At 38.3% G+C, this 144,179-nt stretch overlaps 1 protein-coding gene across 1 annotated transcript; it reads right to left on the reverse strand.

The window, feature by feature from the left end:
* Positions 1-14,889: 14,889 nt before the first annotated feature.
* Positions 14,890-114,656, reverse strand: LOC149219929 (Ribosomal protein S8e family protein). Its single transcript, XM_089384557.1, has 9 exons — positions 114,480-114,656; positions 113,525-113,644; positions 113,070-113,137; positions 71,319-71,427; positions 71,117-71,185; positions 46,527-46,584; positions 15,495-15,730; positions 15,313-15,364; positions 14,890-15,213 (listed from the first exon to the last, which is right to left on the reverse strand). The coding sequence occupies exons 1-9, from the start codon at positions 114,480-114,482 to the stop codon at positions 15,146-15,148; spliced, it is 783 nt and encodes a 260-aa protein (XP_089240683.1). The 5' UTR covers positions 114,483-114,656; the 3' UTR covers positions 14,890-15,145.
* Between the last annotated feature and the right edge of the window lie 29,523 nt (positions 114,657-144,179).

A 144,179-nucleotide genomic window follows, 5' to 3' on the forward strand; every position in this document is an offset into this window, starting at 1 on the left:
TGTAGCTTATTTTGGGCCTATTGGTATTGTAGGGGTTGGAGATCTATGTGGATTAATGTCTCCTTCCCCATCAGATAGTGCTTCCACTTCTTTGCAACTTGCACCAGGACATAGAACTCATTGTCATAAGCAGATTAGCTAAAAATTGCCCCATGAAATACTTCATAATGGTAGCATACAAGCCTTCCTCCCTGCATCAAGACCACTTCCATAACATACCCACTCACATTTGTCTCTACTTCAAAAGGTAGTTGCAAGTTCGGTAATTCCAGAACTAGTGCTTGATTGATCTTCTTCTTTAGCTCCTCAAAAGCCCTCTAATGACCCTTTCCCTAGTGGAATCTCTTGCCACTTGTTATAGCGTGGAGTGGTGGTGCTATTACTGAAAATGAAGCTATTAATTTCCTCAAGTACTGTGTTGCCTCAATGAAACTCTTGACCTCATAAACATTAGTAGGCACCAACTACTTCATAATGGTCTCCATCTTGGCATGATCTATTTTCAATGCTCCACCTATCACATACCCCTTATACACCAAACATTGTTGTGCGAACTCACATTTCTTGAGATTTGCTAGTAGTTGGTGCTTCTTTAATATCTCCACCATCTGCGTCGAATGTGAGATGTGCTCCTCCTAAGTAGCATTGTATACCAGTGTATCATCCAAATAAACAATAACAAATGAATTTATAAAAGAGTGTAGTATATCATTTATTGACCTCATAAATGTAGTTGGTGCATTGCATAGGCCAAATGACATGACTAACCACTCATACAAACCTTGCCTAGTATTGAAGGTTGTCTTCTAAGTATATTCTTCTCTGACTTGAACCTGGTCATGTCCAGACTTTATGTCCAACTTGGTGAAGTATTTCGCTCGTTATAACTGATATAGCAGGTCATCTATCCTAGATAAGGGGTACTTGTTCTTGAGTGTGATTTTGTTCAACACATTGTAATCAATACATTTGTCAATTCTTGTCTGTTTATGGCAATATGATGATGAGTGACCCAGATGGTGATGTATTCGATTGAATGACACCTTATTCTAGTAGCTATTGTCATTACTTTTTCACCTCACTTGCTTCTATAAAAGACTTCTTGTACAATCAATTTTTTGGCAATGAGGAGTCCAACAATAAGTGGATCTCGTGCTTCACTTCCATGTTGAGTGGTAACCCTTAAGCTCTTAGAACGCATCCATCTATGTTAGTAGCAACACTTCCAGTTGTTTCGATTTCTTAGTACAGAGTTCCATGGATTCATTTTCTCTTATTGACTCTTCTACTGACTGATTCTCTTAAAAACTGTAAAACAAAATTATTGTTAGAATTGATCAATTTCTTGGCTTGGTTGGCATTTACCAACAAAATTTTTGACTTGTCTTTGTGTGCATTAATGGTGATTGATTTTCCTTCCTTGATAAGCCGATATTGGTTGGTTCTCCACATGGAAATTGCATCTCACATATACATGTAGAGACTTTCAAACACGACTCCACATATAAGGGAAACTACTTCTAATCTTACTTCATTAATTAAATCAACACTGATAGCAAATCTACTTTTGCACGATTTTGTTACCTTTAACTCGACATCTTTATTTACCCATCACAATGGATATGCACTTGGATGATCACGAATTTCTAATCCCGAATTGTTGACTAGCTTTGCCGCAATGAGATTCGCTTGCGATCCTAAGTCAAATAGAGTATCAATCTTGGTATTCTTCACAAGTATCTTTATGTGGAAGAGTTGGATCATTTATTTTTCTTGTTGTTGTTGAAAGCTACTCAAATTCACCTCCATTTGCACTGATATACGGACGATCTTCTCATCCACATCTGAGTTGCTTTCAACTTAGTTGCTCGAATTAGTGGTCATGAAATTCTTCTTATTATCTTTCATTTTGTTCTTCGAGTTAATCTCTAGATGCAACTATCAACACTTATCCTTTGTATGACCATTAATATTACAGTCGCTGCAGTGGTTGTCGGGATCCTTGCACCGGTGGTTATTGTCTTTTTATTTTCTTCCCCTTTCCACCTCTTCTTCCCTTTCTTAAAAGCATCCTCATACTCATTTTCATTAAGGGAATTTTGAGGTAAAAATTAGGTCTTAAAACAAAAACAAAAAGTATACTAACAAAATTAAATTTAAAAGAACGAATAGGATTCACGATGATGATGTCATTCCAAAGAGTAAATATTTTGGAGGGAAAAGAATAAAACGACTTTGTTTAATTGTATTTTTGGCTTATCTCTTTATAAGTTTACTCAAATTTCAAGTGTAGGTACTTGTTAGATGCAAAATCAAACTTTATACTCAACGAGTACTAATTATACATACTTTTGAGTAGATCCACATTGAAAATTTTGAAAATACATGAAAAAACATCTTGAAACATAAAACACATTTTTTCGTGTATTTTCAATTTTTTGCAGTGATTACCTATTAGATGTGGAATTTAATTTTGCATCCAATGGATGCCTACACTTGATGCTTGAGTAAACCTATAAAGAGAAGTCAAAAAACAATTAAAAACGTAGTTTCTTTTCTTTTTCTTTAAAAAATGATCACTCTTATTTTATATTTTATATTTTAACGATTTTTTTACTATATTTCTTAAAAGGCCTATTTTAGACCTCAAAGTTCCTCTAATGGCTTCGATCTACTTGATTTCCCTTTCTTTTAGCCTATGTTCTCCAGATATTGTGCTTGTGCACAAGTCTCGTCCACCAATCTCGGTTTAAACACCACGCATTTCTGCAAATGGTTGTGTAGACCTCCTAGAAACTTAAGTATATATGGGTTATCTGGGGAGATACCTAACATTATGGCCATATTTCTAAATTCTATGGTGTACTCATGTACACTATGCCCCTACTTTTGCCTGAAGACTGATCCACTTGGTCCTCTACAATACTCGATAGAGTAAAATTGTGACTTTATGAAGATTATAAAGTCCTCCTACTTAGTCACTAGAGGATCTCCGTCCAACCCCAAGGTCTACGTGTGACTTTCCCACCAAGTTAACGCATGGACTTCTAATTTTAGAGGCGCAAATGAAATATTTTGTTCTTCCTTTATATGATGAACACTAAAATAAGCGTCTAATTGTTGCAACCAGTGATATAGCTTCAAAGTGTCGATCCCACCTAAGTACAATTTGATATAGACCTTCACTTTATTTTGAATAGGAATTATGAATGGTTCACAACACTCAAACTACGCTGATATTTTTTGGGTCATTTCTTCAACTTGTTCTATGTTTCTTCTTGATCCCTTTACCCCCCCACAATTAGACCTATGCATTAGAACCCCATATTCTTCGAGTAGCACAAGCATATTGGTCAAGGCCACCACGAAGAGATCCACATTACAACTTTATATTTGCAATTTGTGCTTCTAGCTCCAAAAACCTCTCCTTTACAGGATCAAAGACTGTTATTTACAGATTCGTACGCCATGACTAAGTTTTATGATTTTTGGCTTGGTTGATCCAAATTCCGCACAAATCTCCACAATATACCTAAAGAAACTTCCTCTAATACCAATATGATATGTAAACTATCATGGATATTCCATTGGATAATTCGTCACAACAAATCTGATAAATTATAGTTTTAAAATCCAAGGCCTGCAATATGAAAGTTTATTTCTCTTTTGATTTCTGGATTTGTAAATTATTGTTTATTGTGAAGGTGTAAAAAATTAAAATTATGCAAAAAAATGGGGAACAACAAAATAAAAACTCACAAACTTGACACAAGGTATAACGAGGGAAACCCTTTCGTGAGAAAACCCAACTAGAAAGTGAGGTCGCTTTGCTCTCTTTCTCTGAATAAAAAAATGGAGTACAAACAAGGTATGTGGCTTGTGGGCTATACTACAACGCACAAATATTCTTTGTATGCTCTCTCCCTATCCTTTTTAGCTAATTTGTTCATCTATAGACAAAAATACAATCCAAAATAACAGAATCACTTTTCCTCCTAGTAGTTCAGTTATAACACAACATGATAGCTTACTAGTAGTTAGGTTTGGCTCCCTCAACTCTTAACCAGAATTACAATATGGATTCTTCTAGAGTCTTCTTTATCATGATTACATGGCTAGCCCCTTTTCCTTTAATAATGGGGGCTAACAGGCAACCTCTTAAATTATGGTGGCCAAAACAAGGTCAACTTCCAAATGACATAACTTCTTCAAATGGGTTCTGATTGAGGTGATTCTTATGTCATTAGAAAGGTCTCTATATGTTGAATAGGTAAAAAAATGAGCAATTCTAAAGCAGCGAAGTTTTACCTCCAAAAACCTCATCTGATGCCTCAAAATGTTGACAAAAGGTTTTATACCCCAATTTGCCAAATTGGGTCTCACCAATAAAAATGATCCTATGAGCCAATTCCTCTATTTTTCCACTCTCAAAAGCATCGATAGATGACAAACAATATAATGATCCAATCTGAATCGATATCATGAGTTCACCTTCAATATGCAAATCAACAAGTGGATATGATAACATAAAGCCTCACTCTTCTAGGACTACTATGCTTCATTTTTTAGTGTCATTCCCTGACAAACCATGTTGCTTTTCATTGATTTTTTTACCAAACCCTTCTCCACATTTGCATATGGTAGCACGCATAAATTCATTTACATTAATTACAACACCTAACCTAATAAGGACATCAAGTAAAGACATGTAGACAGACTAATACCAAGGTCTCTCAACTAAATGGAGGATATATACTCTCCCAACATTTCTAACAAGGGCCCATACAATATCCTTTTGCATTCAATAATGTATGCATTGACATTATCGAATACATGTAGAGAGACTAATACCAGGGCCTCTCAACTAAATGGAGGATATATACTCTCCCAACATTTCTAACAAGAGCCCATACACTATCTTTTTTCATTCAATAATGTATGCATTGACATTGTCGAATACCAACATTTTTAACAAGGGCCCACACAATATCTTTTTTCATTCAATATTGTATGCATTGACATTGTTGAATATTGTTGTTTCTTTTTGGGCAAGGCAAAATTACATTCTTGTTGGAAATAATACTGAGAGGGGGGGGGGGGGGGGGGGGGGGTGAATCAGTATTATCAGATCAATCAAACTTTTCAATTTCATACTCAGAAACATATACGCTACTTCAATTAAGTGAACCCGCGTGTACACGCTACTGTGTCTAATGAAACTCGCGTATATCCAGAGATCTTATAATTCAGTTAGCTTAATCTTCAGTAAATGCATCAGATCATTATTAAGTATATTAACAGTAAACAGGTGCAGAATAACAGAACAGAACATCACACAAGAGCCACACACATGAACACAAAGATATAAGGTGGAAACCCAATGTGGGTGAAAACCACCTGCTGCAAGTCATCTCAATCTTCTTCTTAATAAGAAAATCCTTTTACAATATTTGTACTGGTGCAGTCTTATACCAGTACGGGAGCTACAACCCCCTTTGCTCTTGTACTAGCCGATCCATTTACTAGTACGCAGGCTGCTACCTGCTACAATGCTCCAAAGATCTCCTTTAGCTTTTGTACTAGCTTAGATACTAGTACGTAGGTGCTTGCCTACAATCTTCTCACCTCTAGGTACCACGTTTCATCAATTTTCAGACTGGATACACTGAAGCACAACACATAATCTGTAAGGCCACTTTTCATCCAATTTTCATACTGGACCCATAACTATCATTGAAGCTCAAAACAATCATCAAACTCTGAATCACTGAAACCCTGTTAACAACAGTCACCAGAACACAGAGCAGACACAGAACTCTGTAATAACCATCAGATCCATCTGCAACTTCAAATATCAAGCTTTACAATGTATACGCTACTTCGATGAATCAAACCCGCGTGTATACGCGCTTTTTCCAAAGACAACCCGCGTACAGATCTAAAAATAATTTCTCATAACTTGCAGTTGTACCAGACATCAGTCATACTCATAACATTTATAGAACAATACATGCGTCAGTATGTAGATCTAGAATAAGCATCATAAAGATAGTTCATTTCAAACCATTTGATCCCGATCTCTCCTTAGATCTAGTTCTCCATCAACCGGTGAGATCTCTCCTTAGCTCAGATCAAGCAATGCATCATCAACCCATAACCCTGCATACTGGATCTAATGCTTCATCAGATATTCAAGACATTTCAGATTCTCTTGCATAATGATTTCCTTCCCTTTATATAGCCTTAGGCCTTGTTCAATACCAAGAGCCAAAACCATAGAAATCCAATACCATCAACTTCAAAACTAGGGATCAACACGTCCGCCGAGACGCCAAGGTCCAAAACCATAGGCACAACTTCCAAGGAATAACCGCCATGGACCAAAGGTACTTTTCCACATACACGCGCTTTTGCTGAAGCCAACATGCGTGTACACGCGACTTGGGCTTAACGAACCTGCGTGTATAAACTTTCTCTTCTTCTTATAGTCTGATCATCAATTCCTTGCTGCTGACCTTCTGTACTATGATTTGTCATCAGTGAGGTTTGCCATCAAGGACAACACTTATCTCATAATGCCAACAATCTCCCCCTTTGGACTTGATGGCAAAGCTAACTTGTGATACTTAGAATTAGCATCTGATTCCTTTGAGCTGTCTTCCATCAGTCACATCTGATATCTCTTCTGAAGATTCATCATCTGATTCCTTTGAGCTATCCTCCATCAGTCACATCTGATATCTCGTCTGAAGATTCATCCAGTTATACATAAGTGAGATATTCTTCTATGAGAGGGTTGCCATCAAGTACAACACATGCATCATAATGCCAACAATCTCCCCCTTTGGACTTGATGGCAACAACACCAAATCACTCTCCCCCTTTGACATCAAGGGCAAAGGGTGGACCAAGATATTCTCTTCCTTTGCTGAATCATTCCACTGTCCATACTCCCCCTGAGTACCTGCTGAAATCTCTGAATAATCTCCCCCTTTGTATATGCCAAGGTGTACCAATCTGTCAATGCTCCCCCTGAGTACATGCCAAGTCTCTGTACTGCTGAAGTGTGCTGTTCATGCTCTTCCTGACTGTAGGCAAGATCTGTAAAAGATGTTCTTGAAGAAGAACATGACTCTATACATCATAAAAGACCTTCCTATCACCAAAGACTCATACATACATCCATCTCTCAACTAAGTGAGGATATACCAAAAATTGACTCATCCACCCAACCAAGTGGGGATACATCAAAAGTTTACATATGACAACCAATCATATTGCATCAATCATCCCAGGCATAGTGGGGAAACCAAAATAGGCCGTTACATGACCTTGACACCATGAAAGAGATACCACAAAAGAGATATATGACATAGAGACGAAATAACTAGACCAAGACTTATGAAAGTCACTGATAATCACCATTCAGATCAGCAACCAAGAGATCCTTCTGTTCTCCTTTCGCCTTTGTTCCTCCTGAAATCAACACCAAATGTGAACTAGAACCAAAAGCTTTAAGATAATGCCAACAATGCATCATTGGAAGATTATCTGCTCCCCCTGAACCTGTGCCAGATGATCTCTGTCAGACCTATATCAGACTTTCTGCAACCAACATCTGTCCCTGCTGATTTCCTTCAAATCTCCATATACGCGTCTGTATACACATAAACAGGCGTATATACGCAGATATCCCTTACGCAACACGCGTACACCATATACGCGACTATCCCCTTGTAAAACGGCGTATGCACGCGGATATCCTTTAAACAACACGCGTACACAAATTTCCATATCAGCAACCTGTAAATGTCCTGTAGAGAATAGGTCATCAACCTATAACAAGGTATGTCTGCATCAATTCATCCCTTTGAACAGAATTCAGAGTCATTCACATTGTATCATGTGTGAAACCACCATAGCCATTTCATCAAGCTCTACATGATCCAAGGAACATCTGCATCAATTAGCATATGTAAGTATAAACCTATCATCATATAGATACGAACTCATCATCATGTCTCCAACAAAGTGACTTTGAGGAGTCATCCATGAATCAGCACTATGTATCTTGAGCTCAAACTTCTTTTGACAAAGCTTCTTGATGTCATCATCAGCAACAATCTTTATCCACATGAGTGCCTGCATCATAACTGTATGATCTTTATGCATATGACAACAGCAGTATATAAGTGACTCATCATCAAGTGAGGAAGATGTGTATTCAAGCTTTGTACTTCTCCTTGTTCTTATGAAGATCACCATGTAAGCACCATACATGCATCATCAAAGAATCAACCATAAATCTGATCTGAACATCTTCTATGTAACTTCAAGAATCATATGAGAGTTTATCATAGACAACTCACAACATCATATCATAGCAAGATATATCATTTATCCATATAAGAATCATCACCAAGGATTATTAACCATAATGCCAACAATGAATTACTAAAGGCATATGCTCCCCCTCAACCAGTGCCATTTGTTAGATCTAATCATGCATATATCAGCAGTAAGCATCAAAACATCTTCATCCTCAAGTTAGGATCAAAAACACTTCCAGACATCATACAAGTAACAAAACATTTCCACACATCCTCAGCAGACTGTAGCTATTAACCAATAGAGTAAATAATGGACTGAATCATATCAGATCCTTTTTCTGAGCCTGTCCCCACTGCTTTTCTTCAGACTGACATATACGCGACTTTGCAATGTCGAACTCGCGTATATACGCGACTTCCCTTTAAGGAACTTGCGTATGAGATTCAGGACACTGAAGTTTTACACTTTCAGCTCCCCCTGAGTCTGATATGTCTGTGCTGTGCTGTGTCTCAGTACATTGTGCTGACTGTACTTCCTTCTTCCTCCATATCTTCAAGTGTGATGAGGTTTTCTTCTTTTGGTGTGATGTCCATCCTTTGTTCCTGCATTCCTTTGCTATATGTCCAATCGTGTTACATGCATAACATCTTACATGTTTCATATTCCTCCTGTAGCAATCAGCAGCTTTGTGACCATACATATTACAAGCAAAGCAATATCCATTAAAGTACCTTGATTGAGATGACTTGTTTGCATAATGGTCTTGAACTCTTCTTCTTTTACATCTAGCTGCAACATGTCCAAGATTATGACATACATAACATTCAACATTATTCATAGGAGGAGTAAAAGATTTTCTTTGAAGACTTTCTTTCCTTGGTTGACTTTTCATCTCCTTGTTGATCATTTTGGATTTCTCTTTAGAGTTCCTTGCCTCACCTTGTGAGCTAGATTCACCTTCAACAGATTCATGAAAACCAAGACCAGTCTTGATAGCAGGAGACCTTTGACTACTAAGAATATCATCCAAGACTTTAGAACTATCTTGAAATCGTAAAAGCTTATCCTTTTCTTCTATTTTACCTTTCAAGATATTTACCTCAACTTGAAGTTGTTCCTCCTTTTCTAGACATTGCTTCTTCATGTCTTCTCCATTTTTTCTTCCTTCTTCCATTTGTTGCCTTAGATTGAGTATCTCCTTTTCTTGCTTTTCATACAGATCTTGCTGAATTTGACGAACTCTGAAGGCACATTCCAACTGTGATTTTAAGTTGATGACTTCGTTGTCTTGTTTTTCAATTGCTTGGTGTAGATTTGTATTCTGCTTCTTTGATTCTTCAAGATCTCCTTTTAGTGAGAGGATTGTAGCTTCAAGATTTTCATAGTAGCTGGATCTATCTTTGAGTTTCTTGATGGTTGTGCTTCTTTCGTTGACTTCTTTTCTTAATGATGTCACTTCATGCTGCAATTTTTGACATTGGTCTTCCTTGTCCTTGAGTAGCTTTCTTACCTTGTTTCCTTCTTCTAGTTGGGCCTTTAGTTTGGTAACTTCTTCTTTGAAAGCACATTCCCTTTTGTTCAATAGATCTTGTTGATCTTTAACTTTGTCTGTAAGCCTTTTAAATACTGCCTCTATTTGATACTTTTCTTGCTCACCCATAAAAGCATGTTCAGTAGTTTCACTATCACTTCCATCACTTTCACAAGGAAATATAGCAGGAACATCAGAGGATAACACATTCATACCTGATAATGATTCTGAATCTAATTCTGAATCTGATTCTGAATCTGAAGAACTTCTTATACCTAATCCCCAATCGACTCTCCCACTGTCATAGATCTTCTGAGATGTCTTCTTCTTCCTATGAGCTTTCTTCTTAAGCTTCTTTCCCATTGTTCCACGGATCTCCTTCAAGCGATCAAGCTTTTACCAAAGGACCTGCTCTGATACCAATTGTTGGAAATAATACTGAGAGGGGGGGGGGGGGGGTGAATCAGTATTATCAGATCAATCAAACTTTTCAATTTCATACTCAGAAACATATACGCTACTTCAATTAAGTGAACCCGCGTGTACACGCTACTGTGTCTAATGAAACTCGCGTATATCCAGAGATCTTATAATTCAGTTAGCTTAATCTTCAGTAAATGCATCAGATCATTATTAAGCATATTAACAGTAAACAGGTGCAGAATAACAGAACAGAACATCACACAAGAGCCACACACATGAACACAAAGATATAAGGTGCAAACCCAATGTGGGTGAAAACCACCTGCTGCAAGTCATCTCAATCTTCTTCTTAATAATAAAATCCTTTTACAATATTTGTACTGGTGCAGTCTTATCCCAGTACGGGAGCTACAACCCCCTTTGCTCTTGTACTAGCCGATCCATTTACTAGTACGCAGGCTGCTACCTGCTACAATGCTCCAAAGATCTCCTTTAGCTTTTGTACTAGCTTAGATACTAGTACGTAGGTGCTTGCCTACAATCTTCTCACCTCCAGGTACCACGTTTCATCAATTTTCAGACTGGATACACTGAAGCACAACACATAATCTGTAAGGCCACTTTTCATCCAATTTTCATACTGGACCCATAACTATCATTGAAGCTCAAAACAATCATCAAACTCTGAATCACTGAAACCCTGTTAACAACAGTCACCAGAACACAGAGCAGACACAGAACTCTGTAATAACCATCAGATCCATCTGCAACTTCAAATATCAAGCTTTACAATGTATACGCTACTTCGATGAATCAAACCCGCGTGTATACGCGCTTTTTCCAAAGACAACCTGCGTACAGATCTAAAAATAATTTCTCATAACTTGCAGCTGTACCAGACATCAGTCATACTCATAACATTTATAGAACAATACATGCGTCAGTATGTAGATTTAGAATAAGCATCATAAAGATAGTTCATTTCAAACCATTTGATCCCGATCTCTCCTTAGATCTAGTTCTCCATCAACCGGTGAGATCTCTCCTTAGCTCAGATCAAGCAATGCATTATCAACCCATAACCCTGCATACTGGATCTAATGCTTCATCAGATATTCAAGACATTTCAGATTCTCTTGCATAATGATTTCCTTCCCTTTATATAGCCTTAGGCCTTGTTCAATACCAAGAGCCAAAACCATAGAAATCCAATACCATCAACTTCAAAACTAGGGATCAACACGTCCGCCGAGACACCAAGGTCCAAAACCATAGGCACAACTTCCAAGGAATAACCGCCATGGACCAAAGGTACTTTTCCACATACACGCGCTTTTGCTGAAGCCAACATGCGTGTACACGCGACTTGGGCTTAACGAACCTGCGTGTATAAACTTTCTCTTCTTCTTATAGTCTGATCATCAATTCCTTGCTGCTGACCTTCTGTATTATGATTTGTCATCAGTGAGGTTTGCCATCAAGGACAACACTTATCTCATAATGCCAACAATCTCCCCCTTTGGACTTGATGGCAAAGCTAACTTGTCATACTTAGAATTAGCATCTGATTCCTATGAGCTGTCTTCCATCAGTCACATCTGATATCTCTTCTGAAGATTCATCATCTGATTCCTTTGAGCTATCCTCCATCAGTCACATCTGATATCTCGTCTGAAGATTCATCCAGTTATACATAAGTGAGATATTCTTCTATGAGAGGGTTGTCATCAAGTACAACACATGCATCATAATGCCAACAATTCTTTAAGAAAGTTTTTATGTATACTAAAAGAATTGTGAGAATGCCAAAACTATGTGCTTTGCCAAGCTATATTATGCATCGACATTGTTGAATATTGTTGTTTTGTTTTGGGCAAAGAAAAAGTACAATTTAAGAACAAAAATATGCATACTAAAAGAACTATGTGAATGCCAAAACTATTTGCCTTGTCAAGCTACATTAGTTAAAACAATAACTATTCACACCCATATCCACTACATCAATTACTACTCATTAATTAGCATTGGTACAAAGGTTTGTCTCTTATAGTTCCGTTGTAGATCTTCTGGAGAGAGAATTAGGTTCCACAACCACTCATTGTTTAATCTAATGATTGACACCAAGACTCATACATGAAGCTCATGGCACTCAACTACTCCATCTAGCCGATGTACCAAAAGTCTCTATTCTTATAGTTCCATTGTAGATCTTCCAGAGAGAGAATTGGGTTCCATAACCACTTGTTTTTTAATCCAATGAAAAAACAAAGACTCGACTCATACATAAAGCGCATGGCACTCAACGACTCCAACCAGCTCATTGAACCTCTTTGGCCTCTAATTGTTATCTATGTGATATCAATGTTAATTAATAGTTGGAAATTCTATTTCCACACTACCATCATTAATGACGTTAAAATAATGCTAACCCTCCTTGCACATACATCATTCACAATGTATGTCGTTAAAATAATGCTAACCCTCCTGGCACATACATCATTCACAATGCATGTTCGTTAATACTTCTTTACCCTAAACCAGTTATCTTTGTGATCTCCATAACAAGTACAAGCCCCGTCATTCCATCGACATATCTCTCCAAAAAAATTTGTTCCACATTACATTAATATTATCAAATCATATTGATATGCAAAATAGAAATAATTTATAGCGCATTGACAATTTTTTTTTTTTATCAATTGAGATGCAAGCATATCTTCAAATTAACATTTTATGCATGTTAGCACATTGCCATATCCTTGTCCCTATGTTGCGATTTTTTTCCCATAAATACTCTTCTCCTAACTACAAAACATCGCACGTGAGTCGATCCAAAATATTGGAACATTATTTTTCAAAGAACGCTATAATTCCTCGATCCAAAATATTGGAACATTATTTTTCAAAGAACACTATAATTCCTAGTGAAGAAATAAATAAAACTAAGTCGATCCAAAATATTGAAACATTATTTTTCAAAGAACGCAATAATTCCTAGTGAAGAAATAAATAAAACTAAGTCGATCCAAAATATTGAAACATTATTTTTCAAAGAACGCAATAATTCCTAGTGAAGAAATAAATAAAACTAATTAATAATAAACCAAGATAACGTACCTGCAAGATGCAACTTTTGAATTAACAATATTCAACACCAGTATTCAAAATGATAGCAGAATTCCACATAATATTATAGACAGTATTCCAAATGATAGCAGAATTCCACATAATATTATAGACAGTATTCCAAATGATAGCAAAATCTAGAAATACACACCGTCTTTAATTTTGATAATAGCAAAGAGAAAAGAAAATGCACCAGGTTGCAATGCTGGATTCATTTTCCATCCAATGACAAAATCAACAAACATAGAACATACAAGTTCAAATGCTGAATTCATTTTCCATCCACTAACAAAATCAAAAAATAAACAACCTAAAGCATACTTGTAATCCAAGACTATTAACTAAGGATTTCAGCTAACTCTTATATGTCAAATGCCCAAAGCTGCTTGATTCAATTTCCATCAAATCACAAAAATAAATAACCTAAGATTCATGATTAACAAAACAAAGGGGCACTACGACAGCAGTAAAAAGCTTCCAAAATGCCATTATATGTAATTCCAAGTAACCAATGTTGCAAAAAACACGGAAATCAACAGTGTAGAAAATTTTGTGCATAAACTTGAACATGAAGACCTCGAAAAACTCGGCAGCTAAGAAAACCACAACAGAGAGAAAATAAAAATTGAACCAGAATTCACAACATCTACTTCAATTGAAAACTGATATTGCCATGAAGTCGACCATGGCATTCCCACGTGATGATTAAATTAAAAATAAATATCCCAGAATGATTATCCATTATTGATCCAAACAACTTTCCAGTCAATTGAAAACTGATATTGCCATGAAGTCGACCATGGCATTCCCACGTGACGATTAAACTAAAAATAAATATAAAAGAATAATTATCCATTATTGATCCAAACAACTTTCCAGTCACCAGGGAAAATTTTAGGGGCTAATATTTAAATATGAGCTAATTTACCATGCTTTTTCCAAAAACATATTCAGTCATTTTCTATTTTTTCTAAAAATCGTTCACCCAAATTTTATAGGAAAAAAAATAATTTATTTTAAAAATCACCAAAATTTTACAGAGACTATGTAAAATCATTTGTATACTATTACAAACTATTGCCAAACATTTCAGGGATCAATAAGATTCGCTAAGATTACTAAAACTTTAAAACAAATTTCCATCCTCCAAATTTTTCGTTGGTGAAGGATAGCCTTTGATTTATGTATGTGCCTGTTTTTGACCGTTCCTCCCAGGGCAACGAATTCTATAACCACTATTTTTTAATCTTTCTAATAATTAAATACAATTTCAGTCACTCAGTGTCACTAAATGAAACCTTCCAAAAATGAAAATGTGCAATTGCTTGTGACTTGTACAAACAATAATAGGTCCAAAGATAAGTGTGCTGGTTCTCAGTCACGAAAATTAACTCATCGAAAATTCCGATATGCCATGTTTGGCGTCTTCGAATAGTTACAGCTTTGAACTTTAAAATCTCCTATACTCTATGCCAAGATTAAGTTAATATCACGTAGCCTTTTTATTAACCACTACTACATCTCATAAAAAGCAATGCCAACAAGTCATACAAGAAATGCTGGTATTTGAAAGCGTCGCACCCATAACCAACAAAAGTTTCTCTTTTCTTACTATAAAATTACATAACAAAAAGTACCGTAAATGAGTTCAAATCAACACTTGTTCCTCACTTCGTACATGAAAATTCCTTTAGTGTTACAAAGCTATCTCTCCCACAAAAGAGTGTATCAAAATTACACGAGCAAAACAGCATTTATGCATCCATCATTCTCTGGATTGTTGGTAACTTGAGCATATTTTCCTACAAAAATACCCCACAAAGACTTAAATTTAATACCTTATCTGAATCTCCACAAAACAATCTGGTTACTGGTAATGCAAGCATTTTGTTGTTACTTACCCCACACAACCTTGCCTGCTGGGGTCACCAGACCAAGCTCACTTACATTAACCTGTCAAATGCATAACATATCATCACAGAGATGCACGTAAATCAAATTTTGGGCAGATAAAAAAGACAGCAAATGCCAAGGACAGTATAAATCCACTCTTTACCTACTTAATACTCTTTTCTGTTCTTACCTCAATTATGGTTCCTTTTGTGATAACGCCAAGAGAAGTAAACATAGGACCATTTGGATTTTTCTTCACTCCAATAAGATCAAGATTGAAGGTGCATTTTAGTTCAGGATGTGTAACATGTGCTTTGGTGAAACGCAATCCCATGGGACGAATAAATCGCTCATACTTGGGAGGCTTCCTTGTGAACCCAGATCCCACAAACGTAACCTTTGTGACCATTCGTTTCCATTGTTTGGCTACAATGAACACCAAAAGAGAGAGACAAGCTCATTATGATCATACCTTTATCATTCAAAGCATGTCTAGCACCTTCATTTATTGTGAAAGGTCAAAAAAGCCCTGAGAAAATATAATGCACAATGGAAATAACTTTCATGCTAGCAGCTTAATAACGAAACACAATACCAAAAGATATCATCCTTCATGAAACATTTTGACCATAGCAAATCAATTAAGCTAGGGTAATACCCTTCATTATGGTCTCACGCACACGTACACATATTGATAATTAAACCCTTGCATAAGGGAATTATTGTGGAATATGAAAAAGCAAACTGCACATTTGATAAATGTGGACAATTGAACTCGTCAATTTCACCTTACCAAAAAGTGCAAAATCACAAATATTTCCTTATAAAGTAATCTGAATGTAAATTGTGCCAGTCATCCACCATCATGCTGCGGCAAATTTGTGAAATACCTTCAAAGAATAAAAGGAATGACAAAGAACAACCACTGTTGGAGCATGCCACAGCCCTACCCCCAACTCCGCCTCACCCCCCCAAAACAAACAAAACCCACCTGACCACTACTAATATATGCCACCGTCTTCTAACCTCAGAAGTGAGCACAAATTGCAACCTCTGCCAGAGTTCTCCAAGTGATACGAGGTTAAATGACCTTTGACCCGTATCAGATATATGTGCATTCATATCCTGTGCTGATGGAGTTTTAACTGCAGGGAAATTAAACTACAGAAAAGAAGAAAAGAGCTCTACACATTTCTCCTAATATTAAACATCAGGGCAACTCTCAAACAAAGAAGTTTTACACCATAAAGATAATAACAGGACTCGTACAAATTAAAAGACACGAATGACTAATGTATTGATAAGATTGAGCTTGCATCAAGAGAGTGTGCATGATAGAAGGAATTTCCGTAACATAACAGTGACAATAAGGACGATCACATATAAAATGCAGTGTTACATGGGAATGTGTGCCTTAGCAGATGCACTCCCCATGCTCCTGGAACTTGGGTACTCCAAGTGGGAATATCCCCCTCACAAAATGAGACGCTCCCACTCTCCCTTTTGACCAAAGTTTGCAGTTTTGAGGAAAAGAGAAAAAAAAATAGTAACCAGTAAATGAAAGTAAAACTAATGGACAACTAAGGGCCCTGATGAGGCACAACTTGGGCTGGTTGACGTGCCATTGAGTATTCTTAAGAATGCAAATGATTCTGATTCAGATAGTGATGCTCCCATGGTTGTTCCTTATCTCTTCATGTAGTAGCTGGATGCAGAGAATGATGGAGCATTGTCCTGAAGGTTGCTTTACCTACTTTCACTTCTCATTGCTCCTTGCATTTTGGACTGTTTGGAGCTGATTTACTTAAGAAGGCCCTGTGTGATGCCGGGACTCACTTGAGGGGAACCCATCTATGTGATTGTTGCTTGCTCATTTGCATGCACATTGAAGGGCACATTTGCAGAATTGTTGTGGCCATTCAGATTGAAGTTTGAGGTTACTTGCATTTCAGACTTTACTATGACTCCCGTATTTTCAAATTCCTGTTTTATTGGTTAAGAAAGACTCCCATAGATACGAGGTTGAAGGAGACGGCCAAGGCATGGAACAATTGCACATTTGAGTCACTTGTAACTGCTGTGGAAATCTAACAGAGAAAAATCACACAACCACTATGGAACACTTATTAATGGGGGAAACACAAGCTCAAATGCCACTTAGAGGATATTCAAGGGCATGTTAAGACAGCCCTTAGGTGCCAAATGATCAAAAACATCAAATGGAAACAGACATCACTAACATCGGCGAAAAAAAACAAGAGGAAAAGAATTTTCGAAGAAATAGGGAGAACTTTGAAAATCCCTGGAAGTAATAATGGAAACCCTAGTGTTGATGAAGCCTTCAACCAGACAGAATGTGGAATGAAGTGCAGGGAATGAGCAGGAACAACATTTCCCAAAAAACTACAGGAGCAAACCATCATAAGGACTCTCTCTCTCTCTCTCTCTCTATATATATATATATATAATGCAGAATACCGAATTTGTTACAGAAATATGAAAGCATATGTGTGCTATTTGAATGAATACTGCATTATTAATAAGTTAGAAATTGTGACGGACTGGCCTGGAGGATTGGAACTGGCAACTTGGTCTGCATTGGTATGGATCCTTGGTCTGGATGTGGGAACGCATTTCATCTTCCCCCAGAGCTCATACATTTTCTCTCGAACTCAGGTATCTCTCGCCTTGCCCACATTGTTGATCCAGACAACTCCACTATTTTCTCTCAGGCCTGGAAATCTGTTGATCAATTAGGAATTCTAGATAACTGGTGTAATGAATGGCACTCCTACACTAACGCTCTCTCTGAATCACATGTTTGGATCACAGATGGTGAGGATGAGCTCATTTGGGTACATGCACAACATGGTTCCTATTCTCCAAAGGAAGGTTATCCCATAATTTTCTCTGATCATAAGCCCCCTGTTATTGACTGGTGGTGGCGCGCACTCTGGAAGTTGAAGGCACCTCCTAGAGCAAAGTTATTCATGTGGTGTATCCTTCGTAATAAAGCTCCCACTGGGGATAACTTACAGAGGCGCTCATTCCAAGGACCAACCTGGTGCATCCTCTATCGACAGGCTGCAAAATCAATTGAACATCTTTTTCTTCATTGCTCTATCACCACATCTTTCTGGAATCATGTTCTTTCAACATTACACTTATCCAACAGATGGCAAGGTACAAATATCTTGGAGGCTTGGCAATCATGGTGGTTTGCCGCGCTTCCCATCAAAATTAGGAACTTCCCCCTCCTGATCTGTTGGTGCATATGGTTGCACAGAAACAAGCTCATATTCAAGGGCATCGCTCCTCAATGGATACAAGCTTCAGCTCATCTTATCTCAATTTATAACAGTATTCCGGAGGATGATGCCCACATCCACCCCGCACTATTATTGCAGAAACTATTGATAGAAAATTACCATGGGCATATTTTGATGGATCAGCTCAGCAAAATGGTTGTGGAGGGGGAGTGCTCCTTCATCTCACTGACAATCATTTTTTCAAAATTCAGATGGGTCTAGGAGAAGGAACAAACAATTATGCTGAGCTTATTACCCTCCGACATTTGTTACACTTTGCACTTGAGAAGGGATGTAGACACATTCAGATTTTTGGCGATTCCAAACTCATCATAAATTGGTTTAATCAACAATCTGTCTATCACGCGCACACACTCCAGAATATTTTGGATGAGGCTTTGCTACTGAAATCACAATTTGACACTATCACTTGTCATCACATATACAGGGAGCGCAACCAGATTTCTGACAAACTATCCAAGGAGGCTGCGCTCCAGCCTCAGGGGCATTGGATGATCCAGGAGCAGATAGGGCATGAATACTACCAGTATTTTCACAGACCATATGATGATCAGCAGCATGTTGGGGCAGCCAAGCCCTGATTTTTTGATGATTTTGTGTCCTCACAGTGTTTATATTTTTATCAGACTATCCATGTATATATTTTTTTCAGACATGTAAATTTGTATTTAACTTATCAGTCTCCCATCCTGGGATAGATTTTTGACAGTTTATCAGATTGTGGCAATAGCCACCCTCTTCTGCATATGCTTCCTTAGTGTTGAAAATATCGGTATCGGCAAAATATCGGCGAGGGTCCAGAAAATATCTTATCGGCAAATATCGGCAAGCATAAAAAATGCATAATATATTCATTTTTTTCAGATTTCTAAACATATAAAGCAATAACAACATGAACTAAACACATTGGCACATAAATATGAAGAAGGCACTGATATATATGATGTCAAATAGAAATGATACATCAAACTTCAAAGGCAATACCAAATCCTGTTGATCCCTGATAATTGTCCAATCAAGGACTAAAACAAAATAACATCACATATCCTGCTGACCCCTAATAATTGTCCAATCAAGGACTCAAACAAAATAACATCACATATATAAAACTTTAAAAGTATTTCATCATCATGAGTTATAAACTTATATGTAGCAAAAGTTGCAAAACAAATAAAACTAGCAGCTATCTATCTAAGACCATTGGCCTCTCCCTAGCAGCTTTCTTTCTGTCTTGTTCAACAATTGCTTCAAGAGATTTTTGTATAACCTCTGCACTAGAAACCATAGAAGGCATTACATCTGCATCATGTGTAGAGAGTCTAGCCAGATGGTATTTCAATCGTGTAACCCCTCCTGACATCTTGGTCCCACACAATTTGCATGATATATATGCTTGAAATGCCCCACCAACAGCCTCCCCATACTCCCAAAATGGGTCCAAGGCTTTTGGCATATTTGACATTTGTAGTGAACTAATTCACACCTAGGGCACAAAAAAAACAAAAAATTGGCATTAAACCCCCCAACACAAAAAATTATAAGTAATAACCACCTCATTTAAAAAAAAATTACTACATTATTTGCATTTTGCAATGTGAATGAAAAATGGCAATAAGAGGGTGCATAAGAAAGTTGAAAAAAAAATGAAGCTTGCTGTCCAAATATGGAGAAAACCCTTGCATTGGCTCATGGGCATGAAAATCATAGCAAATGGAAAAAAACAAAGAAACAAAATGTTGGTAGGCAAAGAGGCAAGCAAGCATAACCCTAAATCTATGAAAAAATCATTAACATAGGGGTTTTTAAGAACATACCTATTAATGGAAGAAATGAAGTTTGTCTCACTATTCTTCAATCTTTGATCCACAAAAAAATCTTAGTTGGTGGTGATAATCATTGTTTGATCCTCAAACCCTCCTTGACAACCACCACAAAACTCTTCCCCTTCCTTCTCCAACACTCAGAAACAAAAATGAAGAAAAAAAAACGATTTTTCCTTTTTCTAGCCGCAACAAAACACGCCCAGCGATATTTTATATCGTCTCGCAATATTTTGCCGAGATATCGCCGATATCTCGGAAATATCGCGATATTTTCTAGAGCCAAAAATATTGCGATATTTCGGCTCGCCGAAAATATCGCGATATTTCCGATATTTGGCGATATATTGCCGATATTATCTTCACTGTGCTTCTTGAAGCATCTACAATATGTAATTTTCAACATCCTAATGAAAATTGCGATTTTTCCTTGGGGCAAAAAGTTAGAAATGTCATATTCAGTATACATTAATCATTAGAGCACCAACCATTTAGGACACTCCACAGACAACATCAACCATCTAGCAGTTTTCAAGTTATAAATTTACACAGTTTTAAAGCAGATAATAGGAAGCAGACTATCAAGTAGATTGTAGGTGCTCCAAAACCTCTCTAGAAAAGAAGTGTTCACTACTTGGGAAAGCACTTCACTGCCAAACATTCTAGTTGTCAGGTAGATACTAGAACCCAGTGAATAGCCATCTTTAACTTAAAGCTATAGATTGGTCAACTATTATTTCACTGGAACACCAATATTTGCAGCTCCTCTCCGATACTACCAAAAACCATTTACGAGGCTCTTCAACACCATTTAATTACCTAGTTGCCAGACATACCTGCCAAATGATCCTATTCCTGCTAGTCCTGACTATATAGAAAGACAATAATAAAGTTCCATTCCTATTTGTCCTCGTTAGGGTACATTCAATAAACATTGATTCTTCATGGGGACCACATTTAGTCTACTTGAAGCCTCAGTCACATGGTTTGAGTTTGGGTTCAGTAACTATCAGGTTTGATTCAAATTCAAATTTTCCAATGAGGTTAGGATAAGGTTCACCATTAGGTTCGTCTATATATATATATGGAACACCAATATTTGCAGCTCCTCTCCGATCCTACCAAGAACCATTTCCTAGGCCCTTCAACACCATTCAATTGCCTAGTTTCCAGAGGTACCTACCAAATGATCCTATTCCTGCTAGTCCATACTATATAGCAAGACAATAATAATGTTCCATTCCTATTTGTCCTCGTTAGGGTACATTCAATAAACACTAATTCTTCATGGGGACCACATTTAGTCTACTTGAAGCCTAAGTCACGTGGTTTGAGTTCGGGTTCAGCAACTATCAGGTTCAATTCAAATTCAAATTTTCTGATTTGATTTGGATGAGGTTCACCATTAGGTTCATCTATATATATATATATATATATATATATTGCACTGGTTCCCAAAGGTATCATCAACAGGATTAGAGACTCAGCTTCAGCTATTTGTGGACTGGTTCAAAATCCACCCCAGGCATAGCTTTAGTTCAATGGACTAGACTGGCAGCTCCAAAAGATTATGGAGGTTGGGGACTCAAGAATTTGTTTCTCTTTGCCAAAGCTCTAGCTGGCAGAAACCTTTGGCACATGATTACCAATGACTCGCTTTGGACAAAGGTCACACCGTCACGATAAGCAAGTATCTAAGGGGCATCTCCATTACTGACAGGATTAGACATCCCAATAAATCTTCTGAAGGTTCCATGGTCTGGAAAGCGATGGTGGCCTCTTCTCCTGTGATTGGCAAATGGATTGCCTGGAAAATTGGCAATGGATCCCAGGTCCACATCAGCAGGGATCCATGGTTTGGGGCTGGTGATGATTACACCCTCTCTCCACCTCTTCTTCAGCAATTGGAGGAGGCTAATCTTGTACATCTATCTGATGTCGCCACTGCCATTCCACAGGTCAGGGGTCCAAATGCGTGGAAATCAGCTCATCTGCTCTGTTTGGAAGAGGAGTTAGCTAGAGAATGGACACTTTATCTCAAGCAGCTACAACAGAACCATATCTTGCTCAAACACGATATTCCGGACACCCTCATTTGGTCTATGAATCCTGCCACTGACTCATTTACAGCTAAGCTTGGATACCAGGCATGGATTGAAGAGTCTTTTGTGGGCCCAAAACTCTGGTGGTGGAAGCACCTATGGAAGATCAGCGCCCCACTGAAAGCGGAACTTACCCTTTGGCTTGCCCTCTGTAACAAACTCCTAACCTGGGAGGTTCTCAACTCCCATGGTTGGCTCAGGCCCAATAGATGCATTCTATGTCAACAGTCTGAAGAATCTGTTTCACTTATTCTTACATCGTTCCTTTACTCCGCAGGTATACTCTTTTATTCAGTCCGAGTTTAATACTAAAGCCTGTTAGCAATCTAGCTCGATAGCCACAACATTAAAATGATGGCTATTGGATAAATCTGTGAGCTCTTACTCCGGCCTTCCATGTAAATTGATAGACTACATGTGGAAAACTTGCAATGCTCGGCTGTTTCAGGACAAGTCGGTGACCCCTGAAACTAGTGCAGCAAAAATAATAGCTTTGGCTAAAGAATACAAGTCAGAACAAAAATCTTTTTTTCAGAGAGTTCCTTGCTTGCCAGAGCAGGATCATGATATCCCGTAGGGTCATTTTGACGGTACCTGCCAAGGCCACCCACCTCTCTGTGGGATAGGGGTTTGTCCAGTCTCACTTTCTATACAGCAGACCCTCCCTGGGCAGAGGCACCAATAATAAGGTGGAATTTTCCACTCTCACTTTCTACAGATTGCAAAAATGAAGAATCCTAAAAGAATCCAAGTGCGTGGGGACTGCAAATTAGTAATTGACTGGGCATCTCACGGGAACACAGTGCCATATTGGTCTGGACTCTCCTCTTTGAAAATTCAGGAGTTGGAATCCTCCTTCAAATGGATTACTTACAACCATGTGATAGTACTTAACAAGGAAGCTGACGCTCTCTCAAAAGAAGCCCTACAGCTCCTCCCTGGTCACTTAGGAATCTACGAGTTCAGCGATGGACAGCAAATCGATGCCATGGAAGTACACATGTAAATTCTCTCTGCTTAAACTGTATACTTTTTGTTCTCTTCCTCTGTTTGGAAGGCTAAATACAGAAGTTATACAGCAATGTAACCGGAAATGTACAAGAAGTTGAAACAACAATTGTAATCAGATAACACTGCAGATGTACAGGTTTTGACCATCATTGGCCTCTTGAAGGCATCAGGTGCAAAAGACAGCAATATATATATTCCTCGTATGAATATATAAAGATTTTTTCTTTGAATATATATATATGAACTTTAAAATGAAATATATGTTATAACATAAAATAGTAAGAAATCAACATCGTTATAACATAAAAAAATATTATGGTGGACTTATAACTGCAAGAATAGATCACGAGCTTGAGCTGTGACAAAAGGTTGCAAGCTTGGGCTACAGAAAGTCAACTGCCATGAGGTTCAATGAACCTCCAAAAAAAATTAACGGCTTGCTGAATTTGGAACCTCGAGGTTAAAGTTTGGTGAACCTTGTGACATTGCTTGAAGCTTTCTCTGTCAATCACTAGTCTAGACACAATATGGAAATAAGAGGTCAGAAATTTCTCTTTTCTTCTTTCAACTGTTGTTACAAGCATGCAATGTCATCAATACATGTTTCAAACATAACAAAACACATCAAATCACAATCTCACTATAGAGCTTAGGATCTGCAGATTTCATTTGATAGTAACCAAAATGTGCAGGAGACTAGCTGGAAAGAAATTCATATTGACAACCATAATCCCTTATAATGGGGAACTATACAATGTGTTAAATGATTAATTAAAACATCACATTATCTTAGATATCATGACACATCACATCATGACGTATTTTTTCACATTTGGTTATGTTCTACAAGTATATGATTGCAGACAACCCTTTCGGTCAGAAGCAAACTGCATGTCCATTCGATCCTCTGTAGTGGTATATTTATGCTCGGAGCATCTAAGGAGCATCGTGGAAGCACCATAGGAGTGTCCAGAGAGAGAAGCGTAGAGCAGTAGCACTGTTTAGACTAGGGAGGATCTCTTTTTCTTTGGGAGCAACCCAAAAGCAGTTTTTTTTTTGGGGGAGTGCACTCTTGAGAGTGGTTTCGCAATGATTCCCTCCAAAGCACAAGAGCACAGAGGGGGAGGAGCTATTCTAGAATCCCTACCTGCACCACACCTAGGTTTCATCCCACCATTTATAATCAATCAAAATAAGAGGTAAGCAACGTTTCTTGTCGATATAATGGGAGATTGGGGTACGGTGCCCCACCCATGGAAATGGGAACAAACTTGTCTAATGTTTTTGCTCCGTATACCACACCAAGTCAACTGCCATGAGGTTCAATGAACCTCCAAAAAAAATTAACGGCTTGCTGAGTTTGGAACCTCGAGGTTAAAGTTTGGTGAACCTTGTGACATTGCTTGAAGCTTTCTCTGTCAATCACTAGTCTAGACACAATATGGAAATAAGAGGTCAGAAATTTCTCTTTTCTTCTTTCAACTGTTGTTACAAGCATGCAATGTCATCAATACATGTTTCAAACATAACAAAACACATCAAATCACAATCTCACTATAGAGCTTAGGATCTGCAGATTTCATTTGATAGTAACCAAAATGTGCAGGAGACTAGCTGGAAAGAGATTCATATTGACAACCATAATCCCTTATAATGGGGAACTATACAATGTGTTAAATGATGAATCAAAACATCACATTATCTTAGATATCATGACACATCACATCATGACGTATTTTTTCACATTTGGTTATGTTCTACAAGTATATGATTGCAGACAACCCTTTCGGTCAGAAGCAAACTGCATGTCCATTCGATCCTCTGTAGTGGTATATTTATGCTCGGAGCATCTAAGGAGCATCGTGGAAGCACCATAGGAGTGTCCAGAGAGCGAAGCGTAGAGCAATAGCACTGTTTAGACTAGGGAGGGTCTCTTTTTCTTTGGGAGCAACCCAAAAGCAGTTTTTTTTTTGGGGGAGTGCACTCTTGAGAGTGGTTTCGCAATGATTCCCTCCAAAGCACAAGAGCACAGAGGGGGAGGAGCTATTCTAGAATCCCTACCTGCACCACACCTAGGTTTCATCCCACCATTTATAATCAATCAAAATAAGAGGTAAGCAACGTTTCTTGTCGATATAATGGGAGATTGGGGTACGGTGCCCCACCCATGGAAATGGGAACAAACTTGTCTAATGTTTTTGCTCCGTATACCACACCAAGTCAACTGCCATGAGGTTCAATGAACCTCCAAAAAAAATTAACGGCTTGCTGAGTTTGGAACCTCGAGGTTAAAGTTTGGTGAACCTTGTGACATTGCTTGAAGCTTTCTCTGTCAATCACTAGTCTAGACACAATATGGAAATAAGAGGTCAGAAATTTCTCTTTTCTTCTTTCAACTGTTGTTACAAGCATGCAATGTCATCAATACATGTTTCAAACATAACAAAACACATCAAATCACAATCTCACTATAGAGCTTAGGATCTGCAGATTTCATTTGATAGTAACCAAAATGTGCAGGAGACTAGCTGGAAAGAAATTCATATTGACAACCATAATCCCTTATAATGGGGAACTATACAATGTGTTAAATGATGAATCAAAACATCACATTATCTTAGATATCATGACACATCACATCATGACGTATTTTTTCACATTTGGTTATGTTCTACAAGTATATGATTGCAGACAACCCTTTCGGTCAGAAGCAAACTGCATGTCCATTCGATCCTCTGTAGTGGTATATTTATGCTCGGAGCATCTAAGGAGCATCGTGGAAGCACCATAGGAGTGTCCAGAGAGCGAAGCGTAGAGCAGTAGCACTATTTAGACTAGGGAGGGTCTCTTTTTCTTTGGGAGCAACCCAAAAGCAGTTTTTTTTTGGGGGAGTGCACTCTTGAGAGTGGTTTCGCAATGATTCCCTCCAACGCACAAGAGCACAGAGGGGGAGGAGCTATTCTAGAATCCCTACCTGCACCACACCTAGGTTTCATCCCACCATTTATAATCAATCAAAATAAGGGGTAAGCAACGTTTCTTGTCGATATAATGGGAGATTGGGGTACGGTGCCCCACCCATGGAAATGGGAACAAACTTGTCTAATGTTTTTGCTCCGTATACCACACCTAGTTCTTAGCCCACCATCATGAATGAACTGAAAAGAGAGGCGAGGAAAACTTATCGCTGACATATTGGGGGGCTTTGGTGCAATGCACAAATATCATTTAATGTTGCCTGCTACTATAGGAATTTATAGGATAAGTTCCTCAGATAGAACACCAAAGGACACCGCTCACAAACAAATCAAAAATCAGTACACCAGTTTTCTTAACATGGTTAAAACTCTCAAAGAGGGAACAGTCCACGGCCTGAGCCAATGCAGCCACTTCAGGCAATTTACTAATGCAAAAGAAAGAAAATTTACATAAGCTTCTCTCATGAATTGTCACCCTACAAATGACCCTTCATGCTCTTTAAATAGAGATCATGGACCAATCGGGTGTTAAGCCATGGATCAAGTGTCAGTAATACTGAGTAGAGAATGAATCGTCGGATCACTTCATGTCTAGAACATATCGTGATCGTCCGATTGTAAGTTACAAATATACATAGTAAAGAAACACACTTTACCTAAAATTCTACATTAGACCAAGTTATACTTAACTATTTCTTATGTATCGGAATATCCTAACATCCCCCCTTAAGAACAACTTGGGATAGGATTGAAGGATGTACAAATATGACACAATAGGAGAAGGAAGGAGGCATTAGAGCCTATCCCCCCTTAGTGACAACTTCTTGAACTCCAACCATAAATCGAAGTTTAGTAAACTTCGCCTCTCTGAGAGCCTTTGTAAAGATGTCTGCAACTTGATCATTGGTTGAACAATATTGCACTTCAAGAACATGGTCATGAATGAGCTTTCTGATGAAGTGCATGTGTAGTTCAATGTGTTTGCTACGCTGATGTTGGACTAGATCTTTGCATAGTTGAATGGCACTTTAATTATCACACCGAAGTGTAGTCGGATGTTGCTACTAAAAGCCAAATTCTGACAGGATTTGACAAAGCCACAGGGCTTCCTTACTAGCTTCTACGACGCCACGATACTCTGCTTCTACTGAAGAAAGAGAAATGACACTTTGTTTCTTGCAAGCCCATGTAATATGTCCAAAACCAAGAGTGAAGATATAACCTGCAATAGACTTCTGATCATCAGGGTCACCAGCGCAATCGGAATCAGTGAAACCAACCAATAAAGGAGATGCTTCTGCACTGTAATGAATCCCAAACTGAAATGTACCTCGAACATAACGAAGTATTCTTTTAGTTGCTTTCCAATGATTTTCATGTGGGTTTTGTATAAACCGAGCAATAAGGCCAACAACAAAGGAAAGGTCAGGACGAGTATGGGTCAGATACAAAAGTTTTCCTACAAGCTGACTGTATAAGGTAGCATCAACTTTAAGGGAAGTACAAGTGACTGAAAGTTTGGCTCCAAACCAGTGTTTTACAACTCGGACTCGGACTCAGACTCGGCCGAGGATCGACTCCGACTCCGACTCCGACTCGGTAATGACTCGGCCAGCTCGATTTCAATGACTCGGTCGTTGTAAAAAATACATTAAATATTTATTTTTTTTATAAAAAAACATAATTTTAAATATTGATGGGGATGGACAATTATTCTGGTGCTGGGCAAGCAGCAAGCAGGAAGGGGATGAGTCATTAGGAAATTAATATAATTGTATATATGAATTGTCGATGAAGTTAAGAGGAAGAGGACTGATACTTTTAGTCTTCATTAATATCTTGATAGTGTAATCAGGCCTTGGTCTCCAATAAATAGGTGTGAACTATAAAGATAAACTTCAGTTTTTTATCAGTGTCTCCCTGAACCTTGGAATTCTAATCCAAATTGCATCAATATCATTTGTTGCAGAGTGCATGGAAAGATGCATCAAGGCAGTATTTGAGTGCAGCATGTAATTGAAATGGTTCCTTCGATATTTACCAAAATTTATTGAACGATAAAAGAATTCCAATCTCTTGAGGTGACATATAGATAAAAGTTTCAAACAGACTTTTCCTAGTGCTCACTATTGAAATATGAGTCAAATAGGCAAGAAATACACTTCACTGTCATCATGTTGAGCCAAGCAGTGAACAGAGTCACAGGCATTGATAGTATCCACTCATTTCTTAAAGGGAGGCAATTAGAAAACGAGTAATCAAATCACCTTAAGGAATAATGAGGATCTGAATTTCAATATGTAATTGTAGTGGTTCTTATTGCCCTCAATATAATATTGGTGGTAATACAAACATTTTATGTACAGACTTTAAGCTTCTTTCAAATCTGAGGTGTAATTTATCAAGATCTTATGTCTCAACTCTCATAATCCTGAAATATTGTATCAAAAAGAACTTGTAGTTCTTTAACTTTACCAAAAATCACAAAAAAATGAATAAATTTCATGTTTTACGCTGCCCCGCTGTAGTTTCATTGACTCGGCCGAGTCAATACATGACCCGGCCGGGTTGACCGAGTCAACTATGACTCGGCCGAGTCATTGGATGACTCGGCCGAGTCATAGTTGACTCGGTCAACCGAGCCGGGTTGCTGGCCGGGTCAAAGATTTTGGTAATGGCTCGGTTCGAAACAGCCGTTTCGGAGTTGACTCGGCCGGGTTGTAAAACAATGCTCCAAACTGAAAGGGAGAAGGGGCTGGCTTATAGTCTTCCATGTGAAAGTGGTGTAGATCATAGGCATACTTGCACTGGGAAAGGGTAATACCTTCCTTGGATTGCAAGACTTGAAGACAAAGAAAGTAATGCAAGTGTCCTAAGTCTATCATTTCAAACTAATTTTTAAGGTTGGACTTCACATGCTTTATAAGGTTGGGATCACTACCAGTAAGGATAAGATCATCAACATAAAGAACAAGAATGATAAGAGACTTACCCACTTTCTTGGTGTAAACAGTGTTGCCAGAATGACAACTAGAAAAGCCAGTATCTAAAAGAAAGCTATCCATTTTGGCATACCAAGCTCGAGGAGCTTGCTTGAGACCATAAAGGGATTTCTTAAGCCGACATACAAGGTTGGAGTCTGTTTAGATTTCTTCATGCAAGTCCCCATGCAAGAAGGTAGATTTAACATCCATCTGATGGACGTCCCATTTGAAAGAGGCAGCAAGGGAAAGAACAAGGTGGATAGAGTTCGTTTTGGCAACAAGGGAGAAGGTTTCAATATAGTCAATGCCTCCAACTTGTGAAAAACCCTTAGCAACAAGACGAGCTTTATGTTTATCAACTTTTCCATCTAGTCCAAACTTGGTTCTGTAACCCATTTACATCTAACAAGTTTTCGCCCCTTTGGAAGAGGAACAAGATCCCATGTATTATTTGCCAATAATGAACAATATTCTTCATTCATAGCTGCGTCCCAATCTGGATGGCCTGAAGCTTCTGCAAAGGTGTCAGGATCATAATTCGTTGAAGCTTGAGCCAGTAAAGAAGAGGCTCTATCGAACTGAGAACGTGTACGTCGTTGATCTGTAGGATCACCTGCAAGAGCACCTGCTGCATTCCGAGTAGCACAGACCCATTTTGGAAATTGAGGAGCTGATGGAGGATCTTGAGAAGGTGGGGGACTATTGTCATCCTAGCTGTCATCATCTGAAGAAGAAATATTTTCAGAAGTAGAATGGATAGAGAGAGGTGGCACATCCGTCGAACTAGGCTCGTAAGCTGATATATTTTCAGCAAACTTTACATCTCTTCTAATGATAACGTTTTTGGATTTAGGTGGAAGAAGTCTATATGCTTTGACATCTTCAGAATATCCAACAAAAATACATTTTTCACTCTTAGGTTCTAAGGCTTTATGTTTCTCATCGGGAATATGGGCCCATGCTTCACTTCCAAAAACACAAAAGTGACTTACATTTGGTTTAGTTGAGCTCCATGCTTCGTCTAGAGTGATATTCTTTAAAACCTTAATAGGAGTGCGATTTATTATGTAATTTGCACAGTTAATTACTTCTCCCCAAAAATTAAGACTAAGTCCTTTAGATTGAAGCATACAATTAGCCATTTCCTTTAAAGTGCGATTCTTCCTTTCAACTACACCATTTTGTTGTGGAGTATATGGAACAATATGTTGCATTTGAATTCCATACTCAGTGCAAAAGTTGGTGAATTTGTTGTTAACATATTCTTCGCCATTATCAGATCTTAGCTTAAGAATTTGATGTCCAGATTGTTTCTCAACAAAGGCCTTAAAGGCTAAGAACATGTTAAATACTTCACTCTTGAGTTTTAAGAAGTATACCCAAGTGCGTCTGGAGAAATCATCAATAAAAGTTAAGAAATACTTGTAGCCAGAGAATGAAACAACTGGAAGTGGACCACATAAATCACTATGCACAAGTTGTAAAGGGGCTGAGGCATGCCAAGAGGCACGTTTTTCAAAACTATCCAGATGATGTTTTCTGAGTACACGTCCGGAACAAACACCATCTCTACAAGATACCATAGGAAGACTTGTCACCATGTTTTCTTTACATAGATTTTGAAGGGAGCGATAGTTTAAGTGACCAAATCGCTCATGCCAAAGTTTGTTCACTTCATCATTATGAGCAACAAATACCAAGGGAAGAGTTGATGACCCAAAGTTGTTAAACTTATACAACCTTGTAGAATCATCGGCAATTCCAATAGCTAAAATCTGTCTAGGATCTCTTAGGTCCTTAATTACAACATCGTGAAGTGAAAATTCAACGGTTTTACCTTCACCTGAATGCGTTATCTGATATATAGATAGAAGGTTGCAGGATAAGGTAGAAACACATAATACATCATTAAATTGACCATTGTCTAGATGAATAGTTTCAGTGCATACAACACTAAGAGATCTATCATCACCAACATATATATTTTTGGTGTTACAATCATTTAAAGAAGAAAACATGGCTTTGTTTTTTGCCATGTAATAAGAAGCTCCAGAATCAATGAGCCACTCATGAGAATGAGAAGAAGAAGATACATTTAGTGCATAACCAGACTGAGATGCTTGACAACCACATGCAGAAAGTGTTATTCCTGAAGATGAAGTTGAAGTTGAAGAGTGCTCCAAATGGATGTTATGTTTCTTCATTGCTGCTTCCAAGGCTTCCATCTTCTTAAAGCATTTGGATTCTAAGTGGCCATCTCGATTACAAAAGTTGCAATGTCTATCAGTCTTCTTCCCTTTGTTTTTATTTGCCTTATCATTTTGTTGAATTGATTTTTCATTTTGAGACTGAAAGTGCTTAGGACCCTTGGTTGGTTTAGGACCATTCTTTTTAGGATGCTGCTTCTTAGGATTCTTTGAACTTGGTTGCTGTTGGGCGGCTAAGGCTTTCTTAGAAGAGTTTCCAAGATTAAGAAGACCAAGATGTAAGAGTTTTTCTTGTTCTCTTATTAAAGAATCACAAAAGGCATCAAAAGAGGGGGACTTGTAGTCTTGTCCTTGAGAAATAAAGGCTTCTCTTGTAAAATGGAAGGTGGAAACAAACACAGAGTAGGTTGGTCCCAACTTAGTAAGAATGGAATAGATAAGGCTACCATCTTCTTTCTTAACCTTAACACCTTCCAAGAGAAGTCTAAGGGTCTTGAACTTGGACAAAAAATCTTCAATGGAAGAAAAATTATTGGGGTCCAATGTAAGCAACTCATTTTCGAGTTGACGGACTCTAATTTCATTTTTAATTCCAATAACTTTATTGAGTTGTTTTATTGCTTCATCAAGGGTAACAAGTTCTGCAATATGGAATTTATGGTCTGGAGAAATAGACATCCCTATCAACCCACATACTTGATTTTGCCTATTTTCCCATTTGACTTGCTAATCTTCATCTTTAGGTTTAGACTCTTGGCCTGAAGCTATTCTATAAAGACCTTTACAAGTAAATCCTCCATGTAAGACACCCATTGAAAGTAGTTGGTGCTGTCAAGAATAACTTGGCATGGACTTTCCATTTTAACAGAAACTGAAGTTGTAGATGTTGAAACAAAGTGTTCCAATGGAAATATCTCAAAAAATTAGGCCGATTAAAAAACAACGGCTCTGAAAACGACTTTCGGATGAAAAAGTTATGGTTTTTTGAAGAAAAATTGTTGAAGATGCCGACGAAGTGCGTGAATGTGCGGAAGTGAATGATAATGTTATATTTTTAAAAAAATCTCCCCTCTTTCCAAACTTAATCTAATTAGCTCACTTTAAAAATATATATATATATATATATATATATGTGACCCACATTTATAAATAAGTGAAAGTCACTTTTACAATGGTACTTTATGAGCTACCCACTAAATTGTAACTTAAATAAAAGATAAAAAGACTTTAGAATTATAAGTGACTCACTTTTTATAATGGGTGAGAACACTTTTACATAAAGTAACTTTAAAACATAAATTACATGTGCTTTTTGAAAAAGTAACTCAACAAAAAGAAAGACTTGAACCCAAGACCTCTATTCTCATAAAGTAACTTTGGACCAAGTGAGCTAGTTTAAAACGTTAGTAATTTTTGGAAAAGAGGAAGGTTTTCTTTTCAAGTCACTGAAGCTTTGGAGTGCGTGCTTACTTGAGAAAACATTTTTCTCTACAAAACAAAAAACCACACAACCCAAAACGGACATGAAAAAATAAAATAAAAAATAAAAAAAAAAAACCTTACGACTTGAAGTTAGATTTCGCCAGAAATTAAATAATTTTCTCGATGTTTCTGATTTTCCAAGATCACACTAAGGCGCGGCCGAAAAGAGCATACGCATGAGAAAAATCCTTCCTTTCTGTTTCTGATTTGCCCAGATCGCACAGAGTCACGAGGCAAAGATCATACGCAGAAATGAAAAGTATGGATCTGGTAGTAAAAAACAAAGAGATAAATAAACCAAAATAAACATTGTATACCTCCAGATCTTAAAAATGACGTAGCTAGGGCTACCGGAAACCTTTTCGCATGAAACGAAAGGGGTTCCTCACTGGAATAGATGCTCCTAACACAATAGAGCAGTCCTCTCGACCCGAAAGCGGTCAGAAACAATAGATCTAGGAAACAACAGTCGAATGCAGTTGTACCAACTTCGGCTTTGGATCACCAATGGATGCGGCCCTCAAATAGCTCTGATACCATGTAGAGATTTACAGGGTAAGTTCCTCAGATAGAACACCAAAGGACACCGCTCACAAACAGATCACAGATCAATACACCAATATTCTTGACGTGGTTAAAACCCTCAAAGAGGGAAACAGTCCATGGCCTGAGCCAACGCAGCCACTTCAGGCAATTTATTAATGTAAAAGAAAAAAAAATTACATAAGCTTCTCTCATGAACGGTCACCCTACAAATGACCCTCCATGCTATTTAAATAGAGATCATGGACCAATCAGGTGTTAAGCCACAAATCAAGTGTCAGTAATACCGAAGAGAGAATGAACCGTCAAATCACTTATGTCTAGAACATATCGTGACTGTCGGATTGTAAGTTACAAATGTACATAGTAAAGAAACACACTCTTATTTGTCTTCAGACTACCACTGACGAGCCTCTCCAGGATGCCACAAACCCCCCTATCACGCACCCCTGACTCCAAAATACCCAAGACCCACCACTCTAAGAACCCACTAACCTCCAATTCCAAAGTGTCCCGGAGGTTCTATTCCAGAACCCCCTCCCAATCAAGCAGAGTAGCAGCACTCAGACTAGCAGCCCTCACATTGGCAACTGCACTCAGACAGGCAGGCTGCTCGCAGTTTTGTACCTGCTTCTAATCTCCCTGCCGCCAAATTTAGTGGCACCTACCGATGCTGGAAAATGTGCGAATGTAGATACGTGTGATGAGTGCCCAGAAAATGCCTCCTGCCAGGCACCTTCTACTACTCCATTCAACGGTACTATTCCATTCAACGGCTTCCTCTGCTGCGAGAATTCTACGTCGTCCTCTCCTTAATCTGATTATTAGGAACGTCAAATTGGTCGTTTCAGTCGAATTGATCATTTTATAAGGTATTTTTTTTAGCCTGTACTGTGAAAATCAGCATCCATGTTCGTCCAGGGGATTTTTTTCGTCCATGTATGTGAAAGAAATTTGAAGGATCGAGTTTAGCTTTTCTGAGAACCTCAAGAGCAGAGATAACCTCAGATGTTGGAACTAACCCGGAGAAGATAAATTATCAGGGTTTGCCCACCGCTACACAAGTACCAGAGTCTGCAGAGGTCGGTGATGCTGATAACAGTGAAAATCAGTTGATGACAGTTAACACGGTTACAGAAAGAGGGGATTCTTCTTCTTTGAGAAATGATAATTTGGATGAGAATGCCAAGAACTCTCTGAAACCTGGATCTGAATTGCCAGTTGTTGATAGTGAGGATACTTCTGATATTGTAGAAGATAACAATTTGGGTACCCAAATATCGACTGGTCACGTAGACAAAACTGAAAAGTCTCAAGACCCTGAAGTCAGGCCGAATGTTGAAGATGAAGTTTTAAATACAACAGTTGAAAACACTTCCCATGTTCTAAATACAACTGTTGAAAATACTTCCCAGGTTGAGACTGAGGCTTCCCCTGCTGTTGGTGATCATATCTCCAACGCTGTTAAAGACAAAACTTTCGTTGCAATTGATAGAAATTATGTTGCAGAGGATGAATCAGGAAATTCACTCAAGTCAGAAACTCTGATTTCGAATGATGTGAACAATACTTCTGGAGAAGTGGAAGATAAAGAGGCCCGTGAGACGAAACTGACCATTGAAAATCATGATGCAGAAAACTTTCAGAAGTCTGGGAGTAAGTCGCCTGTAGTGGATAATATTTCTTCTTTACATGAAGTTGCTGATAACAAGGTGGGTGCCGCACAACAGGGTACTATAAATAATGATCGTGGTAATGATGCTGAAAACTCTCTCAAACTTGAAAAAGAGATACGCTCACTTTTAAAGCGGCTCCATTCCTTTCTCATTGGCATGTGGTGAAAAGCATCCACGCAAACAAGTGAATGTAATTCCTTCCTCTTTTTCTTTTTTTTAAGGTGTGTTTTTGAATTTTCGGTTGACCTTTTAGAAAAAGAAATTAGTTCACTTTTAAAGTAAATCCATTCACTTTTTAATTCACTTTATAAAGAATTTCATAAAATTCTATTTAATGGGAGTTTAAAAGAAATTATTGGAGTGATAAGGTGTGTTTTTACTTTGAGTGATAGGTGAGTGGATATATTTTTTCAATGAGTGATTTTCTCGAGAGATAAGGAGTGGATAAAATCATTTATTTGTAAGGGAGAAATAAGGTGTATATTTTGTAATTTTGGAGTTATAAGTATTTTGTATTTGGAGAGATAAGTGAATATTTTTATTTCTAGAAGGTTGAGTCAGTTTTTGAAAGCATTTGCTTCCAAAATTTGCGAGTGTCAGATTCACATTGTTTGAGAAAGCTTCAATTGCAATGTTGTGAAGCTGAGCAATTATGCACTCCAAAGTTAAGACATAACTTTTTGTGGTGATTGTGTCCTAGATCCGCCCGAAATTGAATAAGGGGATCTTAGGTACACGAAGAGTGTGTTGATAATTGTGCATGCTTCATGTTGTTGCATTTTTATTTGTGTCTAGTTTTGACACATAAATGATCTCATTTAACACACATAAAGTTCAATGCAAGCAAGCACAACACCTGTAATGAAATAGCTGCAAGGAAGGATAATTAAGCTCCACACATACAACAACTCATCAAAGTTTTCAACATCGACATTCTACCTCAACAAACAAATTCATTCAATACAATCAAGTTCATGAATCTGCAAACTTCAGCGTTTCAAAGCAAAGTCTACATCACTACATTCAAGTTAATGAATCTGTAAACTTCAACGTTTCAAAGCACAATCTACATCAACATTATTGAACTTGTAATCAAACTCAAATCACATTGAATTGTAAGGGTGCATTCTCGATTGAAACCAACACCCAAGTCTTGAATTGAGTCAAACTAAATTCATTGTAGTGAGTCATTAAAATCATTGTAAGCTTTTTTTGGGTGCATTTTCAATAGTGTTCGACACCCTTCCTTTAAAGCACAATCAAGTGAGTCCATGAGTTTTAACTCCAAATGAAACAAACAACAAGTTCACATCTCCTGCAAGCGAGCGTGAGTATTCATTCAAGCAATTTGCGTCAAAACAGTACAAAGTTCAAACTTTCAAGCGAGCCAGAGTGAAGATCATCAAAGCAACCAAACAAGTTCAACTCTAACACCAATCAAGCAAGTTGAGATCGACATCAAGCGAGCGTGGCTATTCATTCAAGTGAACGTGAAGTCATCAAATAAGGCAACTGAGCATTTACGCAAACACGATCATCATCAAGCAAGCATGAATTCCAAAGTTTAAGCAAGAAAGTTCTACAACTCTAGCAAGTGTTCCCAGCAAGTACAATAAGCAACAAATCAAGCGAGCGTGCCATTCAAGTCCCATAGCAAGCAAGCCTGTCAAGTGAAACAGTTCAAAGCACGACAGCTACGACAAGAGAGCCTGATTTCAAGTAAGCAAGTTCAGATGGCGCAACATATTCAGTTGTTACACATTCTTCACAGTTTGATCATCTCCAGTGATGAAGACATGGTGCACATCAGCAAAGAAACTCTTGCTGATCTTTCACAGCATCTACAACAAACACATGCAACCATTGAGTTTCTTCAACTAGAATCGCAACTACAAAGAGATGAGCTGCAACAAAAGAGTGCTTCTTCCAAGTCATTTAACCATACAGATGAAGATAATGATGTTGATTCCAAATCAGTCATCCAAACAACTTCAAGTGTCGAAGTTGTTCATGGTCAAATTCAAATTTCTTCCAAACCCATCATCAAGCCCTGGGAAGAGATTCAAAATAACAAGAATCGACGAGGCTTAGGATATGTCACTGATGACACCAACTTACATATCCCAGATTATTCCAAGCCAATTAAGTTTGTGAGTGCAGGATTTCTTGAACAACTCATCTCAGAAGGTTCAGAGAAAATTGCAGACAACAGAATTGCATGCAACCTGAAGTTCATGTCCAACCGAAATGCTCTCATTGTCAAAGAGCCGGTCATATGGAAGATCAATGTTTTGATCTCCATCCGTGTTGCCATTGTGGCAAGCCCAATCATTCCTCAGAAAAATGTCGCAACCAACAAAAATCAGCCAGATTGAAGATACATTATGAATGGATCGATCCTTGGGAATGGTCATCCACAGTCAAACGGTTATCTCAGTTCTACAACCGACTACAATCACACATAGTACAGCCAACAGTGAATAGATGATGGTACTCTCATGCAGTTGAATGAGGGAGTACAACAGTGAAACTCTCCTACACCTGAAGGGGGGGAGTTCAAATATATTTTGGAGAAGATTGTCTCTCCTTTCAGCTGACAAAGGGGGGAAAATGTCAATGAAATTGACAAGTGGTTGTCAGACTGAAAGTCTCGACAATATCAGCGAAGCAACGAGTGGGCATCTTCATCAGCCAATGGGCATTTGTCATCAGCAGTGAGCATCAGCAAATTCGCCAATGGGCGATCGACAGCCAAAGCAACAGTGAGCAGCTTTCATAATAGCAAAAACAACATTGAGTTGTTTTTTGACATCTTCAGCCAGTGGGCAATCATCATCAGCAAACACGCCAGTGGGCGTTCATCAAATTGTGTTATTGGACACCGGATGCTATTTTCAAACAAAGGACAGTTGGATCCTTTTGCAGCTTGGTGGAGTTGTCAAGCAAAATTCAAAGATGAATCAGGCATGCAGCTGATTCATGTTCTCTTCAGATTTGAGTTTTTTCCAGCATCCAGATTTGGCGGTTTTCTCAGGCAATGTTTTTGAGGATCAACATGAGAACTTGGAAGATGGTTCTCGTTCTTATTTTTGGATTTATCATTGAGGGGGGGAATGTTAGACTCTCTCATAAAACAATAATAAATCCAAAAATAAACTAATTAATTAAATATTCCAAGTTAGGAATTTGTGTCTAACTCTTGGGTTGTTCCTCTAAGATAGGAGTTAGTTTAGGTAACTCCTATATTGGTGTGTGTCTGGTGAGAAATTATCTCAACCAAAAGTGTCTAAGATAGCACGCACTATCTTGAGAACACTATCTCTCATCTATTTATTTGTAACACTATATTCAATTATTTTAATGAGAATGAGTGAAAATGTGAGAGAAACATGAGGCTTCAGCCTTTTTCCGCCAATATTGTGTCTGGTTTTTATGTGTGATTTATATATTTGTCTGAGTTAATTTCTATTTTCAATATCTATGTTGTGGCTATCTCCTCCAAAAACCTCCTTGAGGTCCGGTGCTACGACCCAGACCCAGCAACTGATACTTAGAGACCCCAGCTTCAGCCGCCAGGGCTTCGCAAAGGCCACCTGAGCAGAAAAGAACCTTAAACCATAGAAGCATATCATACAATTATTCCTTAAATAGAACATGTAGGACTGGTTGATGACGCAGTAATGTGGAGTGGTATTGGTGGAGCTGTAATCTTGATGAACCTCCTAAATTTCCCAACAATTTGCCATTATTTCGTAGCTCTTCTCCTAGCCCGTAATTCTCACCCAAACCTTCCTCCCACGAGCGACTAGAGCGTTTCTAAGCAAGGGAATTAAATGCTTCTCCGAATTCCCCATTAACTTGCTATCGCCTGAGATGGTGCACCGGCCTTTACAACAGGATCCAGGCTGTGGGGGCTAGATACTCACGCTTTGTGATCTACCAGGCATAAGTGTAGTACTAGAATGACGAATGCAGAAACGTGGCAACCGCAAACAGAGGAAGCGAGGCCCAAGGATAGGCCAGGCCCAGCATGGAATGATGCGACAGGGGCCAAGGTGTAGGGGATTGAAAGAATCGGGGGAGGAACGGAGAGGAGAGGAGGAGGGACGAAACAGGTGAAAGGTAAAACAAGAAGAGAGGGGGGAGAATGGCGGAGGATAGGGAAGGGAGGGATAAATAGAGAAAAAGGGGAGGGGAGGGAGGGGATGGCGAGCTCAAAAAGAGAGGGAAAGCGAGGGGGGAGGGGGGGAAGGAGAACTTATAGGCGGTTAGCCTTGCATACTCCAAATTGCTAATACTTGCTAACTTCTTAGCGAGACCAAGAATGACTTCCTCAACCCAATATTTGAAGCTCATGAATGTGATTAGGGGATGCAAATCGTTTCCTCGACCTTGTTCACAATAATTCTTTCTTCGCTCAACTGGCAGGCTTGGTTTGCCTACTTATCGGCATCTTGATTATTCCCTCTTAGGATATGAAAAAAGGACATGAAATTGAAGGAGGGGATCAACCCTTGGGATCTCTTGATAATTGATTTAAGTTAATGTTTTTTGCTGATGAAATATAGTTCATATGCCTAATGATCAACATGGAGTCCCCTAAGACTTGGATTTTTCTAATGCCCTTCTTTTGAGCCAATGTTAGACCGAGAAACAAACCATAAGCTTATGCTTGTTCGTCTTCCTTCTAAACCCCCAAGCATATCTATCTTCGATGATTCCTTCGGGATTAATGAGAATCCCTCCCCCTCCTGCCACCCCAAGGGAGTCAATTTTAGAGAGAGAGAGAGAGGTTAAAGATTCGCATGACTTGTTGCAGGAATTCAAACAATCTTGGGCACACAATGCACCCAATGAACCAAAGACCACCATATAAGATGCCACACCAATGCAAAGAGAACATTGGATAACTTTTTCACTCCCTATTCCACACCCTAGTTTTCTCAGGCCACCATTAAGAGTCAATAAATGAAAGGAGGAAAGTTGCTTATCGATATATTGGGAGATTTTGGTATGATGCAAATTATCATTCAATGTTTTACACTACCTCAATTATCAATCTATGATGGATGTTATTGGTGCACATGGTCCAAGAGTCAAAGCTCCTAATTGTCAAGAGTTAAGGGGCTTGATTTACAAGGCCAAAGATTGACATGAACCATGGAAGCAATTCAAAAAGACTTAAGCACCTGGAAGATATACCACCATGTCCATTGGATGGACTGATGTCATGACACAAACCATAATTATTTCCCCACTTCTTGCATATCTGAATCACCTGATGCATACAATGAGGTTAAAGGTGCAAAACTATTAAGTGACCCCTTGGACAATGTGGTTATGGAGGTGGGATGATAATGTAGTTACAAATAATAAGGCTAGATATTTTTTCACAATAAGATGTTGAAGAAACACCTCTCCATTTCTAATTACCAATATCTTTGCTTTAACCAACCTAAGTATCTCAGATGTCTCGCGTATCCATTGGTTCTCACTTACTATTTTTGTATTTCTCTTTCAAACTAAAATGACAATGAATAACATTTTTCATTATTGAAATTATAACGTTGGTGACTTTCGTCCCACAAATTTGGAGAATCACTTTCCTAAAATATTCCTTGGAATAACATGTGGAGATTGTTTTTGCATCAGCTATCTTAAGAATAAGTGCACATCAGATACACTTAATAACTTTGCATCTTGGAAATGTTTCTATCACATAAAAAACCACCTTTAACACTAAATTTGTATTCTTGGCATCAAGCAAGTTCTCCAAGTCAAAGAAAATTCCTCATGATGATACATCCCTACATCCCTCTCAGAAATAGAAACTAACACAAGCAAGGTTTGTGGACATGAAAAAGAACCAACCTTTGGATATTAATAAAAATGAACCATTGACATAACATAAACAACACTAAACCCGGATGCGGGTGAATTAAATGATAATTGATGGTTTTAATGAAGGGTGGAAGCGCTTGGTACTGCCAGCTGCAGATCAGCGCGGTTATCCATGAGCATATCTGGCTCAAGCAGGTTCACCTCAGGCGAGGGAGATTTGGCCTGAATTCAGTATTAAGTGCGCACTTTGTCCAAGGCAAGGCTCTGGCTGGTATAATCATGGCGATCCTGGCTCTCCTTCCCATTGTTTGCTTTCAGCCTTCTAGCCTCTGGCCTTTCCTGGATGCGTATCTCTGTGGCAGGACCGTCTCTGCTAACAGAAGTTCGCTCTCGGGTGCTCTTGTCGTGAGAATTGTGCTTCCCTCTTTTCACTCTCAGGCCTGTTCTTTGATCTTGAAGTGGATTCTCGTTGTGTTGTATTGTCTTCACGCCATTGTTTCCTGTATTGTTGTGCTTCCCTTCCGTCGCCTCATCATGGTACGCCATCGCATGAGCAGTCGCCGTGGGGGAAGCCGTGGTGGCCGTGGGCGTTCGCAGTCTGTTTGTTCGGTGGATCTTCCCCCACCTCCTGCTACTCTGCCCTCTTCTCCGGCGAATTCGCCTCCTCTCAGCCCTTCCCGCAGGCCGATTCCGCACAATGCTTTTCAGACTACTCACTTCAAGTTTCAGAGCAATCTTAACAGGCCTGTTATCATGGCCAATATTACTATTCTCTTCTCTGAAGAAGAGGCTCCGCCTCAAACTACTGTGCGCTTTACGTCTGAGCCTTCTCCGGATGGTCACAGAGTGGGCAGCCAGGGCAGTGAGCAGAATTTGGCTGATGAAAGCCAGGAGAAAGGGAGTGGTGAGCAGCGTGACATGGGCGGTGCTCCTAGCGACAATCAGCCACCAGGTGGCTGCTCTCATGGCGCCTATGTCTCGATGGTCAGTGAAGGCACTTCCAGTGACACACATCCCTCGTCGGTTCTTCCAGGCGGCAGTGATGCGGGTAACATGGCGAGAAATGATGAAATGTGGTATGGCAACGCGTGCCCGGTGGTGGAGGAGCCTCCGAATGAGAACGTGGCAATATGAGGCCACCTGGGCCCTTTCAGACCTTCCTGGTTTTTTCTGATGGTTCGTATGGTTAAGTTCATGTGGTTTTGGGTTTGCAGCTCTGGTTCTGCCTCGATAGCTTGGCAGTTTCGTTCTTCTTCCTGGTGGGGCGGCAGTCTGTAGCTCTTTTATGGTTCTGGCCAGCATCTCTGTCTCTTATTTCTGGTCTCGACAACTTCATAGGTGGTTATTCCATCTTTTCCTCATGATCTTGTTGTTAAATTCTGGTTCCTATGCTTGGTTCCTCGCTTACTGTAACTGGGTCTCCCTTACCTGGGACAGTTTTGTTGCGTTGAACGCTCTCAGATGCTTTTGCCTGAGGCTTCAACCTCCTTGTAACATTATTTTGATTTTCAGTTAATAGAATTAGTCTTTACAGAGAAAAAAAAACATAAACAACACTAAAGGGAAGTGGTGACTGCATGTACAGTCTTTTTCAGATTTTTCGCTGTTGGGAATGTAAAGTATTAAACCTTCAAAAGCCTCCCATTTCTGAGCGAAAACACAATAGAACATAGTAAACACTTCAAACCACAACAACATTCTTATCATATAACAACCATTCAGAAGAGCAGCACCAAAGACTTTCAACCAAAAATATCAGGGCAAAGATCTAACACTTGGTTTCCGTGAAATTTTCAAGAACAATAAAAATATCAAACAAATCTAAAGGTTGTGGTACTTGACTAAATGATTATAATATAAATTTATGCATATAGACTAAAAGGAATCAATATTTAAGAAATTGGGACTAAGTTAGCCAACTCTAACATCTATAATCAAACAAGAACTTTGGATGCACTCTAAACATGTAATGATGGCACTTGTTCAATCCCTTTACACATTAGATCTATGTCACAAGGTTCATTGAACTTCAACCTTGAGGTTTTAATTTTGGCGAACCTTAAAAAAATTTGAGGTTTGGCAAACCTCATCGAACTTCATAGCCATTGACCAAGTCCATAGATCAAAACTCATAACCTCCAGTCACAACTCAAGCTTGTAATCTATCCTTGTAGTGTCCATGTCCGTGATAACATTTTTTATGTTTATTAACGTTGATTTCTTACTATTTTATTCTATATCTCATTTTAAATTCAATATATATATATGGACGAACCTAATGGAAAACCTCATCAACAAATTCGAACTCAAACAGAACCTAATAATTGTCAAACCCAAACTCGAACCCGAACCTGAACCATGTGACTTAGCATTAGATAAAATAATGTAGCACTATGGGAAAGTCTGAGTGATTACTGAAGCAAGAAAAGTTAGAGTGTGAACCATATAAAATGTTCACTCTAAATTGATAACTAAGAGATTTCTCATTCAATTCGTTGTTTGTTAAAATTGGCAACTAGGGCCAAACTACATGTGGATCATCTTATTTATGGCAACTGATATTTTTCTTGGATTCCTCTCATTGAGAGGTGTAGGATTGATCTAAAGATCATCCGATTCCAACAAGTATTCATGGAGATATGAATTTATTTGTGTTATGTGACAATTCGTCAAGGTCGGCCAGCAACCAAATTGCCCCCACATGTACTCAACGTTTTAGTATAAAAAGAGGTGGCTTGCTAGTCATTTGCAGTGTTGCGAAAATCGCGAACGAGATAAAATCGGCGAGGGGAAAAATCAGAAAAAATAGTAAAAATCAGGAAAAAAACAATAAAAATAGGCAAAACATCAGCGACATTAAAAAAAATAAAAATAAAAATTTCAATTTTTTAAGTATCTAAAGCATCCACGATTTTTTGAAGATTTTTATGATTTTATCGAGATTTTTACGATTTTTATCGCAATTTTTTCATTTTGGAAAAAAGCTTGGCGATTTTTTCACAATTTTTTGGTGATTTTTACGATTTTTTGGCGATTTTTTCAAAATGAAAAAATTGCTGATTAAATTGGCCAATCAAATCGCCAGGACAAAAAAAATCGCGATTTTCGCAACACTGGTCATTTGCACACACTCTTCTTGTGATCTCTTCCTCTCCACTTGTCTTTGGGTCTTGGTGAGAGGAGAGATCCTAGAAGAGCTGCCCTAGATGTTGCCATGGGGAAGAAGGATCGACGCAACTCCTAGAAGATGATGCCCTAGCTCTACGTGCCCTAGATATAGGACACAGTCATGTTGGACGTAGTCATGTGGAGAAGGCATGCCCTAGAGCTAGGACAATGTCATGATGAAGCTGCCTAAGACGTGGTCATGTTGAAGCTGCTCTAAACACAATGAAGGTGGAGACCTAAATGCAGCCCTAAACGCAGTCAAGGTGGAGGACTGTTTCAAGGGTTGAACAAGGTCTGAAGTTTGTTGTAGAAAGCCGTGATGCTTGTTGTGCTAGGCCAAGGCCTTAAGAGTTGAACACTAGCTTGTTTAAAGGCTAACGGATGGGTTGTACCATTGACGGAGGGTGTCATGAGCAGCAGTAGTGTTGTGTGGTAGGCCACATGCCATACCACTACAGAAATCTAGCGTGGCCAGATTTGAGGGCTGTCTTGAGCCCTTACCTTCAGCGTGGTGGAGGAGCATCTCTCCTTGCCTAGTCCGCATTTTTTGGAGGGCTGTTCGAGGACTGTTGAGAGAACTTTAGGGCTACAACAGTATGCCCAAGTGCCCTAACCAGAACAGTCAGGCACAGCAAAGAAACAATCAGATTTGGAGCTGTGTTAGAGGTGCGTTGGGTCAAGGATATTGACCAGATTTGGAACAGATTTGGAGTAGCCTGTGGGAGCCACGTGTTGGGTTAACATGGAGTGTTGAATACCCCAAAGGGGTGCAGCATGATGTGATGGATGCAACAGCATTGTACAGTAAGGTGCATGGAACAACATAGTGTAAGTGGCAGCAACATTATATTGCAGCAGTATGATGATAAATGTTGTCAGTTGTAGCATGATGGATGCAGCATGATGGGCATAGTGATGAAGTGTAGCATAAGCATGATGGGCACAGTGAGGTACAGTATGATGATCCAGAACAAGGAGGTGCAACATGATGATAAGGTGCGGCAGTTTGATGTGTGCAGCATAGTAATGAGGTCCAGCATGATGATTGGGTGCAGCACAGTGAGGTGCAGCATGGTGATGGAGTCACCTTGGAGGATCAGTGGATGCAGTATGCCTTCACCTGAGCTCAGATCAGCGACCTCATATGCCATCTTCTTAGAGAAGATCTCTGCTCTTATTTAGATAAGTCAAAAGGTTGATGTCTGTTGTATATGTACTATCTCTCTCTCTGCTGAACTATTGAAGAACATATAAGAAGAATTGATCAAGGGCTTCCCCACATTGGGATTTGTCCCTCGCTGGCGCCACATCTTGTGTCCTCTTGTCTTGGCTTGTCTTTTGTGATTTATGTTTATGTTCTATCTGCATTTTACTATCATGCTAAATGTGATTGCTAATCTGGAATTGATATTGAGCTAATATGGAAAATTGAAGTAAATTTGCTATCAACATAGAACATACATATAATTTACATTGTTGCTCAAGTAGTTGTGAAGGAAAAGCTGCTATCCTCCCCACCCAACTTCAAATCCCACTTTGTGACATGTTTTCTCTTAGTGAGCTGGTTGTTGATAAGTTATATATATATATATATATATATATATATATATATATATATATTCATGAGTTATAGACCTGGCCTTGTGCCATGAAGAATCTATGGTTTACTCTAGGTACCATCCTTGGAATAAGGGGAAGTGCACAGGTCATTTCCTGGAATATGTTACCTGAGAAAAACTAAGAGGCTACATAACCACCAACGAGATTACAGAATTATCTAGGTACCATCCTTGGAATAAGGGGAAGTGCACAGGTCATTTCCTGGAATACGTTACCTGAGAAAAACTAAGAGACTACAGAACCACCAACGAGATTACAGAATTATCCTAAGGGAATGGCTACTACAACGAGGCTTACTAAGTTAAAATATGTACAAACTTCCAAAATATGTGTATAGGCTCACAAACCAGAAATCAGGAAAACCAAAGTACAACTGAAGATGATTGAAGGGGAACCCAGAAAAGAATATTCAAACAAAAGAACCAAGTTAAACCATAGATTGAATGCAAATGAAATCTTACTTTTTCTTTTGCCAGATCGTATGACACGAAACATTTCGTCTTCTGCAATGGGCCTCACCTGCAGTAGGAAGTAGTCAAAACAGGCCCCAGGGTTATAAAACCATTATATAGGAATAATTAATCGTATCAAAGGGCTTATGCTAGCATTTTAAAATCAAAACCAGAGTAGGATATGCTATTTAATCTTCATAATGATTTACCCTTTCCAAACAACAGCATTAACATGTAAAGATATGTGTTCTCTAGGTTATAAAAATGCATGAATAGTATTTTTGGAAAGATTATGATACGGTTTCAACACACATACAAATCAAAAGTCGCCTTCAAACACAACCAAATCCACCCTCAGGTCACTAAGTGACCTGCTAAAAAATCATCTACTGTGCATAAGCTTGACATTAACTATCTCCTTATACTCACAAAAAAGTTGTTGTCAAAACTTAAGAACCTTTATCCTGTACAAAGTTCAAACATGCCCAAAATATAAGCTTTACAAAACAAATTCACCAAAATCCCAGCTACTGTTCTTCATCATAAATAATTTCTTAGACAAAAGATGAACAGCCACTTTTGAATTAGCGCCAGATTGGATATTCCCCTGCTTTTGAAATGTATAAAACATTTCATTACTTACCAAAAAATTGCATCTAAGATTTATACATCATTAAGCCAAACAATGGTCAAACAAGCACACCCTTCCTACAAAAGGAGTTAGGCAAGCATGTCCACTAGATTTTCCTTTTACCTTGAGAAACTATATTTTCCTTAAAAAGTGCATCCTAACTGAGATCTGCCTAAGTCAATTCTGATCTAAAAGCTGTCCTTTCACACAAATGGACCAAATTAGTCACCTCATTTAGGATTTCTAGCACCATCTTTTCCATAATAAGCAAATACACGCCAGCCTCGTCACATTCCCCAGACTCCATTCTTCCTGTCAGATCATCCTTTCATTTCCAAAAAATGAACCACTTTCCAACGAAAAGGGACAACAAAATGAATATTGTATTCAACAAAAATCCATGTCCAAAAAACTCTAGAAATCTTGGAGCTCCATATCATATACTTAACCATTTTGTCTTTATGGAAAATTGCACAATGTTTATCAATAAAGCCAATATTGATGTAATCAATCCTTAGCTACCAGGCTATTGTGAAGAACCAACCACCCCAGTACTCGAAATTGAAAAGTGAGAGCTTTATTGTCCTTGACACCACCTAATTGATCTTGTGTCACGAGCCAACAGTCCATTTCCAATCAAATCGATCAACTAGGGTAATGGTGACCAATCTTAAGAGTAAATTTCTTCAATTATGCAATCCAGAAATGATTTCCCATCATATCATTGCCAATCTTTCCATATAGGTCTGTGAGACCCTAAGATTAACTCAAACAAGCTGCAGTTAATATTAGGTGACAAAGTGCAAAGAATGAGGATCTGACCACAGCTTGAAGCCTTTGAGACAAATTGAGGGCTCTACAGCATAATTATTCACCAAATTCCTTGTCCTGCATAACTGCCCATGAGTAAAAACATTTCCTTCCTAACTGTTTTAGAATAAAAAAGGAATTAACCAAACTTGCTCATTCTTAGGAGAGTTCAAAATTAACATGATGCCAAAACCCTTCTTTGTGATAATTCTTAAGGTCCCAATGCAACTCTCTTGACACAACCTACCAAGCCTACCATATCCTTTCGAGAAGACCTGATCTAGGACTCTATTGAAAACATTGGTAACACTCACTCTGTCACGTATGCCAAAGAGGCCTGAATGCCATTGACACAAATAGCATTTGAAAATGTGAAGGAAAAGAGCATTTGAATGAGGGCTTGAACACAAATAGAAGCCTTTAAAAGTGATTAAGGGCTCCTCAATCTAACTAGTCACCAATTTCCTTGCCTTATAGATCTGCGTATCATGTACGAAGAACCTGCTCTTGAGGAACAAGGTATAATCTACCTTCTCTAGCAATATGGTTCTCCAAAAAAAATAAGTTATAATATCTGATATTAGCGAGAATATCCCTTGGGATATTATAAAAGAAAGTCCTCTACATTTAAAATAACCAGTATGCACTTCGTGCACCTTGCTGACAGAGCTATTCCCACATATCCTAAATAATCAACAAAGAAGTTTGACCAAGAGATGCAAGCACACAAGATACCTCTCTCTCTCTTTTCCCATAGCCACTTGTAAATTCAGTGCCCCTCTTCTTCTCTTACAGAAGCCATTCATATGATATCTTTCATATTAAATTGCCTTTAGTCTATGTCACACAGTTCAGGTTTGAGTTTGAGTTCAACAAGAATCGGGTTCGATTCAAGTTCGAATTTTTTGATAAGATTCTATATATATATATGGAGTGAGAGGGGCTTTTTTTGTTTGCAACCAAGTATACTTCGAGTTTGTTGAACAATGGGTTAGCTGTCAGTGCCAAGCCGGAATAAACCAAAGTGAGCGAAGGGTTTTTTGTTTACAGCCAAGTATACTTCGAGTTCATTGAGGTTTCGCGTTTATGTTTAGTGTTCAAGTTCGGTGAACCTGAATGAACATGAATACTTTTTTCTTTTGAGGTTCACCAAATTTCAAAACTCAAGGTTCAAATTTGGTGAACCCTGTCACAAATCCTTGTGTTTTGCATCATTCTGATGACACAGCTTTATGTTCCAACCTTCCTAAGCAACTAATTTTCTCACTAGCAAGACCTTAAAAGTTGGGATACCACCAAAATATGTATAAGTATTCAACAGAAGGTGTTCTTTGCACAAAGCCCGTGGCTTAATATCCAAGTGAATGCATCCACATATACACAATATTTACATATCAGATTATGTACAACACAAAGGTCAGAAGTGGGATATTGCATTTCCCTCCCACTTGTAAATGCACCAGCCTCCATGTGACCCCTCTTCTTAGGTTGTTGTTGTTGGAATTTCTAAGTCTAACTGTTAGAAATCCTTCCTTTACTTTCTGATTTATTTCTTCCTACTTATTCTATTAATTAACAAGTTATTTACCATGTAAATACTGAAAATAAATACAAGTACAGTCTCAACACATACAGATCATCAACTGAAGGAAAAACAAGCACACAAGTGACACCGTTATTTTTGGACTAATGTCCCCGGAAAAACCCAATGCGGGAAAACCAGTGCAGCTATCTGAGGGTTTTATTATTAAGCAGTTTCAGAATACAATTTAGGTGCAAGAAATGGCTCGCCCAACAGAGATGCCCTTGGCAGTAGCACCTCTCAGTGGGAGACAGATATCAGCCCCAATTTGCCCCACGAAATCTCCTAGCGTCAGCCTCTAGGATCTGCATCAGCCTCTCTGGCCCACTGTCAGCCTCTCGGGGCTCTGCGTCAACCTTTAGAGCCTCTGCGTCTCCCACGCTGGCCCTCCTCAGGCTCTGTGCAGCTCCTGGCTGCCTCTGGTTGCTTCTGTGTGGCCTCTAGCTGGCTCTATGTCAACCCTCTCCCGGCTTCTGCGTTGATGCTCCCAGTACTATCTCTGCCTCTCTGCTACTGCATTCACTGCCCCTCAGCTGCAACTCAGAGCACTCCTTTGATTTCCTCAGCAAGCCTTGCCCCAGAGAATCGAATTGTTGATCAACTCAGTGTGTTCTCCAAGTGACCCTCAAGCCTCCTCTTATACTTTTCTCGTTGACAATTCAACGGTCGAGATTAAGTCCCTAATCAACAGCTAAGATTAGATCTGGCTTGATCCATGACTTTTGGACCATTCTAACTTAGTTTTATATTAATTCACATTAATATTTTATTTTCCCTAAGTTTAGACTTAGGGACTCCATTAAAAATATTAGTTATTTTAATATCTCCCAAACTGGTTAGATTTTGCCCAAACAATTTCTGGGTATTAGAGATCTCATGTGCTTTAGCCTCTCCACCAATTTCTGTGGCTAGAGCACATCCGATGCTACCCCAAATCAACACTCCCTCTTAGAGAGGACTGTGTTCTAGTAAGACTCCTCACTGAGTATCACCCTGATCATCCAGCATCAGTCCTTGTGTTGATGCTAGGCCTGCTGCCCAACATCCCTGCACTGCTGCATCATGTACTGCTACCCATGGCCCTGCCACTACCACTGTTGCATCTGCACTGCAACCCCTCTCATCATGCTGCATCGTGTTGCCCATAGCACTACCACTGCTAACTGTTGCACTGCAACTCAGTTACTGAGAAGTAAGTAACTTATCTCCCAACTCTAACATCTTCGTCAGGCTAGAAACACTCCCGATGCCGGAGCTCTCTCTGTCACTGACAAGTGCTCCCTCTCTGACCTCTACGCTACTGCAACAACTCTATGCATCTCACATTGCTGCCTCACGCTATCCTGGGACTCCTGCACTGTAGCTCCCTCTGTCACTCCATTCACATCCGTCTCTACCGACATCCGCCAGTCCTGCTACTCCTCTTCGAGGCTCTCGTAGCAAGGTATAATCCAAGAGGTTGGGTACCTCGAGGATCCTACCCCTCATCGCCTGTAGTCCGTCTGACTACAACTCGATGTCTCCCCACTTCCTCTCAAGTGGCGCATGAGCACTCATGGCACAGTCATCATCTGTCTCCACTTCTTTCTCCGCCCTTGCTGGCGCAGCCTTGGTCTCAGAAGCCTCTCCCTTGCTCTTCTTCCTTGGACACTAGTTCGCATAGTGACCCAATTCCCCACAGTGGAAGCATTTGACCTTGGAGAGGTCCTTCTTATTCTGTTTCTCCTCCTTTCTCGCAGATGCTAGGGCAACATCCTCCTCTTCCTCCTTTTTGATTCTGACCCCCTTGTCGCTGCTTCCCGCCTTGGTTAGCCTTCTGATCTCTTCTTGACGAAGAGTCGCCCACAGTTCCTCCCAATCTGGAAGGGTCGACCTGCCCAATATGCTCTAGACAAATACCTCCCAATCCTCTGAGACTACATTCAATGCGGTCCTCACCAACATCTCTTCATCTGGCGTGGCCCCTATGGAAGTCAGCTGATCCCGTATCTCCTTCAATCGATCGAGGAAGGTGTCTATATGTTCTCCCTTCTGCATCTGGTATGACCACAGCTGATTTTCTAGTAGCATCTTCCTCTGCACGGAAGCATGTTGATACAATTTCTTCAAGGCCTCCCACATCGCATTTGGCGTGTCCTTTCCGACAATATGTGGTACTACATGGTCCTTGACCCTGTCAAGAATGATGCTCTTGGCCCTCGCCATTGCCTCCTCGTAACTTTTGTTCTCAGTTGGGTCAACTGGGATCGCTATCATGTTCAAGGCGAAGTGCTTGAGACGATTCCTGTCTAGAATGGACAAGATCCTGGCCTTCCAGACTACGAAGTTTGAGGCTTCGTCCAGTCTGTCCTAATCTCTTACCCCATTCACTGCCATTTCGCTGCTCCTATTTCGACTCTTCCGAGTCTCTCTACTTCCCTCCTGGAAGTTCTCGGTGTGACTCCCTCTGAGGCTCGATTTCCCTCCTGGAAACCCCTATGCCAATGTCAAGATGCCCCCACTCCGATCGTTAGTGCAGCTGCACCACTAATCCGATTTCTTGGCTAGAAATCCTCAGCAACAACTCCCTCCTCCTTAGTCTTGCCTTATTAGGTATTGTTTTGACCATAATACCCCACCAGCTTCACTCCGCAACTTACCCACAGCCTCCTATGCCCCAGCAAACTGAAGGTTAGAGCCTTTAGGCTTTGCGCAATCCTGGCACCAGCAAAATCCACACCTCCTGGCCACAGGCGTCAATCCTTCCTCACTGAGAAAGGTGACCGAGCACTGCGTAGGTCAGGTCTGCTCCTCTTTGCCACTGCACTGATCCTCTTCCCGGCTCAAAATAATGACGCATGCACTGCGTCACCCCTCCTTGCTGCTTTTCCGCTAGGAACAACTTCTGCCACTCTGGACAACTGTTTCTGTTGTTGCTGCTCTACTCGGCTGATGCCCCCAATTATCCTGTGATCTGCAACCACACTCTGATACCATGTTGGAATTTCTAAGTCTAACTGTTAGAAATCCTTCCTGTACTTTCTGATTTATTTCTTCCTACTTATTCTGTTAATTAACAAGTTATTTACCGTGTAAATACTGAAAATAAATACAAGTACAATCTCAACACATAGATCATCAACTGAAGGAAAAACAAGCACACAAGTGACACCATTATTTTTGGACTAATGCCCCCGGAAAAACCCAATGCGGGAAAATCGATGCAGCTATCTGAGGGTTTTATTATTAAGCAGTTTCAGAATACAATTTGGGTGCCAGAAATGGCTCACCCAACAGAGAATGCCCTTGGCAGTATTACCTCTCAGTCGGAGACAGATATCAGCCCCAATCTGCCCCATGAAATCTCCTAGCGTCAGCCTCTAGAATCTGCGTCAGCCTCTCTGGCCCAACAGCAGCCTATTTGGGCCAGCGTCAGCCTCTCGGGGCTCTACGTCAGCCTCTAGAGCCTCTACGTCTCCCACACTGGCCCTCCTCAGGCTCTGCGCAGCTCCTGGCTACCTCTGCGTGGCCTCTGGCTGCTTCTATGTGGCCTCTAGCTGGCTTTGTGTCGACCCTCTCCCAACTTCTGCACTGATGTTCCCGGTACTATCTCTACCTCTTTGTTACTGCATTCACTACTCCTCAGCGGCAACTCAGATCACTCCTTCGATTTCCTCAGCAAGCCCTGCCCCAGAAAATCGAATTCTTGATCAACTCGGTGTGTTCTCCAAGTGACCCTCAAGCCTCCTCTTATACTTTTCTCGTTGACAATTCAACGGCCGAGATTAAGTCCCTAATCAACGGCTAAGATTAGATCTGGCTTGATCCATGACTTTTGGACCATTCTAACTCAGTTTTATATTAATTCACATTAATATTTTATTTTCCCTAAGTTTAGACTTAGGGACTCCATTAAAAATATTAATTATTTTAATATCTCCCAAACTGGTTAGATTCTGCCCAAACCATTTCTGAGTATTGGAGATCTCATGTGCTTTAGCCTCTCCACCAATTTTCGTGGCTAGAGCACATCCGATGCTACCCCAAATCAACAGTTGTATCAATATCAATGTTATAAGAACCAGACCGGACCAGACTGAACCGGCGAATCCAACCGTTTTAGAGCAACAAGCAGTCTAAACTGGTGCCATGTACTCTGGAAAAGGCTAGTTCCTGTATGGAACCAACCTTTTCTCACTGAATTGGTTGGTGTTGAATGGAACCGACTAGTTTCATACTAGGGACCCTTGGAACAATTTTTTTTTAAAGCAATAATTTATGAGTGGGGTGGCCTAATACTCAACGATAAAAGTGACATTCTCCTTTCTCTTTCATGTTCATCCTACCACGGGGTGAGATCATGAGGCGACTATAAATCAAATTCCATATCAACCTAAGTCGCACTTGGAGGTGACATCATTATAGTAAAGGATAGGGGCTACCCCCTTTTATTTTCGAAAAAGTAAAATATTATATGATGGTTGGTGCTTAAGATGAAGCAGTCGTTTTCCTCAACTTGTATGACATCATTTGGGTATGTTTCGAGATCTATCACATAGATTAAGTTGCCACCTTGAGTTATATATTAATTGGAGAAGACATCAATTTTATTTACAACTTGGTCAAAGGTACTACATGGCGCTGCCAATTTTACTTACAATGTGGTCAAAGGTATTGTATGTTAATTTTTCTTAGGGATGAATTATTTTTTGCTTTGATAATTTCATTTATACTTTTCATTATTGATTTATTCATTCACCCCATAACATTATTAGCAACATGTGCAATTATATAGAAAGAACAACATCATCAACAGTGCAGCGGAAATAAAAAGAACATTGTAATGACCAAAATTCGTATACGCAGTGGAATGCTCTGATACCAATGTAACGACCAAAATTCATATACGCAACGGAATGTTCTGATACTAATGTAATGACCAAAATTCGTATACACGGTGGAAATATTTAAAATACTTCAAAGACATAAATGTCCATCGTAAGACATGTAACTGTATATTGAATATTGTATATTGAATTGATGTAAGATATGAGATGATTACAAATGAGAATGAGGGCCTCCTTATATACCCTAGGCAAATGCCCTTTCATGAATGGTCATGTCTCTAAGACATGCCTCTTCATTACTAACTAACCATTAGTTAATTAATTAGTATTTATTATTATTATTATATTTATATTTATAGTTATTATTTTTATATAAATTCATAACATTGCCTCTCTCTTCAAGAAGCTTTGTCCTCAAAGCTTACTGAGAATATCTTCTTGTCTTTGAACTTTCATTTTCGTTGATACAAGATGATATGATGCTCTGAGTGATTGACAAAATTGTCGTACTGAGAATAGATTGGACCATCCTAGATTAATCTTCTGATCTCTGAAAATTTGTGATGAATAGTTATTGTAAGATTGGATTTTGCAAACTTTAGTATTCTTGAGAACATAAATTTGTCGTTTATGTTCTGAGTGATACTGGTGCGTAGATTGATTGGAAAGTCTGATCTTGTGATTCGAGATAAATAGTTTTTCTGGTTGGAATTTCCCTTATCATGTTAGTGGTTGTTTCATGATTTCCTTCAAACACTGTTGTTATTGAGTTGGCTACTGAATCATCATTTGGAATGTCCATCGTTTGAACTGCAACTTCTACATGTGTCTTCACTTCAGTAGGTTTATCCTCTGCTTGAGTTATGATTTTGACTGGATCGATATTTGTTTCTTTATCTTCAACTTGGACTGAAACGACTGGAGACTTCGATACTACTTCTTGAAGTTGTTCTAACTTGTCATTTAGTGACTTCTTGTCACTTTTAAGCTTCTTTATTTACGTAAGGTTTAGTTATGATTCCTTAGACGTGAAAGTTCGTCATTTTCTGAATCGTTCACTTTGTCCTTAGTATCTTTCTCTTTATCTTTTAAATTTTTTATGTGCTCTAATAATTTTTTATTAAGGGTTTTTAGGCACAAATTTTCTTTTCTTTTTCTGATAGATTCTCCTTTAGTTCCTTATCAAAACTTTCATTTTCTTGTTTTAGTCTTTCTTTCTTAACCTTAGATTTTTTTATCTGTGAAAGTAATTTATCAATGTGGTCACCTAGACGCCAAATTTCTTCGTTGCTTTCTGTTGATTTTTCATGAAATTGATCTTCGAGATCTTTATATTTCTTCTTTGGTGCTTCATTCTTTTGTTGAAGCGTCGTGATTTCTTCCTTTAATAGTTTTAATTGCATCTACTCATTGTTTTGATGTTCTTTTGTACTAAATAACCTTCCACACCTTGGACAATGTAAATTGCACTTTTTTTAATATATGTATATCCAATTTCATCTAGACAACTTGGACATTTAGTCCAAAATAGTGATTGTTGTGTGGGACTCATCGTGACTAATTCATTATTTTCGAATTAGATTCCATTTTTCTTGACTTAATAACCTTCCTTGGTAATTTAATTAATTTATTTTTTTTATTTTATATATATATATATTCTCAACAATTGTTTTTTTCTTAAACTCTTTTCTTTTTTGATAACTTTTTTTTTCTTTCATTTTACTTTATTTTGTTTTATTTTTTTTATAAACTTCCTTTTTCTATATATATTTATATTTCTTTTTTTCTTTTTGAAAAGTTACAACCCTAGTGAAACGTGGCTATTCACCTCTTTGGGGTATAATATAAAATATATGTCCACTTATGTGCCTTTGAGTCGGTTAATTTTCTCCACGTAAAAAGTAAAACTTACCATTCACATAAAGAGATTTTGTATTCCTTTTGTTCTTCTTTTACCTTGAAAATACCATGTGTTGCTAAAACCTTAAGCTTGTAAACTACTTAATGAAGAATCAAATCTTATCTACTCTTCCTTCTCTTACGTATGGTTTTAAAGATATTTGGAAAGGATTCTATTTTGACTTTATCATGCACTTTTTATCAATAATATCGAACCTTTTTATATATATGAATGTCCGGGCAATTCCTCCGCCTCGTTAGACTACTCCAAAAAAAAGTAGTCCGATGTAAGGAATCCGAGTAAAAAAATTTCAAAAAATCTTGTAAAGACAGTGTTTGAATCGTGTTTTTGATGGTGGAAATGGATTCAGCGCCATCAAAAACGTCTAGGACACCTAAAATTTTGAAATTTAACAACTATAACTTGGATTTAAAAAAATCCTTGCTGGATTTTCTCTAAATATGACCGGAATTTCCATAACTTTCCGAGCAACTCCTCCGCCTCGTTAGACTATGCATTTTTTTTTACTAGAATCATTGAAATGTCAATGGCCAAAGACCTTATTATTATTATTATTTTTAACTAAATAAACAAAAAATTTACTCTTTTCTTTTATAATATTTTTTCCATTTCCCTTTTTTTTTACTTTTTTTAATCAAGTGGCCAAGGGCCTGACCGAAAATGGAGAAACTCCAACTCGTGTAGAGAAACACTTTAGTTGTGACGACAAGTTGATGGCCAAAGGTCGGGATCTGCCAACCTGGCTCTAATACTAATGTAACAACCAAAAGTTGTATACGCAGCAGAATTCTTTGATACCAATTTAATGACCAAAATTCGTATACGTGGCGGAATGCTCTAATACCAATGTAACAACCAAAAGTCGTATACACAGCAAAAATCTTTAAAATACTTCAAAGACATAAATGTCCATTGTAAGACATGTAACTGTATATTGAATTGATGTAAGATATGAGATGATTACAAATGAGAATGAGGGCCTGCTTATATACCCTAGGCAAGTGCCCTTTCATGAATGGTCATGTCTCTAAGACATGCCTCTTCATTACTAACTAACTAACCATTAGTTAATTAATTATTATTTATTATTATTATATTATATTTATCTTTATTATTTTTATATGAATTATATTCATAACAAACATCAAAAGAAAAGCATACACACAGAGACACCAAAATTGGTCAGAGACCAGGGCAAAACCCCACAAGGGGGAAAACCCAAAATTCTTCTTCTTCTTTTATTAGATATCATCAAGATACAAAGTACATCATTATCATTGTAAATCACATTAGGCCATCTAGGGCCAATCCAGTGGGGCTCACAACTACATTTGTGAACAATGTGAAATACGAGAATACTACTTCCTGCTCAGAATCAAAGTTTCTCTTATGAAGTTGCCATGCCATACCAATACATTGGTACTTATGTTATTCTGCCATACCATTAATGTTCTTATGATACCATACAATATGATATCCTTATTGTAATGCTTGCCAATACTATTTTGCATATAATGTCAATTCAATGTACTCACATACTACCAATCACTATAATACTGACATCATATATAGCAAGGCTACGTAAACATAGCCATATATCTCAGAGGTTCCTCAAAACATCAACATAGGTGCACTATTGTTGCAGATGCATAGGGTCACACCTGAGTCATATTGTTCTAGCATACATAATGCTCATATACATCATCATATACTATAGTACTGGGAATCAAAAACATTGTGCTAAGAATCATGTATCCAAAAAAGAGACTACGGAACCCAAAAATCACATATATAGGTCACAGTGCCGAATTACTATACCGAGACTTTAGTGTCGAGAAACAAGACTTATTGTTCTAGGACTGATCATAAAATATATTGATGTCATCTAGTTGTGTGAAATACAGGAACAGGTTTCTAAGGGATATACAAACCATCATTAAACTATACGAGCCATCGTGAGGGGATACAAGACACCATGAAGATTCATCGAGCCATTGTAATCAAAATGTAGTAATAGAAAGTTGCAGAGAGTCATAGGATCGTTGTACTAATGCGTTTCCGTAGAGAACTTAATGGCACTGTAGTTTTGAGTCATTGCAATGACACGCTGTAGAGAATCATAACCACTGCAATAACATAATTTTGTAATAACATACATACCATAATGATACCAGATCTATCCGGGAAGAAATTCAATCAAGCCAGCAGACAATGTAATCTCACTTCAATACTAGATGTGAGGTCAGCAACAATGATGTGTATCCCTAGCAGACATTACAGTGACGTGAACCATAGCAAATAGAGATACAGTGCCAATTCATATACCATGTTAAACAAAAGTGTGATTGGATGCTCGTATGATTCGATGCTTATAGATATTATGATGTGATGCGATACTAGCAAGCCCATCTGGAGTCATGTGTGAACCGCAATCGAATCTACGTGTCATGTGTGAGCCATTGTCATATTATTCGAGAGTCGTTTGTGTGGGAGTCGCAGACTGTAGTCATAGCGAAAGTCTTATAACCTAGATGTGATAAACCTAGGGAGAATAGGAATACGAGAGGCCCGAAGATCATGCAGGCATGCCAAGAACAAAACATACAGATAGCGAGAGATGTGTGTCAATATGTGAGAGAGAGAGAATGCTAGACCCACCGAAAGCTATAGACCAATCCATGTCATCCATCGTAGAGAAAAAACAAGGTCGAGATTCCATACGTATCTCCAACATGCTTCCTTGGTGACTTACGACAATGATTTATATAGATTTTCATTTGACCAAAAAGTATGACCTTTAATGAAGCCAACCAAAAACATTTTGGAGGGAAATTCAATTTGAATTTTGAACTCTGCTTTTTAATGTATTTCCTATTTTAATAATTTCTTGCCCAATTAATATTTAAATTTTATTTCATAATTCTTTCTTTGACAAGATGGGATTCACATGGGGCTTAGGGTTTTCCTCGGGGGAAATTTGTCCCGACGTTGCCAAATTTAACATTGTATGGGGTCATACACTATTAACTCATACCTTCCCAGGGACCACCAACATCTTATCAAGCCACCAACTTGATTTAAGGGGCCACTCCCCTTCCTTACTCTATGAAGTGGTTTTCTCTTGGATCAACCCTACAGGAGTTATTGGCACATATCTTTATGCATAACCAACTCATATATTGTTGGCCTGAATGCAAGAGTTGGTTGGGAGGATATAACTTCTTTTTATTTATTTTCCCTTGGAGAAAGTGGATCTAAAACCACTTTAGACTATTTTGGGAAAGGCAGTTGAGAAGGTTGTTTTCCCTAGGCTTTATTTCTAGCAAGTTGTTGTAATTAACTCTTATTTTATTCATATGTTAAATTAGCTTATATATGTGAGCTTCACGCAGAGTTGTTTCCTAGATTATTTTATTGTAACATCCTAGAGGAGGTTATGGATCTCAACAAACTCTTATCTATTTTGAGTGAAAGTTTGTTAATTTTAGGGCTAGATTGTTCTTTGTTGTAGATAATTGCATTTATAAACAATTCATCAATTTAACATTACATTTTTCATATATCATTCACCCCATAACATCGTGACATCATTAGCAATTATGTAGAGAGAACAATAACATCAACAATGCAGTGGAACAATAAAGGCACAGCAGAAGAAAAGCATACACAAAGGGACACAGGGATTTAGGTCAGAGACCAGGGCAAAACCCCACAAGGGGGAAATCTTGTCTTCTTCTATTAGATATTTATCAATTGTCCAACTGAGATACAAAGTACAATGAGACACATTAATCATATTAGGCTACCTAGGGCCACCCAGGGATCTACATGATCCTCATAAGTCAAATTGCATCCCTGTCATGTCAAATAATACCATCACATGAGCTACCATACTGTCATCAAGGTCATGACATTGTTATCGTAGTTACTGTCGAGTCACAATTGTCATGTATCTCTACCATATCATTGTTGACAAGGGTCACTGCCATATCACAAGGTAAGGTTGTCAACCTAAATCATACACTGACATTCTATGACCAAGGTATCTAGCATATTACTGTAATGTCATTGGTGTATGTTGCCATACAAAAGATTACGTCAAGCTTCCTCGTTGTTGTATAGGGAACAATTTCACTGTAGTATAGATCACTATCTCAAGTCATGTACTTGTCCATACATTTTAGAGTAAGTTACAGAACCATATGTGTACGCCATAGAAACAGAGTGCGATCGTTGATCTTATACATGAACCATTGTGTAAACAAAAACGATCCAAAAAGAAGTTACAATACAATAATACAAACCATTGATAAATGCGAACCATACTGTTGAGAGCGAGCCCCTTACACGAACCAAGAGATGTGAGGTCCATTAATCATGATGATTTGAGCCATACAAAGAACAAGTCACTGTATTACTAAAGATGCGATGACGCTCAAAGAATAACATTACGGGCCATATAAAACAGGGTGTATGATGCCACGATATATAAGATACGAAACATCAACAAATGTGTGTGTATACTTGCCATGCTATGTCTCTAGGTATAATTACCATGTGATGCCTCTGATTATAATTGCCATGTGATATGTAACGATGCCTCTATGAATGCCATGCCCATATAGTGAAGCCCACACGGTAGTGCAATGCCCATAGATACAATGTAATGCCCATAAAACAGTATAATAGTGATGCCCATACAATAGCAATGTGATGCCCATATAACATTAGTGCGATGCCCAGAAAAATGTGATGCCCATAGATACAATGCAATGCCCATACGACAGTATCACAGTGATGCCCATACAAAAGCAGTGTGATGCCCAAAACAATGTGATGCCCATAGATACAATGTGATTCCCATACAACAGTATAATAGTGATGCCCATACAACAGTAGTGCGATGCCTAGAACAATGTGATGCCCATACAACAATAGTGCGATGCCCAGAACAATGTGTTGGAAATAACACTGAGAGGGGGGGGTGAATCAGTATTATCAGATCAATAAAACTTTTTCAATGCTCAGAAACATATACGCTACTTCCGTTAAGTGAACTCGCGTGTACACGCTACTGTGTCTAATGAAACTCGCGTATATCCAGAAATCTTATAATTCAATTAGGTTAATCTTCAGTAAATGCATCAGAACATTATTAAGCATATTAACAGTAAACAGGTGCAGTATAACAGAACAGAACATCACACAAGAGCCACACACATGAACACCATGATATAAGGTGGAAACCCAATGTGGGTGAAAACCACCTGCTGCAATTCGTCTCTTTCTTCTTTAATGAGAAACTTCTTTTACAATGTACTGGTGCAGTCCTTTACCAGTACGCAGGCTACAACCTGCAAAGGGCTACAACCCTCTCTCGTTTTCCAACTACTTCTGGAAGGGAGCTACAACCCCCTCAGCTCTTGTACTAGCTGATCCATTTTACTAGTACGTAGGTGTTGATCCTACAACCTTCAGGGACCACGTTTCATCAATTTTCAGACTGGATCCAAGAGTACAAAACAAACATTACCGCAATACAATTATCAACTTATACTTGCATCATAATTCATTAAACAACCCAATACCGAATCACTGAAACCCTGTCATCAAGAACACAGAACCCAAACCAGAGTCCAGAACTCTACAACAACCACCAAAATCAGCAGCAACCTGAAATATCAAACCTTATCATGCATACGCTACTTCACTGTACCAAAACCGCGTGTATACGTGCTTTCACCAAAGGAAACCCACGTGCAGATCTAGAAATAGATTCTTATGCCTTCGCTGTCAGATCCGACCCTTGCTAAACGTCCCGAACAGATAACCAGCAATACCAGATCCTCTCACTGCGTCAGACACACAATACCTTTCTTTGCCTAATGATCTTCTCCTTATATAGCCTTAGGCCTTGTTCAATACCAAGAGCCAAAACCATAGTAACACAATACCATCAACCTCAAATCTAGGGATCGACACGCCCGTCGAGACACCATGGTCTGAAACCATAGGCACAACTTCCAAAGACTAACTGCCATGGACCAAAGGTACTTTTCACATGTACGCGCTTTTACTGAAGCCAACCTGCGTGTACACGCTGATTCTCCTTGCTGAACCTGCGTATATCTCTTTCTTGTCCTGCTGTACTGAGATCTGTCCTCTGTGTCCTCTGATTAAGTTGCCATCACCTGTACCAACCTCTGAGCACCTGTACCAACCTCTGAGTGAGTTGCCATCAAGGACAACACTTGAAACATAATGCCAACAATCTCCCCCTTTGGACTTGATGGCAACCACCACACCAAGTCACTCTCCCCCTTTGACATCAAGGGCAAAGGGCGTACCAAGATATTCTCTTCTTTGGTATACCTTCTACTGTCCATACTGCTGTCCATACTCCCCCTGAGTACATGCTGAAGATTCTGATTTGGCTCCCCCTTTGTATATGCCAAAGTGTACCAATCTATCCATGCTCCCCCTGAGCCGATGCAGGATCTAAGACCAGCCATTCAGATCTGTACCATAAGCATCAACCTGCAATACTATTCCTTTGATCAAACAACAAGATGTATCATTTAGTTTCATCAGCAATCCATAATGCCAACAATGAATTATTTGAAGTATATGCTCCCCCTGAGTGTGAGCCAACCATGACTGAACCATTTCCTGAGTCTGTTCTGCTGCCCCCTGAGCCTGAGCCAACCATGACTGAACCTGGGTTTGTTTTGCTGCCCTTTCTCCATATACGCGACTTTGCAGCCTGTAACTCGCGTATATACGCGACTTGTCTTCATTATATCAGCGTATGCAGGATGGAATACTGAATTTCATCACTTTCAGATTCCCCTGTGTCTGTTATGTCAGCTGACTGAGTTATGCCACACCTTTCTGTCTCTGTCTTCTTCAATTCCTGCAACTGTGATGATGTATGGTCCTCTTGTCTTGAATTTTGAAATCTGCTCCTGCATTCCCTTGCTTTATGCCCATAGTTGTTGCATGTATAACACCTTACATTTTCCATGTTCCTTCTATCACAATCAATTGCTTTGTGTCCATATGCATTGCAGGCAAAGCAATACCCTCTGAAATACCTAGGATGCGATGATCTTTCTTGAACCATTCTACTTCTACATCTGGCTGCAACATGTCCAAGATTATGACATACATAACATTCAACATTATTCAGTGGAGGAAATAATCGTCTATCACGTCCATAGTTAGGAGTAAAGGATCTTCCTTGAGGAATTTCTTTCCTTGGTTGTTCCTTGAGCATTTCAGATTTCTCATTAGAGTTTCTTGGCTCACCTTGTGAACTAGATTCACCTTCAACATATTCATGAAAACCAAGACCAGTCTTGATAGCAGGAGATCTTTGACTATTAAGAATATCATCCAAGACTTTAGAACTATCTTGAAATCGTAAAAGCTTATCCTTTTCTTCTAGTTTACCTTTCAAGATATTTACCTCAACTTGATGTTGTTCTTCCTTTTTCAGATACTGCTTCCTTAGGTCTTCTTCAACTTTTCTCCCTTCTTCCACTTGTCGCTTTAGTTTGATCACTTCATGTTCTTGATCTTCAAGATCTTCTTTTAGAGAGAGGATCTTTGATTCAAGTCTCTGAATAGTTGTGCTCTGATCTTTTGCTATATCCTGCAATTTCTCCCTTACCCTGGTTTCTGTCTCCAATTGTTCTTTTAATTTGGCAACTTCTTCAGTTTCTGCATTCTTCTTTTCATGTGCCATGAAACTTTTAATATCTTCGCTATTATTGGATGAAGCATTCTTCTTTTCATGTGCCATGAGACTTCTAATATCTTCACTATCATTGAATGAACTTTTAATATGGGTATAATAGCTTCTACCATCTTCTTCAGATATCTTGCCTTTGTTACGAGGGCATCTAGCAGCATAGTGACCAACTCTACCACATAGAAAACATTTGAAAGGTAGCTTACCTTTGAACCGTCCAGTTCCCCGTTCAAGATTCTTGACAAAATTTACCTCATCTTCTTCCTCTGACACTTCGAATGCGGCCTCTGGTGGTACCTCTTGTCGCATTTCAAAAGCAGTTAAGATCTCGTGAAGCTGTGACATGGTGATTTTCTGCACATTCTCCTTTTCTTCTATGGCAGATACTTTAGAATCAAATTTAGCAGACAGAGATCTCAAAACCTTTTCAACTAAGACAATTTCCTCAAATTCTTCACCCAGATCCCTCATACAATTCACAATCTCATCCATACGCAGGAAATAATTAGCTATGCTTTCATTACTACGCATCTTAAGAGTTTCATACCGGATTCTGAGAGTTTGAAGCTTTGCTCTTTTTACCTGATCATCTCCTTCGTAGCTTGTAACGATTTTGTCCCATATTTCTTTAGCTGATTTGAAATGCATGATCTTCATAAATTCTGATTGAGTCAAACTACTCAATAGGACAGTAACAGCTTTGGCATTGAGCTCATATTTCTTTTTCTCTGCTGGATCTGTAGGGGTTGCTGATGGAAATTTGTATCCTCCTTCTACGATTCCCCAAACTTCTGCTCCAAGTGATTGTAGATATGCAGTGGTCCTTATCTTCCAGTGAGTAAATTTGTTCCCGTCAAAGACTGGTGGTCTGATGTGTGCCTCTCTTTCTTGATTAGCCATTCTGATGGATCTTTTCCTTCAAGCGATCAAGCTTCCTCTGAAGGACCTGCTCTGATACCAATTGTTGGAAATAATACTGAGAGGGGGGGGTGAATCAGTATTATCAGATCAATAAAACTTTTTCAATGCTCAGAAACATATACGCTACTTCCGTTAAGTGAACTCGCGTGTACACGCTACTGTGTCTAATGAAACTCGCGTATATCCAGAAATCTTATAATTTAGTTAGGTTAATCTTTATTAAATGCATCAGAACATTATTAAGCATATTAACAGTAAACAGGTGCAGTATAACAGAACAGAACATCACACAAGAGCCACACACATGAACACCATGATATAAGGTGGAAACCCAATGTGGGTGAAAACCACCTGCTGCAATTCGTCTCTTTCTTCTTTAATGAGAAACTTCTTTTACAATGTACTGGTGCAGTCCTTTACCAGTACGCAGGCTACAACCTGCAGAGGGCTACAACCCTCTCTCGTTTTCCAACTACTTCTGGAAGGGAGCTACAACCCCCTCAGCTCTTGTACTAGCTGATCCATTTTACTAGTACGTAGGTGCTGATCCTACAACCTTCAGGGACCACGTTTCATCAATTTTCAGACTGGATCCAAGAGTACAAAACAAACATTACCGCAATACAATTATCAACTTATACTTGCATCATAATTCATTAAACAACCCAATACCGAATCACTGAAACCCTGTCATCAAGAACACAGAACCCAAACCAGAGTCCAGAACTCTACAACAACCACCAGAATCAGCAGCAACCTGAAATATCAAACCTTATCATGCATACGCTACTTCACTGTACCAAAACCGCGTGTATACGCGCTTTCACCAAAGGAAACCCGCGTGCAGATCTAGAAATAGATTCTTATGCCTTCGCTGTCAGATCCGACCCTTGCCAAACGTCCCGAACAGATAACCAGCAATACCAGATCCTCTCACTGCGTCAGACACACAATACCTTTCTTTGCCTAATGATCTTCTCCTTATATAGCCTTAGGCCTTGTTCAATACCAAGAGCCAAAACCATAGTAACACAATACCATCAACCTCAAATCTAGGGATCGACACGCCCGTCGAGACACCATGGTCCGAAACCATAGGCACAACTTCCAAGGACTAACTGCCATGGACCAAAGGTACTTTTCACATGTACGCGCTTTTACTGAAGCCAACCTGCATGTACACGCTGATTCTCCTTGCTGAACCTGCGTATATCTCTTTCTTGTCCTGCTGTACTGAGATCTATCCTCTGTGTCCTCTGATTAAGTTGCCATCACCTGTACCAACCTCTGAGCACCTGTACCAACCTCTGAGTGAGTTGCCATCAAGGACAACACTTGAAACATAATGCCAACACAATGTGATGCCCATAGATACAATGTTGAGATTAGATACAAGCCTCAATCAAATTCGAGCCACCAGAGAGTTTTCGAGCCACCACGAATATATGAATGCGAGCTCATCCCATTTGATGATCTATGACACAGATTCTCTCTTTATATACAATTTGATGGGGAGACATTTGATGTCGACAGAACCCTTGCTGAGGCTGACTATGGAAGAGACCCTATTAATTTTCCACTTTAATAATAATAAAATCCTTTTAAATATAATTACCAAGATGCTCACCCAAATCACATCAATATAAATTTTGAATTTTCCTTTTGACAAATTCAAGTTCTTCTTTGGGGATTCTAATGGGGCGTTCTTCTTTGGGGATTCTAATGGGGCTTATGGGCTTCTATTAGGGCTTAGGGTTTCCCTTTGGGTAAATTTGTCCCAAATTTGCCTAAATTTCAACAAAGTTTGTTGGAGAAGTTAGAGATGATTATTTTATCAATATTCCCAAGAGAACTAATGGATCTAGGAAAACAAATCATTTTTTATTGTATCGAGGAGTAAGAGCTAAAACCTACATAAAGGTTTGCTCTCTCCATTTGCAACTTGGATTGGACTTTAGTGATCATTAGAGGAACTTGTGAGCAAGTTAGCTCCAAGTTTTGGAATAAGAGGTTTCTTGTATATGTAAGCGTTGGTTTTGTTCAAGTTAATTTCCATATTTATTATTGTGGATATATGTTCTAGGGCACATAATCAGAGATAGAATTTTGCAAGGTTATGAATGACAAAGGAAATAATAAGGCCATAGAAGAACACAATGTTACATTGCAAAGGATTGAATAAGGATTAGATTCCTTCCCTCTGCTTCACCTTCCTTTTGTACCATTTACCCTCAAGATAACACATCATGCACTCTATATACTTTAGATTGGGTGTGTTTATAGGTTATCTTTGGGTAGGGGTTGTTTGAGTTGTGGATCTAGATAAGCCCTCTCCTTCACATCCCGGTAAGATTCAACCACCAAATTTAAGGGTCAAGTGCTTTACATCACTTGATTGTTTGTTTTCCCTTTGACAAGTATGGAACCAAATTAAGGAGTTGTAGTACATGTTGTATGGCAAATCATAGCCATTGATTTTCCCACTTGAAATTGTTTAAATGACTCCATAGCCTAAATAGATAAGGCACTAGGATCCTTTTCACTCATCACACCAAACCAATTTCCATTTTTACTAACTCATTTTCATTGTTGCTAAGTTCTCTTTACCCCCACTCATCAATACATGAAATGAATCTAGGAGCCATTAGGGAAACCCCCCTTGGCTAGGAACCTTTTTCTCAATGTCAAGTGCAAAGGATAGTTGGTGAGGTGACAGTAGCCAACCTCTAAGTTCCACAAGGCTAGTACCCTTTCTTTGGGACTTTAATCTAAAGGTGCTAGTTTGTGTGGCAACAAGGCCCACTAGTTATGGACAATCCCTTGCCTACACCTCACTAACACGAATCACATAATGATGATATAAAGCTCCAAGTCATTGTCATGTCTACTTGAGGAGTTGTGCCCTACTAGGCCATTATGATATTGTTCAATGTTTTCTTTTGCACATGGCTCAAGGCAATAAGGCTTTCTGATTTGTTGATAGACGATCTTAGCGGAGATTGTGTTCCTTTAAAGGCCCACTTATTTTTTATTTATGCCAAATTGGCTTTCAGAGGGATTCCTTTACCTAGCTATTGATTTGAAATTTTCTAGTTACCTGGAAGGTGCTATTAACCCAGTTAATATTTCCTATTACTTATACACAGCAAATTAATTCTTTAGTTGAGACTTGAAAGTAATGAATAAGAACATGAACAACACCATTCACCAAATTAAAAAATTGCAAGGAAAATGCAAGAAACCAATCACACAAATAACACAAGTATTTTTGGACACATGTCCCTGGAAAAACCTTAGGGAAAACCAATTTTCACTTTGAGGGTTTTATTATTATCTTCAACAAAAACTACTATTGAGAGATTACATCAACTACTTGCCTGACAACAGCAAAACTCCGGCAATATCATCTTCTCCTCTGTTGATCAAATCAGCTAGGGAAATAACCCTTCGACCCTTTTCTTGTAATGTGCACTGCCTCCAGCAACTCGCACTAGCCCTTTGGCAATTCACACTAGCCCTCCGGCAAACTTGCGCGACCTCTGGCAACTTGCACTGCTCATACATGCGGCCTTCTAAAATTTAATTAGCCTTCCTCGAAATTCAATCTATCTTCAGGGAAATTCGCACTACCTCTTGGAGAACTCGCACCTCTTCTGGCAAACTAGCACTTGCTCCATAAAATTAGCTCAGCACTCTCTGCAGAAAATAAACTGATAGCAAAATCTCCCTCTGAAGCTCAGAAGCTGAAAGTCTTTCAGATGAAGAATAACTCTGGAAAATGTCTTCCCAATCATTGTTGCTGAAACCCTTTTGGTGTCTTACTGAAAACTCACCCAACTCGAATAATCTTTGTGATCTGACCTGTCTCCAATGTTGCCCATCGATCTCCCTTTATAGTCTCTCATTCACAAATGAATGGCCAAGATTAGAAGTTATCTTGTCCCAATCAATGGTTAAGATCAACTTAGAAACTTTCTAGAAGCTTCTAGACGTAAATCGATCTAATCTCAACTAAAGTCAATTACTTATCCATTTTCCCTAAGTTTTAACTTCGGAAATATTTTAAAAATCACTAACTGACATAATTAAGATTTTCCCTAGGTGAAACTTGGGAAAAATTACAAGGGCTTGGAAGTAATTAATTCCTGTGTTTCTAGCCTCAATGACACCTCCTAAGACTAGAACATTTGTCCGAGCTACAATATTTAACAATTGACACATATTTGTGACCATAGTAAGTTTCCAAACTCTTTAACGTAAAATAGCAATTAGACATTTTTTTCAAAATAATCTAAAAATCGATTCCACCAAGAAAAGGCAATCTGTCACAATAACCTTCTAGAAACTGCATTCTAACCATCAGAATTGAATTTCAGAAAAAAGGAAGTAGATTTGATGGGTATAGCTCATCCTGAATGGGAGAGCTATTTACTTGTCCACAGTTTCAGTTTGTGAAGCCCATTGGGCTGGTTCAAGTGGTTAAGTGCTTTCAGCTTCATGCAGGAGGTCTTGATGTCAATTCCCCGGGTCAACTGCTTTTGTTGAGTATTGGGTCAGGCACTGTAATCAATGCCGATGGGTTTGCATTTGATAATATCCATCAATGCAGAGAAGTGTCCACGAGTTTCCTCGTGAGTTATTCCATGGAAAAACAAAAAATATAAAAACAGTTTATGATCCAGCTTATGCGCAAAAATATTTCAACCAATGGTTTGTCTAGAACGGTCTAAATGATTGGCACACAAAGATCCTTAAACACACTTACCAAGCCTTCGATGTTTCAAGCAAGGATATTAGCTAGCTTTCTGTGGAGCTTCTGAGGAAGCCTATTGAAATAAAGAGAAAAGTCACTTAAGACTGACATCAGTTCTTGATGCCAGAGAAATCTGTCCAAAATGTGCTTCAGATTCCTTGACTTGTATACTGCAGCCTTACTAAAGCAAACTTTATTTTCATTACTTCAAAGCTCCTTGACCTGTCCACTCATCTTTCTTCTTTGACCATATTCAAACCCCTATCTAAGACTTCAAGCATAATAACGTATAAGCTAAAATACAGGAGGTGCCTTATTGTTAATAAAAAAACATCATGTTTCATGGACATTAATTAAAATTTCTGAATACAAATTTTAAGGGGTGTAATGCACTTTCAACACAAGATGTCCGATTATTGCAAAACCTGATTTTGTGTAGAATACTCAGCATAATGTCCCAAAGGATTTCACCAAAAGCAATACCTCTTCAAAAGATGTACAGGTTATCAGACAGTTTATAGGCCTAAACCTGTCGCCCTAAGAATCTTGTTTATGGGCCTAAACCTGTCCCAGGAAGAATTTTATGAACTAGTAAAAAAGATGTAATCAGCTCCCTTGATTCAAGTCTGGACATATCCCCTGAACTCAAAAAAGATGAAATAAGTTTATATGCAATGTATAGAGGTATTACTGATCCTGATTCTTTGGAAAGAAATTTATTTAGGGAAGATTTAGGGAAATTGTTTCCACTTCTTTGTCATTATAAATTTGTTTCAAAAAAATTTGAAAAAGTAAAACTCGTTTATCAAAACTTGGTCTGGATAACACATAGAGCATAAAAATATTTGCTCCAGCAAGTTTCTAGTACGCCCCATACTACATAAACTCACAGAAAATTGATTCGAAAATATTTTGAGGCCTTGGAAAAACTTTTGCTGACATAAGAATGTTAAAGAAATTAAGTTCAAAATGAATGATGAAAATTAATGTTTGAAGGTCTAGCATTAATCTAAGATATTTTCAAGTGATAATGACAGATATAATAATAACTAATAATCCTAAGTTACAACAAACCTATTTAGACTTCACTCCTTTAAATCATTGTTCTATATTGATTATTCTTTAATCCAGACATAAATATGTTTCTGAAATTTTCAACTGGTTTGGAACATTCAATATTAAAGATTTTGTTGCAACTATGATGCTTTATATGTACAACTTTTCCCAAAAAGTTATTTTGATATTTAACATTATGGGCAATGGGCAGTTCCTAGTAACAGATGTTTTAAGGTATAATTCATCATTTTACGCATAAAACTACTTCAATTAACACAATTAAGTTCAATACATCTCATAAAGATCTTATTTTATATAACAGAATTTGTCAATATATTGAAGATACCTTGGGAAGAGGAACCTCCCATTTACCAGCTTTCTCCTTCCTTTTTTGCTTGATTGTATTGCTCAGCACCTGCATCAATCAAATAATGGAATTCAGTACACAAACCACAGTTAATATTGCAAATAAATCATGAAATGAAAATCAGAAAAAGTTCCATGAAAATAAACTTATTATAGATAATTATTTACAAAATCCAATTTACCTTGGCACGAGTAGTTGCTTCACGATCTAGCAAGTATGCAGGTACTGCTCCCTCCTGGACATTGTCATCTGCCTTACGTCTGTTTGTCTTTTGTTCGTGCATAGCCAGCCTGAACCCCAACATCAAAGGAAAGATGGTCAATACAACGATGGTGCATAAAGCCAAAGCTTGCAGATTCAGCATTCAATTCAATACCATGCACATTTATCTAACATCGTGAAGTTCACCAAATAAAGTAGCAATAGGAGCTGCTTTCACACTCCCACTATGTGCATACACTGGATTTACTTTTGAGTCCCATTGATCTACTTATTGTGATCATTTGATGGATATTAATAAAATTATCTTTACCTAAATGATCAGTCAATTTCAAGCACAAACATTTGACAAGAAAAATGAAACACAAATCAAAATCCTGAATGCCACACCATTCGTATAAAACACATTAAGTACAATCGTGAAAAGCAACTTATAAAAGAGCAGATAACTAGATGATTGGAACTCCAAATATTATACAGCCGAACAGACTGTCAACTCAGTTCAATAAATCATTTAAGTTTTTGTTCAGAGAGATTACTGTTTATAAGTCTAGCTGTTCAAATTGGAATACAGTAGGAAGCCAGGTTTCATGTCATGTACAGTGTCAAAGCACGATGTTATATACCCCATGAATATACAAGTATTTGTTAGTTACTGTGTAGCACAAGAACCGTCAATGGGTTCCTGTGTTCCAAGGGTAGTTAGAAAGGGGTGGGGGACACCCTTCTGACCAGTGATGGGTAGGGAACATCCTCATTTGCCCAAAGGACTGTTATAATTCGAATAGATGATCAAATTTCTGAGCATGATAATTGTTGACACCTAATCCGAAACGGATGGGTGAACTGGACAGTCATCTAGAAGATGAACTGATCCGTTTTATTTTTGTATATAAACATGAGTTAGCTAATGAATAATATCAATCAGTTTTCTCTCTTGTTCAATGTGGAGTTACCCTGGCCTGACATGGTATCAGAGCACAGGTCCCAGAAATAGTTGTAACTCCTGCTGTCCTGAGAGCTGCTCATACCTGAGCGTTTCTGCCTCTGTCCTTAGACTGCGCACTGTCCTGAGACTGCGCTCCTCTGCCCTGAGCACTGCCAACGCGTCTGTCCATATTCCATAATTAAACGTTGGTCCTGCACTGCTCTGTCTGACATTCTCTGCGCCTCAAGTTCCTCATAATGTCGTCTAATACCTCTGCCCGTCGCTTGTCCAGCTTGTAACGCCGTTTCGAACCCTCGCACTCCAATCTCTCAGAGGTGACCGAAATCTTTACGATTTCTTCTAAATGGTGCGTCTGCCGGGAGGTGACCGAAATCTTTACCATTTGAAGCTATCACTCGCAGCCAATGTCTCACATTATGCTTCTTCAAATATTTCTTTGTCAAGTACTTCAAATATCTTTTAGAGAAGGCGCTCTCAGAGATGACTGAAATCTTTACGATTTCTTCTAAACCTCCTAGCCGCTTGAAATACCTTCAAACCTGAGAAAGCTTCTCTTTCTCGCGTTCTGCCCCATGAAGTCAAATGTTTCATGAACCTCCTCCCAGGTAGAGTAAAGTTCTTCTCCTCCAAAGACGCTCTGCATGTTTTTGTCATAGCTCTTGGCGTCGAAGTTGTTTCCGGCCGGATCCGCAGCTGCCATTTCCTAGTTTTACCTTTTCGCTGAGAAACCCTTGATCTGCAGTAGTACTTAAAAAGGAAGCTGAAGCGAAGATTTCCGTGATAAAAAAATAGCGGAAGTTAATTGAGGTGGAGGTCTCTCAAAACACCATCCGTCGTTCATGTTTGGTACAAATACCATAAGCTCCCCCCTTCAAAGTTAAAACGCCATTACCGCACCAAACTCCTTGTACACTCAAGGTGAAGGGTCAGCAGTCTCCTGCATACGAATAGTTCGCACGTTCAATTGCCGCCGCTGTATTTGTGGATTTATAAGGGCCGAGTTTGTGGATTTATAAGGGCCGAGTTCGTGAGTTTTGTAGGCTTAGCTTTTTAAAGCTTTCTGGCCTTCTTCTTGTTCTGATTGTGATTTTTTTGTGAATGTGGTGCTGGACAGTATGTGCACATGTGTGCATACATTATTGTAATGGGCAGCGACTGACATTTATATATGTACATTGAAAACTCATGTAATGTTGCAGCATTTATATATGTACATTGTTTAAGGGGGTTGAGCCTGTCTACAAATCATTTGTTTCACAGGATTATAGTTTTTAAAGACTTGGAGATGCTGATGAAAGGATTTAAAATCATCAGCCTTTTGATTTGAATGCCTATGCACAGTCTTGTTCATTCAAAGCAGTTGTAATATTGCACAGTTTTTTTATCATTTGAATGATAATGCTGCTTTGAAAAGTTAAAGCATTAAAGTGATATTGAAGTGAGGAAAGTTTTTTTTTTATCAGCAGAGATATTTTTTTTACAGAATGCATTCAATCATCTCTATGGTCGGAATAGTTCTCACTGGCAAGGAGAACTATTCTGAATGGTCTCGGATGGTAAAACACACCCTCATCTACAATGAGTTGTGGAAAGGAGTGTGTGTCGGAGAAGAAGACAAAGACCCTGTGCAGCCTACATCAAATAAAGAACTTGTCATTTGGGAAAACAAGAACAGCAAAGCCTATGCATTGATCGCAGCATCTGTAAATGAAGAAGTAAGTCGTCATATTTCATCCTATTCCATAGCCTTTGAAGCTTTACAAAAGCTGAAAGAACTCTATGATTCACATTCTGCACTTGAAGTTGTTCAGCTCATGATTAAACTCTTCACTCTTGAACTGAAAAATAATGACCCCCTTGCTCTTGCATCTGAAATAAAGTCTATAATGCATGATATTAAATCCACTAAGGTTGAGCTGGATATCTCTCTTATTGCCTTTCTCAAAGCACTCTATCCTACCTACTCTAATTATCTTGAGTCTTTACAAGCAAATGGAAATCTTAAAGACATAACCTTTGAGTCTCTTGTGAAAAAGTTTGCTGAAAGAGAGAAAGCCTTTGGAAAGAAAACAGTCCCTGAATCTTCTGAAGAGACTGTTTGCCTTGCTCATAAAGAAAATCATCCTACTCAAGATTCTACAAGAGGAAGAGGTGGACGAAGAGGAAGAGGAAGATACTTCAGAGGCAGGGGGGGCAGACATTCTCAAGCAGAAAAGGCAGATCTGCATTGCATTCGCTGCAAACGAAATGGATCACATGATGCTTCTACATGCAAACTACCATGGGACAAGGTTGAGCAGAGAAGAAACCAGCAGAAAGGTAAAACTGATGACACAGACAAAGGTAAAGCACCTGAATCCGCTCACTATATTGAGGCACAATGTAACATTGGAGTAAATGAAGATTTGTTTAATGCTTCACTTGCTTCTTCGAAAAATGACTGGTTGCTTGATTCAGGAGCAACCTGTCATATGACTCATAGGAAAGAATTTTTTTAAGATTTCACTGACAATGTTGATGGAGCAGTATACTTTGCAGATCAGTCAAAAATCAAGCCATCAGGGCTTGGCACAATCAGGCTTAAACTGCCTGGTCTTCCAGATTTTCTTCTGGATCATGTTCTATATCTCCCACAGCTCAAGAGAAACTTGCTGTCCCTGGTCCACATCCGCCAGCAAAGTCACTCCATTCATATGTTTGATGGAAAGCTTGAGGTAAGAAAGGCATCTGACCATTCACTTGTCATGAGGGGTATAGAAGAAGAAAGACTTCTTAAACTGCAAGGAACCTCTGCTCATGCACAACATTTTTCATATATTTCTCATCATGAAGAAGGTACACTTCCATCAAGTTTATTATGGCATGCTAGATTTGGACATTTAAACTATGATAGTCTCCGCTTGTTGAAGAAAAATGGTGTTGCTGGTTTGCCTACAATTCCTAGAAAACATAAACAATGTGATGCTTGCATTCTAGGAAAGCATAGCAAACAGTCTTTTCATGATTCAAATTCAAGAGCACATAGGAAGCTTGAACTTATTCATTCAGATTTATGTGGTCCAATGCCTGTTCCTTCTGCAAATGGAAATAAATATATCATGACATTTATTGATGATTACACCAGAATGTGTTGGGTTTACTTATTGAAGAACAAATCTGATGCTTTTCAAACATTCAAGAATTTTCATAAGTGGATTGAAAATGATGCACAATCTCATATTGGGTCTATTCGCACTGATAATGGAAAAGAATATACATCAAATGAATTTGAACACTATCTTCGCCAACATGGGATTAAACATCAAACAACTGTGCCTTATAATCCTCAACAGAATGGTGTAGCTGAAAGAATGAACAGAACAATTTTGAATATGGTACGATCCATACTTTTCTTCAAAATGTAAAGACAATGTTTTGGGCTGATGCTGTTCTATGTGCTGCATATATAAAGAATAGATGTCCATCTAGTGCTATAAGAAACAAGACTCCTTATGAATTATGGTATGGACATGTTCCTTCGGTAAAACATCTCAGGATTTTTGGTTCCACCTGTTATGCTTTAATACCAAAGGTACATAGAAACAAACTTGGTGCTAGAAGTCGTAAGTGTATCTTCCTGGGGTATTCAAACACATCTAAAGCATACCGCCTCTATGATGAAGTAAATAAAAAGTTTGTTTTATCTAGAGATGTCATTTTTCTTGAATCATCCAAATCTGACAGTGTTGTTGAGCGGCAACTTGATCGCTTGGATAAATTCACAAAACCGAAATCATTTCAAGAGTTTGATAATCAGATTCCACATCTTGAAGGGGGGATTCCTATACTAGATCAACATGTGGAATCTTCTTCTGAAGAACAATCTCCCCTGCATGACACTCCAACAACGGATGATGCTTTAAGTGATGTAATTGATAGAATTGGGAGACTCAATCTTGATTCAGACCCAACTCAATCAACAGAGCAGCCTGGACCATCTCAGAAAGGTCCTCCAAAATGGCTGACAAAGACACTTGAAAGTGTTCATCCTGATGAAATTGGAAAAACAGGAACCAGAAATACAAACCGACAAAATGGAGGTGATGTAGATAACTCTAATTCACCTGTTGATATGGATGTTACTTATGATTGTGAATTGAACTTGTCTACAGATTTTGAACCAACTTCCTTCAAAGAAGCTGCTTCTCATGATGAATGGAAAGAAGCGATGCAGAAGGAGTATGATGCCCTCATAAAGAATGGCACTTGGAAGCTGGTTGATCCTCCATTTGGAACAAAACCAATTGGCTGCAAGTGGGTCTACAAGAACAAGTACAAAGCTGATGGCTCACTTGACAAGCACAAAGCTAGGCTTGTGGCAAAAGGTTTTGCACATAAGGAAGGGGTCGATTATGAGGAAACTTTTGCTCCCACAGCAAAATGGGCCACCATCCGGACACTCTTTGCACTAGCTGCTCAGAACGGTTGGAAAGTCCATCAAATGGATGTAAAAACTGCATTCTTGAATGGAGATCTAAAAGAGAATGTTTTTATGTCCCAGCCTGAAGGATTTGCTGTGAAAGGACATGAACACAAAGTATGCAAACTTGTGAAGTCCTTGTATGGCCTCAAACAAGCACCACGAGCCTGGAATGAAAAACTAACTGAGCATCTTCTGAAACTCAACTTCAATCATTTTGATCATGATGATGCAACTTTATTTGTCAAGAAAGTTGGCAAAACAGTTGTATATCTTGTGGTATATGTAGATGATCTTTTAATGACAGGGAACAATGAAAGCTATATTGCATCCATAAAGAAAGAATTAGGAAAAAATTTTGAAATGACTGATTTGGGCTATGTTCATTACTATCTTGGCATTGAAGTAACCCAACATCCAAAGTCCATATTTCTTTCTCAAAAGAATACATTGGAGATTTGTTAAACAGATTTGGCATGACAGAGTGCAATCCCCTTTCTACTCCAATGGAACAAAACTTGAAGCTCACATCTATTGAAGGAAAGGAATTTGAGGATGCAACAAAGTATAGACAGCTTGTAGGAAGTCTCATCTACCTCACTACTACCAGACCAGACATTTCATTTGTTGTTGGAATCCTCTCCAGGTTTATGCAAAAGCCTTGTGAGGGACATTGGTCTGCTGCAAAAAGAGTTCTAAGGTACTTGAAGGGAACTCAAGACCTTGGAATCAAGTATACACAGGTGAACGACTTCAACTTGATTGGATACTCTGATTCAGACTTCGATGGAGACAAAGAAACTGGGGTATCTACTTCAGGATATGCTATGAGTCTTGGATCGGGAGCTGTCTCCTGGAGATCACGCAAACAATCAGTACCAGCAGATTCCACAACAGAAGCAGAATATGTGGCAGCAGCTGAAGCAACAAAAGAAATTGTGTGGCTCAAGAAAATTCTTGAAGATTTGCAGGTAAAACAAATACAATCAACTCCACTCATGATTGATAACACATCTGCAATAAAGTTGGCCAAGAACCCAAAGTTCCATGATCATACTAAGCACATCAATACTAAATATCATCTGATCCGACATCATGTTGAGGCCAAAACAATCCATCTCCGTCATTGTTCCACAAACGAGCAAATTGCAGACATCTTCACCAAAGCGCTTGGAAGAGAAAAGCTTGAAAGATTCAGAACGATGCTTGGACTCACCAACATCCCTTCAGATTAAGGGGGGGAATGTTGACACCTAATCCGAAACGGATGGGTGAACTGGACAGTCATCTAGAAGATGAACTGATCCGTTTTATTTTTGTATATAAACATGAGTTAGCTAATGAATAATATCAATCAGTTTTCTCTCTTGTTCAATGTGGAGTTACCCTGGCCTGACAATAATTACTTGTGAAGATATTATTGTTGTCATATTAGATTTTCTTTATTGTTCATGAAACGACTATCAATATAAGTAGAGGAAAGTAAATATTACAGAACACAAGAGACAAGAGACACCAGAGATTAGGTCAGAAGCTAGGGCAAAACTCACAAGGGGAAAACCCATCAATCCATTCCTTATAGATTCTTCATCAACAAGAGAAATCCAAGTCAAACTAACCAGTGATCCAAGTGCCAAGTCAGCCCTCCATTAATAGCCCAAAACTTCATCATAACTCTGTCAATAAGTCTGGCCACAAGATGTCATTTTCCCATCCTTAGATGCCACATGCACTGAAATAGAATGCATTAGATAGCTCTCATTCCACAGTAATAATAGTGCCATTGTGGTTACAATGCCAATGGATTGCCAAAGTAGTTCAGATGCCACAGAGCCACAGTAGTTCGGGTCCTTTAATTAGCTTGTATATCACAGAGGTTTGGTCTATTAAACAGCTCGCAATACTTCAGAAGAATATGCTTCAGATTCCTATACCACGGACCTGAGCTTCTCCTTCACAGATGCTCATCGAATTGGTTGCCGAATGGAGACTAGGTGCCAATTTATAGTTGATTCTCCATCGAAGGGTCACATCCTTTGGGCAGGCCAACTTGTCTACTGGGAGGGCTGACTTGGCAACTTGGTGAGACAAATAACTTTGACAAATTTCGAATTTTATTTCTTTTGCAAGGGTCATGAAGAACATGCCCTCCTAAATTTTTCTTTTGACCAATACGAAGCATGAAGAACATGCTTTGATAATAGAAATAATAATAATAATTTTCTTCTTTCGTTTTTACATGAAATACGTATTGATATAATGACATTTATGAAGACCAAACCTAGTTACAATTCCAACACTCCCTCTTAACTAGGGAGGTATTCATAATGACTTATTAGGATATTCTCAAGTTGAGAACTTCTATAAGAAAGGAACCGGATTGATAAGCATCAATGATGATGCATCATCATAACCAGCATTGTCAAACTACCAAGGCCTTGACAAGTCTGCTCTATCTCTCCACTAGATCAGAGCACAATGTTGGAAGCAATGTTTTAAAACTCCAACTCGGGTTCAGAACTAGCCGAGGGTCGACTCCAACTTTAACTTGGTATCGACTTGGCTGGTTTGATTTCAATGACTCGGTCGTTGTAAAAAATACATTAAATATTTATTTTTTATGAAAAACATAATTTTAAAGGTTTTCATTCATGTTTCCAAACACAAAGCATTAGAATATAGAGAGAAGACAACATATGATCAAAGTAGGCTCATCAATATATCCATTATATCAAAATAGCACCCAGTGCATTGTCCAATACATACATGATATAGAGATCAGAACAAAAACACATAACCAAGGAGGCTCTAAATGGCCTCTGGCCCTCTACAACAAAAGTAAAACATCACTAGTCACTAGTACTACTGGCTACTACTCGAGAAACCAACATCATCTGGCTCAGACTCTGAATCCAAGTTAGACAGGGAAACCCATGGCTCCTCCTTCTCCTCATCACCATCTTCAACTGCAACTGTAGAAGTAGTAGCACTAGCAGGCGCAGCAGCTGCACGCTGAGATAGACTAGATATGCGCTTTTGTCGTGGTTGAGTAGAGGAAGTGCCTGCAACTGGAGGACTTGAGGTTGGGCCTGGTACTAGTGGATTTGCATTCAATTGAACATTATGTTCAACTAATGCCTCCATCTGTAAATCCAAATCAAGACCAATATCCTCATCAGAATCAAACTTTGTTGGATGACTCTCCACTACTGAATCTAATGTTGGAACAATATCTTCCAACACAATGGGATATGTATCAGGTATTTTGTTCAGCAATTGGTTGCGTCTTAGCCAGAGGTTGTATTGGACATAGACTAGATCATTTAACCGTTTTTGTTCCAAACGGTTTTTCTTCTTCGTGTGAATCCTCTCAAAGAGAGACCAATTGTGCTCACACCTAGTAGCACTACAAGTTTGACTCAAAATACGGATTGCAAACTTCTGCAATTGAGGACAATGGCTACCAAATGCCTCCCACCATTGTGCTACAAAAAACATAGTTATGTAATGAGTTAGCTCAACAAATTATATCCAACTTTCGAATTATAAACAATTTAACAAAATAAGAATTTGAAAATTGAAATTGTTTGTTTACCTGGCTCATCTGCTTCCCTTGCAATCCTTGTTAGGTTCTTGCCAAGGGTACCTGTGGCTCTGCTAAAACAAGCAATCTGTCGGTGTATCTCTAGCTGGTCACTCTCCTTAGGGACCATGCAGTCAATGCAGTAAATTAATCCATCTCTAACCTCCCCAATCAAAGCTTCTGCCTCCAGAGCTTTATAACGATACATTGGCTTCAAAAAAAACTCAACTGCATGTATAGGGTGATGGGGTTGATTGTTCCATCTTTGCTCAGAGATTTCCCAAATGGGCCCATACTTAGCCACTCTATCCTTGTATGTTGCCTTTATTTGCTCATTTTCTTGATCCATAGCCTCATAAATGAAGCCCATAGCCAAACTTTCCACATCCACCAACCGCAACACCTTAACCAGTGGCTCAGCAACCTTCAAAATCTTTGTTGCCTTTTTCCAAAATATTTCTTCATCAACTTTCTTTCTCACATTTTTGCCATCCTGTTTGCGAGACCATTGACATTCATTCCATTCATCACTGGAAAACACCCTTTGCAAGTTTCTATGTTGGAAGAGCATAGATTGCAATGTAAAAAAATGAGTTGCAAATCTAGTGATGGCAGACCTAATAATATCCCTGCCCCTTGTGTGTTTCCTCATCAGGTCCAAAATCCATGAGTGATTGTAGATATATTTTGTTATGCTTTTGGCATGCTCTATAGTGTTCTTGACCCAATCTATTTGACCAATATCCTCAAGCATGAGGTCTATGCAATGTGTAGCACATGGGATCCAAAAGATGGTTTTGTGTTTTTCCTCTAACATTTTACCAGCAAGAACATAGTTAGAGGCATTATCTATGATGATTTGAACATTAGCCACCCCGACCTCTTCAACAACCTCATCCAAAAGATGAAACAACAAGTGTGCATCTTTCACTCTATTAGATGCATCAACTGATTTTAAAATCACAGTCCCCTATGGGCAAAAGATAATAAAGTTTATGATGGTACGATTCCTTTGATCAATCCATCCATCTGACATGATGGTACATCCTGTTTTTGTCCATGATCTTTGAAATCTTTCAAATATTCATCAATGGACAAAACAAAAGATAATAAAGTTTATGATGGTACGATTCCTTTGATCAATCCATCCATCTGACATGATGGTACATCCTGTTTTTGTCCATGATCTTTGAAATCTTTCAAATATTCATCAATGGACAAAACCTCTTTTTGCAAAAGAGATCCCCTTAACTCATGCATAGTAGGGCCTTTGAAGCCCTTTCCAACAACAAATATAGCATCAAACATAGGTTCATAATATGGTGAACGAGAAGCATTCAAGGGGATATCAACATCATACCACCATCTAGCTACATAATCACAAGCAGTTTCTCTCAATTCTTTCTTCCAATGGCCATCTAAAGTAGGTTGCATTTGACCTCTATTAGGTTGAGGACCATGTGCACTATCAGAGGGAGAGGAGGGTGTGAAATAACTTTTGATATCACCCTTCTTTTTCATTTTACCCTTACCCTTTTCTTGAATAAACTCCAAAGAGGGAGGAACATAACGAAAGGGGTTGGGTGCATCAGTGCAAGGGATAGATGAAGAGCCCTCATAATCAAAATTGGGGTTGGCAACCATCATGTGTTTCATGCTCTTCCTCCCAATTTTAGCCTCTATTTATTTTTGCCTAGCTTTTTATTCCTCAAACTTCTCAAATTTTTCTATCAACTCCTTCTTAATCTCCCCAATTTGTTCTGATGGTGTTGCACATGGAGCAATTTGGCCTCTAATACCAACCAAGTGTTGTTTCAACCTATGAATGCCCCCTCCACCTCCCTTAATTTTTCTATGACAAAATTTGCAATGCATTTGATTATCAATCATCTCAGCATATGCCCAACCAGCATCTTTCATTCTAGGAGCCATTTTCTGATATTTGGACTTGGAAATGAAAGGAAACAAATCTGAAAATGAAAAGAAAAAAAAAACAACTCTTCAATGTTCATTTCTTTTACAAAAATTACTCTTTTCAATTTCCAGATTTGCAAAAAAAAACACAAGCAAAGACAGATTTTAATAGTGAAAAAAAAAATACCTCTTAGGTTGTAGCCTCCTCAATGTCGCTCCAACAAACTAACTGCTCCAATGGCTGCCCAAGAAGCTCCTCACTGTTGCTCCAATTATTGCCCAAGATTCCTCACTGTTGCTCCAAAAACCAACTCCACGACTCTTCACAAACTCCTCACAAATTCTCACACAAATGCAGTGAGATAGTTGTGAGGAAATGTGAGGGGGTTGGGTAGCTTTTATAAGCTTGGGAGAGGTTAGATGGGCAAAGAGAAAACCTAAAACCAAAAAATAATTGAGTTTGAGGTCCGCATTCCATCCAAAAAGCGTCGTTGGCCGTGTTTGACTGGCTTGTTCGGTTTAAGTCCGGCTCAACCGAGACGGTCGGTCTGTTACCAAACTAGCTGAGTCGGTGACCGGCTCAGCCGATTCGGTAACAGACCAGCCACCGAACCGGTTTTGTACCAAGCCGGCCCTGCTAGGGGTCCGACTTGGTCGGCTCCGCTGATTCCGATTCGGTCCGACCGAATTTAAATACATTGGTTAGGAGGCATTAATAGGACACCACACTGCCTCTTCGAGGCACATACTCCACCTGGGTGTTCACCAAGGTATGTCCTCACAGGACCATTTCCTAATTCATTGTCATAATACTTGACACAAGGAAATGACGGTCCTCTAGACCATTCTTATATTAGATCAATGTACTTGACTCTTACAATTGTTAGTCCTGGTCACAGTACAAATCTCAAGAATGTCAGTCCCTGATGCTTATCCAATCCACCATTCTCCCTACTTGTGTTCATGCACTAGGCTTCGACACTCCCTAGAGCCTTCGTGAGTATATCAGCCACCTGATGGTTTGTGAGAACATGTTGTAATCGAATTGATCTACATTGTTGGTGTCAAACATTTGTTGTACCTCCTTCCTTCACATCTTCAAGCTAAACTAGCCTGTCACTGGAAATCACCGTGAAGAAACCAATCTGGAAAACACTATCAACCATGATACTACGCATACTCTAATCTCAAACTGATGATGCCTCTGCACTGCCTTTGTATTGTTGTAACCACTACCACTATGTGTATTAATCTTCTCAAAACCTGAAGATCAAGCTTCCGTAGGGTTGCTCCCTCTGAAGCTAGACTCCCTCTAAGTCTCGAACTCTCTCTGATCTACTGTCACTGTAGCTGGCTCTGCAATTGTCCCTTGAGCCTCTGACCTTAACTAGCTCTGCACTGTCTACTGAGCACCTAGTTGCACCCAACTGGCTCTACAACTGCCTCTCAAGTATCTAATTGCAACTAGCTCTGCACTGTCTCTCAAGTATCTGACTATGCTTTGCTGACACTTTCGACACTCCTGCTACTAAAAAAACATGGGCTCTTGTAGCGAAGGTAATGATCCATGTGAAGAATGTACCACAACTGGGTCTAATCTACTAATCAAGCCCTCCATGGCTAGATTTAGACCTCCTGTTATTCCTCCCACAGATCCTACCCAATCTGGCATACTAGAGGATCATACTCATCATCCATCTAAGGATAATGTTGCAAACATAGCTAACTCATCCTCCAACCTCACGGACAAGTCATCAATCTTTGTCGATGTTGCAGTCTACTTCCCCTTCTTGTCCTTCCTCTTCGAGCACTAGGTGATGTAGTGACCAAACTCACCACATCCAAAGCACTTAACCTTTGGCATGTCCTTCTTCTTCTTCTCTCCTTTTGAGTCTTGTCCCTGACTGGGACCCTTCTTCATTTTCCCTTTCCTGCAAGGGCTATGTTCTCCTCCTTGTTAGAGAATTATATATTACAGAGCAATGGAACACATATCATATTGCAGAAATATAAACACAGAAAACGAATAAAACAAGAGAGACACAGATATACGTGGTTCACACAGTTTTGGCTACTGTCCACAGAGAAACAGCCAGTCCTTCTTTCTAGATTATCCAGCAAACTGAAGAGATACAACCTACAGCAGATCCGCTGTAACTCCCTCTTCCCTCTCAATCTCCTCTCTCTTCCTCACTCAGAATACAGATCTACATAAACGCAATACAATTCCCTCATATATAGTGAGGGGTTGCCTTCTAAGGCAAAAAACCCTAAATTAAACATAACTTCTACCGTCAGATCATCCGCCTAATGAACGGCCCAGATTGACTAGAAATTACTATACTTTTACAAGGCAATTTTACATCTGTTGTTTTTAGACAAGTCCCCCCCGCATCCCCCCGCGTGGAGGGGTGTACAATCTTCCTGGGGTATACATCCGGCTGAAACCTTTAAATACAGAAGATAATCAGGCTCCACACCCAACACTCCTCCTCCTCCACCTTCGATCCCTTACCACTATTGCTTGTAGTACCATCTACGAGGTTGAGCCTTAGCTCCTCCTAAGTGAAGTAACTCCATAGGTACTCCCATCTTGGAAGTGTGTCTCGCCCAAAATTTACTTTGACCAAGAATTATGTCAACCTCCATGTCATACAATTTTACAACACAAAATTGTGATATGCACTCATAATGATCTACTATTATTTGTAAATCATTAATTTCATATTTTTTCCCAAAATGATCTAGTGTTTTGCCTACATTGGCATTTGAAATTAACAGTCGATTCGCCAAATTAATATTTATGTAATTTTCATCGTTGCTTGTACTAATAGCGATATTAACTTTTTTCCCTTGGATAGTCCCTCTTACTGTAATTAACTTGTCATGTGTGATTAAAACACCCTTATAGGAAAATCGTCCTTCATTATTTCAGAATTGGACTCCACTTTATATTCGTCAATGATTTTGCCAACAATTCTTTGACCAAAGAGTTTATATTCTCTTTTGATCTTTTCCAAGTGTCCTTATAATCCTCCTAATCCCTTTTGAATTGAAATATTCTCCTTTGTTTTCCACTTAAATCTAAACTCTATATTTCTATAATATAACCTTTTTTTAATAATTAAATTAATTATATAATTAAAATAATTAAATTATATAAATAAATAAATACAATTAATTAACTTGTATATAGTTTGTAACTATATATTATAATTAATTTTTAATGGCTCGAAAATATGGCAGTCGTTATATATAGTTTGTAACTATATACTATAATTAACTTTTAATGGTTCGAAAATATTGGCAGTCGCACAGTTTGAAGGGCGAGTCTGTCTGATGACTTGCGGTAACACAAAGCAGCGCGCGGGTGTCCGATGTCAAGGCAGCGATACACGACGGCGGACAAGAGTTTTGTGGGGAGGTGTCGGTGGTCACAGCGGGACGAGCGGTGTTCTGCGGTGATTCGGTGGCGGCTTGAGGGTGAACGATGGTCGGCGATGGACGTTGTAGTCAAGGCGACTATGAGCCGTGGCAACAGAATTATATGGCAGTGAGGCGGAATGGTTGGTAGGTATGGCTGAAAAAAATGGGGGTGTGGTAGCAATCTCGGAAAACAACGATGGATGCGAGGTGTTCCAGTGGTAGTCGAGATGTTGATGCGATGGCTTCGGACGGCTTGCGTGGGAGAAGTGGACGAGACTATGTCTACGACAGTGCAGTCAGTCGATGACTTGGTATGTTGGCGGCGGCGGCTCTTGCGGCGGCTGCTACCGCTTTTCTTTTTTCTTTTCTTTTGTTATTTTATATCACTTTTATATATATTTCTTGTTTGTATTATTTATTTTATTTTAATTATATATATATATATATATATATATATATATTTTATTCTTTTCTATATAATTTCATTTTTTTGTAAATTCGATTTTTTTTTGTAAAACAAAAAATCTTATTAATTTTTTTTGAATATTTTTTTATATAACTTGTGTTTTATAACTTTATTTTATTTTTATTTTTTAAATTTTTTTTATATAATTATTATTATTATGATGATATGGCCAAAGGCCTAGTAGCAACTGCAGAATGGAGAAGTTCCTTCTTCGTAGTGAATGTTTGATTGACAACAACAAGGTTGTCGAGAGGTTGATGGCCAAAGCCCTGGTGATCAACCAACGTGGCTTCAATACCAATGGCTTGTTATATTACTTAGTATTTATTTATTTTGTTATGAATTATATTCATAACAGGTAGAGTTTGGGTGTTGTCAAGGGAATTCGGATCCCTCTAAAGTTCGTATCATAGTAGCAGTGAAAAGGGATAAGGGTCAAGTTCGGACATCACAGTGATATATTTCGGTGCCATGAAGGAAGCCTCAGATTCGATGTTATCTTAGAAGATATAATTCAGTCCTCACAATGATTCGGAACTATCTCAGTCTTGATGATTACAGTATTACAATGATAAAGGTTCCATATACTTATAGAAAGAAGAATGACATTACAATTAGAAGTAATGGATCCATCTCAATTCGAAGGATGACTATCACCGAAGCAAGTTCTCGAGAATATGACAGCGAGAAGGAGATCTCGATGAGGAGACAGTGATAAGATCTCAATCATAACTATGTCTTGATGCAAAGAAGGTTGAAGCAAAAGAGGAGTCAAGAAGAAGAGAAGGCAATCAAGAGAACTAGAGTCTTGGTCTTGGAGTGGCTAATAGGTCAAGGGTCATGGTTTTGGTATTCGTCAATTGGAATCTCTATAAGAAGAATTTGTGCAGGTTTTCCTCTCAAAGAGGGAGAGGTTTTGGCCCTAGCTGATAGCCTACATTCTGTCTCTCTTGTCTATTTATGTTCATGCATTGGTTACTGTTTGATGAAGAAGAACACTAATAATCTAAGAAGAAGAAGATCCTAATCTAAAGAAGTAAAAAGCATTCACAAGCAGTTACTAATCAAAGAGAAATCACCTAATGCTAATGCCCTAGATTTCTCAACATGGTATCAGAGCTAAGGTGTCAACATCAAGGAAGGGCATCTAATCAAAGAGACACTCAAGGATCGAGTTTCAAGGAAGGCATCAAAGCAAGTTAAAGGATATCAAAGTGAAATCGAGATCTACATTGAAGAAGAAATTCTACTTCAGAAGGAGTCTTGGGATCATCAAATCAAGGCAACTAAAAGTCTACACCAGCAAGAGTGTTGGATCCTGAGTCCTTAGCAAAAGACCACAAAGACCCTCATCAAGATGAAGAGATCTACAAAGGCAAGGCAGCCCAAAGTATAGACATCCAAGAGAAGCATTTCTATGACTAAGATCACATCATCGTGGAGACCCTAGAAGCATTTATGATCTGCACTCATTCACCACCGAGAAGTCGAAGTATCTTGAAGGCGAGAAGGTGTTGTCATCATAAAGAAGCAATCTCCTTTCATTGAAGAAGGGATTTTCATTTGGAAGAAGATCATCCAAAAGGGGCACTAATACATCTTCATCAACCACCATCAAAGGGATCAAGTTGAAGATTTCATCTTCACATGTCAAGTAAGTATCTTTTATTCTATAATCTAATCTAGTAAAATGACTTCGTTTTGCAAGGAGATTCATAAGTTGGTTGGGTCATTGAACTTCCTTGCATGGAAAAGGAGGATAAGCATAGTCCTCGAAGAAAGTGAAGTCATTTTAGTGGAAAAGTCTCCACACCATTTGAAGGTCAAGCATCATTTGAATACACAAAAAGGGATCAAAGGGCTCAAGGAATTCTAAAGAAATCAATGAAAGATCCCTCATCCCTATATAGCAGGATTGCAGACATCAAAGAGATATATGATAAACTGGTAGAAATATTCTCTAAAGATGCGATAAATAAAGGTCATATCACTTAGACCTAATCTACACAAAATTGAAGGTATCAAAGGATGAAGGGATATCTGCATAAGATCTCATATGCAAGTCTATATGGGAGAGATGATAAGGAGATAATCATCATTGTTCTAAATGCACTAACTAATGAACAAGGTAACAAATGTCTATGAGGATAAGAAGGCTATCCCATTTAACAACTTGTGGTTTCTATGCAAGATAGAAGAAGACAAGTTGTGGGAAAAAAGTATTCAGACATTTGTCAAAAGGAGAGAAGAACATAGCTAAGACTCGATGCTATGAGCATTATAGGAAAGATTGTCCTAAGTGCAAGAAAGGCAATAACAAGGAAGATAAAGAAGAAGCCCATTTCACCGAAGAGATGGAGGAAGCTGAAAAGAAGGAAGTCCAAGAAAGAGGAAAGGCATTAGAAGCAAGAGCTCGTGACATCACCATAGGGAAACGTGAAGGACAGCTGGAACAAAATCTATGGCAGTCAACTATGAAGGTTATAGCTCTTGGGAACCTCATTGGAAACTTAAGGAAGGGAAGAAGTCATCCAAGACAAGTCTCATCATACATCAAGTCAAAAGGAAACATCTGTTGGATAGGGATATGCAAGATTCTCTGATGTAATCCTCATCGGAGGGTTCACCGATCTAGAGAGGAAGCAAGTGTTTCATCAAGAACTCCAACTTGTGGAATTCATGGGATGATGGTATGATGACATATGAAGCAGATCAAGGGATTGAAGCTCTTTTCAATCAAGGAAGTTGTTGAAAGAAGCCTAGATGGCCTAAAGGTAAATGAGGTATGTATGTTTGTATTCAATATTATAAAGTCATGTTGTATGGTTGCAGGTAACATGGATCACTGCTCTATCTTGAGAAGCATGATCAAAGGATAAAATCAACATAATATGTCCTCCTATAAAAATGAGGTGGTTGACAGTAATCAAAGGAACTCTGACTGGAAGTTCCTAGGAATGAAATATATGAAGAAAGAAAGGAAGAGATCGAGGACTATGAAACCATGGAAAAGGCAATCAACATTCAAGGACTAGAAGATTTGACTAGGAAATCTCCCGGAAAGATATGAAAACTCTGATGGAAGTCTGAAAAAGATGGGGACCCTTGACAATGGATATCTTTGGGAGATATATCAACATGTATGCAGGATGTTGATGCTAACTAGAAGATGTCATGATAAAAGACCATCACAAAGGTAATTTTGATTTAAGTGTTCATTTTGTATTTTGAACAAGTATCTAGATGGGCTTATGCGGGACTGCCAAGGGAAGAACTATGGATGTCTTCCTAGAGGACCATGTAGAAGGATGTAAGATCCTTCCGAAGAAGACAACATGAAGAAGGCAGCATGACATGAAGCAAGACCAGATGTAGACTGATGGATCACTTTCTGATGAAAGGAATGATGACATGACTGACTCATGGATGAAAGTGATGGATGGTTTGTGCCCTATGAAGAAGCCACAAGAGATGAAGACTCCTTGACAAAGAAATTCATGACATCAAAGGAAGGAGCTCTTCAAGCAGCTGGTTGAGGAGTTGTTGTAGGTCCCTAATTAAGAGGGAGCTTGAAATTCCTGAGCCAAGAAGGAGCTTAGGAATTGATATGTTCTCCCTAATTGAGAGGGAGAGATAGACACATTATTCTTGTCTTCAATTGGGAAGACAAAATAGAGGATTGGGTAATCATTTGGCATCTGATACTCTTTGAGGATGAGATAGGGCATCCAAAATAAGAGGAGTCGTGGAGGACTGATATTCTTTGAGGGTTGGCTACCCAAGATAAGAATAGTCCCATGGAAGGTCATACTCGATGAACACCCGGGTGGAGTATGTACCTTGAGAGACAATGATTATGGTGTCTATACATCATTGGTCTCACCAACATTGTGCTCAAATCTCGTGGAGAGATAGAGCTATTAGTCAAGGCCTTGCTATGTGACAACGATGGTTGATATGATGCTATACAGATGGGTTACCAATTCGACTCTTCTTATGAGAAGTTCTTCAGATTGAGAATGACCAAGTACCATTATGAATACCTCCCTAGTTAAGAGGGACTGTTGAAAAGTGTAACTAGGTTCGGTCTTCATAATGACATGTAATTATGATCTTTCTAAATGATGAAAAGAAGTAAATAAAATTATTATTGCAATGCCTTGCTTCATGGGTTTCATGAGCAAGAGGTTTTATTTTAGATGGCTCCCATTGAGAGCCTTAGGATTTGTCAAAGAGTCAATGTCATGTATGAAGAACCCTAACTTGGGGATATGTCAAATGTATTCTAGTCTATAGGACTATAAAATAGCCCTCCAAAGACAAGCACGGTTCTCCTCTTCATGTCGGCTTCAAGAAGGAATAACAAACTCATGTCGGCTCACAGTTAAGAGACACATCCCTTCGATAAGGTCATGTCGGCTTATATATATGGGCAGACCACTATATATAGGCATGAAAGGTATTCGCATTTCCACAGTTCAGAATTTGGATATCTTTGTGATTTCGGATAGTAATTACAGAGTTTGGATGAGAGAACAGAAGGAGCTTGGACTAAGGTACAGAGGTAAAGTTTGGGTGTTGTCAAGGGAATTCAGATCCCTCTGAAGTTCATATCACAGTAGCAGCAAAAAGGGATAAGGGTCAAGTTCGGATTGCATCACAGTCATATATTTCGATGCCATGAAGGAAGCCTCAAATTCGGTGCTATCTCAAAAGATATAATTGGGTCCTCACAGTGATTCGGAACTATCTCAGTCTTGATGATTACAGTATTACAATGATAAAGGTTCCATATACTTACAGCAAGAAGAATGCCATTACAATTAGAAGTAATGGATCCATCTCAATTCGAAGGATGACTATCACCGAAGCAAGTTCTCAAGAATATGACAGCAAGAAGGAGATCTCAATGTGGAGACAGTGATAAGATCTCAATGATAACTATGTCTTGATGCAAAGAAGGTCGAAGCGAAAGAGGAGTCAAGAAGAAGAGAAGACAGTCAAGAGAACTAGTGTCTTGGTCTTGGAGTGGCTAATAGGTCAAGGGTCTTGGTCTTGGTCTTGGTATTCGTCAATTGGAATCTCTATAAGAAGAATTTGTGCAGGTTTTCCTTGCAAAGAGTGAGAGGTTTTGGCCATAGTTGATAGCCTACATTTTGTGTCTCTTGTCTATTTATGTTCATGCATTGGTTACTGTTTTATGAAGAAGAACACTAATAATCTAAGAAGAAGAAGATCCTAATCTAAAGAAGTAAAAAGCATGCACAAGAAGTTACTAATCGAAGAGAAATCACCTAATGCTAATGCCCTAGATTTCTCAACATCTTCTCCAAGGCCTCGACTTGCTCTTATAATCTTCTGTTGGACAACCAATAGACCAAGATCTAATCTCGATCAATTGCTTAAGCTCACTTTGACTCCATCAATAGAAGTATCTAGAGCAAAATCTAATTACCTTAATTAGTTAACTCTAACTTGGGAAATATTTTAATTATGGCAAATTAAATTAATTAAGGTGTTTCCCAAGCTTATCTCACGAAAACTTTTATGGGTTTTGGAGATCTCCTGTTCCTTAGCCTCTTAGCATCATCTAAGACTAGAACACTTGTATGCTACCACAAAAACTAACACTTTATAGAACATCATGATTGAATCCAACGTGTTGTCAAATAGTTCATCAAACATTTTACGGAGCCAAACTGCTTCACAACTAATTTTACCAACTACAAGTCTACAACATCTTCTGCCTCCGTAGTACAACAAAATTATGCTTTGTGTTCTTCAAAGAAACCATACCAGATCCCAACCATCAGTAGTATCTCTAACATCAACACTGCCATCCCAATCAATGTATCCTCAAGTCCCAAGTTGTAGTGTAAGATCCTTCATGTCAAATTCTACTTCCAGCTCCCTCTGAGGTCAATATTTCTACCTTGACTCATGACTCCTTTCCCAAAGTATAAGGTCTTCTTTTAATCATGAAGCTTCTTCAAAATCAGGGATGACTCTTCTGACTGAGGCAATTGTCTTAACATGTTCATCTCCCTCTTAATGGGAGAACCTTCTTGCTTGAATGTTGTCATTTGCTTCATTATAAAAATCATGGTTAAGTTTTCCAGCTCCTTGGTTATTTTTCTAAACTGCATTTGGAAAGTCTTATTGGTTATGCTTCATTCATTCTTTTGTTTCCAAAGCCTAGGTTATCTTAGTTATTTTCTTGCAATCCTCATTGGAAGGATATGAAAGAACAATTACAAACAAGAAGAGAATACATAGACAAGAGACTAACCAAAATTTAAAGGCAATAACAACAATCTTAAAGAAAGTTATAGAATACTTATCTTTTGAGAAGAGTCAGCTCCCTCAAAATCTTGGACCTTTTGTAATTTTCACCATCTTTGTCAACATAATGGCACATCTGTCATTTTCCATTCTTTTATTGCCAAAGCCAAAGTTATCTTAGTTATTTTCTTGCAATCCTCATTGGAAGGATATGAAAGAACAATTATAACCAAGAAGAGAATACATAGACAAGAGACTAAACAGAATTTTAAGGCAATAACAACAGCCTTAAAGAAAGTTATAGAATACTCATCTTTTGAAAAGAGTTAGCACCCTCTTAATTTTGGACCTTTTGTAATTTTCACCATCTTTGTCAACATGATGTCACATCTGTCATTTCCAAGAGCTAGGACTTCTACTTACAGCGGAAACGATTAGTCCAAGGATTTTTCTTAGTTCATACTTTTGCTAGGGTTTAAAAACCCTAGATGTCTCAAAAACTAAAGACCTCAAAACCTGCCATCTTCCAAATTTGCAAGACGTATACTAATATGTTGGTCATAAACCGTAGAAATGCCATTGATAGGTCTTCTATTCACGAGATGGAGTTCACCAATGTCTTGATCACAAAACTTAGTCTCTATATGCAAGGAAAGAATCTGAACACTAAAGAGAGCAACACCTAACATATTGATTATGTCTTTGTCCTCAAGAGAGGACATGACTTCTTATACAATATGTTAGCCTACACTTCATAATATTTCCTAAATGTGATCTCTTCATACCTTAAATATTTAGCATTCCATGCAAAAATTACCCCGGATGCGGGTGATTAAATGTTCGAAGGACATTCGAGCGGCATTTCATGTGGGCATCTGTCAGCTCGCATACACCACGAGTAAGTTCACTTGGGAAGGGGAACGGGCCTGCATAACCACATTAATGCGGCCATTATGGTGTTCATCTGTCGTCATTATCGCCGCGTCTTGCTGCTCCTTAAACGCTCATCGCATTCCAGCGCCAATGCATTCCGCCGTCGAGGTTTCACCTGCAGTTCTGGGCATTTCTCTGCATCCCGTTGCAGGGGTTCACAGCACTGTTAATGTGCAGAGATTGTATGGTTATTGGAGGTTCTGCAATTACCCAGCGCACAGCAAGCCAACATGCGGCGCGAAAGAGTCAGGCTACTGAGCAGAAGGGGGGGCTCTGGTGGTCAAGCTGTCTCGAAGCGCTCCTCCGACACTCGGGAACCTGAATGGCGAAATCATCCGTCAACGAGGAGTGGCAGAGGAAGGGGTCGCGGTAGATCAGGAGAGGTGGTAAGTGAGCTTTCCGCTCACCAGACAGCGCGGTATCGCTTCCCTTGCTCGTTCGACAACGCCATTTTTATTATTTGTCTCTATTGAAAAGCTTGAAGACAACAGCAATTTGGGAGCGGCCCAAGCTGTTGAACCTGTGGAGCCGAGAATTGCAAACCTGGAGGAGCGCCTGCGCTCAGTCTCGAAGGATGCTTCGTCGCTAATTTTGGCAAACCCCGCTGGCCCCAGTGTGTCCGTGCGTGGCGATCCCACCGGCTCAGTTGCTCCTCATTCGAACTCGGAGGACCTTCTTCAGTACGGGTGTCTGGTTGTTGAGGAGCCCTATACCACAGATGATGACTAGCCTAGCTTATTCTGTTTTTGTTGCTATGTTTTGGCTCCGGTTCTTGCAAGTTAATGTGTCGTTTCTACATATATCAGCTGTTTCTGTCTGTCTCTGGGCAAGGTCTGTCCATGTTTCTGTCAGTCTCAGGGTGCTATCTGTCAAAATGTACTGGTCTGGTCACTATGGAAAACTGTAATGTGTCGGAGAACTGCATTGATCTTATGTGTTTTTGTAAAATGCCATCGTCAGGCTGAACTCTCAAGGCCACTGCCTCGCTGTAACTTTTTGTATCCATAATAGAATTAGTCTTATTGAGAAAAAAAAAAGATTACAAATCTTAGTTCAAGAAAAATTTAGATATATGCCTAGCTTTTTGAGATATGAAAAACAAAGGGTTATACGTACCTCTTTCGACCTTACCTGTCCAACCTTACTTGTTTTTCATTTTGCCTTTGAGTATGGTACCATATTATAATTGTCTTGAGCTACAGCAAACTCAAATCTCTCATCAAGGTAGCTCAACTCTTCAAATCTTCAACTATACCTCTCCTTACTACAAACTTCGGACTTCAAATCTTGTGCTTTCATCTTTGTGAGAAGAAACACCTCTATGATCATGATTCTGATTGTGTTCTTGAACTTGACCATTCTATAGGATGAGAGCCCTTAGGCCTAATTAGTAAGGAGGAGACTAGTGCTTGTACAAATTTTCGATCTGCCACAGGGATTGGTTTTACAGGTATCATAATCATGTCACTGTTGTTCCCCTCAATTCAGACTTATGATCTGGCTTCACATTGAAGATGGGCTTTGAACTAAACACATGCTCAAAGCTGTGATAATGTCTTAAATTTTTCAATTGAAACTCGGCTCTTTTCACACAGGGAGCTCGGTCCCTTTGTATTATCTTAGACTTCAAATTTTAGGAGCCGTGGATAACTACAGTGCTCATTTTTAGAATGCCATTACAGACTTCAACTTTACCACTGAAACATGTCACAAAGCGAGGCAGTATGCAGGCCTATACACTAATATTGTCACAGACATATATATATATATATATATATATATATTGTGTGCCACAGCGATACTTTGGTCCACAGAGATATCATAGCCTTAGAAACAACCTCGCATAAGAGATACAGGGATGTGATTCTAGTCAAACTGCAAAATTCAGATGGTAGTCTGAGACCATGTCAGAGGATAATCCAAATCACAAACAAACTTGGATTAATTTTAGATAGAACTCGGACTGGATCATCCACAGAGAGCTCAGATGCTATTAACCTTTGGTCTTATAAAGGAGGTATCACAGAGGGTCTTGGCCTTTCTGATTTCTTTAGCAATTGTCATCTTTGTAGTATTCATATTTATCAATTGTAGATTTAATTGCCATGTATGGGATTGAAATAATGATATTGATGAGTAAGTTGATAGGGCAATTCGTAAGTTAAGGTAACCTTTACTCTTATGTTGTCGGATCCGACAGAGGAAGGAGGAGTATTGTTGGATCCTCGAATCTGAACCGAATTCGGATCCAGATCCGAATCTACCAAAATACCTGTGAAAAACGTATTTATTCGGATCTTGACCTTTTGGAAACGGCCAACGCTGTGAAGAAACGGATCCCAATAATGGTTGTCGAAACTGCCCAAATGGTTTGACGAAAAGTCACAAAAGCCGATTTTATTTTTAGGTTTTTGTTTTTCATAAAGTGTGGTCCCTGCTTCCCTTTGTCGGCACTCGACAGTCACAAACACCGGGCCCCCTGCTTCCTTTGTCGGCATTCACGCCTAGGCTCACCGCCAACCCCCTGCACACAGCGACATATCGACATTCACGCCCAGGCTCACCGCCGACCCCCCTGCACACAGCAACTTGTCAGCATTCACGCCCAGGCTCATCATCGGCCCCCTTGCACACAACAACGCATACAATCACTCCCACATTGTCACCCTTGCCCCCCCACTGCTGCACACAACAAAACAGCGATTGAGGAACACAGCGATTGAGGTTTACGGTCGGTTCTCTACCGCCCAGTTGACAGGTTTACGGTCGGTTCTCTGCCGCCTTGAAGAGTTTAACATTCAACAGCGAGGAACCGGGCTTCAACAAGGTCATTAAAATGATAACGATTTAAATTTTTAATATTTATTATAGTGTTTAGTTTAGTTACATTTTATAATGTAAATTATAATGATACCTAACACTAGTGGTAATACTAATTTAAAATTTTTAATTTTTAGTGGTAATTTTTCCCGGCCCAGAAGTTGGGGGTTCTCAACATCCTTGCAACTCGTGCCTTAAGGATCTCTGATGATAAGAGCTTCGAGAAGGAGAAATCCCACCTCCTTAATGTCTTTGTTGAAAATAGTTATAGTAGACACTTGGGACAAAAGGCTTTCCTCAAAGCAGCTAAGAATTCGTTAACCAAAAGAGGGCCTAAAGAGCGAATTCCTAGTGTCCATCTTCCGTATGTTTAGGGGACCACGGATAAGATTGCGAGGGTTCTTAAGAAGCATAATGTCCCCGCAACTTTTAGACCTCTCAATACCATTCGTAAATCCCTCAAATTTGTAAAGGATCCCATCGACCCTAAGGACATGAAAGGGGTTTATATTATTCCTTGTTCTTGTGGGACCCCCTATATTGGTGAGACTGGTTGCTCCATTAATCAAAGGATTAGTGAGCGCGCAGCTGACCTCAAGCATATGAGAACTAAGTCTTCCGCTTTAGCAGAGCATGTGGAGAAAACCAATCATCATGTCTGCATCGAGGAGGCTAGTGTGATTGCTAGAGTGTCGCAATTCCATCACCGGAAATTTAGGGAAGCCCTGGAGATTGAAAAGAGACTGAACAATCTCAATAGAGAGGATGGCTGGAAGATCAGTAGTTGTTGGATCCCAGCCCTCTCCTCCTAGTCGTTTTCGTTCTTTTCCACCCTTATTTCATCGATATATTATTTTTTATATGGTAGCTTATTTATTTTTTATTATTATTATTATTATTATTATTATTATTTATAATATTCATTTATTTATTTATTTTTATTTTTAATTTATATGTAAAAGCTTTTTGACTATTAATTTAAACTTAATTTATCTACAAAAATTAATTTAAATCTATGTTAAATAATTAATTTAAACTATTAATTAATTTTAATATGGTAAAATTAATAAGACAAAGTGAATTTCAAAATTAATCTATTTTAATATACTATTTTTTTTTTATTTATTTATTTATTTTACCATTAAATAGACCTTGAATTAATTTTTATATTTCCAACCCTTGAGTTCTCTAATTTTATTTTTTTTTTACGATTATTTATATTACTAACTAATATTTTTATCTAACAATTTAAAATTAATTTTAAATTAATATATTTGAAATTATTTATGTTATTATTATAATTATTAATTTTACTTTATTAATATATTAATACATTTGAAATTAATTTATTTTATGTTTTACTTATTATATTATATTAATTTATTCTATATTTACTAATATTTTTATCTAACAATTTAAAATTAATTTTTAATTAATATATTTGAAATTATTTATGTATTTATTTATGTTATTATTATTATTATTATTATTAATTTTACTTTATTAATATATTAATACATTTGAAATTAATTTATTTTATGTTTTACTTATTATATTATATTAATTTATTCTATATTAATAACCGAACATATATATATATATATATATATATATATATACCCCTTATCATGGTCAAACTAGCCATTATAACTAACTAATATTTTTATTTAACAGTTTAAAATTAATTTTATTCTTATTCTTGTTAATTAATATATTTGAAATTATTTATTTATTTATTTATTATTATTATTTAATGATTTACTAATTTTACCTATTCTAGTATACATTTCTAACAATTTTTAAATTAATTTAGGTTTATTAATATATTTAAAATTAATTGATTTGTAATTAATTTATTCTATATTAATAACTGAAATTTCTTTTATATAAATAAAATAAATAAAAAATATAAATTAATATAATACCCCTTATCATGGTCAAACTAGCCGTTATCAGGTCAATCTAGCTGTTGTCTTTTTAGCTGAAATCTGAGTAAGTGGATATTCTGCCCTATCTATTTAAAGTGCATAGCCAGATCTACTCATTCAACTTGTCCTGACGATGAACCACACTGGTTGGTTCGAAACGCATCGACAAAAATTTCTCCATGTGATTTTCGCCGAAGAATTCTTCAAAAATTAAACTCTAGGGAGTGGAGTATCACCACCCCTCCTCTACCAACCAGCAAGGCCCCATATGACTAGTATATTGCTTATTATAATTATCCAAGACATTCCCTACTGACAGTATCTTAGGTGTGTTAATACTTGGGCTTTTGTGGACAATCTTTGAGCTCTATTTAAATTTAAATGTATTTTAATTTTAATTTTTTTTATGTATTTACTATTTAATTTTGTATTTTAATGTTTAATTGTTTATTGATAATATATTATAATTTGAATTTTATATGCAGTAACCAATAGAGTCTATACCATTATCATTATGGAACCATCACAACATGAGCATAGTGAAGGGGAAATCATCAAAACAAACCCAAAATCTCCTCTATGGCAGTATGTGGAGATTATTGGAAAAAATCCTGGAGGTGGTTCATTTAAATGGAAGTGCAATGAATGCCAAGATATAAAAAATGGCTCATATACTAGAGTGAAGGCCCGTCTCACTGGTCAAACTACCACAGGGGTGCAAGTATGCACCGGGCCAAAAGATGCAAATAGCAAACCTGGCCAAGGTTTGAGTGCTGGAAAAATGAAATTCTATGCATCTTTGCAAGAAGTTGCTAATAGGAAGCTTGCTAAAGGAAAACACCCTGTCCAAATCTCTACAACTAAGCCTCCATTGCCATCTAGGCCTGCTACCACATCTAACAAAAGGCCCACACTAGGCCCTCTTGAAGCGTGTTTCAATAATCAATGTAGAGACATAGCCGATGAGCATGTAGCTTGTTGCATCCATGCAAATGGGCTAGCATTCAATTTGGTGCGTTCCCCTTATTGGCAACAAATGATTAAGGCAGTTAATGAAGTGCCAAAAGGGTACAAAAGCCCTGGATATGAAAAAGTCAACACTACTTTGTTGGCATCAAAGAGACAATCTGTGGATAGACAGCTACAAGCAATCCAAGATATATGAGCAAAAACAGGGGTGTCCACCATTTCTGATGGATGGAGAGACCAAAAAAACCGCCCATTAATTAATGTTGTTGCAGTATGTCCCCAAGGGGCAATGTTTTTGAAGTTTGTTGATTGCAGTGAAATAGAGAATGATGCATCTTTCATATCCATAATTCTTATTGATGCAACAAAAAGCGTGGGGCCACATAATGTTGTCCAAGTCATTACGGACAACGCACAAGTTTGTAAAGTTGCAGGTTTGATTGTGGAGGGTCGATATCATCACATTTTTTGGACTCCATGTGCAGTACATTCATTGAACCTTATGCTTGCCAAGATTGGTGAGATTGAATGGATTAATGAAATATATGTAGCAACAAAAAAAATCCAAATGTTCATAACCAATCATTCAATGTCCCAGGCCATATATCGAGGTTTTGCAAAGTTGGAGCTATTGAAGGTACTATTTTTTTAATCAATATTATTTCAAATTTGTATTGGAAATTCTTAATTTTAACTACAAATTTGTATATGATTTCTCATTTGAGATTTGACTTTTTGTCATTTTGAAACTTGTAGGTTGTTGAAACTCGTTTTGCCTCCCACACTCTTGTCATAAAGAGGCTTGTGGAGGTGAGACAAGCATTACAAGCAATGGTCATTGACCCTCTTTGGGAATCATGGAAAACTTCCACTTCTGATAGAGGACAAAAAATCAAGTCCATCATTCTTGATGATGCATGGTGGGACAAAGTCCAATACCTTCTACGGTTCATTAAACCAATCTTGACATTGATCAAGGCATTTGATACAGATACACCTTGCTTGGAGGAAGTTTATGAAAACAATGATAGTATGTTGGAAAGGATAAGGAAAATTATCAGGGCAAGTGAAAATAACCATTATGAAACATTCTATTATTTAGTGAAGGACATAATTACAAAAAGGTGGAACAAAATGACCACACATTACACCTTTTGGCATATGCATTGCACCCTAAATACTATCATTCCAAAATTTTGTCTATACCTGGTAGAACAGCGCCAAACAAGGATTTTGAAGTGGTACAAAGATACAAGACAACTTTGAGGAAAATTTATAGTGATATCGGAGTTGCAATGCAAGTCCACCAAGAATTTGGAGGGTTTGTACAGTCTACTAGTAGCTATGGATGATCGAGGGCATCTTGATCCTATTACTTGGTGGGGCTTCCATGGTGGAAATAGCATTCATCTCTCTACTCTAGTCAACAGGTTGTTATCACAGGTTGGTAGTTCCTCATCAACTGAGAGGAAGTGGAGTACATATGGCTTCATCAATTCAATGAATCGAAACAGGCTGGGAGCAGCAGAGGTTGAGGATCTTGTGTATGTTCATTCCAGCCTCTGTCTTCTATCACATGTTGAACCAAAGTATAAAAAAGGTCCAAGCAAGATGTGGGATGTGGAGCCTGAGATCTTTGACTTGAACCTGACACTGAATGCCATGACTCACCTCAAGTATGACTCACCTCAACCTACTTGAGGATATTGTTCCACCACCAATCCAACCTACTGATGCAACTTCCTAGATTCCAGGACCCCCATCATCTATTCATGATGTAGAGTTGCAATATGCAGATGATATAGATCCATTTGAGGACATGTAAATGTATTTACTATTATCATTTATGATATTATGATCCTTTTTGTTACTTTGTATGAGAGAGGATGCATTATTTCAGTGTTTCAGTTTTCATATTTATAATATATCTAATGGTTTCAGTTCTAAAAGTGTTTGATGGTTTCATGGAGTATTTGATTTTTGAACTCTAAAGTGTTTTTCTTAATTTAAAAAATATTATTATATTTTAATTTTTGTACGTGACGTATCCTTGTCGTATCTGAATCCTGGATTTTCAAAAAACTAGCGGATCTGTATCCGTATCCGTATCTCTTTCCAAATCCAAATCCTGGTAACATAGCTTTACTCCTTTCACCACAGAGGTCTACAAGTTCAATACTTCAGATACTCGGCCCAATACTTCAGGTAATACTGCTCTTCAATTTCCTAGCTTTGATACCATGTTGAAATTTGAATAGATGATCAAATTTATGAGCATGATAATTACATGTGAAGATATTATTGTTGCCATATTAGATTTTCTTTATTGTTCATCAAGCAATTATCAATATAAGTACAAGAAAGTAAAGATTGTAGTACACGAGACAAGAGACACCAGAGATTAGGCCAAAAGACAGGGCAAAACCCACAAGGGGAAAACCCATCAATCCTTTCCTTATAGATTCTTCGTTAACAAGATAAATCCAAGTCAAACTAACCATTGATCCAAGTGCCAACTCAGCCCTCAATTAATAGCCCAAAACTTCATCATAACTTTGTCAATAAGTCTGGCCACAACATGTCATTTTTCTGTCCTTAGATGCCACATTCACTGAAATAAAATGCATTAGATAGCTCTCATAATTCATTCCACGGTAACAATAGTGCCATAGTGGTTCGGATGCCACAAAGGATATGTTGCCAAAGTAGTTCGGATGCCATAGTAGTTCCGATGCTTTAATTAGTTTGTATATCATAAAGGTTTGGTCTATTAAACAAACCGCATTACTTCAGAAGGATATGCTTCAGATTCCTATACCACAAACCCAAGTTGCTCTTCCACAGATGCTCCTCAAATTGGTTGCCAAATGGAGGGGGCTAGGTGCCAATTTTTAGTTGTTTCTCCATGCAAAGGGTCACATCCTTTGGGCAGGCCAACTTGTTGCTGGGAGGGCCGACTTGGCAACTTGGTGAGACAAATAACTTTGACAAATTTCGAATTTTATTTCTTTTGCAAGGGTCATGAAGAAAATGCCCTCCTAAATTTTTCTTTTGACCAATACAAAGCATGAAAAACATGTTTTGATAATAAAAATAGTAATAATAATTGTCAAGTTTGATACAGCAAAAGACAAGAATTATGCATTAAATGAGGAACCTTGGCTTTGGGGCAACACAGGTCTATTCATGATACCATGGTTCCCAGGTTTTGACGCAAATACCATCGTGGTCACAAAAATCCCTGTGTGAGTAAGGCTACATAATCTACCATTGCATTTGTGGCATCACAAAGTACTAGCAGGAATTGAGAATTCTTTAGGGAAATTTTTAAAGATAGATGCAGACCGAGTCTCAAAGGGCATTTTCACCTTTGCCAAAATCTGTGTAGAGGTAGACCTTAGTAAAGGATTACCTGATCACATCCTGCTACTTCACAATAATCAGCAGTGGTCTCAATCCCTTGACTATGAGAATATGGCCTTTCGTTGTCGTACATGTCTTCATACTGGTCACCTTCAAAGTGCATGTCCTCAACTTAAAAAAGACAAAAAAAAGCGACAACCACAAAAGCCAAAAGGATGGTAATTTACAAAAACTCAAGAAGCAGAAACAGAAGGAGCAGAAACCACAGACAATACCACAAACATCAATGTACAAAAAACTCAGGAAACTGCACAGAAGGACGAGGTCGAGCATAAATCCGCATTAGTTCCATTGTTTGTCGAACAACAACAGCAAATTGAGATGATTACATCTGAAAAAGAAGTAAGTGGTACCAAATGAACTCATGCATCAAAAAGTTTGGATTCTGACAAAGAAACCCCAAGTGTAAAAGAGAATCAAATGACTATTGTATCATCCACGCCCAACTCTAATGGTTGGCGGAAAGTGGAAAAAAAGAAAGGTAGGAAAGAGTAGAATAGGGTAACTCTCTAATGAGTTTTTTATTGATCTTGATTACCAAGATCTGTGTTTTTATGCATATGCTTTTTAGCATCTACAATATGTAATTTTGTTCAAAATGAATAAAATTGTGATTTTTCCTTGGGAAAAAAAAAGTAGACTATTCTTATAGTCTAAGACCTAAGGTAATTAAAAAAGAAAAATTTGTTGTTCAATATATTATAATAATGTTGAATGGAGTTAGAGATCAAGGGTTATGCCTAGTCCATGATGTCTAGACTAGCACAGGGACCCACAGATTTCCACTTTAGCATATTTAATTATTTCCTACGTATTGACTTAGGAAAAAATTATTCCTAAAGTCAATTTAAAATTTGATGTCAGCTTGATATTTTGAAGTATTCACAGCCTTGTGAGTGCTTTGTGGGGACCATTTTGAATTATAAAGGAGAGATAAGGCAACTGGTGGAGTCAATCTAAATTTACATCAGATGTGAGTGTTCTCTTCTACAATTGAGGGCAGCGAGTTCTAGCTCTAGGGTTTCATCTTCAGCGCAAACCAGCAGAGGGAGAGAGGCACTACAGCCTTCAGAATTTTCCAAATCGGTTTTTCCAGCAACAGCTGCGCGGAAGGTCATATGAGTTATACGGATTTCGTAATTTGCAGTAGAAGCAGGCCGAGAGGATTAGGTCGTGTCTAGTTGGTTGTAGAGGGGTTTTGAAGGATTCCTAAGTGTTAAAGGAAGTTTTCCCTCACCTATATAATTTTTTTGTTAAGAACAATTGCTGAAAAATTAATAGAGAACACACAATTTGCAGGTTTTCACCAGTTGGGGTTTCTAGGGTAATTTCTGGTGTTATATGTTTTAATGTGCTTTTGTCTTCATAGTTTATCTTTCGCTACAAATTTTCAGTAAGAATACTCGGCATATTTAGTGAATGTGTTTAAAGTTCAGTTTCAGTTCTTTCATTTCAGAAAATTTATTAAACGAGTAGCTAGGTATTATAATCGAACATGGTATCAGAGCTTAGTCTATGATTGAAGACCAAAAAGTCGTGTACTTCCTTAGGAGCAGGTTAAAGATAGAGAACGCAGAGTTTATCAGTGAACACCTACTCTAGGGTTTTCTTGGAGCTGCTCTGGTGTCTGCGCAAAGGTTTTGAGTAGCATGAACAGCAGCACGGTATATTTACGGTTGAGATTTGAGGACCGCCTTGATGGGGCCTCAAATTTTTGTTCTTGGAGGGAGAGGATTGGTGTAGTGTTGGAGGAGCAAGGAGTTTGGGAGTTTGTGGATAGTCCACCAGCCCAACCAGCAGACCCTCAGCAGTTGGCTCAACACAATAAGAAAGAAGCAAAGGCCAGAAGAATTATCCTTGAAGGAGTCAAGGATCATATCATACCTCACCTGTTTGGAAAGAAGACAACTCAGGCTATGTGGGTAGCCATCATAGAGTTGTACTAGGGTTCAAGTGAGGCCAGGAATCTGGTACTCAAAGACAAACTCAAAAACATCAGGATCGCGAAGTCCGAGTTTGTGGTCTCATATCTCACCAAATTCACCAAAGTGAGAGGCAAGATAGTTGGAGTTGGGGAAACTATACAAAGACCTTGTCAATTTTGCACTATTGGGTTTTCCCAAGTCTTGGGAAAACTTTACTAATGCAGTGAGTGGCAGAGAGAAGCTTCTAGGTTGGGAGCAGCCATGAAGTGACTGCGTCCAGGAGGAGATTTGGAAGCAGACTAGATCCGGGTCTCATGTCAAAACAAAGGAAGAGGAGAACTTTGGCCTAGCTGGTAAGGGGGCCAAGGGCAAGAAAGGCGCATGAAGGGCCGAGTCCAGCTCCAGAGCTAAGAAGAAGAAGAAATATTTTAGCAAGATAAAGTGCTTCTCTTGCCATCAATTTGGACACTACTCCACCAAATGTCCAAACAAGAAGAAGGGGTCCAAGAAAGACCAAGTTGCAACATCAACAAAGGTGGAGGAGTTCTCTTCTCACTTTGAGAGAGAGTTATCGCTCATAGCTTTGCATGGCAAGCTCACTGGTTAGCAACATGTGGTATATTGACAATGGAGCATCCAATCATATGACCGCAAATAAGGAGCATTTTAGCCAGTTGAGCAAAAAGGACATGTAGTTCCACATAGAGCTGGGAGATGATGGCGGGTACCTAGCCAAGGCGTGGATACTGTCAAGTTTGAAAGGGAGTCCGAGAACCCTCTCTACCTCAAAGATGTCCTCTATGTCCCAAGTTTGAAGAAAATCCTTGTTTCAGTCACAACCTTATAAAACAAGGGTTAAGAGGTTATCTTCAACAAAGGAAAGGCCACCTTCCAACTTCGAAGCATCCAAGCAAAATGGAGTTAGGGTGAAGAACCTCTACAGGCTTCAGTTTGAGACAGTCACAACCTTGAGCAAAGGAGGAGGCAGTGAGCAGATTTGTGACCTTGAGGAGCTTTAGCATAGGCATATGGATCACTTACACCATGGAGTACTGAAGATTCTCAAAGAGATTGCCACAAGGCTACCGCAATGCAGCGTAGACTAACATTATGTGTGCAAGGGTTGCACACTTGGCAAGTATGCCAAGACATCCTTCCCTAGCAAAGACAATAGGGCCAAAAGGATCTTGAGTTGGTTCATTTGGATGTCTGTGAACCATTTTCCTCTCCATCTCTTATGGGATACAAATATTACGTCACCTTCATCAAAGACCACTCGAGAAGGACTTGGATATTCTTCACAAAGAAGAAAGATGAAGTCTTCACGAAGTTCGTGGAGTTCGATGCCTTGGTGGAGACCCATAGCAATAGGAAGATCAAGTTGCTAAAAGGTCAAACAACAATGGGGAGTACATCTCCAATGCCTTCAAGGATTTGTGTGCTAAGGAGGGCATCAAGAGGGAGCTCACCACACCTTATAACCCTTAGCAGAATGGGATGGTTGAGTGCAAAAATTGGAGCATCGTTGGGCGGCTAAGGCTATGTTGCATGACCAAGGGTTACCAATGTTCCTTTGGGAAGAGGCATGCAACACTGCAGTCCTTTTGCAAAATAGGAGCCCACACCAGGTGTTAGGCAGAGTCACACCAGAGGAAGCTCTCACAGGCAAGAAGCCCGATGTGTCTCACATCCAGATTTTTAGCAATCTTGTTTACTTCCATGTGCCTTCTGATAACCGAAAGAAGTTGGAGCCCACCACAAAGAAGGGTATTTTCGTAGGCTACAACGAGACTTCTAAGGTGTACAAGGTGTATGTCCCAACAATCAAAAAGACAGTGATCAAGCATGACGTGATATTTGAGGAGGAAAGGGCTCTCAGGAAGTTCGTGGAGCGTGAACAAGGTAAAGCATAAGAGGAGGAGCAGCAAAGTCCCAAGCAAAAGGCTCAGCCAACTCCCCAGACTTCATCACAACCAATAGTTGGGCAGGTCAAGCAGCACACAGAGTAGGAGATAGCACAAGAGAAGAGAGCAAAGTGAGTGATGCCCACTTAGCCAGTGACTCCCACCACAGGGAGAAGATGAGCCAAGTCCGTAGATCAATTGATCAAGGAAGCTCAATAGAAATTTGGAGCCCCTGACTCCGCATTCAGACAGAGTAAACAACCATAGAGATATAGGAGGTACATGGCACTAATGACTGAATTAATAGACTCAAAACTTACATGGATGCAGCCTCTCAGCGAGTATGGCGAGAAGCCATGTTGGAGGAGTATTCCTCCATGATGAATGACGTTTAAGAGATAGTGCCAAGACCGGTTGGAAAATTAGTGGTTGGTTCACATTGGGAGTATAAGATCGAGCACAAAGTTGATGGGAGTGTGGGGAAGTGCGAGGCTAGATTTGTGGCCAAAGGGTTCTCTCAAGTTGAAGGGATAGGCTACAATGAGACATTTGCACCCGTGGCTCGATACTCGTCCATTAGGACCATAATGGCAATTGCAGTGCAGATGGGGTGGAATATCCACCAAATCGATGTGAAGATTGTCTTCCTTAACGAAGTGCAGATGGGGTGGAATATCCACCAAATCGACGTGAAGATTGTCTTCCTTAATGAAGTTGTTAAGGAAGAGATATATGTTAAGCAGCCTGAGAGGTTTGAGACTTTTAGCAAAGACACACATGTTTGCAGGCTGAAGAGAGCTCTTTATGGGTTCAAGTATGCACCAAGAGCATATTATGCCTAGATAGACAACTACCTTCTAAGATTGGGCTTCACTAAGAGCAAGGTAGATCCCAACCTGTAAACATTGTGGTAGGAGGTCTCTTGCTCATTCTAGTGTTGTATGTGGATGACTTGATATTGACAGGAGAAGATAGCCTGATCAAGGATTGCAAGAAGGAACTTGCAAGGGAGTTTGAGATGAAGGACTCAAAGTTGATGCACTATTTCTTTCAGTTGGAGTTATGGCAAGGTGATGAGGAGATTTTCTTAGGACAGAGCATGTACACGCAGGAGATTCTCAAGAGGTTTCACATGCAGGATTACAAGGCCATGACCCGCCTCCAGTCACAAACTGAAGGAATGTGGATGCTACCAGAGCAGAGTGAGTTGACACCACTCTTTATAGGGAGCTTATAGGGTCGTTGATGTATCTGGTGAACACACTACCCAACATTTGCTTCGCAGTTAACCAGTTGACGCAGTTCATGGTTGAGCCAACTAAAGTGCATTAGGTTGTTGCCAAACATGTGTTGAGGTATCTCAAGGGCACAATAGATTATGGGTTGTTGTAGAAGTAGGTTGATGGAGTGAGGCTTCAAGGCTTCACAAGTGCAAATTGTGAAGGGGGTTCAACAAACAGGAAGGGCACTTCATGTTGCACCTTTAGTGTTGGGTCAATAGTTGTTTCTTGGTTCAGCGGGAAGTAGACATCAATGGCACTGAGCTCAGCTAAGGCTAAGTACATGATTGTTATCCTAGTAGCTTGTGAGGCCATTTGGTTGAGGAAACTACTTGTTGGGTTGTTCAGTCAAAAGTTTGAACCCACGGTCATATACTCTAATGAATAGAGTTGCATTAAGCTCTCTAAGAATATGGTATTTCATGATCACTCCAAACACATCGAGATCTAGTACCACCATATCAGTGATTATGTTCAAAGGGGTAAATTCAAACTCTAGTACGTGCCTATAGAAAAGCTGACAGTAGATATTCTTACCAATGCATTGGCAAGGAGCAGATTTGTCTGCTTCAGAGATAAACTGTGTAGTATAGAACTGTGTCACATGGTTTAGGTTCGAGTTCGAGTTTGATTTTGACAATGAAAGAATTTGATTCGAGTTCGAATTTCTTAATAAGGATTGAATTAGGTTCACCATTAGATTCGAATGTGTGTGTATATATATAATTATAATTATAATTATAAAATCTTTAAAATAAATAAAAATAACAATATATATATGATGCAGGAGCATCCGGACTTAGCCAGCAATGTGATGGTATGTTCACATGTTGTGGCTAACAGGAGATGAATTTCATTGACCTCAGTGGTCAAAATCAGTTTTAGTAGAGAGGGTTGGATCTCTCGAATTAATCTTTATCTCACTTATTGTAATAATTGGATTACTATATTATTTTTACAATAGGAGATAAGTTGTTAGTATAGGTGTGTATGAGAGCTTGAGGATAGGGATTTAATGGTTGAGTTGATAAAAAAAGAGATTGAGTTGTCAATGCAATTAGGATAGGATTTGATTCATAAAAAAGGAAAGAATGTAATGACAAAGAGACTTATTAGATGATCGAGAATAGAGTGACTAAGCGAGAGTTTGAGTGATAGATAGGGTTTGAGATTGAAACAGAGGTCAGACAAACTGTTGTAATCGAGCCGAGAGGGCCAAGACTCTATAATTTCCATTTTGTTGAATAATTGATTGAAGTGTGGTGTGACGCACTGTTCTGGTGCAAAAATTCATTTGTAGCTGTGTATCGACGTTCTGGACCCTAATCAGGTATTAATTTCTGTTTATGTGTTTTATTGTTAATCGTTGTCAATTAGCATTAAGGCTTTATTCTGAGATTAAGTTAAACCTCTATTAAATTGTGTTTCTTAAAGTTATGTATTAAGCATGTGGGCAGTATTCCCAAGTGGTAAACGATATCTCGCGCGCTTAAGAAGAGGTAAATGGTATTGTTCCAAGTTCGCGCGATTAACCTTAGCGGTCGACACGTAGCATGGGAAAACCACTTTTCTCGCACGCTCTCAACTTGATATCGGTCGTGCAATAATCTGCACGAGATTGCGCGACAGTCGTTCAATTGGACGGGTCACATCAACAGTGGAGATCGTTCGGGTTAGTTGGTGAGCGGACGACGCAATATCCGTTGGATCTGGAGAAGTGAGATCAACGGCGCAGATTGAAGCGCTTGATAAAAGGAGAAGTCAACGAGGGACCGACAGTGATTGGTCAGATAAGCGGGACCCTCAGGGGGAAAATCCACGCACAAAATCTATTTGTGCGCAACTGATTGGTTATAAAGCTAGCCAATAGTCGAATTACAAACTACCACCTCATTTTCGTCAACCTCCTGCATCAATATACTAAAATAAAATATAACATAAGATAATAAAGTATATATACTTATTGGTTCATTTATATAACTTAAATAAATTTATTTTTAAAATATATAATTAATTCATATTATGAATAATAAATATAATGAATTTTAAACAATATAACATTAAATTATATTATATTTTAAAAACTTAAAGGATACAAATTTATAAACCAATTTGTGCTAATTTGTGCTCACGAGCCCATCGAAGTTTCGATTACATCAAACTCTTATCTCGACTGCACGACAATAGAAAACGAACCCACCCTCTACTTGGATCAAGCGGGTGTTCTCCTGAAACTAGTAGAATCGGACACAGCATAAATCGAATTTTTCACCCGAACCAATCAAGAAGACGCTTGGATCGTACACACGCAAATGGAGTTGCCTGAGAACAATGCATCGTACACACGCAAATGGAGTTGCCTGAGAACAATGCTAGGGTGCATGAAAAACAACATTGGCACCCTTTCCGAAACTAAACCAAGGATCATGAGCTAAACTAAACCTGACCAAACCCAAGTCAAATCTGAAAATTTAGTTGAGGTCCATCAAACTTCAAACCTCAAGGTTCAAGTCAACGAACCCTGCGACATTGGTACATAACACCTTCCTCATTAAGAGGGAATGTTGAATGGAGTTAGAGAGCAAGGATTCTGCCTATTTGATGATGTCTAGGGTAACAGAGCAACCCACAGATTTCCACTTTAGCAAATTTAATTACTTCCTATGTATTGACTTAGAAGAAAATTATTTTTCCTAAAGTTAATTTATAATTTGATGCCAACCATTTATTTTAAAGTACTCACAGTCTTATGAGTGCTTTGTGGGGCCCAATTCAAATTATAAAGGGGAGATAAGGCAATTGGTGGAGTCAGTTCAAATTGACATAAGATGTGTGTGTTCTCTTCAACAACTAAGGGCAACGAGTTCCAACTCTAGGGTTTCATCTTCAGCGCAGACTAGCAAAGGGAGAGAGGCAGTACAACACAGTGTACAGATTTCGTATTGTGCAATAGAAGGAGGCCAAGTCCAGTTGGGCACAAAGGGGTTTTGGAGGACTGTTGAGTGTTAAGGGAAGATTTCCCTCACCTATGTAATTTTTCTATTGAGAGCAACTACTGAAAAAAATAATAGAGAACATGCACTTTGCAGGTTTTCCCTCGTTAGGGTTTCTTGGGCAATTTCTGGTTTTATATGTTTTAATGTGCTTATGTCTTCAGATTTATTTTCTACTGCAAATTTTCAGTTAGAATACTCAGCATATTTAGTGGGATGTATTTGAAAGCTCGGTTTCAATTCTTTCATTTCATAAAATTTATTAAATTAGTAGTTGGGCATTAAAATCAAATAATACTAAAAGAAAAGGGGGAGGGGGGAGTTCGAACATGATTAAATATTCAAGACCAAGAATGGATTATAAAGTATGTGCATTAAAGGATAATATTAAAGGAAAAGAGATTAATATTGTTATCAATGAGAACCGTGAGGAAAATTACATTACTGTTAATTTTGAGAATAAGTTATTAATTCTAAAGTCAAATATAATTAAGAATACAAAATTAAGAACTTGCATGTAATAATTGATGACTATGAATCTATATCTCAATTTAGTGCCATAATTATGTTTAAAGAAGATATTGACATAATTGCCGGCATACCTTGGTTTAAAGAACTAGGTACCTTTATGTTAAACATGGAGAAAAGAATTTTGACGTTTCCCTATAAGAAGAAGATGATGACATTCCAAGACATTACAATGAAGTCAAAATTGATAATACCGCCATCATAAGACTTTAAACATATCTCAAAGGTGATACTTCAAATAAATCAAAAGTCAATATCAAGGATGCAAAAGTAATTTGACGAAGTTATCGTAGCTAAAAACAAAGAAAATTATCACTTAAAAGATCATGGTCACAAATTGCTTGCGCAAGTCAAGAAATCCAAGGCTATGAAGAAATAAGTCAATTTCTTTCTTCTTCTTTTTTTAAATATTTTTGTTTCTTTTGACAAATACAATTATGAAGACTGACACTAGTTACATTCTTCAACAGATGGTCGGGTCATGCCACTCAGAAATGTTAACCAATTGGTTCGACCCTCCATTCATTCCTCTTCACTCGATTATCGCAATGCAAACCTACTACCAAAACGAAACAACAATTAGGCTAGCTCCTCCCAATAGAAACACCAAATTCTATGTCACAGTCCTTCCCTTACCCAATTGCAAGCTTTTGGTAGGAAGTGACCCATGTCGCATGAGACGCCCAAAAGACAACTCCCACTCATCTCAATTATCTGCCACCTACAGCCATCACACCTCATCTAACTATGTGATACTTTGTTATGCAAACTCATCTTCGCACTTCCTTGCTCTCGCCATGTGCTCATACACACACACACACAAATACGCATATATAGTTTTTGTGTGGAACCAAAGGGGCACACCCTTTCGATTCCCTCAAGCTGACATGTGTCACGCCCCTTCACATGTCACCATGATGGCTCAAGTATAAACCCCCTTTCCATCGAAGCCAATGTCTATCCATATCCTCAACCAAACTTGATTCAAGCCAACACAACCGAATGCAACTCGCCCATCATGCACCCTCGTCTCCTCGTCCTACCGCGTTGTCTCACCATGCCAAGCACACAATCATCTTCGCAACATTGGCAACTCAATTGGGTCATCCCATGGCGTGCACCCACCCGACACTCCATGAACCCAACTCATCATACACAATATTGCACCATGGGTTGTGTGCCCGACCACATGCTCCCAAGCACCCAACCATCTCAAACAGTCCAACATCATTAGGTTATATGCTCACTCTCCTTGTCGGATCACAAACATGCAATCTCTGCAAACACTCGAACTAGGAAACTCCAAATTTCCCACCAAAATGATAAAATACCAAGTGTTGCACATACATGAAATGGAAGTCCCATGCCTAATGACAATATCGTCATGCTCTCCAACTCAATCATGGCCAAGGCATGAACACTCGTCACTCTAAGGGACTGACAAGGCACACATCCCCCATACAAAAAGAGAACATGTCCCTTTTGTACACCAAAAGCTTGAGCACAATAAAGTTAAATTGGTCTTCCCTGTACAGTATATTTTCAAAGTTTATGGGGTCGGTCAACTTTGCGAAAAAACTCCATAAAATAGAAAACAATATGATGCCACAAGTTGCTTGTATGTCTAATTATCTAGGTATGCCATGATGTCTAAAATCCCAACTGGAAGGTTTTGAATGCAAAAGAGCCAAAATTATTTACTAAACATTCATGCCATGTTGTAGAGCTGATAAGGTAAATCAAGACATTAAAATAACAGTACTGCAACAAACATAGAAAAGAATCTGTGGACCAAATATTAGGAGCAAATAGAACTCAGTTCTACTCAAAGAATGTATTCAACTTAAAGAACATAAAAAAAAAAGTATTAGATAGCCCTGGGAAGTATTTGCAACAGGCAGATTGAAAGTTCAAAGTGTCATAAGACGTACGTTTTCTTCATCAAAGCCTTCTCTGCATAACGCTTCTTGGCAAACATCTTACCCTTGATACCCAAAGCCTGTATAAATGAAAAGCATAGTACAAGTCACATAAGTGCTACACATAATATCAACATAATTTGTTCTATTTTAATTTAATGAGAAATTGGCTGATTAAAATATACTCAAATAACGGACTTTGCCCGTCTCTCATCTTTGACAGTTAATTTCATTTTCTGTTTCACCCATTGTATTATGTATGGTTCTCTTCTTAATTGATGATTAGACAAATAAGTTATTGCAGCTTTATCTTGAATGATATAAGCTTCAATCTCATTCACATATGGATCTCAATAACGCTCAGATCATATGATTAGTGCAAATTCTGTTTCATGAATATCAACCTGATAAACACATATAAGCAAGAACAATGATGGGAGCATCATAAAATCTAAGGCAGCAAATACCTTTTGGGCAAATGCTGCTCGCTTGTGCACTTCACGAGCCTCCTTCTTGCGCTTCTTCTCAAAATAATCCAAGCGGTACCCATGCCGCTTCCTGTGCAAGTCTATGTAATCTCCCTGAGGCTGCATACACATTACCATCCAACAACATTAAACTTGATTGAATACGATTTTCTTATTTTAATTATAATGTGGCTCCCTGTGCCTGATAAGATCTCAAAAGGCATCAAGCACAAGCAATCACTTCCCGACAACCAACGCACAACTTCTAAAACGCTAACGGAGGCTTCATTAAAAAGATATTTCCTACTGGAATACAGTCGAACCCTCTCGTAATTAAAACGTTATTTCCACACCCCTGAACCACTACCCCACAATGAAAAAACCATAATAACCGTCACTTCCCGCGATACCCAACAAACAACTTCTAAAATGTTAACAGAGACTTCATTAAAAAGACAATTTCTGCTGGAAAACATGCAAGCCCTTCTCGCTCTTGAATCACTATTCCCCAACCCCTTAAACCCTAAATCCTAAGCCCCTACCTAAACTGTAAATACTATACACATTACCATCCCATTCCTGTCTCTGCGACCAACAGATGGCACAGCTTTTATTGCCAATATGGTTTTAAAAAAATTCAAACTGTTACAAAAGCTACATACACTTGAATCAGATTTAGCGCAAAGACTGCTAAACTGAGAAAAAAATACCCCACAAACATTCCTGTCTTTGCGACCAACAGATGGCACAGCTTTTATTGCCAATATGGTTTTAAAAATTCAAACTGTTACAAATGCTACATACAAGTGAATCAGATTTAGCGCAAAGACTGCTAAGCTGCGAAAATTATACCCTGACAAAATATTTTCCATAACATAACAGTAAGAAACCGACTAGACATGCATAAATTGATTATTTGCCAAAAATCAATGGCGAGAAGAGTGGAAAAACATACCATTGTGACTGTTCAGGTCGGCTCCTTTCTGCGAATGAATCGAATGTACTAAATTTCCAATAAGATCTAATGGTGTTTTGCAGAGTATATCGGTCTGCTGTGGCGGTAGCAAAGGGCTTCTTTCTGCTGAGAAAACGGCTTTTATAGGGCTGTTTTCACCGACGTCGAACTTACAGATTTACCGCCACTCGGCAGAATGAAATTTTTTATAGATGCAGCGTGCGACATGAGAAACACTTGGGACAACTCACCTATAGAAATTTTCTAAGTTAACAAATATTTGCAACCCAATGAAACAGGGGACTTAGAACGCTAAATTTTTCTAAGTTAACAAATATTTGCAACCCAATGAAACAAGGCATTTATAACGCTAAATGGAAAAGGAGTTGTCTTTTTTGAACTTTTTTGTATTGGAATTTGTTGGAAAAATTAGAGGTGAAATCTTGATTTGTATTATTTAAATTGGTTTTTTTGATTGTATATGGATTTAACATCTTGAAAAATCCTAAGGGCACTTTGATTGTGCAGGGGTTACCTATCAAGCTTGTGATTTCAATAAATTCCAATTGGCTTTTAGAGAAATTAGACTGGAAAACCCCCGGAAAAGCTTCCAAAAAATTCTCACAAAAAAATAACATCACATAAGGATGGATTGATTAATTAATTATAGAAAACTTTATTATAAAAAAATTGTATACATTAAAAAAATTTAATGTGTTAACTTCAAAGTTCAATAATCAAACCAAGTGGCAATTTGGTAACTTCAATGTTCAATAATCAAACCAAGCGATAGGAACGTTAGCTATGCAGCCTTGTTTTATTTTAGGGTTGGTTTGGATTGAGATATAGCATTGAATTATTTTTTATAAATATTATAGAAAATGTTTAATTATAGATTCAAAAGATAATATTAATGGTCTCTTATAGTGTTTTAGCTTGTTTATAATTATATTAATTTTAATTGTCTTTTTTTTCGGCTTAAGCTAAGGGTATTGATAAAAATAAGAGGAAATTTTCAATAATATTTTATTAATTTTATTTTAAAATATAATATAATGAATATGTAATTGTTTATATACATAAGTTATTGGAGTCCTCTCAATTATATAAGATTTTCATAAATTTCTCAACCGTACAAAATTATAGTCCAAAATTATATTGTAAGTCACACTTTTGTTTTAATGTTGTGGATGAAGAGCCTTGCCTAAATATTTTATCTTTAGTATGTGATCAACATCTTTCTAATGCTATGCAGAATTCCATTAATTAGTAATACATTAATTTGATAAGTTGCACCAAAACAAATGTGCTCTCTCTCTCTCTCTCCCCCCAACCTTGTTGCCTTGAGATGGAAAGATGAAACCCTTGCTTGAACTCTTCGAAGGGTCCTAAGACAAATCTATGAACAAGAGAGAGAGAGAGATCTCCCCAACCATGTTTCCTTGAGATGGAAAGATGAAACCCTTGCTTGAACTCTTCGAAGGGTCCTAAGGAGAGAGGGAGAGAGAGTTTACAGATTTGTCTTAGGACCCTTCGAAGAGTTCAAGCAAGGGTTTCATCTTTCCATCTCAAGGAAACATGGTTGGAGTGTAGAGAAATAGAGGGGTGTGTTTTCTGCATTTGAACCTTCCAATGGTCTTAATGGGCAGAGAGAGAGAGAGAATTTACAGATTTGTCTTAGGGCCCTTCGAAGAGTTCAAGCAAGGGTTTTATCTTTACATCTCAAGGCAACATGGTTGGAATGTGGAGAAATAGAGGGGCTTGTTTTCTGCATTTGAACCTTCCAATGGTCTTAATGAGCAAGGAAACATTAGTAGTGTTCTATTGGAAAGAGATAATTATGTTATTCGAGATAACCTTGCATCGTTGGAATTTACAAATTTGTCTTAGGACCCTTAAAAGAGTTTAAGCAAGGGTTTCATCTTTCCATCTCAAGACAACATGGTTGGTGTGTAAAGAAATAAAGGGGTACGTATTGACACATTTGAACCTTCCAATGGTCTTAATGGGCACGTAAACATTAGTGACATTATATTGGAAAGAGATAATTATGTTACCCAAGGTAACCTTGCATCGTGGGATGGGGGGCAGTGACGGGGAATTGGGATCTTTGGTCTTTAGTGAATTTGATTCCAAACTAGAACCAAGAAATGGGATCGGAAAGAATCACCAAATTTAAGTTCTATGTACAACTACAAGACCATCCTTAGGTCATCACATTACTCAAGATTGAACGAAATGGTCTCATAATGGAGGAGCAAGTGATCTCGTGAAGGACCATCGTCATAGGGAAACAAAACCATGAGAAGTTGAGTCACAATCTAAATGATCATTTATTCTACTTAGTAGAATGAATAGAAGGGAATCCTTACAAGACCCGTAAAATAAGTATTTGGGATTATTTGGAATTCTAATCAATACCCCAACATTTGTGAGTCTGAATTTGGGAATTTATTTAGAGCAAGAGGTGCTTTGAGCGGAAAACAATGCTTTGGTTTTGAGTAATAAACTTTATGTGATCCCCTCTAAATAACCAATTTGATTGCAAACAAAAGCAGGTTAGTCTTGAATGAATATGGTTATAAATATTTCTAAGAGTTTATCAACATAAATAAGAATAGCTTGGGGGGTGATTTAGACAATGAGTTGAGCCTAAAAGAAGAAAATGAATCATTACATTGGAGGTAAGGATTGGGTCAAGTAGAAGAAGAAAAATGGTGGTTTGTGTTGGATTAAGAAAGGAAATAATGAAGTTATCCATATACACTATAATCATAAACAAATAAACAAATAAGAGATAAATTAATAATTGAAAAATAAACTTCCTTACTCTAACATTATTCTAAATGGTGGAGTTTAGGGGAGAAAAATATGGGAGAAAGCTTTGAAACAATGGGTGAACAAGGTATGCGAGAAAAAATTAGGATATTTATCAACCTTTTACCTACTCGAAACTGGCTACATCTCCTTTCTTTTCAAGAATAAAGTGAATGGGGATATTATCATAGTAAGGTTAAGTTTTGGTATCGATATACACTCACATTCAACTATTGGACTCCACCATATGACTCATTAATGGAAAGGGCCACAAAATCCCAAATACGAGTTAAATTTCCATACCTTCCTCTCTAATTTTGGTTGAAAGAGGTTTTGAGGCCATTAGAAAGAAATTTGGCAGGTCATTATAGTGGATGAAAAATCTAGTAGAATGTAGGGTGCATTTATATCAAGGATAGTAGTTGAATTGGATTTCAGATATGATCATGGATGGTGTTGATATCAACTTGGGGGTTAGTCTTTCAAACAAACTTTGGATTATGTAAATATTCCTGGTAGATGTGGAAAATATAGCCATTTAAAACATCAATGCCTTTGGAAATATGAGGAAGACAACCTAGATGATATGCATTTAATGCTTAGCTAAGCGAGCTATGGGAGAGGACCCTTACGAATTTTGGGATGGGAACTTGTAGGTCAATGATATGTGAGAATAACATAAGAAGAAAGCCTTAAATACACCCTTCACGTAGTGTACACTTAAAGAGGATATTGAGGAAGTTTTTAAAGGCTCTAAAGATATAGAAACTCTTAAAAAGTCGAGGGGCGTGCAATTAGCCAAAGACATATGAGGTCTAAGGGGAGAATTAGATTTTTTCACTGGCCATAAAGATCAAGTGACAAAGAAGAAAGGAGGTCATAGGTGGTCCATCCTTCTATCCATGAGTGTTAACATCCTACCCTAACCTCCCTTCTCTAGCTTAGTTAGGAGTTAGTCAAATGATGCATGTGACCATAATATTTAAATAAGGCAAATTAGATAGTAGTGAATGTATATTTAACGTAAAAGGATCCACTTTGGAAGGCCCATTAGGTAGTATAGCTAAGCATACATTTTATCCTCCTTACTTGGAGTTGAGAAATATTTAAGTGAATATTGTTGGAAACCCTTTGGTATATAAAAGAGCTACAACGCTTGACACTCCTCTAGAATTGAGTCCCTACAAACCCCAGACTTTGTAGCCAACCAACAAAACTCTTGCATTTTTTTCATCCAAAAGGAATTTGGAAATTATATTAGTGTAGTAAGATTTAGCAAGGAGTAAGGCTCCTAATGGCATTAAAAAAGCATTAAACACTATATATATATATATATATCGAAAGATTCCTTATGACATGCTAATCACATGGGTCTACCTCTCTAATAACCCCTTTTGTGTGGACATGACAATATTTTGTCTGTGGTATATTTGAAAGACTCTTTTCAAGCCATTAATTGCAATGAGATAAGTTGGGAATAACACTTCAACAGATTCTTACATGGTCCCATGTTCCATACTTTCAATATGGCAAACACGAACAACCAAAACCAAAACCTACCCGCTAAGCACCAACAACTTGAATGGCAAGTGTTTTGGCATTGAATCTTCACTCCAATATTTTGCATAGCTTGTCGAACAAATAAGGTTAAATGTTGGGATTGGTATGCACCCACTTATGTATCTATATTAAAATCCACACATTGATCCAACCATGGAGGAATCCCTAACAAATGAATTGTCGGCTACTCACACATCCTTCCCAAATAACCCTACCGACACTTTCAGGATCACAACTCATGGCATCACTTTCTACAGGTAGACATGAAAAATTTTGATGGTGATGATCCCTCGAGTTGGGTTACCTAAATGGAACACTATTTCTCTCAGCATGACATTGTTGATGACCTACAAAAGCTAAAAGTGGAGGTGTTATATTTGGATTCAGAATGCTCTCTATGGTGGTAATCATATAAGAAATCTTGTGGAGCCTACATTGCTCAGACCTAGTTTGTGTAAGTCATTTTTGCATATTTTGAATGTAACTGTCACTATTTGGAACGACTGTCAAATTTATGCCAAACATGCACACCTATTAACTATATTTCTACCTTTAAGTAATTGGAAATCCACACAAAGAGATCATGTGATTCATTTTGTAAAGAATGGGTGATAAGTGGTCTCAAGAAGGTAATTAGAGCACATGTCATGATGCAATTCCCAAAAGCGCCATCAAAAGCTTATGAAATAGCTACGGAAGAAAATTCAGTGATTAATGCCCAAAACAAGATACCTTTATTCACCACTCATACTAATTCCTTGGTGGAAACTACCACTAGACCCCCCCCCGCCCTCCAACTCTTACTAAGGAAGAGATGGAAAAATGGCAATGCATTCAACTTTGTTATAATGGTGAGAATGATATTTCAAATGGCACAAATGTAAAGAATACAAATAATTTCAAATGGATGTATCACAAAAGAACACTTAGAAGAGATATCAGTTGAAGGAACTCTTAAACCAAATTTGGATGGTGCTACCCTTCTAGAAAATGAGGAAAACACCTTACAAGGTGCCTTGCTAGGTTTTCTTGACACCATAAACATTGAAGTTCAGTAGTTACGTCAAGCACCACAAAGTGATTGCCTTGATTGTCAACAACAACACCTGCAATTGTAGTCTTAGGAGAGTGGCTGAAGAAACCCATTATTTCATCTATTATGTATCTAATTTTAAAGTTATGATAGCTAATGGTGGTATGACAAAATGTGTTGGCTAGTGTGAAAATTTGAAACTCCAAATGGGCGAGTATCATTGCAAAGCTCACATGTTTGCTAAAAATGGATGGTTGTGATGTAGTTCTCAAGGCATAATGTTTATAAAATTTGGAACTTGCCACCATGAATTTCAAGGATTCATATGTGAAATTCATTAAGAAATGATGGAAACATACACTCGAAGGGCTTACAACTGGTTCCCCTCAAATTATCACCTCTCATCAAAAGGATAAGTTATCGAAGAAAGGTCACTCAATAACTATTTCACAATTCAATTCCATATAAGTAATGGACATCCCACCATAGGAGATTCACCCTAATTTGTAGCCAATCCTCTCTAAACATCAACAAGTATTTGAAACACCCCCTTCAAGGGGGAAGAATTTCCATGGTATTCAACTAATTCTTGGCAATTTGCCACCCAATGTGCATCCTTATATGAATCCTTTTACGCTTTAGAATGAAATTGAAAAGATCATTTAGGAATTATCATAGGTTTGATTCATATGCCCCACTACCAATCCTTACTCACCATGGGTGGCCATGGTCTTAAAGAAGGAAAGTAATTGGTGCATGTGTCCTAATTTTCAACCTCTTAATAACTTAACCATTGAAGACAAATTTCCCATCCCAATTATCAATGATCTTTTGGATAAACTTCATGAAGCAAGTTTTCCATTAAACTTGTCCTTCACTCTGAATACCACAAAATACAGATGAAGAGGTAGTTATCCCTATGACAACCTTCCATACACATGATGGTCATTATGAGATTTTAGTGATGCCTTCTAGCTTTTGAAATGCTCCATCCTACTTTTAGAGCCTTACTAAAAAAAAAAATTAACCCTTTCTATGCATTTTTGTATTGTTATTCTTTGATGATATCTTGATCTACAATAAAACCCATGATTTCCATATAAATCATTTTTCCATAGCCCTACAACTCATATGGGGCCACCAACTATTCCTAAAATGCTCCAAATGTTCTCCCAGGGCTTTGAAATGTTGAATACTTGGGTCCAATTGTTAGTTAGGATGGAGTAGAAGTAGATCTCATAAAAGTGGCATATATGAAATATTGGCCCCAACCCAAGATTTTAAAGATGTTGTGTGCTTGGGACGTATAATTCTATAAAAAGTTTGTAAAATACTATGGAAAGTTGTTGGTCCATGAACATTGCTGCTAAAAAAGAATGCCTTTATATTCAGTGAGGCAAGTGAGTAAGCCTTCTTTGTTTTAAAGGATGCCATCCCCTCTACTCCAATATTAGCAGTACCAAATTTACTAAGACTTTTGTCCTAGAATTTGATGCCTCAAGCAGAGGTCGTAGATTGGTTTTGATCCAATAAATGTCCCTTTGTTTCACTAGTAAGCAGTTATGTGATCACAAATTGGGTAAATTCGCATATGAAAAAGAGATGATGCTCATCCTTTATGCAATGGAGACCTGGTGCCCCTATCTCATAGGTGACATTCTTAGATAAAGACCAACCATCGTACTTTAGAGTATTTTCTTAAACATAGGTTATCATCATCACAACAACATAAGTGTGTCACTAAGCTATTGGGGTACGATTATGAGATTATCTACAAGAAGGGTTACTAAATGCGGTGACTAGTGCTTTATTAAAGTAATTGAGTAGGATGGATCCTTATTTGCATGATCTCTACCCGTTCCAAGTTGAGTCAAGGAAGCTTGTTAAGAATCACTAACAAATGACACTGTAGTTTAACTCATCCAAATGCTTTAGGAATATCCCAATCCTAAAGGTTATACATGGCAACAGGATACACTAAATTACAAAGGGCACATTTTTCTAGTAAAGAACCCTACTTTAAAAGAAAGTGTATTAGAGAATTGCATTCATCACCTATAGTGGGCCACTTTAAATTTTAGAAAACCTATGAAAGAGATAAGTGTTCATTCTTCTAGGAAGTGATGAATATAGGCATCCAATATTTTGTTGCAACTTATGACACTTGCTAATAAGACGAGGGTGACATAGTGAAGATTCCAAGGGCATAGTGGGACTAACATCTTTATGGATTTTATAGTGCGACTCCTAAGAGAAAGTAACAAATTAGTGACCAAAGTGTTAGTCATTTATCTTTCCAAATATGTTCACTTGTGTGGCTTGTCACACTAAAATAACCCCTACTCAATTTCCCACGTTTTTATGGATCAAAATGTTAAGTTACTTGACATCCCACTTTCATTGTCTCAAATCAAGACCTTACCTTTACTCACAAATTTTTGTAGGAGTTGTTTCAACTTCAGGGTACTGAACTATATATTAGCATCGTGGATCATTCCCAAATAGGTTGTTAAATCGAAGTGGCCAACAAGTGCTTAAAAACCTACTTGCGATGCTTCACTTCCAAAAAAACACACTAATAAGCATAATGGTTATCCCTTGCACAATGGTGGTACAAGACCACTTATCATGGAGATACCAAAATGACATTGTATGAATCTATCTCTGGCAAAAGGCAATTGTTTGTGATTTCGTATTTACTAGGCATCTCCAACATTTAGGGAGTGGATAACACACTTCGCACTAGAGAAGCATTCTCCTTGTAGTTAGAAACAATTTGGTTATGGCTCCAAATATAATGAAATGACAAGCAAACCCATATAACTTTGAATGTTTCGGTACAAAAGGGGATTAGGTGTTTCTTCGCCTTTACCCCCACAAAAAAACATCAATCAACAGATAAATACTTTAGAAACTAGCATCAAAATTCTATGGACCCTATAAATCATCTAACACATCAAACAAGTGGCCTACAAGTTGGTCCTTCTTGCCCATACAAGATTCTTATAGTCTTTGATGTGGTTTGTCATAAGAAGCTCATATGATTGAAGTGCAAGGTGAAAACTACCTTGTTAGAACTTAATGAAGAAGGCTCCATTTGCCTCTAATTGAAAGTGGTATTAGGTAACAGAGAATGTTAATTGCTCCATTGCAAAGTTGGAGGAGTATTGATATAATGATTAAAAGATTTATCGATGATAGACAAACACATATTTGAACACATAAATTTACCTTATAATAGAAAAATGTATCGACATTGAATGAAAATACATGGAGATAGACAAAATATTAGAAATGAAACATTACATTGTTTTACATAACACATGCATCCATGCAAAAAATATCCTTTTTCTTCAATTATCATCATGAATAAAGATCTTCCCCTAAATCTCCTATGTATTGGACCATCAAGCTACTTAACTATTAATATCCAATCATTATCATCAACTCAACCTCAATAACATGAACACTCCTCAAATTCAAATAATCAATTGAGCACATTTGACTACCCTCAAACTCAAACTTGATTACAAATGTTTGGTTGTGTTGTAAATTATATAATTCAAAATTATTTCTCAAATATTAAACAACTCCATTGAACTCAAATATTGCACACTCAATCTACTTGGAGCATTTAATTATAGTTCAATTTTAACTAGATGCTTCAACAATAGCGACACATTGCATCACTCAAGTTCTCAGTGAAAAACTCATTGTGGTATCCTCCAATGCACCCATAATCATTTTACTTTTTGCAACTTGATTCACTACACCAGTGACTAAAAAGAATTGATAAATGATTGAGATTTAATAACTAAACACCTCAAACAAGTATTTATGACATCCCTACTTTGTTGAAGCATTGTGGACTCTCTCATGTGTATTTTGGGGTTTGGGATATTAGTCACTCTACCAATGGTGCAAAATCCTAAATTTCATAGGAAACCCATGTATTTATAGTTTATTATGAAAAAATAAATTTTCTTTTAAAGCTTTGTACTTTTTGCATGTTGTATTTTTTTAATATATCTTTTAAGCCATAATTGTGTATATATTTTCATGTCAAGCATATAGTACAAAATGTATGACAACACCTATTTCAAAAAAACAATACTACAATTATGTCATTAAATAGTATGTCGATGTGGATTTTGAAGAGAACAAAAATATTAATAGTGATTACGTTAGAAAAATGTAAGCACAAAATTGTCATAATTAATAAGATGTAAAATAATTAACGGATATTATTGTAACCTTTATGATCCCCGTGGTTCCTATGTTAATAAACTATATGGCCCATGTTCCAATGACATGTATCATACCCATATGCCCCCCTTGGTCATTGGGGAATTCTAAATGAAATTCTTGTATGCTTTAACAACCATATTTCCTAGTCATGGTCCCATTTCCTCTTACAACTACATATATCATTTTGCATGCACATACAATTACATGGTTCACATTGCATATATTTGTTATGGAATTTCATATGTGTACAAAAAAATGTTAACTATTACGTTAGCATAATTATTCAACATGCATGGTCATTGTAAGATTCCCATTCATTAACCCTCCCACAAGAAAACATGTGTATAACCCAATTCATGCAATACATAGCATAACACATATATAAAGCATTCCATGCCTGATTAAATATGAACATTTGTCTTTATTCAATGCTTGTCCCTCAAACTAGTTCTAAGGAGCATTTTGCTACCCAACCTTCAGAATCAATTATTTTTCTACACTTGAACTAGAGCATCATATTACTATGGTGATGGAAGCCCCTAGAGATATGTAATATCACTTAACACATAGTGCCCAACAAATCATGGTATTCATACATCTATCATATATATTCCAATAAGACTCATCTAGCAATCTCACACAACCTTCGTTCAATTTTAATCTTCTCCCTCTCAACCAAGCACAATGTGACGTAGGTTCTTTCCCTTCTCTACATAGTAGTCCCTCACAAATCACCTCCCCTTTTTGTTCTTCAATGCAAGCATGAAGAATTTGATCCAATGAATACCATCTCATGATTCTCATAGTGGCACTCTATTGGATAAATCAAAGATAACTCTTGGAATAACCATGGGGTTATAGATTTATAGTATGCTCGAATTACGTGGATATTTCAGCCATGATTTTCAGTTGCTAATCCCCAACTTGCCATAGGCTCTCACTCACCAAAATTTCATGGGATTCTTTTACATTAGCAGGCATGACTATGACCATGGAATTCACACACACTGCTCTTCAACTAAGCAAAAGAAAATTCATTAAAATGGGAGAGGAATAATGGAATAGAGATAATGGAGTAATTATAATCAAAGGCAATGTGAATGAAAGGAAACAAGGAACTTTTTTTAACACGGGGTCTACTCAATTTCAAAGGATGCGATAACTTGTACTTTGAACACACAAGAAGAAGATTGAAGTGAAAGTTTTTGAAATGAACATGGGAAAATCGAGTAAAACTCCTCCTAGGATCAAGTTCAATTCACCCGTGCACCACCTTACCTATTTCCCTTTCGTGGTGTGTTAGTTCACTTGTTGTTCCTCAAGCAACCTTTTGTTGGATATTATATTGATATATTTCCTTATGTACATTCTTTTACATATTTAAGCACACCATGGTAATATCCACATAGTGGTTCTTGGAAATAGAACAACCATGCTGCAATCCCAGCCTACTATTTAGACTTGCAAGCATTCACTAGTCAATGGTTTGCCTTGTGCTCTTCACTTTTACAATAGATTGTATATTTTATGACGTGAGGTCTGACAAATTTTCCCACTTGGCTTGACACCCATAAGATAAACCATCTCATGTCAATTGATACATTATTTATTGCCCTTGATGAACATTCCTTTCCAATAATGAGACTATGTTTTCCTTCTTTGCAATTACATTGATATCTTCCTCATTGAAAACTTTCACTTGCTAGCTTTCTTGGATGACAAAATATAACAATTCCTTTTCACTACCTTCAGATGTCAAAGGCTTTAGCAAGAATCATCAAAGCAAAGTATTTTTACATAGATATTCCCACGTGGCAATTATTCCAAGTATAAGAACTCCAAATTCATAATTGAAGTGCATACAATCATTATTAAGCATAATGTTAGCCTAATACTTATTTGTATGAATATATTCTTGCTTTGCATAGCTACCACAAGTGAAATTTTGCACTCTATGTTCCTTTATACACCCAATCAACATTACAAATTGACTTGAGCCAAAGTATGGCATGAATATAACATTGCACATTAATTCAATTTGCCTCTTCCTTGTAGCCAAACATGACAATAACCTCAAAAAATCCATTCTTTGCAAGTCAATCCCTCTAGAATTCCATTTCAATAGGTGCGACAACACATGCAAAAAAATACATGTCTCCAAAATTCTCTTGTCAAGGCATCTCATTGGCAAACTCAAGCCAACCATTAACTCAAGATGTTTGAGGTACAATAGGGTTCCATTTCCATCACAATAGCATCCATCCCATGCTTTCAATCTTGTAGCTACCATCATCTTTCTTCAAGACATATCCATCATCTCACTTATATCATGTGAATATATTTACCATGAGATGTTACATCATAATTTCAATCAAAAATAAATTTATCCATTAGAATGAACAAAACCAACAAAAATAAGAGCTCTTTCATAAAGCTTGATCACATATTAGGACACAAAACAAATTCAATCATTTAAGTTGTTAAAATTTCAACTATAATGAATATTTTTCATCATATCTATGATAGTCACTATCATATATTCACTCAATACAGGCAAACATGTGTGAAAATATCAACACAACCATAAAATCCAATCGACACACACTTTTATTAACTTGAAAACACCATGTTATAATATGTAATCCACCATGACAAGCTATATGACTTAGGCAATAGTAGATGCATATTCTAGACACCTCGTCAACACTCAATCAACTAGTTAGACACCTCACAACACCACTTGGGTGACTCCCTTCTTAGGAATCTTAGTCCCTTCAATTGATGCTTTGAGATACAAACTAGGACACTGAGATAAGTGGGGGGACCATTAGATATTGGTGCAACAATTTCTAGCTCTCACAAGTCCTTTATCAATATGGTTTCACACGATTATTTCACGTAACATTCCCTTTCCACATTCTAAGCAAAGGTACCACCCGACCTTGGTTATGATCTCATAGCTAGACCAACACAAGTATTTTATAACATGAATGCATTAATATATTTTAACACTTTCACAAGTTTAAAGCCTCTTTCTTTTAAGACACCCCACTTAGGTCTTTGCTTCTTTATTGACACATATTTCAATGAATCACTTATAATATCAACATGGTTGGAAAAATATATTCATGAATTCACTTCCTTGCATTTACAAAATTAACATCATTCATCATACATGTGTTGGATGTATCTCATGCGAGCGTACAAAAATGCTCTAACACACCCCTTGACAATTGCTTTCTTGGTCTCTATCACACCTAGTCATGCAACCAATCATCACGTGACATTTGGTTCACATGTAATAACATATACAATGACGAAATGTGTACACTACATATTTATTGCTATGTATGTTCATTTTTACATATACATTCCAATAGATTTTCTCTTGTGTATTTATTAACACTCGTGTGCTTTAATTATCTACACACATTCACATTTCTCAAACCAAATATATAAATAACATAGCAAGGGATGAGTGAAATAATTTAGGTCCCTTCTAATTCTTGCACAAAAGGGTTTCCATAGGTTCACAATTGATGTGTTTCATGTACATATTGTCAATCACACGATAAATCATCAGTTGTAGTTTTTCTCACACAAATTGTAATTCAATAATTATATACATATAAATATCATTGCTACTCTAGATATCATGCAAAATTTCTAGAAGTAGACTAAGTTGAGGTGAGAAAACTTCCTTATTGTCACAAATGAATTGATGTTCACACCCATAAAATTTGCAATATTACCTCTATCTATTTTCAATCAAGTTGTAGGGGGGGTAGGTGTGTTGACAAGGTTAATCCTATCCGCAGATAGAGACGATCCCTCTAGCCCAATGAATGGGTCTCGCAACTAAAGTGACAATCAACTATACATATTCCTAGGTTATAATTGAAAATTAAAACAAAAGAGATGACCTACCTCGTTCTGATGTTATTTTGATTTCCTTTGTTGAGGGCCTCAAACCGCTTGTGTCGTGAATTTGTTCCTGCTTCTCTCAGCGCTTATATACCTGCACAAGTGATCAAGAGACAACAAAGCATGCCAAAACCAATAGTAACTCCAATAATAACCTACTTAATTGATCAAGGAATTCCAAGCTAATACATACATGAACATATATATTTTGGGAAGATGAACCAATAGTTGTATATTATTTAAGGAATAAAGGGAAGCTTACAACCATAGCCTTGATGTTGAAAGGTTGTCCTTGAGTGGTAATCCAATTCCAAGCCAAGAAACTCTCCAAACACTCCTTCTCCAATTTTAATGAATAGCCTCTAGGCACAAGCTCGACATAGGGGTGCAAAGAGACATAGACCAACCCAGCCTCTAACATGACCAACCATTTGGGAATGGGAAAGGATGAATATATAGGTTGGGAAAGGGAGTTAGGACCTCTCTGAATATAGGACTAGGCCCTCATCTCATGGAGGGAACTCATAGGGATAAGACCAAGAGGCCAAGTTGGGAGAATTCGACCTCATCTACACTAAACAACCTCCAACTTGCCGCTGTGGAAGCTTCTAGATCATGAAGCTTCTCATCCTCTTTGGGAAAATTTCCTTTTTGGGATCATTGCGAGTATATGAGAAAACAGAGCGATGCCATCGCGGGTCAGGTATAGTGCAACAAGCGACCATCGCGGTTTTTAGCCTCATAAGAGCAATGATGCTCAAATTAGGGTTAAAGAGCTATTTCCTTCAGGGGAAGCTCAAGGAATTTTCCAATCAATGTCTTAGGAAGGCTCTGAATTGCATATATGAATGAGTACACTGCATTATGGTCATATTTCAGGCACTTCGGGGTATGTCACAGGGAAGTGCAGGAAGTGTGACAAAACACTTTGTAACAAGGTGCAAGGAAGTTAATATTTAATTTTGATGGAAAATAATAAGTTGTCTTTGAATGGGGTTTGGGTCTAGTGTTAGGGTCCTACGCTAACCCCCTTAAATAGACAATTAGATTGATGTATCGAGGCCATCTCTAATAAATAAGATCTATGTAGTCTAATATACCATGAAAAGAATAATTGTAAGAAGGCTTACCAAAAGGTTCCACCTACTAGAAATCTTCATTGGTAGAAAGTTCCTAACTATATAAAGAAGTTGAATCAATGTAACGAGATGTCTTGTGAAGTACATTAATTAGAGTTCTAATCATCTAAACATTGCGCCCTTAAAGAGGAAAGTGAACATTTATTTCATTAATAAATGTATGAGTATGTGTGGTTTTTTGGTTCTTTTATTGTTCATTCTTATTACTTTCGTTATCCACGGAATCTGGTTATTATTTGTAGGGAAATTTTACTTTGAGAAAAATCACGGATACTAGGTTTAGGAAATTTAGATATGGTATGGTTCTAGTAAGAAATAGTTAAAGGCTTTAAAATCAACATTCTTGTTGTTTGAAAAATCTATATTTTTATTGTTCTCTTGAATTTTTGTAATTGCATCATGAACATTCTTTGGGAGAAGAGAGATTTGTACTATCCATGGGTTTGTTTAGATATTCCATTGCTAATCATACTTTTAACAAGAGTTGAAAACCAGAAATTATCGGGTGAGGAGGCTTCTCCCATATAACTTGTAGTACAATTAATAAATACAATAGACCCTAAGGAAGGTAAGAACTAATTCTCTTAAATTGATTAGGTTTCATCAATATTTGAACAATGAACACCATGTTGTGCAGTGTAATAACGGGTTTATTGCTGAGGAAAATTAAAATAAAAAGGTGTCATACTAATTTTGCAAAATGAACACCATGTTGTGTAGTGATTGGTTTATATATATATATACATACATATATATATATATATATATATATATATATATATATATATATATATATATATATATACATAGAGAGAGAGAGAGAGAGAGAGAGAGAGAGAGAGAGACGAGGACTTCAATATTTCTTTAAACGTATTAATGATATAAACGTGGATATAATTTGGTGCAACAATCCATCATAATGTATAAGAACACTTTAGATTAGATACATTTAGAAGAAGAGAGATTTGTATTTTCCATGGGCTTGTTTAGATCTACCATCAGTAAGATTTTTAACAATAATAGTCTAAAACTATAAATAATTGGGTGAGGAGGCTTCCCCCATATAACGTGTAAGTACCTTAACTTAGTAAACACAACAAACTAAACAAAGGTAAGAACTAGTTCTTATAAAGCAATTAGGTTTCATCAATATTTGCATAATGAACACCATGTTGTGTAGTGATTGGTTTTTTATTTTTATAATAAATAATTGTATATTTGATAGGACAACTTCAATATTATTCATACATACATATCAATTAATAAGACTAGGAGTATATATTATGTACAAGGATCTGCTGCGCGACGCTCTGCTTCCCTTGGCCTCCATCCGATCCGCAGCCCCCGCTAGGTCAGTGAGCCCGCCCTCTGTTGGCCCGTCCTTCGACCCGCTGGTGAGCCTCCTGCCTGCTGCGACCTGTCTGCATGGATTGTCCAACAATTTATCAGTGGTATTCTTAGAACTTATGACCATGGAGGGGATGGGAACCCATGCGCCTCATCCGCCTCCTCCGCCGTCCTCTCCTTCTGAGGCTTTTAACAGGCTTCTGGCAGGACTGCCAAAGAAGAAAAACACTGAAGCAACGAAGTTTGTCAAGAGGTTGGACGATATACCGGTGATCTCCCTCCCTCCAGAAACCCCGATCCAGGTTGCTTTGTCACTGGCTGAAAGGGCTCTCATCGGCCAATTCATCGGGCTATGGCCGTCTCCAAAAACCACAGAAAGTTGGGTTAACAGAAATTGGGCTCCTCTGATCAAAGAAAGCGTCGCCTCTTACTTTTTGGGGAGAGGTTATTTCCTCTTCGAGTTCACTTCAAAAGAAGATAAAGACCTGATCTTCCAAAATGGCCCCTACTTCATGGGTCCCCAGGGTCTTTATCTGAACAAATGGACCCCGGACTTCGATCCGGCAGTAGATGTGCCCAAAGTAGTCCCGGTGTGGGTCAGACTCCCAAATCTCCCAATGCACTACTGGAACTGGGATTCGCTGAAACACATTGGAAATGCCCTGGGAAAATTCATAAACCGTGCAAATAACAAGGATCAATACGATTGTGCCAGGATATGTGTAGAAGTAGATCTGGAGGTGGGACTACTAGAGGCCATCACAATAAAGGTCGGAAACTGGACACACATGCAAAAATTGGACTATGAGCAACTGCCCTTCAAATGTCGGAAATGTCATGTTTACGAACACTTCGCCATAGGATGCCCATCTAATAAAGAGACTGAGCAGGGAAAAGAGGATGGATGGAACCAAGTCAAGCGAAACAAAAATTATCCCAAGAACCAGAAGCAAGGAGGCCCCAATGGCAAAGGAACCCAGCAAACCACTACTCAGCAGATCACCTCCAAACCCATCTCTGAAAACAAGTTTGATCCCCTGAGCACGCAACCAGAGAGCACACAAGAGGGCGAGACTCAAAAGAAGACAGAAGCAACACAGGAGACCGAAGCTCAACCCACAAGCAAAGGTACTCCCTCAATCTCAATCTCTCTCAAAGGAACAGGTGTTGAAGATCCAAAAGGCATGACTACAGAAGATGAAGAAGAAGAGCAGGAAATGGAAGAATCAGAAGAGGAAGGAGAAATAGGAGAGTCCCACACCCCAGTAAGAAGATCAGCAAGAGGCCGGAAAACCGATAGGGAAAAAAGGGAGCAGGAGACTTACAAAGAAAAACTTCAGGGCAGTCAACCAACCTTGGAGAAAATGCTAGCATCAAAGCCGAAGATATTGAAAAACCCACCCCAAGGCTCCAAGGGAGCCCACCAGAAGCATAAATAATGAAGGTCATCTCCTGGAACTGCAGAGGGATGGGGAGCAAAACTAAAGAAGAAGCCATCAGAAGTCTAATCAGGACAAAAACCCCAGATCTACTTCTAGTCCAAGAGACAAAGCTGGAAGACATTGTCTTCCTTCAAACAAGCAAGAACCTCTGGAGCAAAAGCGAAGCAAGAGCAATCTCCGCCCGGGGTGCCTCAGGAGGGATAGGTACTCTTTGGAATGCAAATAAATTTACAGTTTTATTCGAGGCCAGGAACACCCATTGGTTGATGCTGAAAATGCAGAACCTGGATACTAAGGAAAAGTTCTGCCTTTTCAATGTTTACGCTCCAGTCAACATTTGGGAAAAAAATGACTGTTGGGACTCTATAAGACTTCAAGCAGATTTGACAGATCTGGAAAACATAATAATTGCTGGCAATCTCAACCTCACCCTTCATCCATCAGAAAAAAGGGGAGGCAGCATAGTTCGAGATCCGGCTAGAGAATGGGTGGAGGACATAGTGCAAGACTGGGATTTGTTGGACATCAAGCCCTCTTCAGGTAAGTACTCTTGGTCTAACAAAAGAGTGGGCCCTGGACACATTGCTGCTAGATTAGATACATTTATCATTCAAAGTTCCTATCTGCTGCTAGGATTAGAGCCCAAAATGCATATTCTTGCCAACGGCATCTCTGATCATAAGCCCATAAAGCTAGATCTTTTAGCTCACCATGATCTGGGTCCCATTCCATTTAGATTCAGCCCCCTTTGGGTAAAGGAACCTGATTTCATGCAAACTGTCAAGGAATTCTGGAACCAACCAGTTAAAGGATCGCCGTTCTATATTTGGGAGGAAAAACTCATAAGGGTTAAAGGAGCTCTAAAAAGATGGGCCAAAACGCTGTCCAATCCGACCACAATAAGGAAAACCACTAAAGCAGCTCTTGTCGCCCATCAAAATGATATGGAAAATGCAGTGCCCACAAAGGATTCTCTAGAACAAGAAAGTCTGCTTCAACAGCAATATCACAAAGCCTGCTTAGCTGAAGAAGAGTATTGGAGAATGAAATCTCGAAACCTCTGGCTTAAAGCAGGGGATAGGAACACTGCTTATTTTCATAAACAAGCCCAGGCAAGGAAATGCTTCAACACTATCTCAGAGATTAAAGAAGAGGGAGATATCCATAAAGATTTTGATCACATAAAGAGGGCAGCGTTTACACATTCCAAAAACTATATAGTGAAGACAAGGACCTAAGCCACTACCCGGAGCTGTTAGAAAATATACCCTCTATAATTTCTCAGCAAAGAAATGAATTTCTGGAGGCCAAAGTCATTAAAAATGAGGTGAAAAAGGCTCTCTTCGATATGGACCCGGATAAGGCCCCTGGACTGGATGGTTTCTCTGCTAGATTCCTCCAAGCTTGCTGGCCGATTATTGAAAAAGATCTACTCAAAATGGTTCAAAAATCCCAAAATACTCAGAAAATCGGAGGCAACACTAATTCTGCATTTTTAGCGCTCATACCCAAGAAAAAAGGTGCCAATAACTTCACCAGATTTCAACCGATCTCTCTATGTAATACAGGGTACAAACTAATCACCAAAGTAATTGCAAACAGATTAAAGTTTATCCTCCCCAAAATAATTCCAGAGAATCAAGGAGGCTTCATTCATGGAAGGCAGATTGTGGACAACTTTCTACTGGTCCAGGAGGCAATACACTCGAGTCTACAGTGAAAAGAGCGAGGTATGGTGATCAAACTTGATTTAGCAAATGCTTTTGATCGAGTCAATCATAGCTTTCTTGTAAATGTTATGTGCAAATTTGGTTTTGGAACAAGCTTCATCAATTGGATCCGGGCATGCATCTCAGAGCCATGGATAGCTCCTCTTGTCAATGGAAGAGCCACAGACTTCTTTAAAGCCTCGAGAGGACTCAGGCAGGGGTGCCCTCTATCCCCCCTGCTCTTTGTCATTCAGGCCTCAGCCCTCAGCTTCCTGCTAGATAAAAAGCTGCATGAACAAGAAATTAATGGTTTGCGCATTGCAAGAGGGACCAAAAATATTAACCATGCTTTGTTTGCGGATGACACTCTGCTGCTAGGTCCCGCCTCTATTCCCTCTGCCACAAAGTTCAAAGAAATCCTGAATGAGTTTAGTGAAGCTTCAGGCAGTGTTGTTAACAAGAGCAAATGCCATATTTACAGTTGGAATACTTCGCCTAGGATGGTATCTGCCATCTCCAGATGTTTGGGCTTTGAAGCTTCCTCCACCTGGTCTTCCTTTAAATACGTGGGCCTCCCATTATCTCATAAAAGATCATCTAGCAAAGATTGGCTCCCACAGTTAGAAAAGTTCAAGGCAAAGATTCAAGCCTGGGGATACTCCTGACTGAATGCTGCAGGAAAAATAGTCTTAGTAAAATCTGTTCTCAACAAGTTGCCTTTATTCCAATTCTTAGGACTCCTCGCTCCGACAACCATCCTAAGAAAAATGGAGGAATACATAAGAAGGTTCTTCTGGAAGGGAGGGAAACAAAATGAAAAAAAGATCCCTCTTGTCAGCTGGGATATCATCTCCAAGCTGTTGTGGGAAGGTGGCCTAAATTTCAAGAATCTTCGTCAACATAACGTTGCAATGGCTACAAAAATCGTTTGGAGGATCATCGCCCCCAATCCTGGCTAGGCCCAAAAGGCGCTCTGGAAAAAATATTTCAGAGGTCCAAGAGCCAGATGCTTAGACAATGTGATACGCCGACCAAATTCGACATTCCTCAAAATATATGATAGAGCAGCAACACTAATCTCCGCCCACTCCTACTGGATATCGGGCAACGGGAAAAAAATTAATATATGGTTTGACAGAATAATGAATAAGGAGCCAATTGAAACCAAAGCGTCCACAAATTTGTTGTGCTGTTGGATGGACATCGAAGGCATGCAAACCTTGTGGGATATTTCATGCTGGAATGATGCGAATTGGGCAGGCTGGAAGCATTTACATGTGCCGGACAACCTGATCTCAGAGTGGACCACGCTCCTCGACGCCCTCCATGGTATGGCACCAACACATTCACGAAAGAGAGATGAGATGGGCTGAGGGCCAAAAGGCAGCAGATATACAGTCGCATAGGGGTATGCTAAACTTATTGGGCGACCTCATGTTCCCACGAATCCAGCTCCTTGGAAAGGCGTCTGGCAACTGCCCTCTTGGCCCAAGGTCGATTTCTTCGCCTGGGTTTACTGCCATGGAAAATTTTTAACTTATGATAACTTGCAAAAGAAAGGCTTCCACGGCCCTTCCATCTGTCCTCTGTGTAATGACAACGCTGAGACAACAGTCCATCTAATGCTAGATTGCAGCTTCTCCAGGTAGATTTGGTCCTATTTTACCCACGATCTGGATCCTAATTTCACTGTTCCTCGCTCCACATCTGAACTTTTCTATGAATGGGCAAACAGATTTCCAGGACCTCCACCTAAAAATCTGATTATCAAAGCATCATGGGTTGTGCTCCCAAAAATTATTTGTTGGCAGTTATGGATAGAGCGTAATAAAAGAATTTTCAAAGACACAAAACAGAGCGACAAATTCCTAGAGACCAAAATTAAAAGCCACATAAAGGAGTGCTTGATTGATCTAAAAGACGGCTCCAATCTCAGACAGCAGGACATAGCATGGGGATCAACGCTAGAACTTCAATTTCATCTAGCAGTCAAAAAAGCTCCCATTATGAAAGAATGGCAAATAAGAAAGCCCGAGAATGACTTCCAAGAATGGCTTAAATCGCAAGCAAGACACTCTCTTTTCTTTGACGGAGCAGCAAAGGGAAATCCGGGAAAAACTGGTGCAGGAGGTGTTGTTCTAAATCAAACCGGGGAAAAAATTCATTCCTACGCTTGGGGACATGGTTACACTACCAGCATCCAAGTTGAGGCCTTAGCCCTCTTCCAAGGACTCAAGACTCTTAAAGAACTGGACATTAATGAAGAAACTGTCATAGGCGACTCTCAAGTCATTAGAAATGCAATGGTTTCCAGCAATCCAATACTGGACCTCAATCTAGCAAGGCTGATCACCAGGATCAAAGGCTTGGAAAGCAACTTTCAGGATTTGAAGTACTACCATGTGTTGAGAATCCACAATAAAAAGGTGGACATCGAAGCTAATAAAGCTGCCCGACTCTCTGTCGGGACTAAGCTGAAAGAGGAAGAAGAATCATGGGAACCCATTCCATAATTAGACTGCTGCCATGTTCTACTGCCTATTACTAAAACAATTCGTTTGTATTTTCAAGTGGGGGAAAATCTCTGAAAATAACTCAGCAGGGGTCTATCCAAGGAAGAATCTTGTAAGTCTCAACTACATTCTTAGCGAAGAAATGCATCAAGACAAAGTAGCACATAATGTAATCAGATTTTGGCATTCTGCCTAAGATTAATATAAAGCTCCATAACCGTTCCTGTAAAAAAAAAATAAGACTAGGAGTCATTAAAATAAAGTTTACTTTGTAATTTTTATCAATCAAACTTGAGGAGGATAAACAATTATTCCTTACAATGAAAAAAATAAATAAACTCAATTATTAAAGAATATAAATTAAAAGGATTAACTAATTTAATATATTATATTATTTTGTAAATAATTAAATAAAAAGAAATGGCTCAAGATAAATATTCGTGGAACATTATTTTGTCTATTAAAAAATTAAAGAGAAAAAATAAAATAAAATAAATCATTGTTTGAATTTATTGGAGTCAACTGTGTAATAACTTTTGAAATGGTAAAATGAAATTTTAATATTTGAAAAGAGTGCAAGAAAGAAATCAAAAAGCCTCAAATTCAACCTGTCCAGAGTACCTCCCAAACACCTTTATGACCCATTTACCTTCATTTTGTCTTTCTTTTCCCTATATATTGTTGTTTTTCTATCAATCTCACACTTTTAACAAATCTCGAGTACTAAGGTGATTATAGATCATTATTATGCACATCTTCACTAATTTGGTATGTATTCTAAGTATATTCGACTACCTAATTACTTTGGGGACTTTACAACTCCTTTGCCAAAGTTACACGAAGGATGATCATTGGTTACCAGAATGTGATGGCCCTCTGCATCAAGTTCTAGTTACTGGAAGTGGCCATCCTAAAAGTTACTGGAAGCAAGGACGATCAGTTGGTTAGAGTCCAATCTAGATATCCATGCGTGCAACTGAGTCTAGCCAAAGTAACCTTGATTTTGTTGTTTGGGATATCATTCAAGTACCATGTAATCTTCTTATTTAAGAAGATATTTTTTATATGTATTTTCGGTTGGACAGTTATGTCCTTTTTGTCATGTTGTTATAATATTTGGTCGTACAGTTATAACTGTTCATCTATGTTTTTTCGGCCTGAACTTAAGCTCTTTCAAAATATGTGTGTGTGTGTAATCGGTTGAACACGGTTAGTCATGATATTAGTGTTGGATACCTATCGCGACCATTTTGTTGCTCTAGAACTCTGTACTTTTTTTAGATGATATAATATATAAAAATACATTGTTGTTGGTTTATATCATCTTGTAGAGTTTATTTCTGTCTGCAGTGCTCCTAGTTAGGTGTGGCCCCCTAAGTCGGGGCACACTTGCAGTTTTGTAGGCTATATTAATGCGTGAATAACATAAGTCTATAATAGTTTTGAAATGTTTGAGTTATGAATTAATTCTTTTTTGTTTCCATAACAATTACAAGACTTGTGTTATTTATTCTCTCTTATTTATGTTGCGACGAATTGAATTATTTTTATTGGGTGGATTGATTGCCCTTGTGTAGAAGAATCATGACTCAGGGATCCAACGGAGGTTGTGTGCACAACTCTAGGACTTGAACTGAGATTCTTTAATTGATTGGATTGTTTTATAACTAGCGTGGTGTGTTGTTTCTACATTGATGAGCTAGTTATTTTAGTTACTAGATTGATTAGATGTCCCTTGGATACTCATGAATGGAATAAACTTTGAACTTAGATATTTAATTCTTTCATGTAGTAAGCGAGGGATGAATTTATGTTTTATAATGATATATCTATATTAGAATGTTGTTATATTTGATTGAATGTTAACCAATTAAATCTATTTCTACATATTTTTTGTGGGTACCTCATCAATTTATGATCTCCCAGTCGATAATTTAATGTACAACAATTTAAGCATTTAAATTACCCATGTTTTTTGGCATTGTTGCCAAGGAATTAGATTTTAATTGGTTTTATGCGTGATAAGGTCCCTTGGTCTATAGTACTTGAGTATCCTGAAACAAAGTGGCAGGAACAATAAGATGAGAGGTAAGAACCTGCATCTCCACTTTTGTGGGTTAGCTTGCCTCATTGGATCTAGATGATGTTGGTACTATATGAGATGAGGGAAAGGTAAAAAGGATAGGGGTAAGGTAAATTTTAATACTCCAAATAGGAAAGTCAAAATAGAAAGGGACCCCAATACTAACTTGGCAGGTAACAACACGAATATGAGAGGAAAAGGTGGATCACTAGAGAATTTGGAAGGAACATCGATAGCTGGGAGAGTGCTTCACGCTACTATTTCTTCCACCAGTCCTAAGATTGAAACATTTTTGGGGCAAAGAGCTAAGTCACTACTTTACAACTACCCAACTACTGAACTCCCACCCTTGGAATATGAGTCTAGCTTTATCGAAGGAGATGGAATGGTTCAAGGTGAAGATGAGAAGAATCAACTAAGGAATGAGGATGAAACAACTTTTGGTTTTCCAATCGTTGATCCAAATTCCAACATGCATATGAAGAACATCCCTCCAAGGGTCAAGGGTTGGTAAGTGAGGATCCCGACACTTTCTTATTTGAATTTGATTTTTTTATGTCGTATCATTCAAAATTTTAAGTTATTCTGGATACTCTTAAAGAATCTGCCCTGCGATGGTTTTTGGGATTATTAGAGAATAACATCACAACTTGGGAGGGCATGAGAAAGGAATTCCTCAAGAAGTATTATGATTACTGCTAGGCTCGACAATTGAAAGAGGAAATTTTTAGAATGGTGTAGAGGGAAGATGAAAGTCTAGAGGATTACTTGGAGAGATTTTAATATAATCTTCAATGTGTCAGGCAACATAAATTGGATCCTAACACAAAGGATATTATTTTCCTGAAGTGTGGGATGGAAGAATCAATGATTATGCTTAATCTGATGGGAGGAGGTGACATCTCCACATTTACATTTGACGAGATTGTTGATATTTGCAGGAGATATTTTCGTGGGCAAGGGAAAACTGTGAAGAGATCTTGGGATCTCCCTAAACATTAGAAGACAGCCTCTACAGAATTTGGGAATCTATTAGAGGATTTTAAAATCTACATTTAAGTACTCTCAACTTACAACTTGACACTTTGAGTTTTAAGAAGAAAGAGGAAGAAGAACACACCACTCTTACCATTTTCTGCCCCATATGCCAGAAGAAGCACCCTAGGAAAGGCTATCCTCTTTATAACATTACCATTTGTACCATCTATGTAGAAGATCACTCTAAAGATTATTGTCCTTCTTTACTATGACTCAAAGCAATGTACCATGGGGGTGAGAAAACAATGAATCAATTGTACACGTTAGCAACCAAGAAGTCATGGCAACCCAGGTCTCAAGGTATGTCTTTTGTTTTTAGTGTTGTGTATTTTTCACATTTTCCTAATCCACATTATCCACCGTTAAATGTCACTACACCATGGCAGTTTTGGCCATAACAACCACTTCAGAACCAATCTTGGCATAAAGTAGGCAAGGATCAGGCTATGGGCCCATACCTTTGTATCCGTAATCTCCATAGCCTCAGTATCCTCCGTAATCTTAATCATTCTTGCAAAGCTACCAGATGTCAATATCTACCCAAAAGCAACCTCTTTGTATCCAACTACAACTTCCTTCCAATCAACCCTCTAGACCAAACCAACTACTTACTTAACCTGTCACTAATCTGAATAATAAAGCAGCCCAACATATTCTCCAAGGTGAGTTGCAACCCTTTCTGACCTATGTTATCACTCCTGTAGAAATGCAAGATATCCATTTACGGCCAAGGAAAGTTTTTCAATATTTTGGCACCATTATTGTAGAATAAGAAAGAGAGGAAGAAATTCCTACCGTAGTAGATAAAAACAATAGTCCTATAACCCCTAAACATGATAATAGGCCCTCAAAACAGTTGTCAACTTCAATAAATCCCTCTCATCATGAAAAGATGAATGAGAGTGGACCTATAAAACCCCATGAGTATGATGTAATCATTGAATTGATCTTCAACATTTATGTTATAATTCCCTTAGTGCAAGACATTAGAGACATACCTATTTATGCTAAAATGGTGAGGGAATTATGTCTAAATAAGCTAAGGAGGAAACTAAAAGATCCACTGACTATTCATCTTGTTGGGGAGTGCGTTGATGATGTAATCACTGGAAATAATTTAACAAATAAATATACTGATCTTGAAAATCCTATCGTCTTGGTGCATATCAATGGAGTATGTATCCCTAATACTTTGATTAACCTTGGAGCGTCCATTAACATTATGACTGTGCATATATTGAAACTACTCAAATTAATTGATCTTCATCCTACCCCGACCATTCTTGAACTGGTAGATAGGTCTAGGATTAAGCCAGAAGGAGTTTTGGATGATGCGATTGTTCCCTTGATTCGTGGGAATATCCAGTGGACTTCATGGTTTTGTAAGCTAAAGCAACAGTTGGAGGACATCCTATAATTCTAGGGAGGTTGTAGCTTGCTACTGCGAATGCATACATAGGATGCAAGTTCAGTAGCATGTTTGTTTTCATGGAGGAGTTGTAAAAAATATTACCTTATATCCTCCTGTGAAATATCTCACGGAATCAAAGCAATTCCCTTGGTTTGATGATTTGATGAGTGATGAGAAAGTGGTTCAACCCATGTGCACGGTCGATCAGGTAAAGAATTTCCAAGAATGTTCAAACGAAAGTCAACTTAATTAGTTTTTATGTAATTCAGGTTTTTATGGTTCTGATGATCATCCAATAGAGTAGGTTTTAAAGAGTGTTGTATAAGTTTCATCGCAAGAAATAGAATCATATTGCGTTTCTGTTGAAGTTAGTCCTGGTAAGTTTTTGAATAACAATAGTGAACTTACTGACGAGCACTAAAAAGAACTGATGCATGTTCTTAAGGAACATATAAAGTCCTTCACATGGGATTACTGGGACATGAATGTGATTAATCCTACAGTTTGTTCTCATCATATCTATACGCAGGTCGATGCTCATCCTGTTCGACAACCTCAGAGTCCTATGAATCCAACACTCAAGGAAGTAGTAAAGGAAGAGTTACAAAAGCTCCTTGATGCAAATTTAATCTACCCAATATCTGATAGTAAATGGGTTTCCCCCTTAGTTGTGATCCCTAAGTCTTTAGGGAAATGGCGTGTGTGCATAGACTTCTGCGAGTTGTATAAAACTACTATGAAGGATTATTTTCCGTTTCCTTTTATAGATCAATTCCTAGACACCCTAGCAGGAAAGAAATATTTTTCATTCTTGGATGGGTTTCGCAAGTATAACCCTTGGTCACTGGGGCATTCTAAATGAAATTATTTTATGCTTTAACAACCATATTTCCTAGTTGTGGTCCCATTTCCTCCTATAACTACGTATATGATTTTTCATGCACATATAATTACATGGTTCACATTTCCAGTATTTGTAATGGAATTTAATGTGTGTACAATAAATGTTAACTATTACATTAGCATAAGTATTCAACGTGCATGATCGTTGTAAGATTACCATTCATTAACCCTTGCTCGACAAAACTTGTGTATAACCTAATTCATGCAATAAATAGCATAACACATTAATAAAGCATTCCATGCATGATTAAATATGATGCCAGAGGCTTTAGCATTTTATCATATACCTACAAAAATCATCAAAGCAAAGTATTCTTACATAGATATACCCACGTGACAATTATTCCATGTATAAGAACTCTAAATTCATAATTGAAGTGCATACAAACATTATAAACATAGTTATTGATCAAATGGGAACTATTACCTCAAAATAGATACTTGAGCCCAAAAATCCCAAAAAAAACATGAAAAAAAAAACCAAAAAATAAAAAGTGTTAGATTCTGCATCATCATTTTTTATTTTTTTTTTAAGAGTAAATTTTCAATAATTTTTAAAAATAACAGTAAAAAGCAATAAAAGCCATTTTATGGTGCAAAAAACCTTGAAATCGAAAAGTGTTGATGTCGAAATAACTTTTGTTTGTTTTGTTTTGTTTGTTGTTTGTTGTTTGTTGTTGTTGCTGTTCTTTTTGTTTGTTTGTTTGTTGTTGTTGTTGTTTTTTTTTTTTTTTTTTCAAGGTCGTTTTCAACATTTTTTAATAATGATGTTAAAAATAAAATATTGTCACTCTGAAAAACTTTAAATTTCCAATGATTTTCAAGCATGACATTGACGATAAAATATCATGTCTTTGAAAAGCCTTAAAATTCCAGCGATTTTTAAGGAGGACATTAAATTTAAACTATCACTTCTTTGAGAAACCTTAAAATTCCAACAATTTTTAAGCATGGTGCTAAGAAAAAAAATTTATAATTGTTTTCAACCATAACATTAAAGATAAAATATCACGACTTAGAAAAACATTAAAATCTTGACAATTTTTCAGCCATGGAATTAAAACCAAAGATTATGACTACAAAACAATCTTAAATTTTCAAAATATTTCAAACATGACATTATGAAAAAAAAAAACAAACATGAATGAAAGAGTTATTATACCAAGAGTAATTTTTTTTAAATGCTAAATGTATAGCGATTTTGAAATCTTATTCTAAGACAACTTCATACATTGTAAAAAAACAATTAAAAATCAACTATCAGATTGCACATAATGGGATCGGATTGCTAGACAAGCATCGACACCGACGCTAAGTCCCTGTGGGGAGTAGAAATCGGTAATACATTCAATGCAATTGGAGCAGCCGTCCTGGGAAGTGATGGAGAACATTGTCGGACGGAGGAGAGCTCCAGCAACAATGGCGGAACCCTAAACCCTAGTTCCTGTTCAGGCTCGATTTTAACCATGGCGTTGAACGTTTTGAGCGTTGGGTTCAGGGATCACTGACGGCCTGCTTCACGACAACTACTCACGGGTTTCTCGGCGCATTATTATACTCTGCGGTCCCCCCCGGGACACACTGGTGCACTGGCCCCCCTACCTTTCTGCTGGACGGTTCCCTGGCCGATTCTCGCTGGAATACTCTGCACCGACAGACAACATGGGAGACGAAGATCTCGTTGACTACGAGGCGGACCCCACGCCTCACCAAGACATCTGGGCGCATACGAAGAGGCCTCTTATGAAACCTCGGAGTGTTGAACTGGGCTATGAGACAGGTGCCTCGTCACAACAGCCACATCTGCCGCTCACAGGGAAGAAGAAAATCTCAGACTACAACTTGGTCGACTCTCCGGCCCTTGAATGCCCGCCCCTATCCCCTGCGACGTTACATTTGTTGGGCACTTGCTTACAAAACTCGCCTTCTTTCGATACTCCGCTTCTGATTCCCAACCGCCCTGCCTTACAACAGCCCCCACCGCCTCCGCCTCCATCAAACTCACAATCACCTTCCGTTTCATTTATGCCGCAGAACCAACAGCTCCCTCCCCGCTCCTCCCAATCCCTTCTTCCTGGCACTAGCAGTTTTGTACCTCGCTCTCCGATACGCTCGGGATGTTTTACTACCCCACCGCTTCCGGTTCGCTCTGCTGGATCCGCTCAGCACAGCTCATCAGATCCGTGCCGTAAACTACTTAAGGAGCACCCATTTGGAAAGCGCACAGAGAAATTGCAAAAAGGCAGGTGCCTTCGAGCTATAGACTCAGACTTCAACATCACCTTTGGGGCTGAAGCACCGCTGCCGGATGTGATGGAAACCGCTCGCAAAGTCCTGGTCGGTAGGGTTAGGGGCCGCACCTACTCTGTGGAACGACTCAAGCTCTGGGTGGAGGAGATATGGGGCACACTACTCAAAGAACTTCCAGATATCATGGTTCTCACGAGGGGCTGGTTTGCATTACATTTCCATAGGCCCGAATACACCCAATGGATCCTCTCCCAATATTGGCATATCGAGCTTGCACCAGTCA

The sequence above is a fragment of the Pinus tabuliformis genome, chromosome Q, assembly GCF_031772625.1.
Source record: "Pinus tabuliformis cultivar Carrire ecotype Pingquan chromosome Q, CPIR1, whole genome shotgun sequence".
Classification (NCBI taxonomy): domain Eukaryota; kingdom Viridiplantae; phylum Streptophyta; class Pinopsida; order Pinales; family Pinaceae; genus Pinus; species Pinus tabuliformis.

Excerpts from the sequence above, each read along its gene's own strand:
- LOC149219929 (XM_089384557.1), bottom strand. Across the intron at positions 71,428-113,069 it reads AAGGCTTTGATGAAGAAAAC|GCTGGCTATGCACGAACAAA; the intron begins GTACGTCTTATG and ends GTTGGGGTTCAG. Across the intron at positions 71,186-71,318 it reads AAGCAACTACTCGTGCCAAG|GTGCTGAGCAATACAATCAA; the intron begins GTAAATTGGATT and ends TGATTGATGCAG.